The 129,010-nt window shown below is 37.2% G+C and overlaps 2 protein-coding genes across 6 annotated transcripts in view; both read left to right on the top strand.

Moving 5' to 3' along the window:
* Positions 1-33,975: 33,975 nt before the first annotated feature.
* Positions 33,976-118,534, top strand: LEMD3 (LEM domain containing 3). 5 transcript variants are annotated; one of them, XM_024736652.1, is made up of 14 exons: positions 33,993-35,566; positions 63,883-63,948; positions 65,960-65,997; positions 70,152-70,218; positions 72,509-72,576; positions 86,331-86,410; positions 86,497-86,642; positions 87,588-87,689; positions 87,798-87,900; positions 88,574-88,752; positions 94,892-94,973; positions 97,566-97,671; positions 101,971-102,071; positions 118,337-118,534. In XM_024736652.1, exons 1-14 carry the CDS (start codon positions 34,006-34,008, stop codon positions 118,392-118,394), a joined length of 2,757 nt encoding a protein of 918 aa, XP_024592420.1. In that variant the 5' UTR covers positions 33,993-34,005; the 3' UTR covers positions 118,395-118,534. The 5 variants fall into 5 exon arrangements, with proteins under 5 accessions (XP_024592419.1, XP_024592420.1, XP_024592418.1 ...); XM_024736650.1 differs by lacking the exon at positions 118,337-118,534 and adding an exon at positions 102,340-103,859; XM_024736648.1 differs by lacking the exons at positions 101,971-102,071; positions 118,337-118,534 and adding exons at positions 97,778-97,856; positions 98,065-100,256.
* A 10,303-nt stretch (positions 118,535-128,837) lies between these two features.
* Positions 128,838-129,010, top strand: part of MSRB3 (methionine sulfoxide reductase B3) — a 155,472-nt gene continuing 155,299 nt past the window's right edge. Inside the window, exon 1 of the mRNA XM_024737239.1 lies at positions 128,838-128,910. The gene's annotated coding sequence lies outside the window, so the exon portion shown is untranslated. The remainder of the gene's footprint in view (positions 128,911-129,010) is intronic.

Here is a 129,010-nt window from a genome sequence, read left to right as displayed (position 1 = left end):
CGAGAGAAGAGGAAGAGATAAGGGGTGGGGGGGGGGGGAGAGAGAGAGAGAGAGAGAGAGAGAGAGGGAGAGAGAGGGAGGGAGGGAGACAGGGAACATCCTAGAGGAGCTGGAAATGCTAATTTTATTTCCTTTACTCCTGTGAAAACAGGTTTTCTTCTTACTTCCCTCATTGTTCCTTCTTAGTCTTATATGTTGGTTTCTCTTCCTTTGTTTGTCCCTTAAAAGTTAGCATTTCAGACAAGTCACAAATATCTGGGCAATGCAAGCCAGTTATATACCTCTTTCTGTGTAGCAAATGGAATAAAATTTTAAAGGATTTATCACCTGCAGTATTGTTATCAGTGTAGATAAAAGATATGTTTTAAAAAAAAAGATATGGTTATGTGCTCCTGAGGGAGGGGAGTATAAATTGGGAATTAGATTTTACATTTAGAGGTACATATACTATATACTTCAGGGTTTTACAGTTTAAATCAACTTTATTGATATGTACATATGATAAAATACATTCATTTAAGTGTATTGTTAGGTACGTTTTGATGAAAGCGTACCCACGTAACTACTACTCCAATTAAAATAAAGGAAACTCTGTACAAACCCTGCACCAGCCCAAATGCCTCTCTGCCACTGCTTTGGACCTCTGGCGTCACCTTGGCTTGAAGTGGACCCCAGCTGCTCCTGTTCCACTGGTGGATCCTGCACCTGTGCTAACTCCTGCAAACTCACCTCCTGAAGGAAGGGCTGCCACTCCTGCTGCCCCATGGGCTGTGCCAAGCGTACCCATGGCTGTGTCTGCACAGCAGCACTGGACAAGTGCAACCACTGCCCCTGATGCCAGGCAGATCCCGCTCCCGCATGTAAACAGCACCGCGTACAAACCTGCATTTTTTTTTTTTCATGCTACCCTAACCGGATTGCTGCATTCCTTTTTCTATAAAATATTTGAAGGACAGTAAGCTCATCTAGATTCTTTAAAAAAAACTTTATTACCCCCCAAATTCACTCATATCCCTTTGCTGTCATTTTCTCTCTAACGTCCTCCCCAAACATAAACATGATTCTGCTTTCTGTCACCATGGATTATTTTTCCTGTTTCAAAATTTCAAATAAATGGAATCATATGGTATGTAATTTTTGTGTCATTTGTAACTAAAGAAAAGTTTTCAAATGTCTCCAGATTGATGTACATTAATAGTTCATTCCTTATTATTACTGAGTAGTTCCAATACAGTTCCAATTTCATTAGTTCCACTAAAATTTGTTTATATAGTCACCTGTTGATAGATTCTGTTTCCAGTTTTTGCTCATTGTGAATAAAATTGTTATTAACATTCATTTTCTCTCTTAACTTTTTTTTTTTTTTTTTCAGTACGCGGGCCTCTCGCCGCTGTGGCCTCTCCCGTTGCAGAGCACAGGCTCCGGACGCGCAGGCCCAGCGGCCATGGCCCACGGGCCCAGCCGCTCCGCGGCATGCGGGATCCTCCCAGACCAGGGCACGAACCCGTGTCCCCTGCATCGGCAGGTGGACTCCCAACCACTGCGCCACCAGGGAAGCCCCTCTCTTAACTTTTTTAAAAATTGGAACATAGTTGCTTTACAATGTTGTGTTAGTTTCAATGAAGTGAATAAGCTATGTTTATATATATAATCCCTCCCTCTTGTACTTCCCCCCCAACCCCCACCCCTGTCCCACCCATCTAGGTCATCACAGAGCACAGAGCTGAGCTCCCTGTGCTGCGCAGCAGGTTCTCACTAGCTATCTATTTTACACCTGGTAGTGTATATATGTCAATCATAATCTCCCAGTTCGTCCCACCCTCCCCTTCCCCCAGGCTGTCCACATGTCCATTCTCTACAGCTGTGTCTCTATTCCTGCCCTGCAAAGAGATTCATCTGTATCATTTTTCTAGATTCCACATATATGCGTTAATATACGATATTTGTTTTTAGTCTTTCTGACTTGCTTCACTCTGTATGACAGACTCTAGGTCCATCCACATCTCTACAAATGACCCAATTTCGTTCCTTTTTATGACTCAGTAATATTTCATTGTATACAGGTAACACATTTTCTTTATCCATTCATCTGTCGATGGACATTGAAGTTGTTTCCATGTCCTTGCTATTGTAAATAGTACTGCAATGAACACTGGGGTACTCCTCTTTTTTTTTAATTAATTTTTGTCTGTGTTGGGTTTTCGTTGCTGCACCAGATTTCTCCAGTTGAGGCGAGCAGGGGCTACTCTTTGTTGCAGTGCACAGGCTTCTCATTGCGGTGGCTTCTCTTGCAGAGCACAGGCTCTAGGCACGCGGGCTCAGTAGTTGTGGCTCACAGGCTCTAGTGAACAGGCTCAGTAGTTGCAGCGCATGGGCTTAGCTGCTCCACGGCATGTGGGATCTTCCCAGACCAGGGCTCGAACCCGTGTCACCTGCACTGGCAGGCGGATACTTAACCACTGCGCCACCAGGGAAGTCCCCCGTATTACCTCATTGTAGTTTTGATTTGCATTTCTCTAATAATTAGTGATGTTGAGCAGCTTTTCATGTGCCTTTGGCCATCTGTATGTCTTCTTTGGAGAAATGTCTATTTAGGTCTTCTGCCCATTTTTTTTTTATTGGGTTGTTTGTTTTTTGATATTGAGCTGCTTTTGGAGATTAATCCTTTGTGAGTTGCTTCATTTGCAAATATTTTTTCCCATTCTGAGGGCTGTCTTTTCGTCTTATTTAGGGGTTCCTTTGCTGTGCAAAAGCTTTTGTTTCATTAGGTATCATTTGTTTATTTTTGTTTTTATTTTCATTACTCTAGGAGGTGGGTCAAAAAAGTAACAGTGACAGTTTTACTTCTTCTTTTCCAATTTGTATTCCTGTTATTTCTTTTTCTTCTCTGATTGCTGTGGCTAGGACTTCCAAAACTTTGTTGAATAATAGTGGTGAGAGTGGACAGTCTTGTCTTGTTCCTGATCTTAGAGGAGATGTTTTCAGTTTTTCACCATTGAGAATGATGTTTGCTGTGGGTTTGTCGTATGTGGCCTTTATATTATGTTGAGGTAGGTTCCCTCTATGCCCACATTCTGGAGAGTTTTTATCATAAATGGGTGTTGAATTTTATCAAAAGCTTTTTCTGCATCTTCTGAGATGATCATATGGTTTTTATTCTTCAGTTTGTTAATATGGTGTATCACACTGATTGATTTGTGTATATTGAAGAATCCTTGCATGCCTGGGATAAATCTCACTTGATAATGGTGTATGATCCTTTTAATGTGTTGTTGGATTCTGTTTGCTAGAATTTTGTTGAGGATTTTGCATCTATGTTCATCAGTGATATTGGTCTGTAATTTTCTTTTTTTGTGATATCTTGATACGTTTTTGGTCTCAGAGTGGTGGTGGCCTTGTAGAACGAGTTTGGGAGTGTTCCTCTCTCTGCAATTTTTTGAAAGAGTTTGAGAAGGATAGGTGTTATCTCTTCTCTAAATGTTTGATAGAATTAGCCTGTGAAGCCGTCTGGTCCTGGACTTTTATTTGTTGGAAGATTTTTAATTACAGTTTCAATTTCACTACTTGTGATTGGTCTGTTTATATTTTCTAATTCTTCCTGATTCAGTCTTGGAAAGTTGTACCTCTCTAAGAATTTGTCCATTTCTTCTAGGTTTTCCATTTCATTGGTGTATAATTGCTTGTAGTAGTCTCTTATGATCCTTTGTGTTTCTACAGTGTCTTGTGTTTCTACAGTTGTAATTTCTCCTTTTTCATTTCCAATTTTATTGATTTGAATCCTCTCCCTTTTTTTCTTGATGAGTCTGGCTAATGGTTTATCAATTTTGTTTATCATCTCAAAGAACCAACTTTTAGTTTTATTGATTTTTGCTATTGTTTCCTTTGCTTCTATTTCATATATTTCTGCTCTGCTCTTTATGGATTCTTTCCCTCTACTAACTTTGAATTTTTGTTGTTGTTCTTCTTTCTCTGGTTGCTTTAGGTGTAAGGTTAGATTGTTTATTTGAGATTTTTCTTGTTTCTTGAGGTGAGATTGAATTGCTATAAACTTCCCACTTAGAACTGCTTTTACTGCATCCCATAGGTTTTGGGTTGTCATGTTTTCATTGTCATTTGTTTCTATGTATTTTTTAATTTCCTCTTTGATTTCTTCAGTGATGCCTTGGTTATTTAGTAGCGTATTGTTTAGCCTCCATGTGTTTGTGTTTTTTAGTTTTTTTTTTTTTCCTGTAATTGATTTCTAATCTCATAGTGTTGTGCTCGGAAAATTTGCTTGATATGATTTCAATTTTCTTAAATTTACCAAGGCTTGATTTGTGACCCAAGATGTGATCTATCCTGAAGAATGTTCCGTGTGCACTTGAGAAGAAAGTGTATTCTACCACTTTTGGGTGAAATGTCCTGTAAATATCAATTAAAGCTATCTGGTCTAACATGTCATTTAAAGCTTGTATTTCCTTATTTATTTTCTGTCTGGATGATCTGTCCATTGGTGTAAGTGGGGTGTTAAAGTCCCCCAGTATTATTGTGTTACTGTCAATTTCCCCTCTTATGGCTGTTAGCATTTGCATTATGTATTGAAGTGCTCCTATGTTGGGTGCATAAATATTTATAATCATTATATCTTCTTCTCAGATTGATCCCTTGATCATTATGTAGTGTCCTTCTTTGTCCCTTGTAACATTCTTTATTTTATTGTGAGATCTTCCTGGACCGGGGCATGAACCTGTGTCCCCTGCATCAGCAGGTGGACTCTCAACCACTGAGCCACCAGGGAAGCCCCAGGGTTTCCTTTTGTGGGTCTTTTTCTTCTTTTGTGTTTCCTGCCTAGAGAAGTTCCTTTAGCATTTGCTATAAAGCTGGTTTGGTGGTGCTGAATTCTCTTAGCTTTTGTTTGTCAGTAAAGCTTTGGATTTTTGCATTGAATCTGAATGAGATCCTTACTGGGTAGAGTAATCTTGGTACTCTGGGTAGAGTAAAGTTTTTCCCTTTCATCACTTTAAATATAACCTGCCTCTCCCTTCTGGTCTATAGAGTTTCTGCTGAAAAATCAGCTGATAACCCTACGGGGATCCCTTGTATGTTATTTGTTGTTTTTCCCTTGCTGCTTTTAATATTTTTTCTTTGAATTTAATTTTTGTTAGTTTGATTAATATGCGTCTTGGTGTGTTTCTTCTTGGGATCATCCTGTATGGGACTCTGTGAGCTTCTTGGATTTGGGTAGCTATTTCCTTTCCCATGTTAGGGAAGTTTTCAACTATAATCTCTTCAAATATTTTCTCAGACCCTTTCTCATTCTCTTCTTCTTCTGCGACTCCTATAATTCGAATGTTGGTGCATTTAGTGTTGTCCCAGAGGTCTCTGAGATTGTCTTCAAAATTTTTCATTGTTTTTTCTTTATTCTGCTCCTTGGCTGTTATGTCCACCATTCTATCTTCCAGCTCACTTATTCATTCTTCTGCTTCAGTTATTCTGATATTGACTCCTTCTAGTGTATTTTTCATTTCAGTTATTGTGCTGTTCATCACTATTCCTTTGTTCTTTAGTTCTTCTAGGTCCTTGTTAAACATTTCTTCTCGATCCATGCCTCTTTTCTATTTCCGAGATTTTGGATCATCTTTACTCTCATTACTCTGAATTCTTTTTCAGGTAGGTTGCCTATTTCCTCTTCATTTATTTGGTCTTGTAGGCTTTTACCTTGTTTCTTCATCTGTAACATATTTTTTTGTCATCTCATTGTTTTGATGGGTGGGGCTGTGTTCCTGTCTTACTGGTTGTTTGGCCTGAGGCGTCCAGCACTGGAGTCTGCAGGCAGCTGGTAGGGCTGGGTCTTGGTGCCTAGATGAAGACTTCCGGGAGACCTCACACTGATTAATATTCCCTGGAGTCTGAGGTTCTCTGTTAGTCCAGTGGTTTGGACTCAGCATCCCACCATAGGAGCTCAGGCCCAACTCTCGGCCTGTGAACCAGGATTCCACAAGCTGCGTGGTGCGGCAAAAAAAAAAAAAAAAGAAGGAAAGAAAGAAAGAAAGAAAAAAAGAGCAGGACAATAACAAAGAAAAAAAAGAAAAGCCAGAAAAGCTTTGGCGCGGGGCGGGGGTGGGGCACGGACTTAGGTGGGGACAGGGCCTAGGCTCAGGACCTACGTGGCTGGAAAAGGCCCTGGGGGAAGTGCAGGGGCAGTGCTTAGGCTTAGTGCAGATGGAGGGGGCTCTGGAAGGCAGAGGTTCAGGCCCTGGACCCCAGCAGACTCACCAGGGCCCAAGTGGGCAGGGGAAATACTGGCTGAGTTCCCCTCCAATTCCCCAATCCCCCGAAGGTCCCTCCCTGTCCCCACTGATCCCTGCACTGTGGGTGGTCCCCTCTGATAGTGGGAACCCCTCCCCTTCCCCAGCCACTCCTCAGGGGTGCCAGTCTCATCCCACCTCCACTCTTCCTCCTCCCCTCCTTCCCCCTCACAACCTACCTAATCACATGGGGATTTCTCCTGTCCCTTTAGGTCATTAACATTCATATTTAAATCTTTGTGTGGATATGTTTCATTTTTATTGGGCAAATATATAGAAGTGGAATTGCTAGATTATACGGTGAGTATATGTTTAACCTTATGAGAAACTGCCAAGTTGTCATCCAAAGTGGGTGTACCATTTTACATCCCCACCAGCAATGTGTGAAAGCACTGGCTGCTCCACATCCTTGTCAACACTTGATGTTATCATTCCTTCGAATTTTAGCCATTCTAGTAGGTGTGTGGTTGTATTTCACTGTGTTTTAATTTGCATTACTCTAATAACTAGTGATGTTATGCATACTGCCATGTATTTATTGGCCACTCATGTATCTTCTTCTGAGAAGTGTCTGCTCAAATACTTTGCCCATGTTTAAATTGGGTTGTTTGTCTTCTTATTGAATTATAAGTATTTGAGATACAAGTTCTTTATCAGATATATGTATTTGTGAATATTTTCTCCCAGTCTGTGGTTTGCTTTTTGATTTTACTAAATGTGGTCTTCAAAGAGCAGAAGTTTTTAGTTTTAATGACATCTAATTAATCGCTTTTTAAAAATATGACTAGAACTTTAGGAACTCCAGTTTAAGAAAATGTAAGCCTCAGCTTCAATTTGCTACCTTTCTGTTATTCACCTGGGATGCTTGAAAATTGCAGAATTAGGTTAGAATCTAGGTAAATCTTACAAAAGTCCATGAATATGACTTCTGTTTATATTATAAATACTTTTGTTTATATTAATAGGTATCATTTTGTGGGTGTATGATATTCAATAAGCAGTGTACTAAACACTTCACATATGTTTCATTTAATCCTTACAAAAAGCCTTAGTGAAGAGGAAACTTGGATTTTGAGTAATAAAATAAGTAGACTAAATGCTTAAATATTATCAGTGGCAGAACTAGAGTCTACCTGACTCCAAATCCCTTTGAATCTTAAATACTATACAGTATCCTGTCCAGGAAATCTTTGTATATGTAAAAGTCAAAATATTTTCCTATGTTTTCTTCTAGAAGTATTACATTTTAGTTTTTATTTTTGTGTTTGTGATCCATTTGGGTTCATTTTTGTATATGGTGTGAGGAAGGATTGAAATTCGTTTCCCCAATGGAGATCTAGTTGCTCTGTCATCATTTGTTGAAAAGACTATCCTTTCTCCCATTGAATTACCTTGACACCTTTCTAGAGAATCAACTGACAGTTTGTGTGGGTCTATTTCTGGAACCACTGTTCTGTTCCATTGATCTGTATCTCTACTCTTATATGGATACCACATTGTATTGATTACTGTAACTTGACAATATATCTTTGTGATATTGTGATTTTTAATAAGAAATATATATTTCTGGCACGGAGCTCCTAAAACCCTTGGAATTACTTAAGTGTTGAGAGTGACAAAGGTGTCTTTTGTTATGTTGATGAGATGATCTTTGGAATACCCCTAAATTACATAAAGGTGGGGGTTGGTCACCAGAGGAACCAACAAATGATGTGATTACAGGGTTGGAACTTTCAGTCTGACCTCAGGAAGGAGAGAGGGACTGGAGGTTGAATCAATCATCAATGATTTAATCAATCATGCCTATGTAATGAAGCCTCCATAAAAACCCAAAAGGACATGGTTTGGGAGCTTCTGGGTTGGTGAACACATGGAGGTGCTGGGAGAATCGTGCACCTGGAGAGAACATGGAAGCTCCATGCCCTTTCCCCATACTTTGCCCAATGCATTTCTTCCATCTGGATGTTCCCGAGTTATATCTTACTATAATAAACCAGCAATCTGGTAAGTAAAATGTTTCTATGAGTTCCATGAGCTGCTCTGGTAAATTAATCAAACACAGGGAAGGGGGCCTAGAAACCTCTGATCTATAGCCAGTTGGTCAGACATTTGGTAGCAACCTGAACTCGTGACTGGTGTCTAAAGTCCAAGGTGGGGGGAAGTCATTGGAACCCCCAATCTATAGCCAGTTGGTCAGAAGCACAAGTGACAATCTGGGCTTGCAATGGGCATCTGAATTGCAGGGGATGAGGAGGCCTGGGGGGTGTTAGTCATCTGTGACTGAGCCCTTTACCTGTGGAATCTGATGCTATCTCTGGGTAAGTAGTGTCAGAATTGAGTTGAATTCCTGGACACCTTGTTGATGCCAGAGAATTGCTTGGCATTGTGTGGGAAACTCCTCCTATCCAGTGAGCATGCACACATACATCATACATTGGAATTGGGTCCAGGAACCCCAAAGAGTCTTGAAGTCAGGTAATGTAAGATATCCACCTTTGTGGGGTTTTTGTCAACATTGTTTTGGCTATACTAGGTCCTCTGTATTTCTGTATAGATTTTAGAATCAGTTTATTAATGTCTATTTTAAAAACCTGCTGAGATTTTTAAGTGGTGTTGGAAAATTTGGGCAGTCCCATATAAGTCAATGAAGTTAGAACATACCTTCACAACACACACAAAAATAAACTCAAAATGACTTAAAAACTTAAATATAAGATATGACACCATAAAACTCCTGGAAGAGAGCATAGGCAAAACATTCTCTGACATAAATTGTAGCAATGTTTTCTTAGGTCAGTCTCCCAAGGCAATAGAAATAAAAGCAAAAATAAATAAATGGGACCTAATCATATTGCAAACTTTTGTACAGCAAAGGAAACCATATACAAAACGAAAAGACAACCTATGGACTGGGAGAAAATATTTGCAAATGATATGACCAATAAGGGCTTAATTTCCAAAATATACAAACAACTCATAAAACTCAATAACAAAAAAAACAAACAACCCAATTGAAAAATGGGCAGAAGACCTAAATAGACATTTCTCCAAAGAAGACATACAGATGGCCAACAGGCACATGAAAAGATGCTCACCATCGCTAATTATTAGAGAAATGTAAATCAAAACTACAGTGAGGTACCACCTCACACCAGTTAGAATGGCCATCATTAAAAAGACTACAAATAACAAATGTTGGAGAGGGTGTGGAGAAAAAGGAACCCTCCTACATTGTTGGTGGGAATGTACATTGGTGCAGCCACTATGGAAAACAGTATGGAGGTTCCTCAAAAAACTAAAAGTAGAGTTGCCATATCATCCAGCAATCCCACTCCTGGGCATATATCCAGACAAAACTATAATTCAAAGAGATACATGCACCCTTATGTTCATAGCAGCACTATTTCCAATAGCCAAGACATGGAAACAACCTAAGTGTCCATTGACAGATGAATGGATAAAGAAGATGTGGCACATATATACAATGGAATATTACTCAGCCATAAAGAGAAACAAAACTGAGTTATTTGTAGTGAGGTGGATGGACCTAGAGTCTGTTATACAGAGTGAAGTAAGTCAGAAAGAGAAAAACAAATACTGTATGCTAACACATATACATGGAATCTAAAAAAAAAAAAGGTTCTGATGAACCTAGGGGCAGGACAGGAATAAAGACACAGATGTAGAGAATGGACTTGAGGACACAGAGAGGGGGAGGGTAAGCTGGGACGAAGTGAGAGAGTAGCATTGACATATGTACACTACTACCAAATGTAAAATAGATAGCTAGCTGGAAGCAGTTGCATAGCACAGGGAGATCAGCTCAGTGCTTTGTGACCACCTAGTGGGGTGGGATAAGGAGGGTGGGAGGGAGATGCAAGAGGGAGGGGATATGGGGATATATGTATTCATATAGCTGATTCACTTTGTTATACAGCAGAAACTAACACAACATTGTAAAGCAATTATACTCCAATAAAGATGTTAAAAAAAAAAGTGGAAACAACCCAAATTTCTGTCAACTGACAAATGGGTAAACAAAATGTCATATATCCATACAATTAACTATTATTTGGCTATAAAAAGGAAATTCAGTAGTGATACAACATGGATGAATCTTGAAAACATGCTAAGTGAAAGAAGTCAGTCACAAAAGACCACATATTATATGATTCCACTTACATGAAATGTTCAGAACAGGCAAATCTTTACAGACAGAAAGTATCAATAGATTGGTGGTTTCCAGGGGCTACAGAGAGAGGGAAATTGGGATTGGCTGTCACTAGGTATGGAGTCTCTTTTGGGGGTAATGAAGATGTTCTGGAATTAGATAGTGGTGATGGCTGCATACCCTTGTGAATATACTAAAAAACACCGAATTGTACACATTTAAAGGGGGAATTTTAGGTATGTTAATTTTATCTCAATAAAGCTTTTATAAAAAAAAAATGACACGGAAGCAACCTAAATGTCCATCAACAGATGAATGGTACATATATACAATGAAATACTACTCAGCCATAAAAAATAATGAAATAACGCCATTTGCAGCAACATGGATGAACCTAGAGATTATCATACTAAATGAAGTAAGTCAAAAAGAGAAAGACAAATACCATATGATATTACTTATATGTGGAATCTAAAATATGACACAAATGAACCTATCTACAAAACAGAAACAGACTCACAGACATAGAAAACAGATTTGTGGTTGCCAAAGGGGTTGGGGGAGGAAAGGACTGGGAGTCTGGGATTCGCAGATGCAAACTATTATATATACAATGGACAAACAGCAAGGTCCTACTGTATGGCACAGGCAACTATATTCAATATCCTGTGATAAATCATAATGGAAGAGAATGTATATAAATATATAACTGAATCACTTTGCTGTACAGCAGAAATTAACACAACATTGTAAATCAACTTTACTTCAATAAAATAAATTTTTTTAAAAACCTGCTGAGATTTTGGTTGAACTTGCATTGAATTTAAAGGTAAATTTGAAGAGTGTGTACATCTTAATATTAAGTCTTCCAATTTGTGAACATAATACAACTCTCCATTTAATTAGGTCTTTTGTCGATTCACTCAGCAATATTTTATAGTTTTCAATGTACAAATGTTACACATATCTTATAAAATCCATCTTTGAGTATTTCATGTTTTATAATGCTTCTATAAATTTATTATTTATTGTTATTTAAAATTTTTAAATTTCCAGTTGTTAACTGCTTACATGGCGAAATAAAACTGAATTTTTAAAATACTGACCATATATTCTGGATCTTGATATATATATACTTAATAATACTTCTAGTAGGTTTTTAAACATTTTTTTAGGTTCTTGATGATCTTCCTTGTATTAAATCAGGTCATCTGTGAATAAGACTAGTTTTACTCCCTTCTTTCTGTGTGCCCTTCATTTATTTTTCTTGCTTTAACACACTGGCTAGGACTTCCATGGGCTTATCATGGACATTCCACAACATGGGCATGATGTGGTGGATACAGCACTTGGCATTTATTCCCACTTCCTTCTAGTGTGACCTTCTGTGCTGAGTAGATGGAAAGCTAAATACTAAGTTTCCCAGACTCCCTTGGCATCAGAGTTCTACAGTTGGCTAGATTCCACCAATTAGATATACCTACACACATGAGAAAATGTGAAGCTAAAGTGGAGGTCCTCTTACTGCCACTTTTGGCTGTTTACTGTTGACAAATGCAGTCATGGAACTGTGGCGTTTTCGGCAGTGTCCAGTCTCCAGTTTCATGGCTCTCAAGAGGCAGCAGAATCAGCTTCCTGACCTCTGGATTGCAGCTACAGTGTTTTGTTGGTTGGTTGGTTGGTTTTATTTTGTTTTTAACTTTAATAGTCCTAGTGGCAAACTCCTGATTCCCCACCTTCCTGCTTATGGCAGAGGAGGTAACGCCACTGGGAGATCAGTTTTGTGGTGCTTAAGGAGTCATTCCTAGATCTCAGCTTATAACTCAGTCTTCCAGCCCTTCAAGTGATTTTTTTAAATGATCTAATTCTTTGTAATAAATCCCTTTCTGTTTAAAATACTTCAGATGGCATCTCTTTCCAGCACTGTGATACACACAGTCAGGAGAGACATTCAACAAAGGTTTAAACGAACAGTAATCGGCAGATGTGGAAATAAACAGCCAGTTCAGGGACAGAAATTAAGACCCTGGAGAGACAGGTGTGCCAGACACAGTCTCTATCAAAGAAAACAATGCACTACACTAGTTATCGGGGAACCAGAGTCAACTTCAGGACAGGCTGTGTTGCAATACAGCGTGTGTGTTGAGTTGGTAAACCTCTGCCCTGGGGCTCTTGTGGCTCCTGCCATTCCCTATGCCTAGGAACAAGTTTGATCCCAGATTGCTGGGCAAGATTATACCTTTAGCTCAAGGTGAAGCTATCTCAGTGATAACAATTAGAGAGATGCAGGGACAGGGCAATAAGCAGAGCAGTTTAAAGATTAAAAGAAGAATTTCAAGGTGAATAAAAGGCAAAGGTATTTCATAAAGTATTTAGTATATGTATGGTACTCATTATCCCCAAGATGTGAAATAGATATATATATTTATATGTATTTTTCCTCATATACCATTAAGAATTGTAAGTAGTCAGACAAGTCATTGAGCCCATTTGTCATCTAATTTAGAAATTCCCTCCATGTTACTGACTAATAGTTATCCAGCTCTTGCTTGAATAGTTAGAGTGACAGAGAGTTCACTATTTCACAAACCTGGCTATTCCATTTTTCTAATCATCAGAACTTTAATGTCGAATACCATATCATTTCTCTGTAATTTTTTCTGTCTCAGGGTAAGAACATGGTCTTTTGCTACTTATCTCTGTTTCAAAGTATCTCTGTGTATCTCTCCAGAGATATCCATTCCCACTCAGAAAAGTCCTCAATTTCCTTTTAGGAAATCATATCTCTTCCGTGGTGTATGGTTTTCGGAAGAAAAAAACCTGTGTGCCTGCCTCCCACTTTGGAAACAAAGGGCAAATCTTTCCTTTCCTCGCCCTCATAAAACCAGCGTTAAGTATGTGTCCTAGGTTTGGTCAACTTTCCCTTCAGTTTTTTAATCTTAAGAGAATGTGGCATGAATTAAAAAAAAAAGTTAGACACCATTCAGCACAGAGGTAGTATGCCAACTACATGTGCAGTTATGAGACAGTGGCTGCACTTTCAGCTTCCAGATCAGGTTGTGTTACCTTGGTTATTGTTCATCTCAGAATCTGGCTCTCTAATCTCAAGTCTAAGCACTGCCAATAGCCTCCCAATGGTTTTATTATCTTTTAGAGTTTCTGTTGCTTGCAATTCAAATCTCTAACCAAAACACTATATATGAATGAGTGGGTAGTTTTTCTTCCCTGAAGTGTCTAGTCGCTGCTTAACTTAGTTAGGGATAATTTGGTTGCAATAGACAGAACCCACTCCAGCTGACTCAAAAAATGAGTTTTATTGAAAGAGCACAAAGAAGCCTCAAGGCACTAAGGACAGGAATTAGAGCTGTGTCCAAGGGAACTGAAGCAGGGAAATGGGAAGTCAGGAACGGTGGTTATTCTTTACATCTCTCAGGAGTCAAGCGTTCTCCTTCATATTTGTGTCTCTCTTGTGGCTTCACTGCTATTTCCTACACATGTATTCTGATCTCTATTCTTGCTGGGTTTCTGTTTAGTCATCTCATATCGACTGTTCATGATCTTTTAGCTTAACATACAATCAGTGACTACAACCCTATGTCTCTTAGTTCAGATTATCCAAGGGAGAAAAATGTGCTCTCTGGCTGCCAGTAGATTGGCTGGCTTTGAGTTACTCACCTTTAGTCAAATCAGCTAGGGAAGAGGTAGGGGCAGATTAACTGTATATCCCTCTAGAGACGGTGGATGTGGCAGGTCAAGGTAGAAGGTACTGTTGCGAGTACCTGGTAAATGGAATGATTGGTCTGGTGTGTGTTTGATGGGTAAATGCTCCCCACAAGGTCAGATATTTTGAAAAACTGTAGCCTGGGAATTGGAAGTTATCCTTTCCTAAGAATCATCCAAGATTTCCTACTCACTAAGAATAATCTTTCCACCAAAGGATACCTGCTTGTTTGTTTGTAAGTAGTCATACTGATTCTAGTCACCAGTTGTTGCCCCCGAGAGGCTGACAGAGACCCATAGTTTCTCTTCATTCTCTGTCATATTCCAGGATTTCTCATAGTGATGTCCATGGACTGCCTGCAGTAGAATCTACTGGGAAGTTTGTTTAAAATGGAGATAGATTCTTGGGATTCTCTCTAGATCTACCAAATCAGCATTTCTGCAGGGGTAGGAGTGGAAGGAGCTGGCCATCTGTGTTTTAAACAAATTCTCTAGGTGATTTTCAAGTATATTAATGTTTAAGAACCACTGAGCCAGAATATAAATTACTTGAGGACACGGCACAGTTAGTGCATCCTGTTCAGGATTAAATCCCTTACACATTGCCTGGCACATAAAAGACACATACAGATTCAATAAACTATCTCTTACGTCTACAACATAATTTTGATTATATACAAATGTATAATAACAGTGATAAGGCTTAACTTAAAATTACTGATTGAATCATAAACTCTTGATTATATTACAATACCAAAATATTTCTATCAAATACTAAGAATACTTGTAAGGTGTCAAAAATCAGCCAATTATTGAAAAAAACAAAACAAAACAAAACTCCCTGCAAACAAAAGTCCAGGACCAGATGGCTTTACTGGGGAATTCTACCAAACATACAAAGAAGAACTTATACCAAACCTTCTCAAACTCTTCCAAAAGACTTGAGAGGAGGGAACACTCCCAAAGTCATTCTATGAAGCTGCCATGACCCTGATACCAAACTACACAAAGACACTACCAAAAAGAAAATTACAGGCCAATATCTTTGATGAATGTAGATGCAAAAATTCTCAACAAAATATTAGCAAACCAAATCCAACAACACATAAATAAGGTCATACACCATGATCAAGTAGGATTCATCCCAGCATCACAAGAATGGTTCAATGTATGTAAATCAATCAATGTGATACACCACATCAACAAAGGAAAAGATAAAAACCACAGGATCATCTCAATAGATGCAGAAAAAGCATTTGATAAAATTCAATATTCATTCGTGATAAAAAAAACTCTTACCAGGGAACCATCAAGATAATGGAAAAGTAAGACGCGGAGATCACCTTCCTCCCCACAAATACATCAGAAATACATCTACATGTGGAACAACTCCTACAGAACACCTACCGAACGCTGGCAGAAGACCTCAGACCTCCCAAAAGGCAAGAACCTCCTCACGTACCTGGGTAGGGCATAGGACAAAAGAAAAAAAAGAGACAAAAGAATAGGGACTGGACCTTCACCACTGGGAGGGAGCTGTGAAGGAGGAAAAGTTTCCACACACTAGGAAGCCCCTTCGCGGGTAGAGACGGTGTTGGGGTGGGGTGGCGGGGGGAAGCTCCGGAGCCACGGAGGAGAGCTCAGCAGCAGGGGTGCGAGGGCAAAGCGGGGAGAGATTCCCGCACAGAGGATCGGTGCCGACCAGCACTCACCAGCCCAAGAGGCTTGTCTGTTCACCGGCTGGGGCGGGTGGGGCTGGGAGCTGAGGCTCGGGCTTCCGAGGTCGGATCCCAGGGAGAGGACTGGGGTTGGCGGCGTGCACACAGCCTGAAGGGGGCTAGTGCCACAGCTAGCCGGGAGGGAGTGCGGGAAAAGGTCTGGAGCTGCGGAAGAGGCAAGAGATTTTTTCTTGCCTCTTTGTTTCCCGTTGCACGAGGAGAGGGGATTCAGAGCACCGCCTAAACGAGCTCCAGAGACGGGTGCGAGCCGCGGCTGTCAGCGCGGACCCCAGATACAGGCATGAGATGCTAAGGCTACTGCTGCAGGCACCAAGAAGCCTGTGTGCTAGCACAGGTCACTGTCCACAACTCCCCTCCCGGGAGCCTGTGCAGCCCGTCACTGCCAGGGTCCAGTGATCCAGGGACAACTTTCCTGGGAGAACACACGCCGCGCCTCAGGCCGTTGCAAAGTCACGCCGGCCTCTGGGGCTGCAGGCTCGCCCCGCATTCCATACCCTTCCCTCCGCCCGGCCTGAGTGAGCCAGAGCCCCCTAATCAGCTCCTCCTTTAACCCCGTCCTGTTTGAGCGGAGAACAGACACCCACAGGTGACCTACACACACAGGCGGGGCCAAATCCAAAGCTGAACCTCAGGAGCTGTGTGGACAAAGAAGTGAAAGCGAAATCCCTCCCAGCAGCTTCAGGAGCAGTGGATTAAAGCTCCACAATCAACTTGATGTACCCTGCATCTGTGGAATACCTGAATAGACAATGAATCATCCCAAATTGAGGAGGTGGACTTTGCGAGCAATGATAAATATATATATTTTTTTCCTTTTTCTCTTTTTGTGAGTGTGTTTGTATATGCTTCTGGGTGTGATTTTTGTCTGTATAGCATTGTTTTCACCATTTGTCCTACGGTTCTGTCTGTCCTTTTCTTTTTTTTTTTGGTATAGTTTTTAGTGCTTCTTATCATTGGTGGATTTGTTTTTGGTTTGGTTGCTCTCTTCTTTCTTTCTCTTTCTTACTTTTTAATTTTTGTAAATTTTTAAAAATTATTTTTTATTTTAATAACTTTATTTTATTTTATTTATTTTTCTTTCTATCTTTCTTTTTTTCTCCTTTTTATTCTGAGCCATGTGGATGACAGGGTCTTGGTGCTCCGGCCAGCTGTCAGGCCTGTGCCTCTGAGGTGGGAGAACCGAGTTCAGGACATTGGCTCACCAGAGACCTCCCAGCTCCATGTAATATCAAACGGTGAAAATCTCCCAGAGATCTCCATCTCAACGCCAAGACCCAGCTCCACTCAACGACCAGCAAGCTACAGTGCTGGACACCCTATGCCAAACAACTAGCAAGACAGGAACACAACCCCACCGACTAGAAGAAAGGCAGCCTAAAATCATAATAAGGTCACAGACACCCCAAAACACACCACTGGACGCAGACCTGCCCACCAGAAAGATAAGATCTAGCCTCATCCAACAAAACATAGAAACTAGTCCCCTCCACCAGGAAGTCTACACAACCCACTGAACCAACCTTAGCCACTGGGGGCAGACACCAAAAACAACAGAAACTACGAACCTGCACCCTGTGAATATGAGACCCCAAACACAGCAAGTCTATACCTGAATAGACAATGAATCATCCCAAATTGAGGAGGTGGACTTTGCGAGCAATGATAAATATATATATTTTTTTCCTTTTTCTCTTTTTGTGAGTGTGTTTGTATATGCTTCTGGGTGTGATTTTTGTCTGTATAGCATTGTTTTCACCATTTGTCCTACGGTTCTGTCTGTCCTTTTCTTTTTTTTTTTGGTATAGTTTTTAGTGCTTCTTATCATTGGTGGATTTGTTTTTGGTTTGGTTGCTCTCTTCTTTCTTTCTCTTTCTTACTTTTTAATTTTTGTCAACAAATAAGATACAAGGGAATCCCCATAAGTTTAACAGCTAATCTTTCAGCAGAAACTCTGCAAGCCAGAAGGGAGTGGCAGGACATATTTAAAGTGATGAAGCAGAAAAACCTACAACCAATATTACTCTACCCAGCAAGGATCTCATTCAGATTCACAGGAGAAATTAAAACCTTTAAACACAAGCAAAAGCTAAGACTCCACTGGCCAGACTCACCAAGAAAAAAAGGAAGAAGACTCAAATCAATAGAATTAGAAATAAAACAGGAAAAGTAACAACTGATACTGCAGAAATACAAAGGACCATGAGAGATTACTACAAGCAACTATATGCCAATCAAATGGACAACCTGGAAGAAATGAACAAATTCTTGGAAAAGCACAATCTTCTGAGACTGAACCAGAAAGAAATAGAAAACATAAACAGACCAATCACAAGCACTGAAATTGAGACTGTGATTAAAAATCTTCCAAAAAACAAAAGCCCAGAACCAGATGGCTTCACAGGCGAATTCTATCAAACATTTAGAGAAGAGCTAACACCTATCCTTCTCAAACTCTTCCAAAATATAGCAGAGGGAGGAACACTCCCAAACTCATTCTACAAGGCCACCGTCACCCTGATACCAACACTAGACAAAGATGTCAGAAAGCAAAATAACTACAGGCCAATATCACTGATGAACATAGATGCAAAAATCCTCAACAAAATCCTAGCAAACAGAATCCAACAGCACATTAAAAAGATCATACACCATGATCAAGTGGGGTTTACCCAAGGGATGCAAGGATTCTTCAGTATACGCAAATCAATCAGTGTGATACACCATATTAACAAACTGAGGAATAAAACCCATATGATCATCTCAATAGATGCAGAGAAAGCTTTTGACAAAATTCAACACCCATTGATGATAAAAATCCTCCAGAAAGTAGGCATAGGGGGAACTTACTTCAACATAATAAAGGCCATATGTGACAAACCCACAGCCAACATCACCCTCAATGGTGAAAAACTGAAACAATTTCCACTAAGATCAGGAACAAGACAAGAATGTCCACTCTCACCACTATTATTCAACATAGTTTTGGGAGTTTTAGCCACAGCAATCAGAAATGGAAAAGAAAGAAAAGGAATCCAAATCAGAAAAGAAGAAGTAAAACTGTCACTGTTTGCAGATGACATGACACTATACATAGAGAATCCTAAAGATGATACCAGAAAACTACTAGAGGTAATCAATGAATTTGGTAAAGTAGCAGGATACAAAATTAATGCACAGAAATCTCTTGCATTCTTATACACTAATGATGAAAAATCTGAAAGAGAATTTAAGGAAACATTCTCATTTACCATTGCAACAAAAAGAATAAAATACCTAGGAATAAACCTACCTAAGGAGACAAAAGACCTGTATGCAGAAAACTATAAGACACTGATGAGAGAAATTAAAGATGATACAAACAGATGAAGAGATATACCATGTTCTTGGATTGGAAGAATCAACATTGTGAAAATGACTCTACTACCCAAAGCAATCTACAGATTCAATGCAATCCCTATCAAACTACCACTGGCATTTTTCACAGAACTAGAACAAAATATTTCACAATTCATATGGAAACACAGAAGACCCTGAAGAGCCAAAGCAATCTTGCAAAAGAAAAACGGAGCTGGAAAAATCAGGCTCCCTGACTTCAGACTATACTACAAAGCTACAGTAATCAAGACAGTATGGTACTGGCACAAAAACAGAAATATAGATCAATGGAACAGGATAGAAAGCCCAGAGATAAACCCACACACATATGGTCACCTTATTTTTGATAAAGGAGGCAAGAATATACATTGGAGAAAAGACAGCCTCTCCAATAATTGGTGCTGGGAAAACTGGACAGCTACATGTAAAAGAATGAAATTAGAGCATTCCCTAATACCATACATAAATATAAACTCAAAATGGATTAAAGACCTAAATGTAAGGCCAGACACTATAAAACTCTTAGAGGAAAACATAGGCAGAACACTCTACCACATAAATCAGAGGAAGATCCTTTTAGCCCCACCTCCTAGAGCAATGGAAATAAAAACAAAAACAAACAAATGGGACCTAATGAAACTCAAAAGCTTTTGCACAGCAAAGGAAACCATAAAGAAGATGAAAAGACAACCCTCAGAATGGGAGAAAATATTTGCAAATGAAGCAACTGACGAAGGATTAATTTCCAATATTTACAAGCAGCGCATGCAGCTCAATATCAAAAAAAAACAAACAACCCAATCCAAAAATGGGCAGAAGACCTAAATAGACATTTCTCCAAAGAAGATATACAGATTGCCAACAAACACATGAAAGAATGCTCAACATCATTAATCATTAGAGAAAAGCAAATCAAAACTACAATGAGATATCACCTCACACCAGTCAGAATGGCCATCATCAAAAAATCTAGAAACAATAAATGCTGGATTGGGTGTGGAGAAATGGGAACTCTCTTGCACTGTTGGTGGGAATGTAAATTGATACAGCCACTATGGAGAACAGTATGGAGGTTCCTTAAAAAACAAAAATAGAAGTACCATACAACCCATTAATCCCACTACTGGGCATATACCCTGAGAAAACTATAATTCAAAAAGAGTCATGTATCACAACGTTCGTTGCAGCTCTATTTACAATAGCCACGACATGGGAGCAACCTAATTGTCCATTGACAGATGAATGGATAATGAAGATGTGGCACATATATACAATGGAATATTACTCAGCTATAAAAAGAAATGAAATTGAGTTATTTGTAGTGAGGTGGATGGACCTAGAGTCTGTCACACAGAGTGATGTCAGAGAAAAACAAATACCGTATGCTAACACATATATATGGAAGCTAAAAAAAGTCACGTAAAACCTAGGGGCCGGACGGGAATAAAGACGCAGACCTACTAGAGAATGGACTTGACACAGCGTGGGGGAAGGGTAAGCTGGGGCAAAGTGTTAGAGTGGCATGGACATGTATACACTACCAAGTGTAAAACCGATAGCTAGTGGGAAGCAGCCGCATAGCACAGGGAGATCAGCTTGGTGCTTTGTGACCACCTAGAGAGGTGTGATAGGGAGGGTGGGAGGGAGACGCAAGAGGGAGGAGTTATGGGGATATATGTATATGTATACCTGAATCACTTTCTTATAAAGCAGAAACTAACACACCACTATAAAGCAAGTATACTCTAATAAAGATGTTAAAAAAAAACAACAAAAAAGAACTCTTACCAAAGTGGATATAGAGGGAACATATCTCAACATAATAAAAGTCATTTGTGACAAATCCACAGCCAATATAATACTCAACAGTGAAAAGCTGTAAGCCTTCCCACTAAAACCTAGAACAAGACAAGAATACCCACTCTCACCACTTCAGTTCAATATTGTATTGGAAGTCCTAGCCACAACAATCAGACGAGAAACAGAAATAAAAGATATCCAAATTCAAAGGAAAGAGGTAAAATTGCTATTCTATGCAGATGACACGATACTATACATAGAAAACCCTAAAGACTCCACACAAAAAGTGCTAGAACTGATAAACGATCTCAGCAATGTAGCAGGATACCAATTTAACATACAGAAATCGGTTGCATTTCTTTACACTAATGATGAAATATCAGAAAGGGACAGTAAAAAAAGCAATCCCTCTTATTTTTTAAAATTAATTTTTATTGGAGTATAGTTGACTTACAATGTTGTGTTAGTTTCTGCTGTATATCAAAGTGAATCAGTTATACATATATATATATCCACTATTTTTTAGATTTTTTAGCCCAGAAATAAACCCACACACCTATGGTCAATTAATGTCTTACAAAGTGGGCAAGAATATACAACGGAGGAAAGACAGTCTATTCAGCAATGGTGTTGGAAAAGCTGGACAGCCGCGTGTAAATCAATGAAGTCAGAACACTCCTTTGCAGCATACACAAAAATAAACTCAAAGTGGCTTAAAGACTTAAATATAAGACACAACACCATAAAACTCCTAGGAGAGAACACATGCAAAACATTCTCTGACATAAACCATAGCAATGTTTTCTTAGGTCAGTCTCCCAAGGCGATAGAAATAAAAGCAAAAATAAATGAATGGGGCCTAATCAAACTTACAAGCTTTTGCACAGCAAAGGAAACCATAAGCAAAACAATAAGACAAACTACGGACTGGGAGAAAAATATTTGCAAACGATATGACCGACAAGGGGTTAATTTCCAAAATATACAAACAGGTCATAGACTAAAAGCAAACAACCCAGTCAAAAAAACGTGCAGAAGACCTAGACATTTCTCCAAAGAAGACATGCAGATGGCCAAAAGGGGATTATCAGATACAAACTACTGTATACAAAATAGATAAACAACAAGACAACAAGGTCCTACTGTATAGCACAGGGGAAAAAAAAAAATATATATATAGCAATCACTTTGCTGTACACCAGAAACTAACACAACATTGTAAATCAACTACACTTCAATAAAAAAAAATCAGTCCATTATTGTGATACCTTTACTAGTTAAGAGTCCTCCTTTGCATTTATGTTAGACTTGCTTTCAGCCCACATTTCAATTCTTCTTCCCCAAATGGCATAGGTATGGTGTTCATGTCCTATGAGTCCAATTTCAATTACTTTTACATCAGACCATTTTGAAGTAGAAATATTCGTCTATATTTAGCCTTGCTGTTCATTTTTCTATTAGTCACTTTTTTTTTGGCCGGGATTTTAGTTCCCCCACCAGGGATTGAACCTGGGCCACAGCAGTGAAAGCACTGAATCTTAACCATTGGACAGCCAGGGAATTCCCCTATTAGTTACTTCTTATGTTTCATAGTTGTAGAGCACAAAAAATGATTGTGGGATGAATGGGCGTTTGAGGTGGTGATGGTCATGCAGATAACTTGTTATTAGTAATTCCAAGTGACTCTAAGAAAGTGGTGGGTCATAGTCTTTCTTCTCCTTTTATATTTTGTAAAAAATTTATTGTTTTTACACTATTGTGGAACAAATATAATAGCAGTTTTATGCTTTGCAATTTACATTGCTAATTTCATGAACTTTTTGAAATTCTATAATATTTCTCACAGCTATGAATGTTGTCTCCCTCTGTGACACTGAGTCAAAATGCTATGACATTAGAGGCAGAGACTCATGTTCCAGCTCTGCCCCCACCCCCCACTTCTTCTCTCTGCCATTGAAAAGTCTGTCAATTGGCAAATCCCATCCTCCTGCTCCCATTTCCCCTCCCAACACCATCCACGGATCCTGGTGCTATCTTCTGGAGACACAGAGATTTAAATTAAGCTTAACCTAAAAAAAACTCTTCACATATATGAAATATATCCCCAATTCAAAATATATCCTAAATCCTATCACTTCTCTTTTCCTCCACTGCCACCACTCTGGTCCAAACAACATCAGCTCTTGCCTGATTATTTCAGTAACCTGATTTGTCTCCATGCTTCCACCCCACCCCCAACAGCCTATTTTGCAACATAACTCCCAGAATGATGCCTCAAAAACACGTGAGATACAGTCACTCCTCTATCTAAAATCCTCCACATGGCTCCCCAACTCACGCAGAAACTGGACAAGGTCTTTGCAGTCACCTAAAAGGCCCTACCTAATCTGACATGTAGTAAGCACTCAATTTTAGTTGAGTGAATGAATAAATTTAGAGAACACTTAATTCTCCTTATTTTCAAATGAATGCCCTAGTTCCTAAAAAGTTCCTCAATGGCTCAAATGGCTTCCAGACTTCCATTCTGGTCAGCCTCTTATACGAACTTTAGGTTTTTAGTGTCCTTCTTAAAATGTGGCACCAAGGGGCTTCCCTGGTGGCGCAGTGGTTGAGAGGCCCGCATATCGAAAAAAAAAAATGTGGCATCAAGATTAACATGGTGATACAATTTTAGCATAACCAGCGAATTTTACTCCATACATCCTTTTATCACTGTCACATAGGGTTACAGTAGCTTTTCTGGCAGCCGTGTCATAACATTGAAGTCATTCTGTTTTTAATGAACGAAAATTCCCATGTCTTCACCCAGAAATCGATGTTAATTCAAATCTACTCATCTTTGCATTTGTGCAGTTGCTATCTTGAAACAATGTAAGGACTGACCAAAAATTACTTCTTTCATAGAATTTGATTCTTTTTGTTCAAAGACATTTGCATCGATGCTTCTAATTGCTCAGTTTTGCTACTATGGCAACACTGTTAGTTGTTACTATTTTTTCAGCCATTACATTTTCCATCATCAGCCTGTCCCCCTTGTCTTCCAACTGGTATGCACCTCGAAAGTGTTGTTGTTTTGTTTTGTACTTTTGCTGAGATTATTTTGCTAGATATTTAAATATTTCTCCTGATATGATTAATTATAGAAAGAAAAATTAAATAGAATTCAGAAGACCTAGGTACTATCACATGTACTAGCTTTGTGATCTTGGAGAAGTGAATGAAACTCTATGCCTCAATTTCATTGCCTATATAAACTGAGAATTATAATAACTTGCTTCTGCCATTCAATAGGGTTGTTCAGTGAGATCATGGCAGTGACAAAGGAGTATTGATATAAAATAAGAAAAATGGCCAGAGACCCTTAACCAAGTTACAATCAGACAAGTGTCTTCTCTTTTTTATTTAATATAAATTTATTTATTTATTTATATTTTATTTTTGGCTGCATTGGGTCTTCATTGCTGCTCATGGGCTTTCTCTAGTTGCGGTGAGTGGGGGCTACTCTTCGTTGAGGTGTGTGGGCTTCTCATTGCGGTGGCTTCTCTTACTGCAGAGCACGGGCTCTAGGCACATGGGTTTCAGTCACTGTGGCACACGGGCTCAGTAGTTGTGGCTCGCGGGCTGTAGAGCACAGGCTCATTAGTTGTGGCGCACGGGCTTAGTTAATCCGCGGCATGTGGGATCTTCCCGGACTAGGGCTCGAACCTGTGTCCCCTGCACTGGCAGGTGGATTCTTAACCACTGCACCACCAGGGAACTCCTAAGATTCTTCTCTTACCCTGTTACTTTTTTCCCCCTTAAAATATAGCTCCATAGTATAGAGAGCTGGTCTGAGGATGCCTGCATTCTAGCCTTCATTTTCTCACTAACTAGTTGAGGCACCTTGGACAAATAATATAACCTGCTAGAATTTATTTTTTTTAATTAATTAATTAATTAATTAATTTATTTATTTTTTGCGGTACGCGGGCCTCTCACTGTTGTGGCCTCTCCCATTACGGAGCACAGGCTCTGGACGCACAGGCTCAGCGGCCATGGCTCACGGGCCCAGCCGCTCCAAGGCATGTAGGGATCTTCCTGGATGGGGGCACGAACCTGCATCCCCTGCATCGGCAGGCGGACTCTCAACCACCGCGCCACCAGGGAAGCCCTAGGCTTTATTTTTTTAACCTAAAAACAATAGGATTTGCCTACATACTTTCTAAGATCCGTCTCAGCTTTTGAATTTTTGAAAAGCTGTCATGCTGGCCCACACTCAAGAATAACACAAATCTTACTTGCACATTTGTCTTCATTAAGGTACATGTCTGGTGGCTTTTATAATGACTAAGATACTCATGCTGCATTTCAAATAGGAGCAGAGGTGCAGGGCCTATAAGAGCTAAAGCCTTTTAAGAGTCCTAAAACACCAAATTAAAACCAAGAAGTTTAGGTAAGTAATTAAAGAACCACTTGGGCTCAACTAGAAAGAATTTTCCACTTACTGAATATAAGTTTTGTAGCTCAGACCCCACCCAAAAACCATGGGTACTAAAGACTTTGATAACAATAATGCATCTTGTTTAAATATAGTTAATCTTTTCATAAGAAGTTTAAATGATTCAGACATTAGCCATCAATTACTTCTTTCCTTTAGAAAAAATGCACCACTTGGACTTTTACACAAAAATGTCAAAATGCTAAGAAGGGAACATAAGTTAATATGAACGAAGAAGAGAAAGATGAGTTGGGACCTTACCTCAGATTCTTTTACAAAGCTAATTTTTATTAAAAACATGATTAAACATTTAAAACGATTAAAGCAAAATTCATATTATATTATTCATAATCCCACTACTGTATGAAACTTTATAAACATTTATTAGTTTTTAATTTAGTTTTACTTAATTTAGTTTAATTAGTTATAAATTTACTCAGATTTATATTTGAGTCCCTTAACTTTGGGGCAATAATCAACTTTAGGACTTCATGGGAAGAGTCCATTATCCACAGGGAGGGTAGATGAGGAGAATCTTCGGAAACTTGGCTTAGCACCTTCCAAGACATCACTTTCTTAGTTTTTCTCTATCTCACACACCACCAGCTTGTTTTTAGTCTCCTCTGCAGGTTTCGTGTTATCTTCTCATCCCCTAAATGTTGCAGTACTTCAGGGCTCAGTTCCCTTACATTTTCTCTTTTCTCTCTAGTTATTTTCCATGGCTTTAAATTCCATCCATATGCTGCTGATATTCATATTTATAACTTTAGCCCAGACTCATAATACATCTGTTTATCAGACTCTTTTACTTGGAAATCCCAAACATAACACATCCAAATGAATCTCTTGACTCCCCCCGAAAAATATTGTATCTCCAGGCTGCCACATCTCAGTAAATAACAACTCCTTTCTTCTGGATACTCAGCCCCCAAAACTTGGAGTCATTCTTGACTCCTTTCTCTCATATCTAACATCCAATCTGTAAATCCTGCTTAGTTCTACCTTTAAAATACATTCAGAATTCCAATGCTTCTTACTTCCACCCCCTACTACTATGTTCCAACCCATAATCTTGTCCACCTGGATTTTTTCAATAGCCTCCTAACTTATCTCTTTTCTTTCCTTTTCCTCTCCTAAAGTCTATTCTCAACACAACAGGTCTTACAAGTAAATTAGATCACGTTGCTCTGTTCCTCAAAACCCTACTTTGGTTTCTCATCTCACCCAGAGTGAAATCCAAAGTACTTACCATCGCCTAAAAGGCCTTACAAGATCTCCATTCTTTCTTCACCGCTGTTCTGACCTCGTCTTCCATGGCTCATGCCCCACCCCACCCCTCTTCACCAGCCATGTTGGTCTCCTTTCTGTGAAAGCAGGATCCCACCTTGCACATTCTCACTCTGGGTTTTTGTCCTTACCATTCCCTTCAGATGCCTACACAAATGGCCCTTTATCAGAAAGGTCTTCCTAACCACCCACATGAGATAGCATCATCCACCTGTCACCTTAACGCCCTATCCCATTTACCTTGTTTTGTTTTTCTTCTTAGCACCTATCATTAGCTGACCCGTTACATGTTATTTGTTAATGTCTATCTTCTTGAGCTAAAATGTAAGGTCTATGATGTTATTTTGTTCACTGCAGTATCTCCATCACCTAGAACAATGTTTGGCCCACGATAAGCACTCAATAAATATTTGTTGAACAAGTGAATGAACAAACCCAGTAGTCTTAATTAGAGACTTGACAAAATACACATGAGCAACTGAAAAGTCGGCATGACATTCATGGATTTGATATAGGGAAAATGCCTGAATTGGAGTTACATACATCTGAATTGCACAAATAAAGTACTGATCAAAAATGTAAGTTGCAGGGCTTCCCTGGTGGCGCAGTGGTAAAGAATCCACCTGCCAATTCAGGGGACATGGGTTCAAGCCCTGGTCTGGGAAGATCCCACGTGCTGCGGAGCAACTAAGTCAGTGCACCACAAATACTGAGCCCACGTGCCACAACTACTGAAGCCCATGCACCGAGAGCCCATGCTCCGCAACAAGAGAAGCCACCACAATGAGAAGGCTGCCTACCGCAATGAAGAGCAGTCCCCGCTCACCGCAACTAGAGAAAGCCCGTGCGCAGCAACGAAGGCCCAATGCAGCCAAAAAAAAAAAAAAGAAGAAGAAATGTTCCTCATGTATGGGTGGCCAGAAATGATCTTATTTAGAGGCAAGCAGGGGTCAGGAACAAGTTTCAGTCATGAGTGATGGGAGACAAAGCTTTCCATCCCATCAACAAAAACTAAAAGTGGTCCTCTCCCCGTTATCCCTTCTCTCCATGCTTAAGCTTCTGGGAAGGATGGATAAGAAACATCAAAGGATACATAACCCAAAGTTTGAAAGTATTATAAAACACAAACCTGATGATTCTCTATGCCTATCTCCTATGAAGTTCCTGTATAACAAATAAAACAACACTAAAGGATTGCATTGAAAAGAATAGATAATCATAAACTGAGGCGTTCAGATCTCTTTACACCATTGCTTATATGATGTGGGACAGAAAACTTCGGTGTTAAGATGCCTTTTGCTGCTTAAGGAAACCAAATCTCTAGAGCAGTCTGGGTCATAAGCCTCTTTACAGGTGTATTCCTTAAACTTCATGCTGAATTTGTAGACTCACATTTCTCTCCTATTTCTAGATAACCCTATACGAGTCTTATCCCTAATGTATTTCTTCTTTGTGTGTCACCTGCAAGTCTTTCTAATACTATTTTGTGACATGTGGTATCACTTAATAAGCCAGGAGCTTGGAGAGATGCAAATTTCAATCAGACACAGATCCTTATCTCAAAGAACATGAGAAATAAGGCAAGTATATAAATAAGTCTAATAAAAATGTACAATAAGAAGTATTATACGAAAGTACTTTCAGAAAGTTTTGAATTTGTAAGAGACCTTAATGGTCAAGTATTCTTACTTCTTCATTTTACAGATGAAGAAACTAAAAGAGAAAAGGTTAAGTGACTCATTCTGTGAAGTACAATCAACTCATATGAGGTATTGTGGTGGGCTGGAAAGAACAGTGAACTTAGGGTGAGACAATCTAGGAATGATTTTGGACCTCATCTAGTAAGCTCTCATAAAGAACAAATGATCAAACTTTCTTAAGCCTTAGTTTTCTCCTCTACAGAACAAGGATTATAATTGCTTGCCTATTAGGGTTGGTGGAAAGATCAAATGAGATCATGAAAAGGTGCTATTGATTATGAGGCAATTTAAAAAATGTAAAATATTACTACAATTAACTGCAGAACTGGAAATAAAACTCAAATCTCGCAACTTTTAGACCCTTGTCCCTCACATATTAATGTGAAATACTCTCTACGACTCCCAGTACATGATTTAGCAATTCACCTTCTTGCACAGAGTAGATTATAATTATCAATCATATGTATGTTGTTTACTGGAGTTGTATGACCGTTCCTTACCTGTTTGAGTTATATACAGAAAAATAAAACAGATGCTCTTGCTATGAAACTTTCTTGGCTAATTCTTATAACAACATAGGATAAGAATTTTATCTAACATTTCTCAATACCATGTGTATTTTCAGCCTGTTTATTCTGGCTTCTTCCTTAGAATCACTGTTAGTGTTGAATAAAAGTTAAGCAATTAAAAAGAAAAATAAACATCAGGAACTTTGTAGATCGAACTAGTGAAGACATCCTTGAGGCACTTTAAGAGAAGTTAAGTGACACCATCATTATGATATTGTGTTACTTCTTTGATCTGCTAAAAAGTTAAGTGAAATAATCAGTTTATATTTCTGAGTTTTCTTTCTAGTTGTTGCATGTAGAAATAAAACTAAGAAATAGGTCAATTGTAAAAGCTTTTGTCCTCTTCCTCACCTCATTACAGACTACTCCTTCTTTAGGATGGGTGAGAAAAGAGGGAACTAAGTTTATTTTTACACATATTACTGTATGAATTAAGAAAGGTATTCAAGAAGTGGGGTGCTATAGTGGAGAGAACATGAAATTTGGACTCTGAGGTCATAGGTTTCAGTTTTCCATCTGGTTCTTGAGACTTGAATCAAGTAACTTTTCTAACCTCAGTTTCCTTATTTGTAAAAGATGAAAACTAATAAAACCTACCCTTTGGATTGTCAAAGGAATTATATGGTATTCCCCAAATAATTAAAAGACAGCTAAAAAGATGCATATCATCTTTGGAAGAGAAAATAAAATTGAAATCACTTTTTAAAATGAGGCACATGAATATAAAGTCAGAAAATTTAGATGGCATTAGAAATGGGATTAATGTTTTAAATATATGCTATGGAGCCCTAAACACTTGCTATAGTTGGGACACAAAATTGAGTATGAAATTCCTAGCTGTCATCTCAAACAGGGAAACATGGCAAGTCAGCAAACCAACAGCATCCATCCATAAGGTTAAAAACAAATTAGTAGTTTTGTGATTCCTCAAAAAGTGAAATATACAATTACCATATGAACTGAAATTCCTAGGTACACACCCAAAATGATTGAAAACAGGTATTCAAACAGATACTTGTACATCAGTGTACATCTTGTACATCATAGCACCAAAATTCCCATCAATGGATGAATTATCTACAAAATGTAGTATATCCTTACTAGGAAATACTATGCAGCCATAAAAAAGAAATGAAGTACTGACACATGCTACATCCTGATGAATTTCAAAATGCTAAGTGAAAGGAGTCAGACACAAAAGGTCACATTATTGTATGAGTCCATTTATATGAAATATCCAGAATAGTTAAATCCATAGAGACAGGAAGCAGATTAGGTTGCCAGGGGCTGAAGAGGGGGAGAAATAGGGAACGCCTGCATAATAGGTATGGGGTCTCCTTTGGGAATGTTGAAAATGTTTTGGAACTAGATAGAAGTGATGGTTGCACAACTTTGTAAATGTACAAAATGCCACAAATCGTGCACTTTTAAATGGTTAATTTTATGCTATGTGAATTTTACCTCAATAAAAAATAATGTTAAATAGATTAAACAAAGCAAAACCAATCCAAGACCCAAACAAATGAGTTGTCTGGAAAAGTACAACTATTTCTAATACTGAGGCCTGAAAGGACATTCTCTAAGGAAATTAACACTTAACAATATCTCTGAACATAATGCTGAGTGTCATATCATTCTTAGAAGGTCCTTCAATAAAGGCTGATGTCCTGACTATGAAGGGAAATATGGCAATAGGTATTTTAATTGGGAACCAGGGGGAGTATGGTGTTAGCAATGTGGCCCAAGCTTCACTGGTCTCTGACCAGCAGGCTTAAGGCAGAGATAATATTAAAAACATATAGAGGAAGAGATAGACTGCCTATCCTTCTATAATCCTTCAGAAATGTTTCCCTTAGTCAAAATTTTGAAAGCTGTAGAGCAGGAGTGAGTTTGAGATTGCATTCCCTGTAGACCATGGGTGCAGGTTGCTAATTTAGAGGCTTGTGCTTTAAAAGTTAGCCAGTCTGGAAGCAGGAGTAAGATCCATTGGTAAACGAGGAGAACTTTGGAAGCAGGTAGTGACAGTGCTGGGTCAGTGAAGGTTCTCCTGAGAAAGTATAAGATCTGCTCAAACACTCAAAGGGTAATTATAACCCCACATAGTTCCATGCAATAAATCATGCCCTCAGTATCTTTAAGGAGAAAAGGTTTCTTGTAGACTCCATGAGACCATGTATATAAAATCTCTTTGTAAAGTATAAAGTTTATACCAATTGTAGTTTTCATTGTTGTGACTATCTGGCTATAATACCTAGCATGTAAACAATGTATTTGAACAGAATTTTCACATACATTCATTCATTATTCTTAACAGATACTTATTGAATATTAATTGTGTGCCCAAGAAGGATAGACAATATTATCATCATTTTAGAAAAGAATAAATTGAGGTTCTGAGAACCTAAGATTTTTCCTAAGTCCCATAACTTGGAGACTCCAGACCTTTGGTTCCTAGTTCATTCCAAATCTTTCTGCCCCCAAGGGCTAAAACGACTATGGTTGCCAAACCCCTTTGTCTTCACTAATTACTAAATGGGATTATTTGATGCCTTGGGCAAAGGTTTACCATTTCTACTTCTGTCTGTGCAGTGGTATTTTCCTTAACTGCTGTTACATGGAGTTCTCTCTCAGAAGCCATGCTACCAAACACACACACAATGCTTGGCTGTACATTACTGGCTAACATTTGAATGTACATTGTGTGTTAGGTGTGGTGCTAAGAATTATGCGGACATATTCTCATTTAATCCTTAAAATAGCTTTCTGGGGCTTCCCTGGTGGTGCAGTGGTTGAGAGTCCGCCTGCCGATGCAGGGGACATGGATTCGTGCCCCGGTCTGGGAAGATCCCACATGCCGCAGAGCAGCTAGGACTGTGAGCCATGGCCGCTGAGTCTTTGCGTCCGGAGGCTGTCTCCGCAACAGGAGAGGCCACAGCAGTGAGAGGCCCGCGTACCGCAAAAAAAAAAGAAGAAAAAAAAAAAACCTTCTGAGGAAGGTTCATCATCTCTCTTTTGTTTATACAGAAACTAAGGCTCAGAAAGATTAAATAACTTGCCCTAAGTCAGAGGCAGAAATATAAATGGTCTTCAAATCCTTATAGGATATCAAAAGATTCCTGAAAATCAGAGGCTGACTTCTATGATTCCTACCTGGAGAGCCAGTAGGCTGTGGAACAAATGTTGAAAGTAAGCAACAGGGCTGGGTCCCCATGCAGTTTTGCTTAACTTCAGACTCACAGCTTAACTCCTCTGCTATCCTGAGACACAGGTCTAATACGTTTATAATCATTTGATTCCCGACCCAGACAATTATGGTAATAAATTTGGGGTCATTATCATCGTAGTGGCTAAAATTTTCTATGTCAAGCACTTTTTAAAGTACTTAACAGTCCTAGAATTCAGGAATATTTGTAGATTTTAAAGTCCTCTGATAAAGGACAAGGAAGTGCCCGTCCACGTAAGAGTATTTTTGAGGAGACAGCAAGCTTTTGCTAAGAAAAGTCAAAAGTTCAGGTTACTGAGTATTATTCTGCTGTTGGATTCAGGATGTTGAAAAGCTAGTATCTATGCTTTTGACTAACATATTTTTCCATTCAGATGTGTATAATGTAATAGGGAAAAATAATTTATTTGACAAAAATTATCATAGCGTGCCAGATATTGTGCTAGGTGCTGCCATGTAGCTGCTAGGGTTTAAGTATTCAAGAAGTGTCAGCTCTGCCCGTGTTGGAGGAAAAGGGAAGCGATCTTTACCAAACTGGGAAAATTCCATCTGAGATTCATTTCCTAGTCTATAAACGAGGGGGCTGGATATCCAGGTCTTAATCGTTTCTGTTTTTGTGACTGTGTGTGAAGGTTTCTCCTCTTCATCTATCACTACTCCCATGTCAAAATATTCATCTCACACTATCCTAGCTTTGCAATTCATTAATTAGTTCAACAAATGTTTACTGAACGTGCCTGACGTGTCAGGCACTAAAGGGGTGAAGCAAGGTTCCTCTGCTCATAAAGCTTACAGTTCAAAGGGATAAGAAAATAAATAAATTAAAAATTAGGAAAACAAATGCATGAAAATATTAACAATAAGTAACTATAGGTTGAAAAGGTCTTAAGAAGGAAATAAGCAGGATGGCACGTTCTCTTTTTTTTCAGTCGTATAATGTGATTGGCTCTTTCAATTCCAAAAGCGACGACCTATCAAGGTTACAGATTTTAAAAGGGGAAAAACGATAATACCTTACAACTAACTAGGGAACGAATAGCCATTACTCTTGAAGTAAACTGTATCGGGGCTGGTTTACTCTATCTTTTCCTTGGAATGTTAGAGGAGAGGCTTCTCAAATGAGCAGCGAGAGTAACTCACTTTATTTTTTTTTGGTAAGTCAGTCGGAAAGACAAAGCGAAAAGAGGGAACCAGGAGTCAGGGAAATTACCAATCGTCTGGCCATCAAGATTTCTTTAAGTCTCTAAGCTCCCCTTGGCAGCGGTAATCAAGATGAAAGAAAACCACTGCCATAAACTTCAGTTTTCCCTTCAATATTACTGCCCGGTGGCAGGAACCTGGGAAGAAGAGGTCAAGGTGTGGTTTGGCAAGAGGCAGTTCCCGGGAGAGGCGCTGGGAAGGGCAGGGCGGAGAACAGCCGGAGAAGGTGACAGAAAGGAAGGGGAAGAAGGCGCTGGCACCCCGAGGTGAAAGCGCAGAAGTCTCTGCCGCGCGCGACTCAGGTGGCCCTTTCCCGCTCAGGTGAGCTCCTCCCGCGCCTCCCATTGGCCAAGGCGCCAGTGGCGCTGGGAGGGCGACGCAGTCCGGTCTAGTTCAGGGTCTAGGGCGGCGCGTCACTTCCGGTAGCGCGGAGCTTGTAAAACACCCTAGAGAGAAAATGGCGGCAGCAACGGCTTCGGCGCCTCAACAGCTCTCGGATGAGGAGCTTTTCTCTCAGCTCCGCCGTTACGGCCTGTCTCCTGGCCCAGTGACGGAGAGCACCCGCCCGGTCTACCTCAAGAAGCTGAAGAAGCTTCGAGAGGAAGAGCAGCAGCAGCACCGGTCCGGGGGCCGCAGCACCAAGACGCGGAACAGTAATAACAATAACACGGCAACCGCCACGGTCGCCGCCGCGGGAGCAGCGGTGGCGGCCGTGGGGATGGGGGTCCGGCAGGTCTCAGGCGACCTCTCCTACTTACGGACTCCTGGAGGCTTGGGCCGGATCTCGGCTTCTGGCCCGGAGAGCCCCTTGGGAGGGCCCGGGGGCGCCTCGGCCGCCCCCACGGCTGGCAGCAAAGTACTGCTGGGCTTCAGCTCGGACGAGTCGGACGTGGAGGCCAGTCCCCGGGACCAGGCCGGCGGCGGCGGCGGGGGCGGCGGCGGCTGCGGCGGCGGGAGGAAAGACCGGGCTCCGCTCCAGTATCGCGGGCTCAAACCGACGTCGGCGCCCCTGGCCTCCAGCGAGGTGACTAACAGCAACTCGGCCGAGCGGAGGAAGCCCCACTCGTGGTGGGGGGCCAGGAGGCCGGCGGCTGCCGAGCTGCAGAGCCCGTCGGGGAGAGATGGGGCGGCGGATGACGGGGAGCAGGAGGGAGAGGACGGCGAGGATAGGGACCCGGAGGCCGAGGAGCCGCTGTGGTCCGGCCGGACCGTGAATGGCAGCCGGCTTCTCCCCTACAGCTGCCGGGAGAACTATTCGGACTCGGAAGAAGAGGAGGACGACGACGTGGCCTCCAGCAGACAGGTATTGAAGGACGACTCCCTTTCCCGGCATCGGCCCAGGCGGAGCCATAGTAAGCCTCTCTCTCCCCTGCCTGCGAAATCGGCCGGCGGCCGACTGGAGACCTCAGTTCAGGGAGGGGGAGGAATCGCGATGAATGACAGGGCGGCGGCCGCTGGGAGTCTAGACAGGAGCCGAAACGTCGAAGAGTCGTCGTCGTCGGCGGCGGCGGCGGCGGAGCAGGGAGGAGGGTTTGATCCCCCGGACTCCAGCCCCATTCCTAGATACCGCGTTAACGCTAAGAAACTGGCCCCTCTCCTGCAGCCACCGCTCGCGGACGTGGACTCAACCTTGGATTCGTCCACAGGCTCCTTTCTTAAAACCAATAATCATATCGGCGGTGTGGCCTTCGGCGTGGACTCCCCCAGGATTTTTTCCAACAGCCTCCCTCCCAGTGCGGCGGTGGCCGCCTCTGGTTCACTCAGGATCAATCACTCCAATCATACGGGCTCCAATCATACCTACCTGAAGAACACATATAACAAACCGAAGCTTTCCGAACCTGAGGAGGAACTTCTCCAGCAATTTAAACGGGAGGAGGTGTCCCCAACTGGGGGTTTCAGTGCCCACTACTTGTCGATGTTTCTCTTAACTGCTGCCTGCCTATTTTTCCTCATATTGGGACTGACTTACCTAGGAATGAGAGGGACAGGAGTCTCCGAGGATGGAGGACTCAGCAGTAAGTATTAAACCCCGTGGGGAAGGCAACAAAGGGAATGTTGTTAGTGGTCGGCTCTCACCGCACTGGGCGTTTTACCCGAGGTGACTTCTGTCTGCAAGAACATGGTTTAATAGTGAAACACAACAGATGGAGTGCATTCGTATCATCTTTCTTTAAGAAAGAACATGATTACCACGATAAGAATGATAATCCCATGGCTGGTTTTAAGATTTTTCTGTATGAAGTATTGGGAAATTCAGAACATCTTATAAAAGAACAAAATATTACAAGCAAGTCTGTTAGTAAAATGCATTTATTTATACGTGTGACTTAAATTTTCTTTTGGCCTTAAATAGCCATATGTGGAGTTGCCAATCCAATTACTCAACAGTTTGGAGGTATTTTGATTGTTCAGGGGCATCATAAATGCAGTGGGTTTTTTGTTTGTTTTTGTTTTCCCAAATGGAGTTGTGGTTCTAAAAGGCAATGTAAGAGCTCTTGAAATTCTGGTTAAATGTTTTGTAGTATTAAGTATATGTGTAGGTAGTTCTGTAATTTCTTTAAAGTGAATGAATACAGATAGAAAGTAAGAAGGCATACCTCTACATTGATTTCCCAGCCCGAAGCACCTCCCCTTCCACCAGTGAAAAAAAATAGAGGTAGGGAACTGCAGGGGTTTGCGGTCAGGTTAATCTGGATTGGTCTCCAGGCCCTGCCTTTTACTTGCTAAATGTCTGCAGGCAGGTGTGTTCACTCATTCACTAAGCCAGCATCATCTGTGCTGTCCTTCAACACAGGAAGAAGATGAATACTGATGGCTTTGTGTTCTATGAAGGAAATAAGGATGGAGTAATTGGTGTATTCTACTTTAGAGATAGAGAGAGTAGGAACTATTTGAAGTGAGCCCTGAAGCAGGAGAAGGCGACGGCCTTGTAGGAGACTGGAGAGCATTCTGGGCAGAGATTACAAGAGAAGGAGGAAAGGCCTTGAGTTGAGCAAGAGCCTTCCTGTAGGTTATAGTACCTTGAGCGAGGGGGAGTGAGCCAGGGTTTAAGCTTCCCTTGCAAAATCTGTAAAACGATGCTAATCTTGATTAGAATAATGCCTGGGAAGATTAAAAGAGAGAAAGTAAATTCAGTGCGTGATGGACTGCTGAATACATAATTTCTCAATGTTAGGTCCTTCTCCCCTCCCCCTGCCCCCTGAAAATTCCTGCCCTTTTCACCCAACATGAATTCGCTGTATCATGATTTGTATTTATAAAATTGGCTTACTCTTATTTTATTTCAAAATAGTGAATGATGCAGTTAGCAGACTTAAAGAGTGGAGTGAAAATAGTGTAAGCTTTGGTTTGGTATGGCCAGTTCTAAGATAGTCAAATAATAGATTATAATATTCCTTAACTAGAGGATTTAGAAGAGGGCTGAAATCCAGCACGCACTGTAAATTGGCACCCTGGGAGCAAGAGTGATATAGTGTATCCTGCCCCAGATATTGGAGAGAGACAAGAAGTAAGGTCACACTAGAAGTTATACTAGTAAAGTTCACATAAATGACATTACCCATGAGCAGTGCCTTCCTGCATGTTTGTTTCTCCAACAGAACTTGGTGTGTTCTGGCCCTTTTCTAAGAACTAAAGGCTTTGCACATATTATCACTCAATCTGCTCAACAACTCACAGAGGTAGATGGTGTCATCGTCACTCTAGAGATGAGGACAGTGAGACTCGAAGTTAAGAAATGTACCCACAGTTGAGCAGCTAGTGAGTGATAGGACTGAGATTTGGTTTCAGATTTTTTTCAACTATTAAGCCCATACTACTTTGGGTATTGTTTATAGAGAGCTTTCTAATAGGAAGCTTTTTTTTTTTTTTTTTGCGGTACGCGGGCCTCTCACTGTTGTGGCCTCTCCCGTTGCGGAGCACAGGCTCCGGACGCGCAGGCCCAGCGGCCATGGCTCACGTGCCCAGCCGCTTCACGGCATGTGGGATCCTCCCGGACCGGGGCACGAACCCGTGTCCCCTGCATCGGCAGGCGGACTCTCAACCACTGCGCCACCAGGGAAGCCCTAGAGAGCTTTCTAAATAAGAGGATACTTTTATTAGAATTAAGGAAATAATTGAATACTTGGTAGGATTTCATACAGAATTACTGGTGTGCACAATTCTCAACTAAAGTGACTTGTCACATCTTTCTTGTCACTATTAAGATGAATGGCTAATATTTTCTTATGTAGCAAACTTTCAAATGGAATAGACAGGGATAGGATTGCTAGGGCTTAGGTACCTGCCCTCCCCACCTCCACCATTGTGGAAGGAAGGAAATTGTAAAGTGGTTTGCCCTTTAATAAATGGTAAATATGAGGTAGCTTGGGTGATGGAAAGAACAGTGGCTAAGAGGTAGAGGATCTGGGTCCTAGGACTTGTCAAAATGACCGTAGTCAAGTTAACTTCTGAGCCTCATTCTTATATATTAAATGGGACTAATAATTTCTGCTGTCTATGGGGTTGTTGTGAGGATCAAATGAGATAGTTTGTAAACAAGTTCAAAGTGATATTCAGAAGTTTCGATAAAATTTGTTGTATTCCTGGTGAACTACAGTATATATGTAAAGAGAAATAGTTAAGTCATTTCCCTAAATACTTAGTAGTGTATTACTTACCTATTCAAAATTTAATTTTTATTAAATTCTATTAAATACACATTGTAGACATTGATACAGACATTTGAGTCAAAGTGTGCTCAATCCTTAAATGTAATATATACTTGACCTATTGTGTATCCTGGTAGAAAGAAGTGCCTGTTAGTTCAGTTAGTTTGCGCACCTAACGGTGAATGACTTCACTCCCTATATTTGTGTATTCTGAATCCTTTGTCATATTATAATGGTTAGCCAGTGCTTAACTGTAGGGTTCATTGGTCAAATAGTGTGCTTAAGGAAATAGTTTTACTTTGAGTAATAATTTCACCAGAAGATTGTAGGTTATATGTGAGAATAAGCTTTAGTAAGCTTTCATTAGTTATCATTTAAATTATGTATAGCATATAATAGATTAGCCTTTTAAATAGTTCCTAATCATTTATTCTTTAAAAACTTCTCATCAGTACCCTAATTTTATTAATTAAGTTACCTTTTATTAAATTACTATGAGTGTCTGCTTTCTCATCTGTAAAACTAGGGAGTTGGCTTAGATGATGTCTACGTTCTTTCCAGCTCTATGGTTTAAGATTCTGACTTTGAACTGCCCTACCAAAACAGCTCAAGGATCAGCCTGCAGTCAGATTCGATCAAGACAACCCATCAAAAGAAAATAGAGAGGCAGAATAGATTAACTTTCTTAGGCTCATCTGATCATTATTAAAAGTTGTTTTTCAGTTACAAAAGACATGATTTTTGTAGAAAATCTGAATAGAGATCTATGAAGCAAAAAATGAATCAGTATTGTTTACCTCTCCTCCTAGTCTCACACTCACCCCTGGCATAAATAAGTTCAAATAACAAATTAGAACTCTCTTTATGCTTTTCATGTAAATACATGCATTCATATATATGTACGTGTGTGTGCACATACACATTTTCATTCAACAGTAGAGTGCCTGCTATGTGCCAAGCACTATTTTAAGCAGCAGGAATATGTGGAGAACAAGGCAGATGAAATCTCTCTTCTCATGAAGCTTACATTCTAGGGGGGAAGATAAGCAACTAAACAAATAAGAATTTCAGATAGTTGCTAACACAAGGTAATGATAGTAACTTGAAAGGCATAAAACAGTCTGAATTTTATTTTAAGTAACATCCTACTATACATATTCTTCAATTTCTTTTTTCACTTAGTATTGTATAATGGGTAACTTTTCTTATAGTAAGTTTAAGTACAAAGGCATAATTTAAAAATCTCACATTTCACTGGTCCCTTTCTAGCCCTATAAAAATGCTAAAATCTCTGCCATCTTGAAAATGTTCTTTAACCCTCTGTTCTCTAGCTCTTAGTCTCATCTCAGTCAAGATTACTCTTTCCTCCCCTGCCATTCACTCAACCCCTGTCTAGTTTAGCTTTTTTTTTTTTAACCATCCATTCCTCTGTAACCTCTCTGTCACCAGTTACTCAATTGCCAACCGAGAGCAGCTTTAAAGTTCTTCTCTTCACCTCTTTGATACATTCAATACATTGACAATTCCCTTCTTCGTGAAACTCTCTCCTTTCCAAACTTCTGTATCACCACTCTCTTCTACTTTTCATTTATTTGTCTGCCTGTGTTTTAAATATTGGTGGTATCTGGAACTCTTATCCTTTCGTACAGTTTTCCTAGGCAGTTTCATCCACTCTACTGGCTAATACCTCCCAATTTTATATTTTCATCTTAAATTTTTCTCTCTTGGGTTCTAGACTTAACCATTTATTAGACAATTTCTTCTGGATATACCAGAAGTACTAACACCATCTATACTCAACAGCTTTACTTCCTTTTACCTTGTTTCTCCTGTTTTGTTCCCTGTTTTAGTTAATGGCATTTCCATCCACCCAGAGCTCAAGCTAAAAACCTTGAATTTGCCTTGATTCCTTCCTTTCCTCCATCTTCCTACCAAACCTCAAACCACAGTTTATCTTGTTACCAAATCCTGTAGTTTTACTTGCTACCTATCTTTTGACTCAATCTATTTCTCTCCATTCCCCACTGCTCTAGGCTAGTCTTTTGCCTGAACTGATGTAGCAGTCTTCTAACAGTTGTCCGTGCTTCTCGGCTGTAGCTCTTCCCGTCTGTTTTTCAGTGTCAGAGCAATATTTCTAAAATAAGAATGCAGTAATTCTTTCATGCTTAAAATTACTCAGTGGCTTTCCCTTACTCATTGGATAGAATGTAAACTCCTTGGCTAAACTGTTCATGATCTAAGTATGCCTGCTCTTTCTAGCTTCATTTCTTAGCAGTCCCTGTTATCACACTTTACTTTCTGGAAAACTGGAACTTTCTGGAACACTTTCTGGTGTTCACTGAATATGTCACTGAGATTTTTGTGCCTTTGTGCATGTGCAGGTTGTTTCTTCCTCTCTATTAACTGTTATTCATTCTTAAAAATCTCACCTCTGGGGCTTCCCTGGTGGCGCAGTGGTTGAGAATCTGCCTGCTAATGCAGGGGACACAGGTTCGAGCCCTGGTCTGGGAGGATCCTACATGCCGTGGAGCAACTAGGCTCGTGAGCCACAACTACTGAGCCTGCGCGCCTGGAGCCTGTGCTCCGCAACAAGAGAGGCCGTGATAGTGAGAGGCCCGCGCACCGCGATGAAGAGTGGCCCCCGCTTGCCACAACTAGAGAAAGTCCTCGCATAGAAGCGAAGACCCAACACAGCAAAAATTAATTACCCCCAACATCTTAAAAAAAAAAAAAAGTCTCACCTCTGGATGTCTTTTCTGTCTCCCTATCCTCTTTACTCTAAAGTTTGGCCCATGATTCTCTACTCAAAGAAGATCTTATGCATCCTTCATAGCATTTATTTCATGTTTATAATTGTGTATGTCCACTGTGCCAGATAGATTACAGCTCCTTGAGGTAATGTTTCTACAGGAGGAATTGAGTACACTGAAAAAGAGCACAGGCTCTTTGATTTCTCTCTCTTGACCACAGGGTCATGAGCCTGGATGACTGAGAGAACGGTAATACCATTGACAGGAATTAGAGATGTTGAAAAGGGATCTTTTTGCGGGGAAGGCGGCATAGAGAAAATGAGTTTATTTGGGGCTTATTTTTTGAGTTACTCAAGTAGCAATATGCTGTAGGCTATGGTAATTATATAATTGGATTAAAGATGAGAGACTGATGCTTAATGTGAAAGTAAAGTACTGTTTACTAAAGGAATAGATACCTTTTTAATATTTGTTTCTTCTTTTCGTGTGGGTGTTTTGTTCTTAAAGACAAGACTGAGTGCTGCAAAAGATACCATAGTTTTTTAAAAATTACAGTTTTACTTTTTCAAGTAGTTAGACTAGCCAAAAGGTCAAAACTTTGAATCTGTAATGAAATGGGCATAAGGATTTTGAAAAGTAGTTGTTGCCCTCATTCTTGAAGAATGAAAGCTGAGTGAGAAGTTGACTACTTTGTAAGAACAAAAAAATTCTTAGACCTCTAAGAATATTCCTAGGAATACCAGGGGATTGCATGTCCCAGTCTGATGATTCGAGAAATTAAAATCTACTATGTAAAACTGTCTTTCATCTGAAACATCTCTAGCATAATTTAAAATAAAAATCATCAGAGTGAAAACTTGTAAGTTCCCTATGAGTGTATTCATGGAGCCTAGTTTGAAACATTGGCATAGATATCAGGGCTTGAATCATTAAAGAGGCAACCTGGGTTTGAATTTGGGCCCTTCCTCTTGTTAGCTTTTTTATTAAAGGCAAGTTGCTGAACCCCTGTAAACCTCAATATTCTCATCTGTAAAATAGAGTTAAGTGAGAATTAAATGAAATAATGCATGTAAAGAACTCGATTCAGCACATGACACATAGGAATAATAATAACAGCAGCTAACCCTTATGTAGCACTTTGTGCCAGGCACTGAGCCTAAACAATTATAATTGTCAAGTAATCTTCATGAGGCAGGTATTTATCCCATTTTATAGGTAAAGAAACTGAGGCACAGAGAAGTTACATAACTTGCCTAGGGTCGTGAGTGCAGAGGCAGTATTTGGACTCAGATAGTGGCACTTAACCACCCTGCTAGATGGCCTTTTAATATGTGCAAGTACATAAGGGCTCTGTATATGTTCTCCACTATTATTATTATCTAGGAAATTATGAAAGGTATGGATGGGTGAAGCTGCTTAAAGCATGAAATCCTAGAAGTGCCAAGGATAATCTTTGAAACCTAACAACATTAGTACAAGAAGGTACAAATTTGTACTCACTTGACAATTAGGAATCATGTGGAACTGTTTATCCTTCTATAAGGTTTTAGATTAATTAATTCATTGATATATGAGGAGGGCAGTCTGCTATAATATAATACAAATTATATAATATGTAAAACTATAAGGCATATGATACTATTTCTAATTTTTAAAAGATTTGCATAGTCTCAAAACTGGTGGGGATAGTGGTCCTCTGATTTGCATTACCACTTTTTAAAAAAATTTTTTTTTAATTATTTTATTTTTATTTTTTTTGGCCACGTGGTGTTCCTTGACCAGGGATCGAACCCACACCCCCTGCGTTGGAAGCACAGAGTCTTAACCACTGGACCACCAGGGGAGTCCCCTGCATTACCACTTTAAAACTTAGGTTTTCCATTGTTTATTTTCAAGATGTAAAAATCTTTTAGTACATTTGTTCTCCCTTTTTTTGCACCTTTTAAAAAAGCTTTGAATGTATTTTTCCCTATGCGTATATTTGTTTCAATGGGAATGAAGCATTCTGTAATTTCAGGGATGTTTTAAAAAATTAGCTATTTTTATGATTCCTCAGTAGAGTTATGAAGTTTTAAAATAGCTTCTCCTCGCTCACTAATCATTTCAGCAGTGCAAGAGTGTCCCCTTTTCTCCACACCCTCTCCAGCATTTATTGTTTCTAGATTTTTTGATGATGGCCATTCTGACTGGTGTGAGATGATATCTCATTGTAGTTTTGATTTGCATTTCTCTAATGATTATGAAAAATATTTTATATAAATAAAAGGAACCTCAGAGCAAAGAGGTTATAACGTCAGTGCAAAGAGATATTTAGATTATAAGAGTATAAAAATGAAGTATATCTTGGACTTCCCTGGTGGTGCAGTGGTTAAGAATCCTCCTGCCAATTCAGGGGACATGGGTTTGAGCCCTGGTCTGGGAAGATCCCACATGCTGCGGAGCAACTAAGCCCATGCGCCACAACTACTGAGCCTGTGCTCTAGAGCCCACGAGCCACAACTACTGAGCCCACGTGCCGCAACTACTGAAGCCCGTGAGCCTAGAGCCCATGCGCCGCAACAAGAGAAGCCACCACAGTGAGAAGTGTGCACACTGCGACAAAGAGTAGCCCCTGCTCGCCGCAACCAGAGAAAGTCCGTGCGCAGCAATGAAGATCCAACGCAGCCAAAAATTAAATAAGTAAATAAATAAATAAATAATGAAGTATACTTTAAACTTTTGGAAATCTGTAAAATATATGGTAAGCAAGTAGTAGTAACTTCTTTACGAAAAGCATATTACTGATGGTATATCTTTATTCTAATCCTGTATTAATTTATTATACACTAAAAATTGCTACTATTTAATTTGGGAATCCAGCACAATACTAATTGTAGAAATTATAACATGTATTATCTCATAACTTTATTTTTTTTATTTTCTCATAACTTTATATTTTGGCTTTCATACTCAGAATTTATTTTTAACAGATTTTAAAGTGAACCAGTAGCAGTATATTTGGATTTTGCTGTTTTAATAATGCATGTTTTAACCTGAATCACACAAGTGATAGTTAAAAAAAATACGTAAAATTTGATCTAATTAATATTCTTTATTAGCATCACTGTCAAAAATAATTTTTAAAAAAGAGTTGAACATGCAGGGGCTTCCCTGGTGGCGCAGTGGTTGAGAGTCTGCCTGCCGATGCAGGGGACACGGGTTCGTGCCCTGGTCTGGGAAGATCCCACATGCCGCGGAGTGGCTGGGCCCGTGAGCCATGGCCGCTGGGCCTGCACGTCTGGAGCCTGTGCTCCGCAACAGGAGAGGCCACAACAGTGAGAGGCCCGCGTACCGCAAAAAAAAAAACAAAAAAAAAAACGTTAAAATAAGGCTGGGTGCAAAACTGCAAGTTGAGTGATAAGTGATTAAGTATACACCAACAGTTGGTCTCCTGTCCTGAATATACATGAATGGAAGAAAATCCTTTAGGAGCCCTGGGCATTTTAATACATAGTACATCAATTTTGTTTTGCAGTTAGAGACCCCTTTTATTTGTGTATATATGTACAAAAGGTATTTGCTGATTGTGGCTAATTCCTGAAAGCGCTTTATACTTATAAAGGAAGCTTTTGCTCTGTAGGAATTCACCTAGGTATAATTTTTTTTTAATGTTCATTTATTTTTTTATTTTTTATTTTTTCTTATTAGTCATCCATTTCATACACATCAGTGTATACATGTCAACCTAGGTATAATTTTTTAAACACATATAAAGAGGGTCATTGAAAACAATTAGCAGGAGGAAATCTTAGAATATTTGTTTCTTCCAGTCCCTGGGCTATGGCTTAGAACCTTGGTTAACCTTGGTAATGACTTCTGGGTTTGGAAGGACACCTACTACAGTAACACAAATGCTTTCTTGCTTGATTTAGTTCTCCTGTTCATTCATCCATTTACTCACTCATAAATTATTTATTGAGTGCCTACTATGTGATACCGGAAGACGAGTATATACTTTTTAGAATTGTAGAAGGGATACTCTTTCCCCAGCACACTGCCTCCCTCCCCCTTCCAGCCCCGCCATTCTCTTCTTTTTCCTAAAATGCACTAGCTAGCCTTCAGAACTGAGATTTGGTTACTTTGCAACATTGTTTCAGACTTGTCCATTGTGACTCCAGAAACATGACTTTAAAAATTAGTTTCTGCAAATTTGGGTATGCCCTATGATAAAGTTTACTACAAAAGAAATAGTTTCCTTTCTTACAGGATTTTAGAAGTAATTTAAGAGTAAAAAAGGAAGAGACATGAAGACTGAATTTGTCAAAAATGAAAATATTATCAATTTGAAATGTTTATGATTGTGGTTTAAGATGTTCTAAAAATGTTCTTATGCTTATGACAAAAGACTTACTTTGTTTTTTTAATATAAGAAAATAACCTTTAAATGTCCCTTCTTTTAGATTCTAAAGCCTTAAATGATAAAAGCATTTATTGAGAACTTTCTATGTGTGCGCACCTTTATATTAATTTCCATGAGGGAAACTATTAATATTATCTCCATGAGAAAACTGAAATATAGAGGGAATAGGGTTAGGTATGACTTGTCTTAAGATCCCACAGCTACTAAGTTTTAAAGCCAGCATTTGAACCCATGATCTGATTAAGGGTCCACAGTCTTAGCCACTGGGAAGCCGTAGATTTTCTTATGTATCTTTTCTCACCTACTAACTTTATTTGGGCAGGTAAATCGCTTGTGACCTCTGGGCTTTGGTTTTTGCATCTGTCAAATGAGGGAATAGTAAAATCAGCTCTTCCAGCCAGTGACTTTTGTAGGGAACTGATGTGATAATGTCTATGGAAATGTTTTGGAGAAATTAGAAGTGATGTATAAATGTATATTTTTAATGCTGTAAGTTAGAATTTCCCAGCTATAGTAGTTTAATTTAAGCAGCACGTGTTCAGCACTATGACATGTCCTGTCGGTAATGTTAATAAGTAATGGAAGAGTTGGTTAAATTTATAGTTCTTATCAGTAGTTTTTTAGACTTTCTCTCAGGTTGTCTGAGCAGATAAAAGGAATCATCTTTTTACATTACCTAGTTAGTGCCTTATCTCTAGGTGCTGAAAAAGAATTTTCTGTCTTTGCAGTTATATTAATGTAATAGATTATGAAGCACAATTTGAAACTAGATTTTAGCTTCCTGGACTGCTAGAAGGTAGACTTGCTAATAGGAAAGACAGAGATGGGATACATTGCTTTAATCCAAAATATAGTAGTGAATTTGAGACAGAAAAACATTTCTTAGGAATATGGATGAGTCTTCTGTTAACATTATCTGAAGGACAGACAGTACTTGCAGCTGGTAGAGAAGAATGGCCTGTCACATTGCTGTTCTTCATCCAGTTTGTAAGATACCATGAGTACTGTTATTGGTAAAGTGGGAAGGTGAGGTGTGTCCCCATGAATAGACAATAGATTGAATGGGGGTAATCAAGAAATTGGGGGGGATGAAATAATAAAATGAAGTTGATAAACATTAAAATCATGCTAATTAAATTATAAGGAATTTAAAGTACATTAGGATCTTCAGTCTCCTAGATAAAAGATATGGTTTCAGACCAGAGCTGTCTAATACAAATATAAACCACATGTGTAATTTTAGTTTTTCCAGTAGCCATATTAAATAAAAAAAAAAAAAAAAAAAAAAAAAAATGTAAAAAGAAACAGGTGAAGTTAACTTTAATAATAGATTTTACTTAATCTGGTAATCTAGAATATTATCATTTCAACATAATCAGTTTAAAAATTATTGAGATATTTTACATTCTTTTTTTGTATTAACATTCTATTTTATACCTACAGCCTGTCTCAAATCAAGCTAGCTAAATTTCAAGTGCTCAATGGCCACATGTGGCTAGTGGCTACTATATAGGATAGCGCAGCTCTAGACTGCCCTGAGTTATGGAGTTATATTGTTGGTTTAATGAGATCTAACAGCTACTGATTTTTGAAGCTTACAATGTGCCTTGCATTGTGTTCTCTATAATATTTTCAGTTAATCTTTATGATAACTCCACGATGCAGATTTTACTCTTCTCATGTTATAAATACAGTGATGTATAAGAGATGTTAATTTGTTTAAGGTCTAAGGTCAAACAGGTAGTCTGTAGGAGAGCAGGGATTTAAAACCAAGTCTGACCCCCAAATTCTTGTCCTTTTCATTGTTTTGCACTGGTTTAAAGCATGGCCACTTACCTAAGGCAGGTTGGTGTATGAGATTTAGTTCTTCCACTGCTCAGTTATTTTTGATTCACTGCAGTGACTTTTGATTTAATTAGTCCTTATTTTAAAATATAAATACAGAGCATTTTTAGGTTAAAGTGGAAGAGGTATCCCCTAAATTCTTACTTATATTTCTAATTGGGAATATTCCTTTATATTCTTTTCATCATGTCCTGTTGTAAACTGCTTTGTATAGCTCTTCAAAGTAGACATGTAGGAGGGAGGGATGACCTTTTGATTCTGGCACATGACTCTTTTGGGAGATAAGGGAAAAGTCAGCTACTATTGAGAAAAATGAAAACAGGATGACTAATAAAACTTTTGTTGTAGTAAAAAAATTTTTAAAGGTTTTAGTACCTCACTTTGAGAAAGATTTTGGGATGATCTTATTCATCATGCTCTTTGAATTATAAAAATTATCTCAGTTCTTTTGCATGGTGTTATTTTATGATAGATTTATACTTAGCAACATTAATGAATTTGAGTAATTTCTTTGAATTACGTTTAGATTCATAGACAATGTTTGCTTACAAAGACAAGCTGTTTACTTCTAAATGAAAAAAAATGGACAGTCCTTAATATTTGAATGGTTGTCTTCCAGATCATGTGTAAAATAGTTGTTTGAACTTGGAACATATCTAACTACACTGTTTCTAAGTTCCCAGGCTAGCCCATAGAAGCCTATTTAAAACCATATCCTATTTTAAAAACACTAATTCAAAAAGATACATGCGCTCTAATGTTCACAGCAGCATTATTTACAATTGCCAAGATAAGCAACCTAAGTGTCCATCAACAGATAAATGGATAAAGAGGATGTGGCATATATGTATGTATACAATGGAATACTACTCAGCCATAAACAGTAATGAAATTTTGACATTTGCAACAACACGAATGGACTTGGAGGGTATTATGCTAAGTGAAATAAGTCAGAGAAAGACAAATACTCTATGATATTACTTATATGTGGATTCTAAAAAACACAACAAACTAGTGAATATAAGAAAAAAGCAGACTCACAGTTATAGTGAACAAACTAATGGTTACCATGGAGAGGAAAGGGAAGAGGGGCAACCTAGAGGTGGAGGATTAAGAGGTACAAACTATTATGTATAAAATAAGCTACAAAAATATATTGTACAACACAGGGAACGTAGCCAGTGTTTTATAACTGTAACTGGAGTATAGCCTTTAAAAATTGTGAATCACTGTATTGTACACCTGTAGCTTATACTGTATAGCAACCATACTTCAATTAAAAAACATATCCTGTCTTAGTACTAGTATAATTGGTGTAAGTTTTAGGTCCTCAGAGTGTGGGTCATGTTCTGTGGGAGTTGGATTAGGAGGAAGCAAGTTTATTTTTGGCTTTTTATGTTTTCTCTTCTTATACTTTTCTGTCTCTTAATTCCTGTTCTTATGCTGGCCTAAACTTCTTGGCGTTCTACTGTGATCCTGGTTAAACATCTAAGTGCTCAGTACTTCAAATTTTTTCTTTTTTAAAAAAAATTGAGATATAATTGACATATAACATTGTGTTAGTTTAAGGTATACTACGTAATGATTTGATATATGTATGTTTTGTGAAATGATTACCACAATAAGTTTAGTTAACATCTGTCACTATATATAGTTATATTCTTGTAATGAGAACTTTTAAGACCTACTCTCTTAGCAGCTTTCATTTATACAATACAGTATTGTTAAATAGTCACCACACTTTACATTACATCCCCAGGACTTATTCATCTTATAACTGGAAATTTGTACCTTTTGACCACCTTCACCCATTTCACCCACCTCCCTACCCCCAACCTCTGGCTGCCACCAGTCTGCTCTGTTTCTACAAGTTTTTTTTTTTTTTTTAGATTCCACATACAAGTGGGATCGTACAGAATTTGTCTTTCTCTGTCTGACTTATTTCATGTAGTATAATGCTCTATAATAAATAGTAGGTCCACTTACTGGGTGCTTGGCAAGTATAAACATAAATGTTTACACTTAAGCATTTAAGTCTTAAGCATTTTTTACATGCTTTGATAAATGAAGAATCTGTAATGGAAGATTAGGCTAATCACTCTGTCCAAGGTTATAGATCAGAGAGGGGAGTTGTGGCGTTATGTTGTTGGTTGAACTGTGGCAGTATGATTTGAAAGCTCATCCCCTAACCATTGTACTATACTGCATTTCTCTCTCGCATTCCCTCTTCCCCTTTTACCAAATTGGAACTCTTTATTTTCTCAGTTCAGATACTTTTAGCTAAATGATAGAGAAATCCATTTGATTGAATTAATTCACAGTATTATAGAATTCTGATAATAAAAATGATGTGATTTTATGACAAAATTTGATAATGTGATTATCTTTAGTGAGGATTGAGCCAATATGGAATCAGAACTTAAACCAGCTTCCCTAAGTCATCCTTCATCCTTATATGTATAGTTAGTTGAGTTGCCTACATTTTTCAGTTAGAAGTTAGGTCCATAGTGCTCAACTTACGCGCTGAAAACAATTTGGGCACACCACCCATTACAAGGTATTGTCTGAGGACCTAACAAATGATTTGCCCTTCTCATATTGTTCTATTATTTTTCAACTACGTATCAATACTGCTATGATTAGAATACAAAAAAATTATATATTCATGGTAGCATTTTGTCGTATTTTCTTAGTATGTGAATAGTAAAAATACTACTTTGGGGATCTGAACATCTTGATATAAATGAAGAAGTCCTTTTACTTAAAAAGTGAAGAAACACTGCTTAAAGCATGCTATAAGGAAATTGTATATACTGGTTATATTTTAGAATTTGTTTTCAAGACAATCATAGTGAATGTTGGGAAATCAGTTGTAATGTTTAAATGACTGACTGACCAACCTATCAACTGGTAAAAGCCCTTTAATCTTCTCAGAGGTGATTGCACTTTAAATACAAGATCTTTGTTAACCCAGCTTCTCTCTCTGATTAGTGAAATTTTTGGCATTTAGTGTAAAATTCAGGTATTACAAGGTTTTTGGCAGGGAGCCTTGCCTTGGGGTCTTCCATTTCATCTCTTTCTAACTCACAGATTTTCTGAGAACTCTGTCATTTCTTCCCAGTAGCTCCATGGCAGAGACGAATGAGGAATGGAGTAGTGGTATATTGTGTTATTTTGTAAACTGAGTGCTGTCTATTTTTTAATTTCATGCAAAGATTTGGAAAAGAAAAAAATAGCTAAGATTTATTCATCTCTTTTCTCCCCATGTTGGTATGCATAGTCACAAAACATCCCATTTTATGTTAGTTTACTAGATAGAGTCTCAGAGAGGGTGACTTGCCTAGGGTCACAAGCCATAAATTTTGGAACAAGTATTCCTTGCTCCAGAGAGTTTTTTTTTTTCCATTTTACCTCACTTCCTTTCAGTGTGAAAAGATATTTTTCATTCATCTAAATGACTTAACATCAGAAGTAAGCATAACTTAGTGGAAATTTTTATTTAAATTTTAAACATTTAATTTATGTTTTAAAGTTTAAAAATTATACTAGGTTGAAATTAATATATTAAAGTTGTAATTATATTAATACTGTGTCATCCAAGAAGGAAAAAGGATAATCATCCAATTACTTTGAAAATATTTAGTACCTTTTAAAAAAATTCTGTAATATTTGAGTTAGAAAATTAGAGAAACTAGAGTGATTTAGTGTCCTTGCCTGGATTTTGTTGTAGGCAGAATATCAGTCCAAATACATTATAAAAAAATAGGAATACAACATTCTGTTGGGTTGATTTAGATTGCTTATTTTTTTAAGCAAACACTTCCTATCTTCTTTAAAATTCTTTTTTGGTAATAAACTTTGTAATGGATTTTGTAAATCCTGGTGTATGGATTTTGATGTTTAAAAAGCAAGATTAAATAGCCTATAGTAGGGTGTACAATTTGGAAAAAAACAGCTTAAAGTAGTAAATCAAAATTCTGGCAAGTCAGTTTGCTAACTAGAGCAAACATAATATGAATATAAATATGTTATCTTGTGCTTTAATTTACAAGACTTTTTTTCTACCAGTTTACTACAGGGTTGTTGCCATACTTTTTTTTTTTTTTTGGCTATTTTTGTTAATAAATTCTGTTCTGGGGGAAGGAAGAAGGAAGGTTGCACTGAATAAATAAAAGTAGATAAAGTCAACATTTCTGCTGTATACGATCACCTTAGAGTTTAAAGGACTTTTAGAAGTCACTTTTAGAAGTCACTAGCTACTTTGTGCAGTGGCGTTTGAGAAAAGATGATGTTTTAGTTGGGCTCTTTTGGTCATAAAGACAGTCTTAAGAAACTAAGGGTTTACTCTGGGGATATATGTGGGCTAGGACTGTAAAGACTTTAGGAAATCAATTCAACTCAAGGGGCTCTGGGTCTGTACTTGTGTGTGTGCCTCTGTCTTGGCACTGTCCTAAATTTTGCATGCAATTATTTCACTTAATTCTTAAAACAATCTTAAGAGCCAGGTATTATTAGCATTCCCTTTAGATGAGGAAACTGAGGTTTAGGAGAAACCTGTCTAAAGTCAGTAAGTAGTAGAACCAAGGTTTGAATACCGATAATCTGACTTCCGGTATGGGATCTTTGTCCCTGTACTATACTCTCTATATGATTCTGTATCATCTCCTGTTTTTGTTTTTTGATTTCCTTTGGAATTATCTTCACCACCCCCCAAAAAAGTCTTACATTCTACTAGACCAGGAGTTCTTAACCTCAGTGGTCCCTGAATCTTAAAGAAGCCATAAATGGCCTCCAGGTGAACAGTAACTCCTTGAAATTTTACGCAAATTTTTGAAAGTGTATTCACTTTTCTGGGGATAGGGTCCATAGATTTATCCATTTCTCAAGGGTCTCTGACCCTCCAAAATAGTGAGAATCACTGCACTGTCAGCTGCTCTGGGGAAGGTAGTATGAGTTTTTATCTTTGTATTCCTTAGCATCTGGTTTTTGATTGTTCAAAAATATTTGTTGAAGAGAATTTAACAAATAAGAGATGGTATGTGGGGAAATAAGCTTAAAATTAGTCATAATATGGGAGTCTTAAGATACCTTGAATGTTTACTAGATGGGTATGAGAGCATCAGTTTTATTTACTTGGTTCAGAAAATTGTTTTGTTACTGACAGGTTCAAATTTCCAGCTCTAGCATATAGTAGTCCTATGAAGTTAGGTTTTTGAAATCACAGCATAAAGGAAAATTTGTGTGTTCAAAACTGCTGTTGAAAAGTCCCCTAGATTTAGAGGCTGCCATGTGATCTCTCAAGAAGACCAGTTTTTATTTCCCCCCCATCAATGTAAGAATAGACCATTTTAGTACCTGAAGGAGCACTAAGGAACATAGTACATCTTTAAACATTAGAATCATACTCAGTGTTTGAAATATTCTTAGTTATGAGAGCCACATGGAAATTGAGAGCAGCTGAGGGAATGGCAATATCGCATCTCCCATCTCAAGTTTTGTCTAGGGCACATGCCTATTGACTGTAACAGAGTTACAGTTGTGGGGAAGTGCATGCATTTTTTTCCCCCCTTAAATATTTGTTCACACACATTTATTCCTATTGTCTCTTTCTGCTACAAGTAGAAGTTAGAAGTAGACATTAGGTGAAAATCTGATGATTCCAGCATATGTTGTACTTTCTGTTCATTGTGTTCATGTGGAAGCATGGGTTTTACTCTTAAGGTTTCATATAATATATTTTAACCAGCGAAAACGTCTCATTTAGCCTAGTTTACCACGTGTTGTAACTGCTTATATTTGTTTTACCTAATATGTTGTTTTTGCTTTTTTTAACCTAATGATGATAAATTCCTCTATTCCCCAGATGAGTTTTCATTTTTGTCTGGTTTCTTCCATAGCTAAAAGTCAAGATGTAACTTTTAAGCTTGTTGCTCATAAAGTCAATGTTAGGGATATATATATATTTTTTCTTTTAGCTCCATATTCAGTTTATATGTTAGTTTTGGTCATACTTTAATCTCTGTTCTTTGTCTATGCATATAATGCCTTTTTCCCTTTTATCAGAGCTATGCTCCTTATCCCTGTTTGATGAATGGAATAAGAACTACTGTCTTTTTTTTTTTTTTCATTTCTGTTCACCTTTTCATTGCACTGTAGCTTTTCTCTCTCCAGTTTTCTTATTTGCATAATGTCTCTGCTACACAAAACTAAAGTGGTGGTAGTGTTTATCTCTAGTCATTTAAAATGGTAAACACACACATTGTGATTGAGAATGTTACTAAGTAGAAGACCTCATGAATTTAATTCTATGGGAAATGCATGTTTATTTTATTGTGCTGGAGATGGGTTGCGCGGTGTATCACAGATCCCTTTTGGATCTCTAAATTCTCTTTTAGCAGTATTCTTTCAGAACAGCTCTCTTTATAACAGTTTCTTTTGTATTCTTGGCAATGTAAACCTTGAGGAAGTGTTACAGCCAGTCTCTAGTGTATAACAGTTAATGTTTAAAATCTCTTAATGCAGTGAGCTGTCACCATATTTAATAAATTGCAGTATTGCATTAGCATAAATTCCTTTGGGTGCCAAGATATCTGTTGCACAGATGCTTGCTATTATTTATAGGTTTGTTTCTAACCTTTGTGGGTTGACTTACTTTTATATTCATTTGTCACCATGCAGTAGCATAATTCTTTAACTGACATATGCAAAATAGTTTTCAAGAAGAAACTGTGAAAGTACTGAAAAAGCAGATTACTCAAACTTTTGGACCTTGGGCAGTATAAAGCTCCCATAATTTAAGTAGACATATTGCTTTGTCTTTATTTGAATGTGTTCTTATACTGCCTTTCCTCCCAATATTGGGTAAATTGCAGGAGTGTCTTTAGCTGATGAAATTAGATGGAGGCAGCAGCCTAATCATTTCCCTCTGGTTTTGAGCCGATGAGACTAAGGGTGTGTGTGTATGTATGTTTGTTGACGTGGGGAGAAATTATTATCTTTATAGTTTATTTTAGAGTAAGCTGTTGATATTTTCTTAAAGTCTAAGTCTTCTTTTGGAGTAAACATTTTTTGAATGGGAACTTCACTTTTATTTGCTAGTCAGATTCAGGAATCAGTAACTCTATCAGATATTCTTTGAGTTATGGATGCTCTATTAAGATATCAGAATTAATTTTTAGAAGGAATAGACTGACTCATTAAAGTCTTTTAAATGTGATATTTTGATATTTTGTTTTGCTAGTGATCTAATTTGCTAATTTATTGGATTGGCCGAAAAGTTCCTTCAGGTTTTTTAAAAATATCTTTATTGGAGTATAATTGTTTTACAATGTTGTGTTAGTTTCTGCTGTACGACAAAGTGAATCAGCTATATGTAGACATATATCCCCATATCACCTCCCTCATGAGACTCCCTCCCACCCTCCCTATCCCACTTCTCTAGGTCGTCACAAAGCATCGGGCTGATCCCCCTGTGCTATGCAGCAACTTCCCACTAGCTATCTATTTTACGTTTGGTCGTGTCAGTGCTACTCTTTCACTTCATCCCAGCTTCCGCTTCCCCACCTGTGTCCTCAAGTCCGTTGTCTACATCTGAGTCTTTATTCCTGCCCTGACACTAGGTTAATCAGTACCGTTTTTTTTTAGATCCATATATGTGCGTTAGCATACGGTATTTGTTTTTCTCTTTCTGACCTACTTCACTCTGTATGACAGACCCTAGGTCCATCCTCCTCATTACAAATAACTCAATTTCATTCCTTTTTATGGCTGAGTAGTATTCCTTTGTATATATGTGCCACATCTTCTTTATCCATTTGTCTGTCAGTGGACATTTAGGTTGCTTCCATGTCCTGGTTATTGTAAATAGTGCTGCAATGAACATTGTGGCACATGTATCCTTTTTGAATTATGGTTTTCTAAGGGTATATGCCCAGTAGTGGGATTGCTGGGTCATATGGTAGTTCTGTTTTTAGTTTCTTAAGGAACCTCCATACTGTTCTCCATAGTGGCTGTATCAATTGACATTCCCACCAATAGTGCAGGGGGGTTCCCTTTTCTTCACACCCTCTCCAACATCTGTTGTTTCTAGGTTTTTTGATGATGGCCATTCTGACTGGTGTGAGGTGATACCTCATTGTAGTTTTGATTTGCATTTCTCTAATGATTAGTGATATTGAGCATCTTTTCATGTGTTTGTGGGCAATCTGTATGTCTTCTTTGGAGAAGTGTCTATTTAGGTCTTCTGCCCATCTTTGGATTAGGTTGTTCTTTTGATATTGAGCTGCGTGAGCTGCTTGTATATTTTGGAGATTAATCCTTTGTCAGTTGCTTCGTTTGCAAATATTTTCTCCCATTCTGAGGGTTGTCTTTTCGTCCTGTTTAGGGGTTCCTTTGCTGTGCAAAAGCTTTGAAGTTTCATTAGGTCCCATTTGTTTATTTTTGATTTTATTTCCATTACTCTAGGAGGTGGGTCCAAAAGAATCTTGCTGTGATTTATGTCATAGAGTGTTCTGCCTGTGTTTTCCTCTGAGAGTTTTATAGTGTCCGGCCTTACATTTAGGTCTTTAATCCATTTTGAGTTTGTTCCTTCAGTTTTTAAGTGGAAATAAGAGACACATTTTTCATTTTCACTAAGAACTTTATCGAACAATGTATTCACCCTTTTGTTCCACTACCTTCTGCCATTTTTCAGGCATCTTCATAGTTCCATCTTCCCAAAACTTTTTCTCTTTTTGAGCAAAGAACTATTCCAGGAGCCTTTTACAGTCTTCTAGGGAATTGAAATATTTTCAATTAAGAGAGTTTTGTAAAGACTGAAATAAATGGAAATCCAAAGGTGCAATGTCTGGTGAATAGGTGGATGAATCAGAACTTCCCAGCCAAGCTGTAACAGTTTTGTCTGGTCATCAAAGAAACATGTGGTCTTGCATTATACTGATGGAAGATTATGCGTTTTCTGTTGACTAATTCTTGCTGCTTTTCATCGAGTTGGTCCAACTGGGAGCAGTACTTGTTAGAATTAATCGTTTGGTTTTTCCGGAAGGAGCTCATAATAGAGGACTCCCTTCCAATCCCACCATATACACAACATCACCTTCTTTGGATGAATACCGGCCTTTGGTGTGGTTGGTGGTGGTTCATTTCACCTCCCCACGATGTCTAACGTTCCACATTATTGTACAGTATCCACGTTTCATCGCCCACCACAATTTGTTTTTAAAATAGAATGAATGTTTTCATTACTCAGTAGAGAATTGCATGTGGAAATTCGGTCAAGGTTTTTTTCATTTAACTTATGTGGAACCCAAACATCAAAGAGATTAACGTAACCAAGCTGGTGCAAATGATTTTCAGCGCTTGATTTGGATATTTTGAGTACGTGGGCTATCTCCCGCATGGTGTAACATTGATTGTTTTCAGTTAATGTCTCGATTTGATCACTGTCAACTTCAACTGGTCTATCTGACCGTGGAGCATCGTCCAGCGAGAAACCTCCAGCTCAGAACTTTGCAAACTACTTTTGCCACGTTCGATCAGACACAGCACCTTCTCCATATACTGCACAAACCTTTTTTTTGCGTTTCAGTTGCGTTTTTACCTTTCTTGAAATAATAAAGCATAATATGCAGGAAATGTTGCTTTTTTCTTCCATCTTCAATATTAAAAAAATGGCTACACAAAAATTCACAAATTTTGATAAGTTTCTTTTTAAATGCACGTTGATATGACAGCTGTCGCAATGCAATCTGACAAAATTGTTTCGAATGAAGTTAAAGACAACTAAGCGCCGCTAGAACCATCGTATGGGAAAACTGAACGAACCTTTTGGCCAGCCTGATAGTATTAATTTTATTTTAGGTAAATGAAGCCAGTCTTGTAAAATCATTGGTAGATGAATTATCTCCAACTCAGTAGGTTAAGTGTGTTAGAAAATAATCGTGAATGTTTGTCAAACATTTACTTTTTAAAAATTACTAGACACAGGCTCCTACATTTTGGCTACTTCCCTATCTGCCAACTTTATGACACTATTTTAGTAAAAAAGATAAATTCATATTTGTAAATGTAAATTATATGAATTTTTAAAACTAAGACTATAATAGCCAGGTCTTTCTAAAACAAAACAAAAAAACCCTTATGTTACAGTAACTCTTCTAGTTTTTTGCAAAAGAAGAGGAAATTTTCTTTTTCAGTTTTCAATTTGTTAAGAATTTAGACTGATTTGTAAGGAAGAAAAATTTTTTTCTTGTACAGTAAGCTGCAGCTTTTAAAATTGGGGTTTAACCTACTGTATCTAGGAATTGAAGTGACCTTTTACCAGTTCTCTGATACGATTTTAGCACCATCAATGAATATTTATCGTTTCGTTTTTTTATACTTTTCCTCCCCTACCATTTTATTATGAAACATTTCAAACAGAAAATTGAAAGAATTGTGCTGTGAACACTCATACCCACACCTAGTCTACAGTTTACACACTTCCTATATCCACTTTATTATATGTCTTATCACTCCAGCCACTGTTCTGTTTTTTTTAAAAATATATTTGAGTAAATTGAAGATATTAGGATATTCCACCCTTACATACTTCTTGTATATTATTAACTAGAGTGAGGTGTTTTTTTCTTTTTAGGTAAGATTTGCATGTATTCAAATGCACAAATCTTTAATGTACTATCAGATGATTTTGACAAACGCTTCCAGCTGTGTAACTTAAGTCCCTACAGATATAGAGCATTACCATCACCTCTGTAAGTTTCCTCCTGCCCAGTCAATACTCCATCACTGTTTTGATTTTTTCACCATAGATTTGCTTTCCCTGTTTTAAAACTTCATATAAATGGATTCATAGAATACTCTTTTGTGAGGCTTTTTTCTCTCAGCATGACATTTTTGAGATATATTAATGTTGCATTTTCTAGTACATTCCATTTTATTACTCTTGGTTTATTTTTAAGGCTCAGATCTGTTTTACACAGAAATTATTTATCCCCTTCTGAATTCTTAAAGCACTCTATTCTAAACTCTAAGGTATTGATTATATTATAGCTAATTTTATTATATATATTATAGCCATGTATATATAGCTGTTATATCATAGCTACTCATTTATCTCCACTACTCCGTATGCAGCATGTTCTCAGAACATGGTGTATAGAATATGCTCCATTAATACTTGTTGAACAGTCTATGGTTAGAAGTCTTTCTTACAGCTTTTGTTACAGAGATCCCAAACTTGGGGTACAATTATAATGTGAAATTAGTGCTTGAATGAAGATTAAATTAAAATTTCAATTACGGTCTGTTATTAGTTTTTTCCAAGGAAGTCTTCATTTCTGTGGTGAATAAATATGAGATTTTCAAATGACCACAAGGTTGAAAGAGACCATAATGTTCCTTATCATATAGGGATGAAGAATAAGAACCAATCAAATAATAAGCCTATTGCCAATTTAATTATGAGCTTTGACCTTTTATTTCCTTGGATACATTCTTTCAGTTTTCACTATATTCTTAGTATTTTGATAACCACATTTAAAGCCCATTTTATTTTTATTTTATAAAATCAATCTGTATATTCTGTTATTCTTTAAGAAAACTTATTTGGAAGCAGCACAGGATTGTTACCTCTCAAAAGAGCACCAGTGAAAAGTTGGGAGTCCTATAGGATATGAGAAGTAAAGAAGTATTTGCGTTTTTGCCCTCCTTCCCTTCTCTTTCAACTGATTATCCCCATCTAGGTCTGTACCTCTGTAAATCCAGATAGATAAGTGAGGTAAACATGGAAAGGTTATTTATGAGTAGAACAAGGTGGTATAAGAGTTTACCTTAGGCAAGTTTTATAGTAGACAGTTCTTGTCCATATAATTTTGTCTATTTTGATTGCTGATTTAATCTCAATATTCACAGTAGTTTACTAATAAGTACACTTCAAGTGAACTGTTCCTGTGCTTTAGAATGACCACATATTTGGCAGAGCCGTGAAACAATAGGTGAACTTTCAGAGAACAAATGGGCAGCGTGCTGTGTTGCAAAAGAATGTACTGCCTTGTTCACCCTGTCCATATTTAGATCAGTCTGGCTGGCAGTGAAATGCAGAAGTGTTGGCCATACAGGTGCAGTGTTCTGCAGCTGTTGGAAACATTTGCCCTCCCCCTCACCCCCCACTTCTTCACATATAATTATGCTCTGTTTAAACCATTAATGCTAGAAGATGGGATTTGAGAATTTGAATGTCTGTTTACAAAAAGGTACTACTCAGAGAGATAATTGGTCATTTAGGCAGCTGAATTTAATTGCCTAAATGACTTGAAGTTTCCAAAGACTAAAACCTAGCCTTAAGGCCATAGACTTTTAGAATTATAAGAGACTGCCTTTGAAAGAACATGTCTGCAGAGTTACTGCCCTCCAGACTGAACCTCAGTTCAGGGCTTATATATTTTCATTTTTTAATATCCTGCAACCAGCATAACGCCTGACACCTAGTAGGCAACTTGATATATGTTTGTATCTTACGTTAGCAGATGAAGCCAAAATATTGTTTAGATGTGGTATGGTACTAAATTAGAAAATTATGATTTTTTCTTTAAGCCGATGCCTTGTGGTAAGTTTTATAGCAGTCTTGAGAACAAAGTGCCATGGCAGCAGAGAGAAGGGCAGTGATTAATGCTGCCCGTGGTGGTCATCAGACACTTTATGTTTTGATAGGTCATGGAAAATCTTTTCTAGACTACAATTAGAGAACTTGGTTTTGAAGAGTTTTCCTCATCTAAGAGACATCAGTGTATTTTCCCAAAAGCAGTGTCTTTTCCTCCTTATCCCGATTTTGCGCATTTTTCATGCATTACATCATAAGGAGATTAAAGTTTAATGATTCCAAATCTGAAAGTTCTGGAGAAGAATGTTTTCCGTAAACCTAATAGAATAAATATTTTCTTTTCTGTAGTTTTTTCTATAATGAAAAGAATGTAGGCTTTGGAGTCAGACATAGGTTTGAATCCCATCTTTTTGAATCCCAGCTCTTTAAACTGCATTTACCTGAAGGATCATGCATCAGTTTCTCTGTCCATAAAAATAGGGGTAATACCTGCTGTAAAATAGTGGTGTAAGGATGAAATGAGCTACCTCCTAAAAGTGTGGCATCAGTATTCCTGGAACATATCAAGAGCTCAAGAAATATTATTTCCTTTTTATTCAAAGGAGAATCTTGTAGAGTAAGCAGGATTATAGTACCCCTCAGGTATTGGTGAAGCTGTTATTCTAGGAGACTGCACGGTGCCTTCAAGCTTCTATTCTTTCGGCATATATTTAGCACCCAGTATCTGCAAAGCAGGTAGAGATTTTGCAGTCTTGTTGGCAGAGGAAACAGCAACAAATAGTTAAGGTAGTGGGATACTGAGAGTAAATACATGGAGGTTCTGAGAAGAGGAAGGTCCTGATAAGCTGCAGTGGTTAGGCATCCTTCATGACTGCAGGAGAGCTGCAAACTGGACCTTAAAGACAGAATGAAGGAGAAGGAAAAACATTCAGGCTTGAACAAGATCAGAAAGATCAAAAGCTCAGAGCCTTTCTGGCAGAAGTTTTTTTCCAGCTTTATTGAGATATAATTGACATATAACATTGTGTAAGTTTAAGGTGTACAGCATGTTGATTTGGTAAATTTATATCCTGCAAAATGATTACCACCATAGCATTAGCTACCACCTCCATCCTGTCATATAATTATCATTTCTTTTTTGTGGTGAGAACATCTAAGAAATACTCTTTAAGCAACTTGCAAGTTTATAATACAGTATTATTAGCTATAATCACCATGCTGTACATTAAATCCCCAGAATTTGTTAATCTTACAACTGGAAGTTTGTACCCTTTGACCAGTATTTCCCCATTACCTCCACTGCCCAGCCCCTGGTAACCACCACTCTACTCTCTGTTTCTCTGAGTTTGGTTTTTTAGATTCCACATATAAGTGATATCGTACCGTATTTGTCTTTCTCTATCTGAATTATTTCACTTAGCACAATGCCCTTAAGGTCCATCCATGTTATTGCCAATGGCAGGATTTCCTTCTGTCTCGTGGCTGAATTGTATATACGTACTGCATCGTCTTTATCCATTCACCCGTCGACAGTTAGGTTGTTCCCATATCTTGGCTGTTGTAAATAACGCTGCGATGAATATGGGGATGCAGATCTCTCTTTGAGATCCTGTTTTCATTTCCTTTGGATGTGTACCCAGAAGTGGGATTTTACTGGATCATATGGTAGTTCTATTTTTAATTTTTTGAGGAACTTCTATACTATTTTCCATAGTGACTGTACCAGTTTACATTCCCACCAACAGTGTACAAGGGTTCCCTTTTCTCCCCACCCTCACCAAACTTATCTTGTCTTTTTGAGGATAGCCATTTTAACAAGTATGAGGTGATAATTCACTGTGGTTTTGATTTCCAATTCCCTAATGATTAGTGATGTTGAGCACCTTTTCACGTACCTGTTGGCCAGGTATGTCTTCTTTAGAAAAATGTCTATTCAGTTCTTTCTGACAGAATATTTTTATATGACTGGTAATAGTTTCAAGTATTCAGAACAGAAAAATATTGAGGCTGTCTGTAGTTGGCTGTGCTGATGTAGAGAAAGCAGGACGAAAGTACCCTGAATGTACTATTTCCTCAGTTTTCAAGCAGATCATTCTTATCTAAATGTTTAGGACTCTTAAACTTAATCCAGAGAGGGGCCTCTCACTTATTACATGTGTCTTTCTTTTAAAGCATAAGCTGGATAACATGTTTCTAATTCTCTGAGGTTTCTTGCTCAGAGTAATATATAAAAAGTCTTCAAGGTTCTATCCGCGGCATGTGGGATCTTCCCGGACCGGAGCACGAACCCGCGTCCCCTGCATCGGCAGGCGGACTCTCAACCACTGCGCCACCAGGGAAGCCCCGGTTCTACATTATCTTACCTACCAACTCCCTTAATTTTACCAGTTTGACTTCATTTCTTGCTACTTGCCCTCTCATCCACACTGCTCTATTTCCAGGAGTAGTATGGCAGGCATGCTGCCACTTCACAGCCCATACACTTCCTGTTCTTTCTGTCTATAAATCTCTTCCTTCACAGTCCACGGCTTGTTCCCTCAGCTCTCTCAGGTTTCTATTCAAATGCAATCTGAGAAAAGGGGAGAAAAGGGAACCCTTGTACACTGTTGGTGGGAATGTAAATTGGTACAGTCACTATGGAAAACAGTATAGAAGTTCCCTCACATGTCAAGCACCATTCTTGCTGTTTTATTTCCAAAGCACTTAGAACCATTTGACATACTATATATTTTAAAAGTGTATTTGCTCATTGTCTCTTCTAACGCCTCTAAAATATAAGCTCCTTGAGGGCAGCGATATTATTTATTTTATTCACAGCCACATTTCCAGTGCCTAGCACAAACTATTCAATAAATACTTATTAAATGAATAAACTTTATCTTTCTTTCTGAGTTGTAAAAGAACTGTGGTCATCACAGACTTTTCTTCCCTTTATTGCCACTGAGTGACCAAAATGGGGCCTTCCTGAGGAGGACATCAGTTCATTTGGTCAACATTAAACATACTTTGCGAATACAGGCATACCTCGGAGATATTACAGGTTTGGTTCCTGACACTGTAATAAAGCGAATATTGCAATAAAGGGAGTCACAAGAGTTTTTTGGTTTCCCAGTGCCTGTAAAAGTTATGCTTACACTATACTGTCCATTAAGCGTGCAATAGCATTATGTCTAAAAAAACAATGTACCTACGTTTATAATATACTTCATTTTTTCCTTTTTTATCTGGGAATTCATAATGGTCGACAATTTGATCTCAGCCTAAGAGAATGGAAAAGAGTTTACACTTGATAGAAAGGATCAGTAAAACTAGTAACTTTTTTTTGCAATTTATGTGAGAGAAAGAGGCTTAGAGAAGGAGAGGAAACAATGTGTCTTGAAAGTAAGTAGGAAACGATCACAAGATTAGAATTAGTTCCTTGAAGCAAAATGTGATGAGAAATCATTGGACGGTTTTGAGGGGTCTAGTAGTATAATTAAAGAAATATTTTTAGGACTTTGATTTTTACAATTATTAGGATAGTCCGAAGAAGAGAAGTCAAAATTTAAGGACATTTATAAAAAAAAGTTTGGTATATTTGAGGTTTGAAATAATCTGAACAAGAAAAATGAAGGAGAAATGGCCACACCAGGAGAATTTGAGAAAAAGCAGTAATGAGAAGCTATTCGGGGTGTAGGGGTTATAGGAGGACAATAAATTTGAAATACCAACTTGGCATTATCATTGCTTTAGGATAAGAGATAAGAACTATAATTTACTCTGTTTCCATTTTTTAGAGGCTAAAAAATGAGGTGGCATTTGCTGTAGATTGCTTTTGGAATATGGTTTCTTCTCTACAATTGCCTAGTTAGCAGGGGGAGGGAGGAATGTTTTCACTAGGGGTAACAATATTTGTTGTATCCATTAGAAATTGTAGGTAATGTGGATGAGATAAAAAGTACTGATGTAGTTTTAGAAATACTGAAATGATTTAGGGGAATAAAAGTTAGATGCATAAAAATGCTTTTGTTTGCTAAAATTGCTGTTTTTAGATGGAGTTTCCTTTTTAAACTTAACCTCAAGACTACATTTACTTTTGTTAATTTAATAGGTCCATCTGTTAATTTAACAGGTGACAGTTGTCACAGGAAGTTGGGGAACATTTTTTTATCAGTAGGTATGTATATTGTTGGCTTTCAGATATGTTATGCTCTCGGGTATCTAAGCCTATTAGACAAGAGACAGAAACTTAGAAAGATACAAATGGCAGAGCAACGTTTTTCAACAGAATTACTGTTCTGCTCTTTGGCTTTCCCTTTGTTATCCTATTCCTCTCCCTTTCCAGTTGCTCAGAACGTACCCTTCTCCAGCTTCCTGCAGAGTTTAACACTTTTGCTTCAGTGTTTACACATAGAGTAGAATAAAGAAGGACAGCTTTAGCCTAGACAGCTCAAATAGTGCTTTTCAAACACTGACTGTATGTTCAGTACTATGCTTGGCTCCAAGCATACAAACCTGAATACACGTGATCCCTTGTCATGAGAAACTCATAGTAGAGCAGCCTAGTGGCAGAGCATCCACAATCTACAGTAATACTTTCATAGAGATACTTGAAGAGCTAGTTTTCCATTTAATAATTTTAACAGAAACAAATTTGTAAGCAGTCAAAAAATGGTCCTCTCATGGCCTTTCTTCATAGATATTAAAACCTGTTTTTAGAATTGCATGTTTTAATATTTTTTAGAATTACTCTTATAGAGGGCAAGTAAAATACTCATTGTTTAGTATTGTTTGACCAATTTATTTTAAGTAGATTGACAAAAGCATTTTTGGTAGTATATTGAACTAAATATGGCTTTATTTTAAATTGTTCAAATTTTACATTAATTAAAATTAGTGTTATTAAAAAGTATCTTTTTAGTCTAAGCATGTTCTGATTCTTAACATTTTATTTAATCTTTAAGCTATATTCCTCTTCCTAGTCCCCTACTGAGTACTTCCGATCTTCTGTTTTTCAAAATGTTTTCTTTCTCAGCATGAAAACCCTATTGCTTTATAGAAAAATGATGTCTGAAAATTCATTACCAAATTCCTTTAGATGATAGAAGAATACATTTTTGCCTTGTTTTTTATTGTACCTTTTAACTTAAACTGGTCTCACACATGAACTTTCTTAGAATCAGGCAGTTCCTGGTTCCTATGGGACTTCCTGTTTTCTCAAATAAAAATAGAAAAGCACCTCAGAAAGGAAACCTGGTCAGTGTGAACTACTTTGTAGGCTCAGTTAGTCTTAGTTGTGACCTGGCTTATAGAGATCCAGGTATCTGAAAGCTTTGAATATTTTTGCATGCAATTCTAAAATAGAGGAAAAGGAGGAGATTCTAAATAATAACCAGAGAGATGCTACATAATCAGCCATGAACTTGTTTGTGTCTTTTGGGGGAGGGTGGATGTATGGAGGTTGGATGGAAAGTGGTAAATCCTTTCTTTATAATATTTATTAGAAGTAAGAAGTTGTTTAATACTGAGACTTTATTCTTAGCCACTTTGATGTGTATATTTGTTTCATGCCACTTTTCCAGATGTTAGCAAGGACTAGGAAGTTTTGTTTTTTAATCATTGGAAGTAAGAATTCTAAATGAATTATTCAGTTTTAAAGCATCTTGTAGATTTCCTCAAGTAGTAACTGCCTTTAGTCTATATTTTGAAGAGAGTTAAGGTGAAGAAATGATAGTCATTAATAGTAACGATAATAGGTAACATATATTAAGTGTTTGACACTATGCCAAGCATTTTATATGGTTTATCTCATTTAATCCTCACAACTGTATAAGGTAGGTACCATCATTACATCCTTCCATTACAGAAGAGGAAACTGCAACTTAGAGTGGCTAAATAGATGGTAGTTCAAGGCCACGTTGCTAGTAAGTAGTGGAGCTAGGACTTGAACCAAGTCACTCTAAGTTCTATAGAGCAAACCACAAAATCATAGTGAGAATGGTAAATATAGTAAGTCTGAAAATTTAGTTCCCCAACCTTTATTATCATCAGTTTGTTTATATATTGTTTGCATGTTTACATTCAGTTTTAGCATAGTACACTTTGGCATTTCCAGGGCTTGTTTAGGGGGATTCTAATTCTCATTCTTAAATGATGCTAATAGTTCTCTCTTTTTCTTTCCTTGATAGTAAAAAACTCCTTTGATGAAACATTTGGAAAAATAAAAGTAAGTAAAAAATCTTAATACTGATACTTTGTCTTGCGTTTTATATGATAAAGGTAGTAGGATGACTATCACCTAAAAAGTAGTAATTTTAAAGGCAATAAATTTTCTTATTTTTGAGTATTCCTTGACCACAGTATAATTAAATCTGACACCGATTTACACCTAAGAGCTGACCTGTTTATCACTTTGAGGTAAAAGCCACTGCCAAGTAAAATGGCAGTGGCATGTCATCTGGGGATCTGGTCTTAACCTTAAAAGTATGCCTGTTTTCTTAATTGTTGGGTACCCTAGCAGTTTTTGTCTTTTTTGCCCTCCTTTTGTTCTCTTTCGATTTTTTGCTCATCGGCATGCCTTTTCAACTGTCAGGAAGGCAAAGGATTTAGAGTCTTATGCAACTTATTTATGATTTCTTTTATTTTTAAAGGATTTATAATATTAATTTTAACCTAAGTTTTACTCACATGAAAACATTTTTCACTTACCATTCATCATTATAGGCACTCCAAAGATTATGATATTTGAGTTTATATTATAATACACAATTAGTTGTTAATTTTTTCTTATTATAGGAACTGACAGTAATACAGACCTGTACAGAAAACATTATTTGTTGTACTAAATGATATGTAATAATGTGTAATCAGATCCATAGAATGTTACTTTAGATTGTTAGTAATGATTATTTTCTGTAGTATTCTATTGTTGTGATATTGTTTTTTAAAAAAAGTTGACTTTATCATACTAAGTATAACATTGCTGCTGGCATCATAATTTAAATTTGCACAATATACTCACTGAACATTGAAAAGACAAGACTTTATTTTCTTCTGTATAATTTTCCCCTTGGGGGAACCTGAAGTTCCTAATCTCTAAATAATAATAATAATTGTAATGAAGATAATGGCAATTAACTTACATTACGTGTTTATTCTGTGCCAGGCACTATGCTAAGTGTTTAAAATCCATTAATATCATTTAATCAGGGACTTGATACAAAAATTGAAAATATCCTTGAGAAAATTGGCTGAGATACAAGAGGGAAATATTTAAAGGTGATAATATGTGAGAAAATTTGGTAGAGTCACCCTACAGTTTGGTTTTTCCCCTAAGAATGAGAACTTTGCTTCAGAGAATGATTTGTGTTAGTAAAAGAAAATCTGGAGCTTATCAAAACACGCAATTAGAAGGTAGCTATTTCAAATTAAAAAATTATTTTTGTTTAATGGAAGGTTACTTGAAAGCTTACTTTAAATATGGATTTATTTGTAGATCTTTAACTTGTTTTCAGGGTAATCAGTAGACACATTTCAAGCTGAATATTAGGAGGCAATCTGAAAAGCAGACAGAATGGAAAGTTTGTAATGAAACTATAAGCCAATATAAGTTTCTGTAAGAAAGTAACTTTAACATTTGATTTACACCCTTTTCGGATTTACTTCTAGTTTAGCATATTGGTGCTAAAGATTATTGAACCTTTCTATTTCTCAAAATTGATTTGTTCCCATTAATAAAATGTTCCATAAAAACTATTTAGGTCGTAATTTAGTTGATTATTTGGATGGCACTTGACACCCTTGTAATATATAGATGGTCATTTTGAATGAGTTGCTGTTGGAAAAATAATTCTTGAAAAAATTATAGCTGAGCTTTTTGGGCGTTTAAATGCATTGTATGCGAATGGAATAGCATGTATGTTATCCAGTATGAGATCCAGTTACATATGATTAGGTTTTGTTATTTCTTCTACTTGTCTAGTCCAATGTTTTTTGTTGTTGTTGTTTTTAATGTATTTATTTATTTGTTTTTTGGCTGCATTGGGTCTTCGTTGCTGCACACAGGCTTTCTCTAGTTGTGGTGAGCAGGGGCTACTCTTTGTTGCTGTGTGGCGGCTTCTCTTGTTGTGGAGCATGGGTTCTAGTCGCACGGGCTTCAGTAGTTGCAGCATGTGGCTCAGTAGCAGCACGCAATCCCTAGAGCACGTGGGCTCAGTAGTTGTGGTGCACGGGCTCAGTAGTCGTGGCTCGTGGGCTCTAGAGCATAGGCTCAGTAATTGTGGTGCACGGGCTTAGTTGCTCCATGTCATGTCGGATCTTCCCGGACCAGAGGTCGAACCCATGTCCCCTGCATTGGCAGGGAGATTCTTAACCACTGCACCACCAGGGAAGTCCTAGTCCAGGGTTAATATATGTGAATCAATAGATGAAGTTTATTCCCAGGCCTCTGATGTTCACTAAAGATGTAATCACAGAGGACAGTGTCAAATTTTTGGATTTAGTTTTGGTTTTGAAAGGGGTGTGGGGATAGGCATGATCAGGACATGCAAAACGAAAAGGGAATCGGTCTCTTTTCCAGTTAAGGAAGGAAACAAACTTCAAAACTCTCAACCACTTTAGTCCTGAAGCTTAATCAGATTTACCTTGGTTTTATATGTCAAGTCCACAACCTGCACTATCATTGGAACTCATCTTGTTATATTGAACATATTTATTAAAAAACGATTTTGTGGTTTAATCTATCACAGATGCATAGCTTTCAGAATCTTGAATTTCAGCCCCTGCGGTTACTTTTTGATGTCTAATTTTTGCAGTTTGGATTTTTAAGCTATGTGATAAGGACTGGCTTGATTCTGAATCAGGTTGAGATAGAGTTGAGGGGGTAAAAAGCAAATGGGTTGGAAGGCAAATAGTCAGCTGAAGGAATGTCACTTATCTCTAGCAATCATCTCACATAAAGCCAGGGACTCTGGTGGTAGGATTATGGAGACTTTGATGAGTTTTTCTCTTCCTAGTACCACTCATTAAAGCTGCATTGATCCATAGTGTGCCATCCATAGTGTGCAGACTTGTCTCTTCTGTCCTTGAACATATAGCGTGAAAACAAATGGATGAGATTACATGTCATTGGGCATATGAATTTTACTTTCCCAGCTTTTTTACTATCCTGTCTGAATTTGTTCCTGGTCATATTCATACAGTAATCCTATTTTGTTAGAAACTTAAGGAGAAAGGAAATAATAAAGACATAGCCCCCTCATAAATCATGAGTTTATTTCAAATAGTGTGATAAGCTATTCTTACCCCCTAACCTACCCTCCCCCGTTGCTTGTATCAGTTTCTCTTAATTGTGATTGCTCTTAAATTGAGGTCTCATTGCTTTAGACTACTTGTCAGGGTGCTTAGACATTGCAGTAGTCTGCACTCCGGTTTCCTTTCATATGGTCAGAATAATATTCCTGATGCACAGTTCTGTTTTACTTTTCTTGTCCTGAATGTTCAGAATGAAGTCAAACTCTTTGTCTTGGTATCTAGAGCTCTCTAGCCATTGATTCCAAACTGCTTTTCTAGTAGTTTGCTGAGTCAAAGTAGACTCTGGTTATGTAAGAAATATAACCAAAGGTTGTATTCCTTCAGGCCCATTCTGTTCCTTCTGCCTGGAATGCTGGTCAATTCTATTCTTTCTGTGAAGCCCGATTCAGATATTCCCTCTTCCATAAATGGATCTTCCCTCCCCTCCATCTTCTGTATTTACGTTGTACCTTGTTTGCAACTATAATATAACGTTTAGTATGTTTTTTGCCCTTGAGAACAGGAACCATCTTGTTCCCTGGGTTTCTTGCTTTGTTGAGAACAGTTCTTAACTCATAGTAGATGCTCATTAAATGTTTGTTTCACTTTAATGGTTCATAAATTTATACAGGGCCACTTTGGGACCTAGGAGGGGTTGAGGGTTAATTTAATTGAAGTGTCACTACTCATTCCCTTATTATGTGGTTGAGGCAGGTTAAAACAAAACATGAAGAAAACAGTCTCATAAGAATACACATGAGCGTGCATTGTATAGAGGGGGATTGGGAGCATTGTTTTGGTGGCTGGGGGAGTTTGTTGTATATAAGACATTTTCTAGCACTGACCTTAGTGCCAGTTTCCCAATCATCCTCAAGAAGGTAAAATATTTAGAGTGATAGTTTAGATTCTTAGATTAAGGTTTCTTTAAAATATGGTAGCCGTTGGTTAAATATGAATTTGTCTTTCAGATTATGTAGCTTCTATGGTTTTTAAATTCATTCACTGTTTTTCTTTTCGAATAAAAATTATTAATTGGTGCATTTTTCTCCCCGGAATTGGATATTTTATAATAATTTCTTTTAAATTTAGGAAAGTGAGAAAAATCTTATGATGAACACTTTATACAAGCTTCATGATCGATTGGCACAGCTTGCAGGTAATTGTTTTAACATTCATAGTCTCTAAAACTGTTTTGAAAATTAATTTGCATATATAGCATGCAGTATCAGTAGAAATGGTTTTTCCCAAGTTCAATGTTGTTATGTTACATTGTGGGGTGTCTTCTCTTTAGAAGTTTTTAGTCCTTATATGGAGTGGGTTTTTATCTGTATAGATATGTTTAATCAAGGCCTTTTTCCTGCCTGCCATATGTATACAATGAAATATAGATATATACTCTATGGTAAAAGTCATCACATTTTTTTATTGCATTGATAATAACAAAATTCTGAAAGCTTATATATCAGTTAAATTGGGTAAGCAGTGGATTAACTAAAATTCTCAATTAAATATAAAAGTGCAGATTTTCCTTTGGTGATTGTATAGGTGTCATTTCCTTGGATAAAGTAAATATATTACAGAATTTTTTTCTCCTGAAACATCGCATTTTCCTCATATTCTGGCCTTAGTAAGACTTTGAGAGTTCTCAGGTATGCAACATACCTGCAATTAGAATAATATAGGTGAATTGGCATGAAGTTTAGCATTTATAAAAGCTGTAGTAGAACCATATCTGTTTAATACCTTTTAACTTTTTTCAGTTATTTCACATATAATCTGAAAGAAGAGACTTTGGATTCTCTTCATATAAACAGTTACAAGAAAAGAAAAATGTAGTATTCCAAACTTTTGTTTGTAGCAGATCCTTTTGTAGAAACTAGGTCATTGGTAGAAACCTAGTAGGTGAATGTGGAACTTCTCTGGTCGAATGGAAGCATTGAGAATCCTGACAGTTCCCCATCCTCTCACCAATCTTTGCTTTTGTTTTTTTTTTGGGTCCTTAATTCTGGTCAGTTTTTTTTTGGCTAATAATTGTGTGTATATCACTAAAAGTCTTCTTTGCATTGACTGACAGACTGTTATATACATATGCTGCAATCTGATGACATTTATTTGGTATGCTGTAGCACCCAGAAATGAAGTATATAATCTACATGGAATTCCTCATGTTGCTGCTACAAGCTTCTAGAGCTGTCTCTATAGCAGTGTTTTATGAAGTGTGTTAGATCGGCATAGTCTGGGGTGCTTTTAAAGATATAGATTCCTTCCTCTACAGCAGGGGTCTGCAAACTTTTTTCTGTGAAGGAGCCAGATAGTAGATTTTTTAGGCTTTGTGGGATAGACTGTCTCTGTCACAACTGCTCATTTCTGCTGTTAGAGCCTGAAAGCAGCCATAGATAATACATGAATGAGCGTGGTTGTGTTGCAATAAAACTTCATTTATAAAAACCGGTGGTAGACCAGATTTGGTCTGTGGGTTTGCCAGCCTCTGCTGTAGATCTGTGGAATTGGAATCTCTGAGGATGGATTATAAAGTTTGAAGACTTACATGTTCATCTAATAGGTATTTCTACCTGTTTTACAACCATGACCATTAAAATCTGGCTACTTGAACAAAACGATAAATAGGAACATGGTTGCTTTTATGATAGAAAAATTTGCCAAGGATTTTACTTTAATTATTGTACTTTTATGTTAAATTTTTTTTTAAAAAGTACTTGAAAGAAACAAGTAGGAGAAACTTAAAATTGAAGTTCATTGTAAGGATAATTGATCTCTAATAACCACAGATAGCCTGAAAAAGAAAAAAAAATGCTTTGGATTCTTTTATAAATAGTTACAAGAAAAGGAAAATGTAGTTTTCCAAACTTTTATATGTAGTACACGTATTTGTAGAAACCAGATTATAGGTAGAAGCTTCTAATTTCCCTATTGATTTGTGTTATAATAATTTTTTAAGTTATGCATACTCCTTGCTAAAGATAGGCTTAGTAATACTCCGAAAATGCACATTTTAATTCAAACTTGAACTCTTGAATTATTAGCTTTAGTTAATAGATGTATGAGTTAGCACAATGAATTTTCCCTCTTGAAAAATAATACATCTATAGAGGGCTTTCTTTGTGCCAAGATCTATGGATAGGCATCAGCATGACATGGTTCCTACCCCTGGCTAACAATTTCATTGGGAATGTAAGAGGAATGTATGTTTCTATCTAGACTGAAATACATTTAAAGGTTGTGGTTGATATAAAAATATTTGTTTATATTGCCTATTGAAATTTATTTCTAGAAAATATAAATGAGTGTTTATCTTCTTTCTTTACTGATTATAATAATATAATCTATAATTGTATAATTTGTAAAACTAGTTTGATTAATCATATTTGTTTTCTTCTGTTTAACATAGTACTGATTCAAAATTAATAATATGCTAATCTTTCCAGGAGATCATGAATGTGGCAGTTCTAGTCAGAGAACACTTTCTGTCCAAGAGGCAGCTGCATATTTGAAAGTAAGCAGTGAAATTAGAATTTTAATAGCTCTATTCTTAAAGTTTATGTAAATCGTCACAACTTATATCTACAGTACCATGCATTTGATTACTTTAATTGTACTGTTACAAACTTGGGCCTGCTGTTTGGTGTAATGTGAGCAGATAGAGAAAGCAAAATTACTCAACATTTTTTGTTTTAGTTTGTTTTAGAACATTCTCTGTGAGAGAATGCACATTAGTTTGGAAAGGGTGCAGACACCATTGGTGAGAGAGAAATTGAGATAAGTAAGTAGCATATAAGAAAGCAAGTAAGCATCTAACCATTGTCATTTATTTCAATTCTTCTGCCCCGGGATAATTTTATTTCAGGGTTCTAAGAGAATTTGCAGATGTATTTTCTATACCACTGTAAGTAATCTAGGAAATCCTAGATAAAAGGATAGGTACTAGAAGGTTAAGATGGACAGGTGTCACTCTGATTTTCAAAAAGGGGATAGTGGATTTTGAAAACCCTATTGGGGAGCTTGATGTTAATCCAGTTCCATAAAGATAATTCCATAAAGATGTGAGTACTTGCAGATGGAAATGCTGATCCCTAGAAGTTGGCATCCATTCATCGTGAACAAGTCATATCATACAAACTTCATTTCCCCCCTTTTTGTGGTAAAAAAAACACATAACATGAGATCTGCCCTAAAGTGTACAGTATTATTAACTATATATGCATCATTGTGCAGCAGATCTCTCAAACTTTTTCATCTTGCATTACTGAATCTCTGTACCCATTGCACAGCAACTCCCCCTTTCCTCCTCCTCCCAGCCCCTGACCACCACCATGTCACTTTCTGCTTCTGTGAGTTTGACTACAGTAGATACCTCGTAAAAATGGAATCATGCAGTATTTGTCCTTCTGTGACTGGTTAATATCTCTTAGCACAGTGCCCTCAAGTTTCGCCCATGTTGTACTATATGACAGGATTTCCTTTTTTAAGGCTGAATAATATTCCACTGTATATACCCCACATTTTATTTATCCATTGATAGGCTGGTGAATATTTAGGTCTTTCTACTTCTTGGCTATTGTGAATAATACTGCAGTGAACATAGGAGTGCAAATATCTCTTAGATCCTGTTTTCAATTCTTTGGTAAATACCCAGAAGTGAGATTGCTGGAACATATAATAGTTCTAGTTTTAGTAATTTGATGAACTTCCATACTGGTCTCCATAATGGCTGCACCATTTTACATTCCCACCAACATTTACAAGGGTTCCCTTTTCTCCATATCCTTGAAAACTCTTATTTTGTTTTCTTTTGGTTCTGGTTTGTTTTTTAATAATGGCCATGCTAACAGGTGTAAGGTGATATCTCACAGTGGTTTTGATTTGCATTTCTTTGATGATTAGTGATGTCAAGCATCTTTTCATATACATATTGGACATTTTTATGTTTTCTTTGGAGAAATGTTTATTCAGGTCTCTTACCCATTTTTTAAATCAGGTTATCTGATTTTTTGTTATTGACTTGTAGGAGTTCCTTATTTACTTTTGGATGTTAACCCTTATCAGATATTTGGTTTGCAAATATTTTCTCCTGTTTCACAGATCCTCTTTTTACTCTGTTGATTGTTTCCTTTGCTATGCAGAAGCTTTTTAGTTTGATGTAGTCTCACTTGTCTCTTTTTGCTTATGTTGCCTGTGCTTTTGGTATCATATCCAGAAAATCATTGCCAGGTCATATTTAAAAAAATCATTGCTAAGGGCTTCTCTGGTGGTGCAGTGGTTGAGAGTCTGCCTGCCGATGCAGGGGACACAGGTTCGTGCACTGGTCCGGGAAGATCCCACATGCCGCGGAGCGGCTGGGCCTGTGAGCAATGGCTGCTGAGCCTGCGTGTTCGGAGCCTGTGCTCTGCAACAGGAGAGGCCACAACAGAGAGAGGCCCGCGTACCGCAAAAAAAAAAAAAAAAAATTATTGCTAAGACCAATATCATGAAGCTTTTCCCCTGTATTTTCTTCTAAGAGTTGTTTTTTTAATATCATTCCTTATTTTTTATTAATTAATTAATTTATTTTTGCTGTGTTGGGTCTTCATTTCTGTGCGAGGGCTTTCTCTAGTTGTGGCAAGCGGGGGGCCACTCTTCATCGCAGTGCTCGGGCCTCTCACTACTGCGGCCTCTCTTGTTGCGGAGCACAGGCTCCAGACGCGCAGACTCAGTAGTTGTGGCTCATGGGCCTAGTTGCTCCACGGCATGTGGGATCCTCCCAGATCAGGGCTCGAACCCGTGTCCCCTGCATTAGCAGGCAGATTCTCAACCACTGCACCACCAGGAAAGTCCCATCTTCTAAGAGCTTTATAGTTTCATGTCCTGTTTAAGTCTTCAATCCATTTTGAGTTGATTTTTGTGTAGTGTAAGATAAAGCTTCAGTTTCATTCATTTGCATGTGGAAATCCAGTTTTCTCAACACCATTTGTTGAAGAAACTATCCTTTTCCTGTTGTGTGTTCTTAGCACACTTGTTGAAGATCAGTTGACCATATATGAGACCTTCTCTGTTTTCTTCCATTGTTCTATGTGTCTCTCTTTACATCAGTACCGTACTGTTTTGATTACTGTACTTTGTGATATGTTTTGAAGTCAGGAAGTATGGGGCCTCTAGCTTTGTTCTTCTTGCTTAAAATTGTTTTGGCTATTCAGGATCCTTTGTGGTTCCATATGAATTTTAGAATTGATCTTTCTGTTTCTCAAAAAAGTGCTACTGAGATTTTGATGGGAATTGCATTGAATCTGTAGATTGCTTTGGGTAGTATGGACATTTTAACAATATTAAGTCTTGCAATCATGAACACAGGATGCCTTTTCATTTATTTGTGTCTTGAATTTCTTTAAGCAGTGCTTTGTAGTTTTCAGTGTGTAAGTCTGTCACATTCTTGGTAATGTTTATTCCTAAGTATTTTGTTCTTTTTGATGCTATTATAAATGACATTTTCTTAATTTTCTTTTCTGATTTTTCATTTTTGTGTATAGAAATGCAACTTCTTTTTTATATTAATTTTTTTATCCTGCAACTTTGCTGAATTGCTTAAATTGTAATGGTTTTTTTTGTGGAGTCTGTAGAGTCTTCTATGTATAAGATCGTGTTTCTGCAAACATAATTTTACTTCCTCCTTTCCAATTTGTATGCATTTTCTTTTCTCACCTAATTGCTGTAGCTAGGATTTCTAGTACTATATTGAATAGAAATGGTAACAATGGACATCTTTGCCTTATTCCTAGTCTCCAAGGAAAAACTTGGAGTTTTTCACAGTTAAGTATATACTAGCCATTGGCTTTTCATATGTGGCTTTTATTATTTTGAGGTAATTTGCTTCTGTTCCTGATCTGTCAAGTGTTTTTAATAATTTAAGGTGTTGAATTTTGTCAAATGCTTTTTCTGTATTTATTGAAATGATCATGTGAGTTTTAATTTTTTGTTCTTTTAATGTGGTGTGTATCCCATTGATTGGCTTTTGTATGTTGGACCATCCTTGCATTCTTGGAATAAATCCCACTTGGTCATGGTGTCTGATCCTTTTAATGTGTTAAAACTGTTGAACTCAGTTTGCTAATATTTTGTTGAGGATTTGCATCTGTATTCATCAGGGATATTGGTCTGTATTTCCTTTCTTGTAGTGTTTTCGTTCAGCTTTGGTGTCAGAGTAATGCTGGCCTCATAAAATGAGTGTGGAAGTGTTCCCTCCTCTTAAAATTTTTTGGAAGAATTTGAGAAGCATAAGTGTTAATTCTTTTTTAAATGTTTAGTAGCATCCTCCAGTGAAACCACTGAATCCTAGACTTTTCTTTGTTGGGAGGTTTTTGATTACTGATTCAGTTTCTGTGCTAGTTATAGGTCTGTTCAGATTTTCTATTTCTTCATTAGTCTTGATAGGTTATATGTTTCTAGGAATTTATCCTTTTTTTTTCTAGGTTATCCAGTTTGTTGATGAGTAATTGTCCGTGGTAGTCTGTTACGTTCCTTTGTATTTCTCTGACATCAATTTTAATACCTCCTCTTTCACTTCTGATTATGTTTGAGGCTTCTCTCTCTTTTTATTAACTAAGGGTTTGTCAATTTTGCTGATCTTTTCTAAAAATCACTTCTTTGTTTTGTTGATTTTTTAAAATTTTATTTCTGCCCTAATCCTTATCATTTCCTTCTGTTAACTTTGGGTTTAATTCTTCTTTTTCTAGTTCTTTGAGGTGTAAAGATGGGTGGTTTATTTGAGAGTCTCTTCTTTTTTAATGTAGGCATTTACCACTATGAAATTCCCTGTTAGAACTGCTCTTGCTGTATCCCATAAGAAGCTGTTGGACTTCTTGAATCTGAACGTCCATTTCTTTCCCCAGATTTGGGAGTTTTGGGTCATTATTTCTTCAAATAAGCTTTCTGCTCCTTTCACTCCTCTCCTTCTGGGACTTCCATAATGCATGTATTGATCTAACTGATAATGTTCAGTAAGTCCCTTAAGCCTTTCTTCATTCTTCTTCATTCTCTTTTCTTTTTGTTCCTCTGGATAATTTCAAATGACTTATCTTTGAGTTCCTTGATTCTTTGTTCTGCTTGATTTAAGACTGCTTTTGAACCCATCTTTTGAATTTTTCAATTCAGGTATTGTATTCTTCAGCTTCAAAATTCCTGTTTGGTTCTTTTTAGTGTTTTCTCTTTATTGATATTCTCATTTTATTTATGCATTGTTTTCCTGAGCTTGTTGAACATCTTTATGACAGTTAGTTTTATATTTTTATCAGGTAATTCATATAGCTCAGTTTCTTTAGGGTCAGTTCCTGGAGATTTATTTTGTTCTCTTAGTTGGGCCATGTTTTCCTTGTTTCCTTTGTGTGCCTTGTTACCTTGTGTTGGGATCTACCATTTGAAAACACAGCCACATCTACTAGCCTTTACAGACTGCCTTCATGCAGGGGAAGACCTTTACCACTGAGCTCAGATAGAGATTCTGGGGTCCCCTCAAACCTTTTTTGTGGATGCATCTTTTCTGGACCTGTGGGTGTATATTCCCAACTAGAGAGATTTTGCAGGTTTCTTTTTATAGGAGCTTGTAATCTCTTGCTCCCTCTGGTGTCTGTTTGCTGTACTGCGGGTTCTCTGGAACCGCAGGAAGCTGTCCAGCTCTTTTTTATTTTCAGCAACCCCCAGGCATCTAGACTATGTCAGATCTCAGTGCTCTGAAACAAGTGATACAGAAACCAGTCCCTTGGGCAGCTCCCTGAGAAACTGAAACATTGGACACATGTTCCAACTCTTTCCCTCCTTGGGGAGAAACCAGGAGTTAGGGGTTTTCTGCCACTTATTCTGCACTGAGCTGCAGGGAGGGGAAGTGGCAAGTGAGTGTGTATTAGTTCATTGCCTTTGTTCTTGGCAACCCCCAACCTGGTGCCCTTACCTATTAGTGCTAAGATTCAAGCAAGACAGAAGCCAGTCCCTCTGGCGGCCCCTGAAAAGTCTGAACATTGGGCATATGTTCCAGTCTTCTCTTTCCCTCCTCAAGGATAAGCCAGGAGTTGGGAATTTTCTCCAGATCACATTATGGTATGCCAGGGGAAGGAGCTCCGGTGGAGTGAGTGTTATGAATTTTCCTACCTTCATGCAGCTAGTTTTGCGCATGCTTGGGGTGCAGGAGGCTCTTAACCGGTTTCTAGATTTCTTACAAAGGGGTATTATTGAATTTGTGTCTCTGTGGGGGAAGGAGGGTCTGGAGCTTCCTATTCTGTCATCTTCCTGACATCACCCCCTCTTTTTTTTTTTTTTTTAATTTAGAATGTAGTATAGTTCTAAGGCTTTCAGCGAGGTTTTAGTGACAATCTGCCATGATATGCTCGTCAAAAAAGAGAAATATGGACTCAGTTCTTAACTTAATTCATAACTTATATGTAGATACTTAAAAGATGTTGAGACAGTATAATATGATGGAGATTTGATGTTGATTCCAATTCTAGCACTGGCACATAGAAACCGTGTGTCTTGGTAAAGTCCCTTTACGTTTCTGTACCTGTATCTCAGTGTGAAAGTGGGACTGTTCTTAATAATGCCTGTCAGAGTTGTTGGGAGACTTGTGAGAATACAAAGTACCTAGGTCAGTGCCTGATGATTATAATAACTTCCAATAAATTTTACTTCTTTTTTTGTGTGTTTCCTAACTAATTAAACCCGTGTCAGTCTGAAGAGAGTTTTCTAATAACATGCTGCAGGATTTGTCTCTCAACCTTGTTCTTTTCTTCATTTTCAGTTTTGACCTAGATGAGAACATTGATGACAGGCAAATTCGTGGATAGCGTAATAGTTAATAGATTGGATACCTAAAGGATTAGGATCCAAAAAGGTCTAAATAAGAAGGGCTTACGATTATGGGACTTTGTCTTAAGGGATGGAAAAATTGCTAGATATATTATGGGGGTGGGGACAAAGAAGGGATTGGATTGAGCAGGCTAAAGGGAACATAGAATCAAATATTCCAGGAAAAGGGCATAGCATGTGGGAATCCAAAGCCAGCAAGCCATTCGTTATGATTTGACCATGTTTTTACTTTTAGCAGTGGGAAAAACTGATCCCAACCAGTGATTCCCTCCTGCTTTCTCTTCTTTTTTTTCCCAGTTGAATCTCTCAGAGAGGTAATGGCACAGATATCTGTTATCATTGGTCATAAATTCCTGGAGCAGGATTAATTTACATTTCAGACAAACCTCAAGACTCTTAAAATCTACTGAGTTGTATTTGAAGGAAGGACTAAAGGGTTGGATGGGATAGGGCTTGGGAACAGGATCGGGCTTGATCAGTAGTTAAGCTGGAGCTGAAGAAGAGTCGGGTTGGTGTGGAAGGATGATTAACTGCCTCTCTTTCCCGTCCCCAGCCATTTGATTGGATAAGGTAAAAAGAAGGACACAGAACCAGGGTTGGGACAAGTTGGAGTCTAAGCCAGGCATCAGTAGGGTACAAGACATTAGTTTGATTGAAGACTGGCAGCAAAGGAGTTAATGGATACACCCATGCATGAGTTAGTTGGGAACTGCCTGTATTGAGTTTAAAAAAAAATAAAAGTGATGCTAAAGAATTCTGGTCTTAAAAGATTTTAATATCTTTTCTCTGGGACTTTTATGTTTCAGATTGGGTTTTGCCCTTTTTTTTTTAATTCAGTAGAATTTCTAATGTATATTTTTACAAGAGATTTTGGATTAATTAGTTAAGTGAAGTTACTTTATGTAGGTAACATCCTTATACATTTAGGGGTGTGTGTGTGTGTTAACCTTTTCTTTTTGGAGTCCCATTTTTAGCTTTTCAAATGCTGTGAAATCTGGTATGGCTTGTTACCACCAAAGATGCAGTTTGGACTGCTACTAAAAGGAAAAAAAGCATTAAACAGGGTTTTTTCCACAAAAATAAAGTTTTAAGGTTTAGATAAAAGCTTTTAGGTGCTGTTTTTAATAATGCTTATTTTTTCAGTATAACATTAACCCATGCTTATGATTTAACTCATACAGGAAATAAAAGGAAAATTGCATTTCAAATTCACCACCTAAGGTTAGCCACTCATTTTGGTCCATGTTTCTCTAGTCTTATATTTTTTCCCCAAAATTAGTATCACTATAAATATTATAAATGTCATATTGTAAATATTTACATAGTTTTTCCTTTAAGTTGTTAGTGTTTTCCCATGTCATTGTTCAGGTTTTTAAAAATTATTTCTTTTTATCACTGGATAATATTTCTTTACATGATTGTATTGTACTGGTTTGTGGTTTTATGAAAGTACCTTAATTTTTGCATTATAGTACTTGATTTTGTGATCATTTCCTTAGGAAACAGTCCTGGAGATGAAATTACTTGTTCAAAGAACTTTTGTTAATGCTTTTGATATATGTTGCCAAATTACTTTCTAATTTTTAATGATAATTTTAGCACAGTCTATCCAAAATTGATATTTTATTTTACCCAAGTTCTAGAATAAGTATGGAAGAACCCCACTACGAAGCTGGTATCAAATAATGATGACCATATATATATTGTAGGCTTTCTGCTTGTGGAGAGGGATCTGTTGTACCTTTTATGTATTTGTACTATGGTTTCACCTGCAACACAATTAAGCTTTTGCATTCAGGAGTAAATGAGCCAGGGAATATGTAGCACTCCTACAGTATAAGCTAATTTTTTTCCCAACTTCTAGTGCATTTTAAGCACAGTATTAGTAAATGTTTGATGGAGTAAAATGAGTGAATAAGCCTCAGTAAAAATGTTTAAAATTTTTCTTCAATTTGATTCTTTACATTCTATTTTTATTTTATTGCTCCCACTTTCTCCTTCAAAGGAACTTTAAATAAATGTGACAATTAATTTAAATAACTTAAACACTTTTTCTTACTTCTCCAGTGTTTTTCTTGAACTTTTTATTCATCATTTTTGAGATTGAAAGCTTGTTTGTTTTGATTTGTAAAAAGTTAAGAGGTCCCTCTGGTGGAACATTTAGGAAATACATGGCACTATATTTTCATGAAAAGGCAGATTGCTTTTAAGTTAAATGGTGGGAGCTTTGTATGATAACTTAACAATAGAATGATGTAATGGATGGTGGTTCATTTCCTAGGTCACTTTCAAAACCTGTTTAATTTTTAACCCAATATGTTTAAGGTTTGTGAAGAATATAATAGGAAAGAAGATAGCTGCAAATGTGCCAAATTATGGGCTGGATAGATTTTTTATGAACTAGCTTGGAATGCTAATCACTGTTAATAAAATTGTGTCTTTGTGGAAAAATAAGTATTCTAAGAAATGGAGTGAGGGATACATTTCATAATAATTATAATATTTCAAGTATAATTTATCTTAGTACTTTCTGTATGTTACCTTTGATTTCACAATGATCCGGAAAGGTAGGTGGTATCAGACCCACTTTATTAAGAAACTAAAGCTCAGAGAGGTTTAATAACTAGGTCATCGAGCTAGTAAGTGATGGAACTGTGAATAGAATCAAAGTATTTGCTGTTTTCACTGTATTGTTCTACCTCTTAGATGGAAGGCCTGGGTTTATAGCCCCTACCCTCATCTATTGAGTGGTCAAGGGACTGACCCTGAATAGGGTTTAGAATCTGAAGAATTGATCAAAGTATATTCATCTGCATAAATGACTTATTTTCTCTTATTTCCGCTTAAGGTTATACACATAGCTATTCAGTAGTGGAGTCATGATCTGATTCCAGGCCTCTTTGATTCTAAGGACCATGTTCTTTCCGTTATTCTTGGAGGTGAAAGATCAAGTTTCCACTGAATCATCAAGAATTAAATCATACTCACTATTGATTTCTGTGTGTCGTATTTTACTTAAAGGTAACATCTAATGTATGGCATATATCATCTCACAATTAAGCAGAATATTCACTAACTAGAAAGCCACGTAGCTATTATTACCATGTAAATTATCCATTTGTGAACTATATCCAATAGATTTTTAATCTTTGCTTGACTTCTCCCTGTACCAGTATCATTTTCCCTCCTTACAAATGTTTTGTTACTTTATTTAATGAATGGAATCTTTTACATGAAACAGTATTATTTTTGTACTTTGTAATCCAAGTTCGAAGCATCTGATACAGGTTTTTAAATACGCATTTTTGGCTAGTTATTTTGAAAATAAGTAAATTTGTAATTGGGAATCATGGGTGTGTATGTATGTGTACACATATAGTGTATTAAAATAGATTTGTTAAAGATTTGGGAAAACATGCTTTGAATTTAGAAAGATTTCTATGAAGCAATCAGCAGTGTGTTAGCAGAAATATTGCCTATATGTAACTAGTAATAAGCAATTATGTTAATAGTAGGCCTGATTTTAAAATTAAAAACTTAGTTTCCGCCTGAGTTTTGTCACCAGTTATTAAAAAATGGACGTTTTATGATACAGGAATGCCTTACCTCGAGGGCTGGCAAACTGCAGCCTGTGAGCCATTTTTTGGTATGGCCTGCTAGCTGTTTTTTTACAACGTTTTTAAAGGTTGCTTAAAAAAAAAGTGACAGAGACCAGAAGTGTATACTGCTGCAAAGCTTAAAATATTTACTCTCTGGCCCTTTACAAAAAAGTTGGCCTACCCCTGCCTTACAGCTTTCCAGGTAGCTCCAAAAAGTGAACAGTAAAACACTTCAGACTCTTATAATCAGGTAGATGCTGTGTATGCTACAGTGTTAGCATGAGCTATTTAATTAGCATAAGCCAGAAAAAAATTCAACTTTTATGTCTATAAAAATTCCATTTTATGATACTATAGAACTCTAAGTACTATGTAGAATACTTGTGGAAGTGATAACTTATTTAAGAACTCAACACCCTTTCAATCTTTAATGAAGTTTTAAATAAATTATCATTTGTTTTTTGAAAATCTGTATTCATAAAGGAACATTCCATGGTTCTATTGTATTCCAGGTAGTCATTGGGTATCCAGAGGTATTAACATAGGAAAGGAAAACAGAAAATGGGAAAAATAACAACGGATGCCTTTTTCTATCCTTAGTATTTTATAACTAGAAGTGTTAAGCTCTTTGTTCTCCACATAACTTATTAAAGTAGGTGTCCTTGTTAATTTGAACCATTATGTACATTTTTAAGGATAATTAATGAAGGTAGTAATTTTGTTTATAAAGTTTTTAGCTTCCTAAAATTTTTATATTTAAATTATATAACTAGTAAACTTGGAAATTTCTTTGTTTTTACATTCTTTGACATATGTTTATAGTCTAGCCTTCTAAATTCTGTGTAATAATGCAAACATGTCATAATATTCTGCATACTGTATTAATACAAACTGAAGAGCATATATGTAAATACAGGTTAAATACAATGTATGTATTTCATTGATTTTTTAAAAAATATCCACATCTTTCAAGGGTGCTATCATGTCTTTGTCTTTGAAGGATGAAGTCTTTGAAAGAAACTAAATGAGTACAAAATCATTTTTAAAAACCAATACATTACAAAGAGGAATCAACGCAAGGTCTTCAGCTCCCATATTAATAACCCATATTAATATCACTTTATGGATTTTCAAAATCCTGTATAACTTGTGCTTTATCTAATCCTGATCCATGCAGTGTAACCAGAAGTATGTTCTGTTGGTGTTCCTTTATCAAAGCTTGAATCTGCTCTAATTTTAGAGTATGTGAATGTGCATTCTGTTTGATTTTTAGTTATATACAAACTGATTTCTAATTTTATAACAATTAAAACAGTAATTGCCTGAAATTGTTTTGTATAATCGCATAACATCTTAGGGCAATATTAAACAAAATTCACTTTTTCTTCGTTATTTTCTAGTTCTTACTCAAATGAGTATATATCTTTTATAGTTATAAATAAGTTGAATGTTGTATTTTACTTTTTAAAGCATATAGCTATTTAGCTGTCATCATGATCATTTCTAAATTCATAATATCCCACTGAAGTGATCTCACATATAAACCATTTCTCAATAATTAAATACTAACATTGGCTACAATTTTTTGATATTTATAAATATTGCCAAAATTATCACACTTAAAAAAATAACAGATAGCCTATAGTTATCTTCAGCATCTGAAAATCCTGGTAGTAGTTACACGTAAGTAATGATGCCTAGCAGTATTAGTTCTGCTTCATAAAATTGTTTACTATACTTTCAAATTTGATATATTAAAATAACTGCCAGTTTCATATTAGGAAGGAAACTGATCAAATGAGAACCTTGTAATTTCCAAAGCTGTTGAAGAATATGTTGTTAAAATTCAATAGCTATTACTTATAAACATTTTTAAGGGATTGTAAAAAGTGATTTCTTATTTCTACTTTTAGAAATTCATTTTTTGCACTTCCAAAAGTACATAAAGACATAATTTTTGAATAGAATGCAAGCTCCATGAGCACAGGGAATTTCAGCTTTTTGTTTAGTGCTACATCTCTAGATCCTAGAATAGTACCTGGCACATAGTGAGCCCTCAATAAATATTTTGAATGAAGCAATTTTCAAGGATGTTTATTTACAGTATTATTTGGTATACTGAAATTGGAAACACTTCATGTTCATTAATAAGGGGGTGATTAGTGTAAAATAACCACACAGTGGAATATTATCTTGATGGAAAAAATTGAGGTTGTTCCATGTGTACTGACATTGACATTCATGCCACCTCATTCTGTGAATAAAGCAAGTAGAAAAACAGTATGCATAATATAATACCACTTTTGTTTTTAATATTTTGATTTAAAAAATACATAATCCATTTATGCTCAGCAATTCTTAAACTTTTTGCACTCCTAAAATTACTGATGATTCTAAATGACATCTGTTTGTGGGCTAGATATGTATTTATTTAGATATACATTTGCCATGTTAAAGTTAAGACAACATTTAAAAATTTACTTATTCATTTAAAATAAGAATAATGAATTTATTACGTTAACATAAATACTGTATTTTTATGAAAATAACTATATTTTCCAAAATAAAAACATTTAGTGAGAAGTGGCATTGTTTTATATTTTTGCAAATCTCTTTAATGTCTATCATAATTAAAATAACCGACTTCTCATATCTGCTTCTTTATTTAATCCATCGTGATGCTGTTTTGGTTGAAGTACCTCAAGAAAATCTAGCCTCACACAGATACGTAGTCAAAACGGGGAAAAGTATTTTAATTCTCTATTCCGATAATTGTAGATATTCTTCAATACCAAAACTCTACAAGTAGTAGTTTCTTAAAGATTAGCGGCGGGCTTCCCTGGTGGCGCAGTGGTTGAGAGTCCGCCTGCCGATGCAGGGGACGCGGGTTCGTGCCCCAGTCCGGGAATATCCCACATGGCGCGGGGTGGCTTGCCCGTGACCCATTGCTTCCGAACCTGCGCGTCCGGAGCCTGTGCTCCGCAACGGGAGAGGCCACAGCAGTGAGAGGGCCCCATAGTGCCCAAAAAAAAAAAAAAAAAAAAGATTAGCGGCAATGTAGAATTTAAAGCTATGTCAGCGAACTTTTCGTACTCATACTTTTCATACTAAAGCCCTTTGGTCTGTTTTGCACTTAGAATAGATCTTTTACCCATGCAAGATTTTATAGCTGGTGATTGTTCATTTGGAAAATATTGGTTCACTGGTTATGCAGATCTTCCAAATGTTGACACATTTTATTATGCCATGCTCAAAAGTCACATTTGTTAATATCACAGCATAGTCTCATTGCAAAGGTTTTCAAGTATTGTGAAGTTGTTAGGCTCATAGTAATGGATGAGCATTTTTTGAAATTCTCCTTTTCACTTGAAAGCTTGAATTTTGTCATTGATAACACGATCAGTTGTTTTTCTGGAGTTGATGGGCTTAACTTCATTCACTTGTTGAGAAAACAGCTGTTAAACATCCAAGTCTGAATAATTGTCATTTGTTCATCTACAGATAGTGTTCCATTAAAAAAGGGGGGGGCTAATTTACTCTTAATCACAATGATACTTGAAAAGAAAATTGCTATTTTTTTAAATCTGTAAATAAAAAAATGAAAAGAAAACAAAGCAGAATGTTCAGTGGTTATCTTAGGGTGGTGGGGAAATGGTGACTTTTTTCTTCTTTCTCCTTTCATTTTTCTGTAATGAATAATATCTTTTTATTATGTTATATAGTTTAAAGTGTTATATAAAGTATGTTATTTATAGGACAACTTACACATAACAAGTGGATATGAATTATAAAGAATAGTTATTTTCTCTATTTTTCTTATTAGGATTTAGGTCCTGAATATGAAGATATATTTAACATCTCATTGCAGTGGATTTTTGAAAATGGAAAAGATGTTGGAATAAGGTAAAGGATTTGGTTTCCACTTTGTCCATTTTGTAGTCTAAGAAGTGATTTTGACTCTAAACTCTCCCTTAATTATTTTTAAATAGGTGTGTTGGTTATGGCCCTGAGGAAGAATTGACAAATATAGTTGATGTACAGTTTTTACAATCCACAAGACCACAGATGTCCTTCTGGTGTCGTTTTCGACGTGCTTTTATTACTGTCACCCACAGGTTATTGTTGTTATGCTTAGGTAAGTTGTGAGGATGAGAAAGCAGATACATTGTAATCTAGAATTTTTGTGTCTGTATTTCACCAAATGCCAGGATTGAGAATATACTTCTGTGATAGTTGTCATTATAAATCGCATCCAGAAGTCTTCAGTAAGGTATAAGAATATTGAGGGTTTCTATAATGTCCGTATCAATCTAAGGGCTTAGAAAACAGTGCTGTGAGGAGAGGTGGGAATCAAACTTTGTCATGTGAATGTCACAGAAAAAACAAATTTAGCGCATAGATAGAAATCTGCTTTAGGAAATAGAACAGGAAGATACAAAAATTAAGCTTATTTTTAAAATACTATATTAGAAATTAACTTAATTAAAATTATTTTTAATTTAAAAAATACCATTAAATGAATTAAAATTTTCATTCAGATTCCTAGATTTTATGTGACTATTTTGATTCATAACAGGAATTTAGGAGATACTCATATTTTTTTCTTTTTTCTGCCCAATTCCTGTAAAAATAATTCAGGTTACTTAAAGTTAGAGGTAGTTTGTTTACAGTCTCATAAGACTCACTTTTCTCATAGCTTAATGCTGAAAGAAAAAAGTTTGTGAAACATAGTTATGTTACTTTGTTTTCAAAAAAAATAATAGAATTTAAATGTTCAGTTGTCAGCATAATGAAGAAATGGTTTTTCTGGAGATTTTAAGTGACACTCTGGGAAATGTTTAATATTAAATTTTTCTATGTAATTTGATCATGTAGCTAATTCAGACCACTGTCTTGAAGGCTTATTCCATTATCCCATTATGGCAGTTAAAATAGTCACTGTAGAAACTGTCAAAATGGCTTTTTTTTGCTTTATTTTGTTAATACCACATTTAACAACTGACAAAATAACTTCAAGTTGCAGTGAATATTATTGAATGCCATTGACCACAGTTTTAAAAACAATATATAAATATTGCAGGTGTAGTGATGGTTTGCGTTGTTCTGCGTTACATGAAATATCGCTGGACAAAAGAGGAAGAAGAAACAAGGCAGATGTATGATATGGTGGTAAAGATTATAGGTATAGTATTTGTAAAAATCTAAACTACTTCTAGAATAGTCATTATGTGATAAACTACATGATGTCCAGTGATTGCTTCATTTGTAAATTTGTTTGATTTACTTTCAGATGTTTTACGAACTCATAATGAAGCTTGCCAGGAAAATAAAGATTTACAGCCTTACATGCCTATTCCCCATGTGCGAAATTCCTTAATACAGCCTCCCGACAGGTGTGTTCAACACATTATGAGTTGAAGTAAATCAGAATGTTGGTATCTTCTGCAGTCATGAAAATTACACTGAGAGTTGTGACCCTTCTCAGCTAGACCTGTTTTATTGTACAGGCTTTATTTTTGTACTTTAAACTCTTTTCTAAATTTTCATCTATTATCTTCCTGATTTTGAGTGGCATAATAGACAACTGGATTTCAAAATATACACTTCTGATTCTTTGTTGTCAGTCTCTACCTTATTTCCTTTAATTCTGTCTTGATAAGGAAACAGACAGAGAACAGGCAGAGATGTTTTATTAATAATGTTTTAAAATACTTCCTTTTGTTGTTAATAAAGCTTTTTAAATAAAAGAATTAAGCAATAACTTCTTGAAAATAAAAGATGATGTCACATTCTAAAGCAATATTCTTACCCTAGCAACACATCAGAATCACCAGTGGAGCTTTTGTGCAGGAGGCGGCGAGGGCGGGGGGAATACCAGTGCATTGTTCCAAATATAGTCAATCTGAGGTGAGGTTCAGTCATCTAAATCTTTTTGGAAAAAACTCCTCCATATGCAGTGATAAGAACAGCCCGCATTAAGAGTAACCACTACCTTCAATGACTAATATTTGAAAAAGATGACAAGCCAAGATGATAGTAAAGTTGTCATTTTCCTTCAAATGATAGGAGAAAAATGAAGAAAGTCTGGGATAGAGCTGTTGACTTCCTTGCTGCTAATGAGTCTAGAGTTCGCACGGAAACACGAAGAATAGGTGGTGCAGATTTTCTAGTTTGGCGGTGGATCCAGCCTTCTGCATCCTGTGACAAAATATTAGTAATACCTTCTAAAGTGTGGCAAGGTCAAGGTATGTATTTTTAAACAACAAAAAAATATAAATGTAATTTTTTCAAATGCAAAAGCCTTACGTGTTTACAGTAAAATAGTATAACTGAAAGATGTATGAAGGCAGAGCTCCCTTCCAGTTCCATCCCATAGAAGGAATCAGTGTTAGCTTTTTACATGTCCTCCCACTTTTCTCCTTGCTAATATAAACAACATGGTTTGTCTTCACTGTAATAAAATTCTAGAGACATTACTTTGATTTTTTTCCCTCTTTCACTTACCAAAGCAACTTAGTATATTAAAGATCTAACTGCATTCTTTTTCCCTGATTTTTTATGCAAATAAGACACGTAATTTGTTTTGTATTTAAAACATGTGTAAGTGGAATTATAACTTTTAACTGCTCTTTTTTCAATTTTTGCTTGCCTTTCTCTTTTTCATTAAGAGTCTTCCACCTGCATATCCCATGCCAAGTAGCTTTTGTGGGTATCATTCCATATTTTTCTTAATGCTTGCATAGTTGCAAAAACAGGTATTTGTAAGTTTATAAGAGGGTTTGGTGTTTGGTTGCCTTACGTATCCAAAGTGATAACTGTTACCTCATTTGAATTTTTTGTATCTTAATGGTTATTTGCAAAAAGAAATCTCGTGGCTAGTTTAATTTGTATTTCAGAACTAGTAATGAGTTGAGTTTCTTTTAACCTTGTTGGATAAAAAGCATATTTATCAATGCTTGCTAAACATAGACTATATGGGAAAGGTAGGTTAATTGTTTTGAAATTGAAATAAAATAAAATCCAATCTCTTCCTGATTTTCTATAATTGATTTTCACTTTCAAAGAGCTTGAATAATGGTTTATATAATCGTGGCATAAAAATAAAGTTTTTATGTTTCCAAAATGACACTAAACCATAAACTATTTGCTTTAGGGTACATGCAGAATGGTCCTGTGAAACCATAGGCTGTCAGTCAGATCTGATTACCTTAGTGCCTTATAATGATGCATGTGGAGTCTCAGCCTAATTTCATCATAGAGCTAACAGTTGGTGCTCATGTATGCATCTGAAGTTCTAGGCCATTGTTTTTGTTCATATGAATTTTTTTTATCATTATAGTTGTCTTATTTTAAAATAAGGTATTTAAAATAAGTGAGATTTTCAAGATGAATCCAAAGGCAATTTTCAACTAGATAATCCATGTTGTTCTTAAAGATTAGTAGTGGTATGATTTATTTAAGTGTGTTAAATTGGACACTTTATAATCTCTAGGATTTAAAACCTCAGACTATTATTTTCACTTTATCATTATCTTTAGCTAGGAAAAGACTGTGCAAAAATGATAAAATACAACTTAAGGTCAGTTATAGTAGTAGTTAAAACTCAACCTGAATTAATACAATATTTTTTAAATCTCCAGCTACTTTTTTTCAATATATTTTTTAGAAGTTTTATAGTTTTATTTTTTTAATTATTTATTCATTCATTTATTTTTGGCTGTGTTGGGTCTTTGTTGCTGCGTGCGGGCTTTCTCTAGTTGTGTCAAGCGGGGGCTACTCTTCGTTGTGGTGCACGGGCTTCTCATTGCAGTGGCTTCTCTTGTTGCGGAGCACAGGCTCTAGATGTGCGGGTTTCAGTAGTTGTAGCACGCAGGCTCAATAGTTGTGGCTCACGGGCTCTAGATAGCAGGCCCAGTAGCTGTGGTGCATGGGCTTAGTTGCTCCGTGGCATGTGAGATCTTCCCGGATCAGGGCTCGAATCCATGTCCCCTGCATTGGCAGGCGGATTCTCAACCACTGCGCCACCAGGGAAGCCCTCCAGCTACTTTTTACGTATTAAGTGTTTTATCCAAGTTTCAGTGTATTAAATGTTTGGAAACTATATGCCAAGTACTGAGCTACCTTAATTTGCATATTTCTAAATGGGCCATGTAAAGAATTGTAAATTTAATCTCTCTTTTCTTGACAGTCTTTGATAAACAGTTACAGTGATTAGGGCCCTGTTCCTGGACCTAGAAAGGAATTGAGAGTAAAGTAAGACACCTGCTACTTAGCAACTAGAAAAAAAGGTGTAATGGCCGAGATAATTTTAGCCTGAAGGCAGAAAATCCTGACATAGAACACTTGGTAACTATTTACTTGAAGTATACCAATTCAATTTTTGGATGGTTGTAATGATAAAATGGAAGTCTTTAGATTTATAGCAAGAAAGACTTGAGCTCTTTTAAGAATTTCATCATAAGAAGAATTGTTACAAAAAGCTGATAATGAGAAGTTGTTGGAATTTTCTTAATGATAGTTATACATCTTTTTGCCTCATTTAAGAACGTATAGCTCTAATACAGAGAGAATTTAGTGTTAATATTACTTACATTTTTATGCTATTAAATATATAGTCTATTTAAATGTAACTAAATGACTCTGACCTAGCTTTTTAAAATGATTAATACATAAAATAAGTTTTGCTTTCATTTGAATATATCTGAGCACAAATGTTGTACTGTATAAAAATGGGCGTATACTAGAGGGTTCTGATGGTTTTTTATGTGAACAGATAGTTTAACTTACTAACAAGCTTAATGTTTCTCCCCTTATAAATGCAGTGGTTTAAAAGGTACATGTCTGGGGAGTTCCTGGTAGCCTAGTGGTTAGGATTCCGAGCTTTCACTCCCTGGTCAGGGAACTGAGATCCCATAGCCGTGCAGCATGGCCAAATAAATAAATGGTACATATCTGGAGGGTTGGTAATTACAGTGGTCTTTTGAGTTCACTACCACTACAAGCTGTTGTCATTTAATGATACTTTTCCCAAGTAACTGTTAAATAATCAGCCTTATTGAATTTTTAGTTCAATTTCTAAAAAGTAGTTAAATATAAATTCAGTGATAACATTAGTATCTCTAAAGGTATTTTATTTAATGAATTAATTTATTTTTATTTAAAAATTTTTCAATTTAATTTTATTTTTGGCTGCGTTGGGTCTTCGTTGCTGTGCACGGGCTTTCTCTAGTTGTGGCGAGCGGGGGACTACTCCTTGTTGCGGTGCGCAGGCTTCTCATTGTGGTGGCTTCTCTTGCTGTGGAGCACAGGCTTTAGGTGTGCAGGCTTTAGTAGTTGTGGCACACGGGCTCAGTAGTTGTGGCTCGTGGGTTCTAGAGCGCAGGCTCAGTAGTTGTGGCGCACGGGCTTAGTTGCTCCGCGGCATGTGGGATCTTCCCGGATCAGGGCTCTAACCCGTGTCCCCTGCACTGGCAGGTGGATTCTTAACCAGTGTGCCACCAGGGAAGTCCCTAAAGTTATTTTAAAGTACCAGTTTGCTGGGGAGCCAGAGAATTATTTATGCTTCTGACAAATGTAGTGTTTGGTATAAACAACATTCATTTGAAGGACCCAAAGGTAGTTCCTGAGGTACTTGAAATGTATCATTCAATAACTACTGTATCTTTACATGGCCATGGTAATTAGGGTTTAGTTAGGGAGATAAAGCTTGTATCTTAAAAATCAATTTGATCTTTTGGACTACTTTCTGACTAGAGTTGGCCAGGGATAGTTTCTCCCAGGTCTGTTATTTTGTGGAAACTTGGGTCTCGGCTAGGATAAGGTGGTATGAATGCTTCTGTTTTCTCTGGTGCATCCCCTGCTGGCCCAGGCCGTTATTGGAATTTCAAGGAAGTCAGACTGTTTGCAGCTAAAAGGTCATCTAAGAACAGAATCTGTACACTGGTAGAGAAGTTCAGAAGGTACTAGATGTTCACAAACCTTCTTGATCTGAGATTTGGCAAAGATTTTTCATGTCTAGTGACCCTTCCTCCACCCCATATCAGGCACTGTTCAGACATTTATACTCCAGATGTTTCTTATCACTGACAGTTCTGAAATCTTTAATTGATACGCTCTGGTCTTTATCATAAACTCATCCTTTCAACTTTCCTGCTTTACGTATTTGGGAACTCCAGAATCTGATTCTTCAATGCACCTACTTTCTCCAGTTCTTCAGCATTTCTCCTATCTTTACTTCTTTTCCTGTGCATCTTAGTTTTCATGATCCATCTTTTCAATCACTCTCTTGCTAGTACCCTTATATCATCACTTGTCCTTCATCTTACCCTGGTATATTCCAACCAAGGATGAAACTGTTTATCTGTGCCTGTCTATATGCAAATGGATGAGATTAGCAGGAGAAATTCACGCAGCTTGTTAGACTGGTACCTTTATAACTAATCAACCTCAATTAGGTCTTCAGTACTACCTGCCTTTCTTATTCTTACCATTTTTTACTAGTCACTTCACTTACCTACTCTACTCAATAACAATTTTATATTTCTTCCCCTCTTTTCAAACCTTTTGCCCTTCTTCTCTGTCTTCTAATTCTCAGTTGATGACTCAAATAGAAACAGTCAGATTGTACCTGCCTCAAATTTCCACCACCAAATTCATAGAATTACCAAAATCTACACTCATCCTCACCTCCTCTTGCAATTGAGGAGCTGTCTCACTTAACAAAGATGCGAGCCCTTCTCTTCAGAGGATCCCTCTGGATCCCATTCCCTCTGGTCTTCTCAAGTGTCTTCCCTTACTGTGTTTTAAATCCCTGCCTCTCTTGGATCTTTTCATCAGCACTTAAACATACTATAGTCTCATCTTTAAAACACACTGGTGCACTATACATTGTCCTATAGCTGTCTACCTATTTATAGCCAAATAGCATTAAACAATTTACTCACTGTCTTTACTTTTCCACCTCCCATTTATTCTTCAGCTGACTCCAGTCTGTTTTCCATCCCCATCATTTCAAGGAAATAGCTCTCAGATGTCAATATTGCTAAAGTCAGCGGACATTTTTCTTTCCTGTCCTTATTTTACTGAACAGTATTAACAATTGAGCCTGCCTTGGAAATTTCTTGTTTTGGCTTTGTGGTTGCCACTTTCTTCTGGTTTTCATCCTACCTCTTACCCTTTCTTAAATCTTCTTTTCTAGATTTTCCTGGACCTCTAGGTGTTGGGGTTTTTCCAGGCCATCTTTCATCATTCTCCCTGTCTTCCCAGATGATCTTATGCTGCAACTTCATTTTTTATATATATGTTGATAACTTTCAAATTTATGTCTCGCACTAAGTCTTCTGTTCTTGTTTTCAGATTTTTATACCCAGCTGTATACTTGTCTTCTTTACTAAGAAGCACTGGAAATTCAACATGTGCATGAACCTAATGTCTTCTCTCTCCAAACTGACCTTTCCTCCAGTGTTCGGGTCTAATTAATGATACCTGCCCCTCCTCAGCTGGTTCTGTCATAAACCTGGGAGTCATCCTTAATTTCTCCCTTAGCCCCCACATGTGCAGTCTTTAAACAAGTCATGTCAGATCTATTCCATAATATGTCCTGATTCTGTCCAGTTATTTCCATCTGCATTGCTGGCCTGTCTTATCCACATTACTATCATCTCCCTCTTAGACAACTATAACCTCCTAACTGGTGTCCTTGCATTCACTTTTGCTTCCGTCTAATTGATTCTCCACATAACACTCTATTTAAAAATTTTATAATTTTAAGAGATCTTATCATACTATTCCTCTCCTTAAAACATTTGAGTGGCTTCCCATCGCTTTTATGGTAATGTCTAAGTGCTTTAATGTGGCCTACATGGTCCTCCATAATCCAACATCCCCTTCTTTAGGTTTATCTTTCTATTGTCCCCACTCTAGTCCCAGTGACTATCTTTTAGTTACTCGAATATACCAAGTTCCTTCTTGCCTTGGGCTTTGTACAAGCTGTCACCTTTGCTTGAGATGTCCTTTACACCTCTCTTTACTCTGCCTATTTATATTGTATTTATTCTTTAGGTCCCAGCATAAATTATACTTTATCCTTGAAGTGTTACCTGATATTCACAGATTAGCTTCAGTTACACTGAGAGCTTTCTGTACTCTTCTTTCTTAGGATTTACCACAATTATGATTTCTTGCGTGACACTGTTTTTCATCTGTCTCCCCCACTAAACTAAAGTCTTTGAGAACAATGACTGTGTCTGTCTTATTCACCTTGATCCAGGGGTCTGGCTCATAATAAAAGTACGCAGTGAATATTTTTTGAATAAACTGAATGGCTGAATACTTTTCAACAAAATGGAACAATGGAAAATAGTAAAACTCATTTGTTTTTTATAGCATTTCATTTAGATAGAAGAAATTCACCACCAAATAGTTTGACGCCATGTCTAAAGATTCGAAATATGTTTGATCCAGTTATGTAAGTATTATGACGAAAGGTACATGTAATTTTTATTTGGAATATTTGGCTGAAAAATGCATGATACTCTTATAATGCTGTCTGTAATAGAAAAATCTTCTACTTCTGAATCTCTAACTACCGAAATGTTCTGTTTTTCTCATTTCTTCTTTTTTGTTAAATTTCAAGCAAAGGTTTCACCAAAAGACACAGATGTATAATGATTTGTAAAACTTTTATAAATCTGCATTCACTGAGAATCCCCACAGCAGATAAATGCTTGAGTCAAATTAATGACAGATATGATGACAGACAACAGTACCCTTTATTAGATGTATAAGTCGTGTCTGCCACCATTCTTTGCCTCAGTAGGCAATATAGATAGAAATATCTGCTATTTAAAAATTTCCAAATCCTACTCGTAAAAAGTTTTCTACAAAAATGTACATACCTTCCCCTCTACAAGACTTGTCCATTTACTGTTTGAGAAACTTTTCTGTCTATGTAATTACAACAACACGTGCATCCAGAAAATAGCACAGTCAAAAGTTATTGCCTTAGAATCCATAATACTTCACATATAAGCTGTAATAATCTTTACAACTTGCTTCCTAGAGGTGACTACTTATCTGTCCAATGATAGGACAAGTCAAATTCTGTTTTTTAAAAAAAGCTGACAGTAGAAATTGTATTACATATAAAATACCCATAAGTACCATCTGATAGCTCATTTATTTCAAGAAATAGTTGATATGGTAAGATTCCAAATGAGTGACAGCAAAATTGTAAATGCAACAAAGCACTGTCAGTACACATACACACACACACACACGCACACGCACACATGCACGCATTCCCTCCATTTTGCAGAGGTAGAAACAATTAACGGTGTGGTGATCCCTCTATTTGGAATCTTCCCTTAGGGTTTAGGAAGTCTCTGCCAGTCCAGTATTTTATTACCTGAGATGAAGATTTACAATTTGAAGTGTAACAGCCTTTTCCTTGGACCCACCATCTATATCTCACAAGAAAAACAAATGTGCGTTACTGTAGCGGGAACTCTTTTGTAATAGTAAGGTGATTTATGTCACCTTACTTAGGTGACTTAGGTACAAGGTGACTTAGGTACAAAATGTTTGTCCTATATTCACGCTTCTATTATTTTGGACAAAAAGAAGCTCAGAATATACTAAGAATTTTCCTTAAGTTTAGGAATTTGAAAATGTCATTAAAAAATAATACTTTACTTTTACAAGTTTACTGTAACTCATTAAAGTACTTATTAACATTTGTCTAGATAGAAAAGAGAAATGACTTTAAGTACGTAGGATTTTAAACGTAAAAATGATAGCACATTTATTCTGCTATAGTAGAGATCCTTCAGTGCCTCAGCATGTGCGTTCTTAGACTGGAAAGTGAGAGCAGGGCTGGGACTTCTGAATGCTAATTATTTTTTAATCTACCTACTGTTAGTAACAAGCATTTATATACTGTTAATTTTAACTATATGGTTTTTAAACTATCCCCATTTTAGTTGGGTATATATATTGTAAAAAACAGAAGACTTCTTCTGAGTAGGAATATAGCTGTTAATTTTTTTTCTTTTTTCCCCCAGCTGTATTGAGGTATGATTGAAAAGTAAAAGTTTTATATATTTAGGTCATACAACAGACCTTTTGTGTTTTTTTTTTTTTTTGCTCATTCTTTAAAAAAATTTATTGAAGTATAGTTGATTTACAATACCATGTTAGTTTCAGGTATACAGCACTGTGATCCAGTTATACATATATATGTGTGTGTGTATATATATATTCCTTTTCATATTGTTTTCCCTTATAGGTCATTACAAAATATTGAGTGTAGTTCCCTGTGCTATGCAGTAGATCCTTGTTGTTTATCTATTTTACATCTATTTTATGTTTATTTTATGTATACATTATATATATAAAATAATGTGTATAAGTATATAGTGTATATATTGTGTAAATTATGTGTAAATTAATCCCCAAATCCTAATTTATCCCTCCCCCCTTTTCCCCTTTGGTAACCATAACTGTTTTCTTTGTCTGTGAGTCTCTTTCTGTTTGTAAATAAGTTCATTTGTATCATTTTTTTAGATTCCACATATAAGCAATATGATATGATATTTGTCTTTCTCTGTTTGGTTTACTTCACTTAGTATGATAATCTCTAGGTCCATCCATGTTGCTGCAAATGGCATTATTTCATTCTTTTTTATGGCTGAGTAATATTCCATTTATGTATCTATACAACATCTTTATCCATTCATCTGTCGATGGACATTTAGGTTGCTTCCATGTCTTGGCTATTAATAGTGCTGCTATGAATATTGGATGAATATTGGGGTGCATGTATCTTTTTGAATTATGGTTTTCTCCTGATATATGCCCAGGAATGGGATTGCAGGTTTATGTGGTAACTCTATTTTTAGTTTTTAAGGAACCTCCATACTGTTCTCTATAGTGACTGTACCAATTTACATCCTCACCAACAGTGTAGGAGAGTTCCTTTTCCTCCACACCCTCTTCAGAATTTATTATTTGTAGACTTTTTGATGATGGCTGTTGATTTTTGTTTTCGTTAATTTTTTAGGGAAATAGGGGATCAGTGGCATTTGGCAATTCAAGAAGCAATTTTAGAAAAATGCAGTGATAATGATGGCATTGTTCACATTGCAGTAGACAAAAATTCACGTGAGGTAAAGTAACTTTTACTATTGAATTCTACATTTTGGATTTGTTGCTACTAAACTAAGACTATTTATTTTCTTTCTTCCCTTTTTATTTTTTTAAAAAATATCACAGGGTTGTGTATATGTTAAATGTCTGTCTCCAGAATATGCTGGGAAAGCTTTTAAGGCATTGCATGGCTCTTGGTTTGATGGTAAGAAATTTGAGTATGACAAACATTTTGAAAAGATAAATTATGGTTTACTGTTAAACTATACCAGATTTTAAATTAAAGAATCTTAGGTTAGCATTTTTAGAGTAATAATTTTAGATTATTTTATGTTCATATATCTTTTACCACAGTTTGTTTTCTATTAAGCACATTCATACAGATCTAAAATATTATTTTTATCTTGCAACAGGGAAATTGGTTACAGTAAAATATTTACGACTAGATAGATATCACCATCGCTTTCCCCAAGCTCTTACTTGCAACACTCCCTTGAAGCCATCAAATAAACATATGAACTCTATGTCTCATCTTCGTCTTCGGACTGGCCTAGCCAATTCTCAAGGAGGTTCCTGAAAAGACTTTCTTCCACTCCTAGGACTGTTCTTTACAATAGGAAAATTCCTGTTTGGCTTCGTCTCCCTTTTTAAATGCTTTTTGTATGTAATATTTTTATTGAGTACAGATCTGTTTGAACGTTCCAGAAATCTTAAGGTTCCAAAGGGACTTAGCAGTGAAGCAGCAATGCTGAGTAGATAGAATAATTGTTTCATTCAGTTTTTGGAGCTCAGTTAAGCCAATGCACTTAAAGTTTTGCATGAGGAACATTGACCTTATTAAGCATTTTCAGATGTGGTGGTTGTTAATTTTGCACCAAGAAGTGTTTGGATAACCACACAAAAGCATGGTGAAAAGGCTTCTTGTATTTCCGTAATTTCCTGTAAACTAATGTTGTGAATTTTTGTATACAGTCACCTACATAGTTCCTTACAGGCTAATGTGGTAAAACTGTTAATTTCCCAATTTAATCTTAGGTTTCTATTGCTTGTAAGAGATTCATTTGCTATAGCTGGAATATGGGAAAATCAATCTGGGTTTAGTGGTTACATATAAGTATAAGTGGATGTACATGTACTTAAACTGGCTTTTGTATATATGTATAAATGCTGGTGATGGCGAAAGTAGTCTTGTTTTGTGAGGATATCTGCATTAAAGCAGTAAAATAAGCTTCCTATTTTATTCATAATCTAATGTATATATATATGTATGTGTATATATGTGTGTATGTATATATATATGTATGTGTATATGTGTATATATACACACACATATATACATATGGCTGTACTATCATATAGATCAAACAGCCAAACACCTGGAAGTATTAGATAAAAGTTTAAAATATCTTTTATAGGTTTTATATAAAAATGTCTGAGTATGATATTGTGTGAAAGTTCCGATACCAGTTGTAAGGGATTCAAATTTATGTGAGCAATAAAAAAGCAATTGGCAGCCATTGGAAAAGTATTTTGTGAAAAGCTGTATTTATTATAAATACTAGGGCTATGACATAGTACCATTGGGATTAAGTCATTTTCCCAATCTATTTATAATTTAATGAGATGTTAGCTTCCCTGTTGTATGTCAAGTTTAAAGCGGGGCACATTGTTGCAGCAAAATGTGTATTTGAGAAATTATATTTGCAATTTTGGGTCACGAAAGTTTGCAGTATAGTAAATGCAGGAGTGATGGTTGCTTTGTGCCTCAGTATTTACTTTGTTCCAGTGAAGTTACCTTATTACTGTTTATGATTTCAGATTAAAATAGTTACAGAGCAAAGTTTACTTGTAATGTAACAATTGGCTTTTTAAAAATAACCTGTTGATATGTCATTGTCAGTCCAAATGAATATGTGAAACAGCTGGAATTGTACCAATTTTGATTTTGTTTAAAGCTCAGTTTTTTTTTTTTTTTAATTGTATATGTGTTGGGTTTGCAGCATGAACTTGCACAGTTAATGCACGTTTTCTGGTTAAGTAAACATGATGCACACTGTTCTGTAACAGAAAACCCTATTGTGCCTTACCTATGTGCTTTTGTGGGCACCATGTTTATGAAGAATAAAAAATGATTTGTTATCTGAAGAGAATAAATTTTAAATTCTCAGTTTATGTCTCAGATGCTAAAGTGTGAAAAAATATATATAATATATAAAATAACTAATCTTTCTGTATTTTATGTGCATCACAGTGATTTATCTGTGCTTAGTGACCCCATCTTGTGACCTGTTATAAGAGTGAATGTAAAAAATAGTTGTGGCATTTTAAGAGGTCGCCTTTTGATGCAGATGCATCTTTTTCTTGCTTCTAAAACATATTCCATGTAAACATTGTACATTTATTATTGTAATATATACTTTTATGCAGCTTATTTTACCTGAAACTATTAAGCCGACCAAGATCCCTCCCTGCAAGACAGATGGGAATGTGTATAATAACTAGATATTTGAGAAGTTCTGAAGTTTGATGTAATCTGTTACTTGTCCTGTTTAAAAAAAGGAAAAAATTCTAATTAAAAATTTATTAGGTTTTTTTTTTAAATGCGTCTTGGCTTTAAAAAAATTTTTTAAGTGCCCTGTGTCTTTATTTTATTTTATTTTTTTTACCAGTGAAAATAGATGCCTTTATTTTTTATCTTTTTTGGTATCTGTAAATATATGTATGATTATAAAAATGGATGAAGACCCTGAAGTTAATTTTAACCATCCATTTCTCAGCATCTTTTCTTTATGAAAATGTCTTTGTCTAACTTTCAAGTGTTTGGCTTAAAGTGGGGCAAGGATGTAAATCAGATGTATCACTAAAGCACTACTTAGTTTAGCTAGACTTTTTTTTTTTTGGCTGCATTGGGTCTTTGTTGCCGCACGTAGGCCTTTTCTAGTTGTGGCAAGCGGGGGCTACTCTTTGTAGCGGTGCACGGGCTTCTCATTGCAGTGGCTTCTCTTGTTGCAGAGCATGGGCTCTAGGCAGGTGGGCTTCAGTAATTGCAGCACATGGGCCCTAGAGTGTGCATGCTTCAGTAGTTGTGGCGCATGGGCTTTGTTGCTCCATGGCATGTGGGATCTTTCCGGGCCAGGGATTGAACCTATGTCCCCTGCATTGGCAGGTGGCTTCTTAACCACTGTGCCACCAGGGAAATCCCAGCTAGACATTTTTTCATAGCAAGACTTTCTCAAAGGAAGCCATTCTTTTACACATTCTAGCTCAAACTCCTTATCATAAAAGAATAGTTTATGGGCTACCTACTTTGAGTAGCATTGGTTTCGATTTTTCGATGGTTTAATCAACTAAAAAGAAGACTTGACTTAGTTGGTAGACTTTTATTGGTTGCTAACAAATGTCAGACACTGTTACACATTAGGGATGCAAAGATGAAAAAGACATGGCACAGTCTTCAAGATGGTCACAATTTAGAGAACCTAGGGCAGCTAAGTTAAAAGATAGTGTGGAAAATATAGTGAGAGAAGAAAGCAGAATAAATTCTGGGAGATTAGGGTTTCCCTGATGGCGCAGTGGTTAAGAATCTGCCTGCTAATGCAGAAGACATGGGTTCAAGCCCTGGTCCAGGAAGATCCCACATGCCGCGGAGCAACTAAGCCCATGCGCCACAACTCCTGAGCCTGCGCTCTAGAGCCCATGTGCCACAACTGCTGAGGCATGCGTGCCTAGAGCCCTGCTCCGCAACAAGAGAAGCCACCACAATGAGAAGCCCGCGCACTGCAACAAAGAGTAGTCCTCACTCGCTGCAATTAGAGAAAGCCCGCGGGCAGCAACGAAGACCCAAAAATAAATAAATTAATTAAAAAAGAATTCTGGGAGATTAGAGAGGTTGCTTATGCATCTTAATAGATTGAGAAGACATCAGGGCAGATGAGGTAAAATTTATCAGCCACTTCTTAATTAGTATAGGTACAATGGTAAGTCTCTTTTCCTGTGAGCTCTCAGGGAAGCGTCTGTTCTTGTGATGAGCTCATAAAAATTAATGTGTTGAAACCTGAGTTATTATAAAATCCATTTTCATGCTCATTGGTCGGTAGAAACCTGAATATCTTGTGAATTTAGAAGCCTGATATTGCACTTTGTTATATTTTCCTTGTGTGGATGACAAGTTGTGATTTCCAAGTGAACAGTGTCTTGATATATCATGTGCCCAGAACATTTCCTTTAGTAAGATTGACCTTGCAATTCTCATTCCCTGCTCCTAGTGACATTACATTACTGCAGGTCATCTACATGGCTTCTTTGCCCTTTTTTCCTAGACTTATCTCGGCAAGTCACTTCTTCCAGATGACTCAACAAAAGATGCTAAATCAAGCAGAATTTTGGCAGCCACTCTTTTGGAAAGGATGCTCAAGAACAGGTACTTAACTGAAAATTAGAAACCAGAAGTTGTGCTTTAAAGAAACTGAATGTCCATAATGCTCATTCTACTGGTCTAGTGAGCATAACTAGCTACTGCCTTTAAGCCCCACTGGAGAAACTTTATGACTAGGAATACATCCTGATGGTAGATTTCTGTACCCAAGAACCTCTACCAGGGGCAGCAGGATAGACTCATTTTGTTGATTCTTGGACTTTAATGCCAGTAGAACCTGAGTACTTAGATTTACCGTTTCTTCCATGGGTAGACGTTGGAGACCTGCACATGCTCCTTTAAAATTGGAAAGAAGTCTGTCTGGGCATAGAGAGCACATGAAAAAAGATCGATGAGAAACAACCTAGTGCATGTATAAACTACAAGCAATTTCTTATGGTTGAATTACTCAGTACAAGACAATAAATAGAGAAAGGAAAGGTAGGTAATGATCAGTTCATGGAAAGCTTTGTAGGTCACATTCTGAAGTTTGGATGTGGGTTGTTAAAGGGAGATCAGATGAGGATTTGTTGGGATGAAAAATGGAGAAAGGATTTGAAAAATAGAGGTAAAATGGGAAGGACTTGATTAATTGGATATTGATAGAGAAATTGATGTCCAGTTTTCTAATGTAAGAACTCTAACCATCCCAACATTTGGAGAATAGGTGATAAGTAACAAATTGGATGGGAAAAATGATAAACTGAATTTTTGGATACTTTGAGATTGGGATGGAATATTCATCCATCCCAGTATTCAGGTGAATGTTTCTAGTAGGTGATTGGATTTCCAGTTCTGAGGTATTTTGAGAAAAATCTGAGCTGGAGATACAATTTGGGAGTTAAAACCACAGAGGTGAATCAGATGACCCAGAGAGAGAGAGTCCATATAGAGACAGAAATTTAGTTTAATCCTAATTCTGCCATATTTAGCTATGTGGGCCTTAGGTGGAGGGTTGGGTTGGGGTGAAATATTAAGAAAATTTCAAAACAAATTAAGAAGGTAGAATTTGAAAAGGTCTTTGAATGGGGTGAAGTTGAAGTAGAAATTTAGTATGACTATCACATTTCTGGCTTGGGCAACTGGTTAGATGGTGGTGACATTCCCTAAATTATGGATGGGCGGTTGGCGGGAGCCAGATGCTAGTCAGAGTGCTAGATAAGACTTCCCAGAATTGCAAATGTTAGGCAAAATAATCCTTCTGACTTATTTTTCTGTTGTAGGACATTGTTGGAGGATGAGTGATAGGGGACAGTCTTTGAGAATCTCTCTCCAAAAAAACAGAACTGTTAACTTACATAATGTTCTAGCATTGTCTATGATTCTCTGGTATTCATTAGAAATTTTCCTGATTTGTAGAAAATGAGATGTTGTGTAGATCTGTAAACCTGTGACTGTCAAAAGAAGGAATAAATACAAAAGTTGGTTGTTAATTAGGACTGTTTATAAACGGTTTGCCATGCACCCAAAGCTAGGAACTTGGTTGATGTGTGTTATACATTTATAAAGCCTTTGTAAACTAGTCAAGTCTTATAGGCCTGGAAACCATTTTTTTTTCTTGGCGACTTCATTTCTCCTTTGATTTATTGAGTGAATTAAAAAATTTAACTCCAGAGGGCAGTTTTATTTTTATAGTTCCAAATGCTACAATACTTTGTTTTACTTAAAAAAAATTTATGTGGACATTTTGAGATTTCAGTGGCACTTTAAATCCTACTGAGTAATAGCCAAAACTCAAGGTGGTCTTTAAGGCTTGCCTTTGTCCAGACCAGTGCTGTCCAATACTTAATATAATGTCAGGCATGTGTAATTTTATTTATTTATATTTATTTATTTATAATAAATTTATTTATTTAGTTTTGGCTGCGTTGGGTCTTCGTTGTGGTGCGCCGGCTTCTCATTGTGGTGGCTTCTCTTATTGCGGAGCACGGGCTCTAGGTGCCCAGGCTTCAGTAGTTGTGGCACGCGGGCTCAGTAGTTACGGCGCATGGGCTTAGTTGGTCCGTGGCATGTGGGATCTTCCTGGACCAGGGCTTGGACCCATGTCCCCTGCATTGGCAGGCGGATTCTTAACCATTGCACCACCAGGGAAGTCCAGGCATGTATAATTTTAAAATTTCTGATGGCCACATTAAAAAAAGTAAAAAACAGGTGAGATTAGCCTTAATACATTTAATTTAGCCTTATATATACAGGATATTATTATCTCAACATATAATAAAAGCTTTTATTAATGAGCTATTTTACATGCTTTGACATCTAGAATATAGATTACTCTTACAGCTAGGGTGACCCTGTGTTGTGTGACTTACAGTGCTAAAACTTGTACAGATGGTCACCTTATTTACAGCCCATATTAATTCAGATGCTGCATTTTTATTGAAAATACTTGATCTATATTTAGGTTACATAAAATCTACTGTTTGAAAAAGTTTATTCATATATGCAGGTTCTTCCAAATATACTGAATCGGGTATCAGTTAAATTTACATTAATTCAAATTAAACCTTCAGTTCTTCAGTTGTACTAGCCACATTTTAAGTGCTCAGCAGCCACATGTAGCCAGTGACTACCATGTTGACAGTGCCAGTCTTGAACAACCTGTACCTTTCTAGCTAAATCCTAGTCTTCACGCAGCCACTGTGCTCCAGCTAGACTGCACTGCTTGCCCTTCCCCTTCATATCTAACTTTTGCTTGATTCTGCCTTTACTGGCATTGTTCCTATTGTTCTTTTTGCCTGAAACATCCTTCATGTCCTGCTTCTGTATACCCAAATGTTGCCCATCCTCTAGAATCCTATACAAATGCCTCTTCCAGGAAGTGGTATTGATGAACCCTGGTTGGAAGTAATTCCTATCATGTACACTACTGAAATATTGATATTAATTTTCACTTCTCATGATTTTGGCAGTTTCTATCTTGTATTATGGTGTTCTCAATCCATTCTAGTTTGGCTTCTGTCCTCATTGATCCTCTGAAATCACTTCTAGAGATCACCACAAATTTCCTTTTGCCAAATTCAATAGTCTTTTCTGTGTCCTCACCTTTCTTTGAACTCTCAGCACCATCTGACATAGCTGATCATTATCTCCCACTTTACTTAAAAATTTTTATTGTGAAATGATTCACACATATTAGAATATATATGAAGTATGTATTTTACTTACATTTTGAAGTACGACATCGTTTAAAATATAGAACATTAACTTCGAGGCACCTCTGTGTGTCCTTGATACTTCTCTCTCTTTCCTAACTCCCAGATGACCACTATCCTGAATTTTGTATTAATAATTCTTTATTTTTCATTATAGTTTTACCACATATTAATGTTGGTATTTATCCATTCAACTACGGACATTTAGATTATTTTCACTTTTTTACTATTATAAACAAGGTAGTTATGAACATTCCTTCTTGAATGTGATTCCAGCTGCACATATTCAAATTTCTCTAGGTCAGTGATACTCAAAAAGTATGGTTCTTAAATCAGCAGTATGAACATCACCTGGGAACTTGTTAGTCCAAGCAGATTTTGGGCCCCACTCCAGCAAATGTGAATGGACTAAATGCTCTGACCAAAAGACACAGGCCCACTGAATGTATACAAAAACAAGACCCATATATATGCTGTCTACAAGAGACCCACTTCAAACCTAGGGACACATACACACTGAAAGTGAAGGGATGGAAAAAGATATTCCATGCAAATGGAAATCAAAAGAAAGCTGGAGTAGCAATACTCATATAAGATAACAGACTTTAAAGAATGTTACAAGAGACAAGGAAGGACACTACATAATGATCAAGGTATTAATCCAAGAAGAAGATACAACAATTATATATGCACCCAACATAGGAGCACCTCAGTACATAAGGCGAATGCTGACAACTATAAAAGAGGAAATGGACAGTAACACAATAATAGTGGGGGACTTTAACACCTCATTTACACCAATGGACAGATCATCCAGACAGAAAATTAATAACGAAACACAATCTTTAAATGACACAAAACACCAGACAGATTTAATTGATATTTATAGGGCATTCCATCCAAAAACAGCAGACTACATTTTCTTCTGTGTACACGGAACATTTTCCAGGACAGATCACATCTTGAGTCACAAATCAAGCCTCAGTAAATTTAAGAAAATTGAAATCATATCAAGCATCTTTTCTGATCACAACGCTATGAGATTAGAAATAAATTACAGGGAAAAAAAATGTAAAAAACAAACATGTGGAGGCTAAACAATACGTTACTAAATAACCAGGAGATAGATCACAGAAGAAATCAAAGAGGAAATCAAAAAATACCTAGAGACAAATGAAAACATGTTGATCCAAACCTATGGGATGCAGCAAAAGCAGTTCTAAGAGGGAATTTTATAGCAATAGAATCCTACCTCTAGAAACAAGAAAAATCTCAAACAATCTAGCCTTACACCTAAAGTAACTAGAGAAAGAAGAACAAACAAAACCCAAAGTTAATAGAAGGAAAGAAATCATAAAATCAGAGCAGAAATAAATGAAATAGAAACAAAACAGCAAAGATCAATAAAACTAAAAGTTGGTTCTTTGAGAAGATAAACAAAATGGATAAACCTTTAGCCAGACTCATCACAAAAAAGAGGGAGAGGGCTTCCCTGGTGGCTCAGAGGTTGAGAGTCCGCCTGCTGATGCAGGGGCCATGGGTTCATACCCCGGTCTGGGAAGATCCCACATGCCGCGGAGTGGCTGGGCCTATGAGCCATGGCCGCTGAGCCTGTGTGTCCGGAGCCTGTGCTCTGCAACTGGAGAGGCCACAGCAGTGAGAGGCCTGCGTACTGCAAAAGAAAAAAAGGGAGAGGACTCAAAATTAGAAATGAAAAAGGAAAAGTTACAACAGACACTGCAGAAATACAAAGCATCATAAGAGAATACTACAAGCAACTCGATGCCAATAAAATGGACAACGTGGAAGAAATGGACAAATTCTTAGGTATAAACTTCCAAGACTGAACCAGGAAGAAATAGAAAATATGAACAGACTAATCACAAGTGATAAAATTGAAACTGTGATTAAAAATCTTCCAACAAACAAAAAGCCAGGACCAGATGGCTTCACAGGTGAATTCTGTCAAACATTGAGAGAAGAGCTAACAGCAAACCTTCTCAAACTCCTCCAAAAAATTGCACAGGAGGGAACACTCCCAAACTCATTCTACAAGGCCATCATCACCCTGATACCAAAACCAGACAGAGATACTACAAAAAAAGAAAATTACAGACCAATATCACAGATGAATATAGATGTAAAAATCCTCAACAAAATACTAGCAAACAGAATCCAGCAACGCGTTAAAAGGATCGTACACCATGATCAAGTGAGATTTATCCGAGGGATGCAAGGATTCTTCAGTATACACAAATCAATCAATGTGATGTACCATATTAACAAATTGAAGAATAAAAACCATATGATCATCTCAATAGATGCAGAAAAAGCTTTTGACAAAACTCAACACCCGTTTATGACGAAAACTCCAGAAAGTGGGGATAGAGGAAACCTGCCTCAATATAATAAAGGCCATATATGACAAACCCACAGCCAACATCATTCTCAGTGGTGAAAAACTGAAAGCATTTCCTCTAAGATCAGGAATAAGACAAGGATGTCCACTCTCACCACTATTAAGCAACATAGTTTTGGAAGTCCTAGCCTCGGCAATCAGAGAAGAAAAAGAAATAAAAGAATACAAACTGGAAAAGAAGTAAAACTAACTGTTTGCAGATGACATGATACTATACATAGATAATCCTAAAGATGCCACCAGAAAACTACTAGAGCTCTTCAATGAATTTGGTGAAGTTGCAGGATACAAAATTAAAGCATAGAAATCTCTTGCATTCCTATACACTAACAACAAAAGATCAGAAAGAGAAATTAAAGAAACAATCCCATTCACCATTGCAACAAAAAGAATAAAATATAGGACTCCCCTGGTGGTGCAGTAGTTAAGAATCTGCCTGCCAATGCAGGGGACATGGGTTCGAGCCCTGGTTCAGGAAGATCCCACATGCCGCAGAGCAACTAAGCCCATGTGCCACAACTACTGAGCCTGCGCTCTGGAGCCCACGAGCCACAGCTACTGAGCCCATGTGCCACAACTGCTGAAACCCACGTGCCTAGAGCGTGTGCTCTGCAAAACATAAGCCACTGCAAAGAGAAGCCCATGCACCACAACGAAGAGTCACCCCTGCTCGCCACAACTAGAGAAAGCCCACGTGCAGCAATGAAGACCCAACACAGCCAAAAATAAATAAATTAAAAAAATTATTAAAGAAAATAAATTAAATACCTAGGAATAAACCTACCTAAGGAGGTAAAAGACCTGTACTCAGAAAACTATAAGACACTGATGAAAGAAATCAAAGATGACACAAACAGTTGGAGAGATATACCATGTTCCTGGATTGGAAGAATCAACGTTGTGAAAACGACTATACTACCGAAAGCAATCTACAGATTGAGTGCAATCCCTATCACATTACCAAGTGCATTTTTTACAGAAGTAGAACAAGAAATCTTAAAATTTGTATGGAGACACAAAAGACCCTGGATAGCCAAAGCAATCTTGAGGGAAAATAACGGAGCTGGAGGAATCAGACTCCCTGACTTCAGACTATACTACAAAGCTACAGTAATCAAGACAATATGGTACTGGCACGAAAACAGAAATATAGATTTGGAGAAAAGACAGTCTCTTCAATAAGTGGTGCTGGGAAAACTGGACAGTTACATGTAAAAGAATGAAATTAGAACACTCACTAACACCGTACACAAAAATAAACTCAAAATGCATTAAAGACCTAAATGTAAGGCCAGACACTATAAAACTCTTAGAGGAAAACATAGGCAGAACACTCTTTGACATAAATCACAGCAAGATCTTTTTTGACACATCTCCTAGAGTAATGGAAATAAAAATAAACAAATTTGACATAATGAAACTTCAAAGCTTTTGCACAGCAAAGGAAACTATAAACAAGACGAAAAGACAACCCTCAGAATGGGAGAAAATACTTGCAAACAAATCAGTGGACAAAGGAATAATCTCCAAAATATACAAATGGCTCATGCAGCTCAATATCAAAAAAACAAAGAACCCAATCAAAAAGTGGGTGGAAGACCTAAATAGACATTTCTCCAAAGAAGACATACAGATGGCCAATAGGCACATGAAAAGCTTCTCAACATCACCAATTATTAGAGAAATGCAAATCAAAACTACAATGAGGTATCACCTCACACTGATTAGAATGGGCATCATCAGAAAATCCACAGACAACAAGTGCTGGGGAGGGTGTGGAGAAAAGGGAACCCTCTTGCACTGTTGGTGGGAAGGTAAATTGATACAGCCAGTATGGAGAGCAGTATGGAGGTTCCTTTAAAAAGTAAAAATAGAATTCCTGTATGACCCAGCAATCCCACTACTGGGCATATGCCCAGAGAAAACCATAATTCAAAAAGACACATGCACCCCAATGTTCGTTGCAGCACTATTTACAATAGCCAGGTCATGGAAACAACCTAAGTGTCCATCAACAGACAAATGGATAAAGAAGATGCGGTACATATATACAATGGAGTATTACTCAGCCATATGAAGGAATGAAATTGGGTCATTTTTAGAAACATGGATGGACCTAGAGACTGTCATACAAAGTGAATTAAGTCAGAAAGTGAAATACAAATATCATATATTAATGCATATATGTGGAATCTAGAAAAATGGTACAGTTGAACCAGTTTGCAAGGCAGAAATAGAGACACAGATGTAGAGAACTAACGTATGGACACCAAGGCGGGAAAGTGGGGGTGGTGGGGGCATGGTGGGATGAATTGGGAGATTGGGATTGACATATATATACTAATATGTATAAAATTAGTTAATAAGAAACTTCTGTATAAAAAATAAAATTCAAAAACAGTCTCCTTTAATTTCTTTCAGCAGTGTTTTATAGTTTTCAGGGTATAAGTTTTATACTTCTTTTGTTAAATTTATTCTTAGGTGTTTTATTCTTTTTGATGCTATTATAAATGGAATTTTTAAAAAATTGCTTTTTTAGATTGTTCATTGCAAGTATATAGAATACAATTGGTTTTTGCTTATTGATCTTGGGTCCTGCCACCTTGTTGAACTTATTTATTAGTTCTAATAGGTTTTAGTGAATTCTTTAGAACTTTCTATATATAAGATCATGTCATCTGCATAAAAGGTAGTTTTAATTTTTTTAGATGCTTTTTCTTTTGTTTTTGACTTACTTGCCCTGGCCAGAACTTCCCATATGGTGTTGAACAGATGTGGGGAGAGCAGATATCCCTGTCATGTTCCTGAAATTAGAGGGAAAGCATTCAGTCTTTCACCATTAGGTATGATATTAGCTTTTGGTGTGTTGTGTCTTCATTTCACTGACCTCAAAGTATTTACTCATTTTCTTTTTTCAAGTTGAGGAAGTTCCCTTCTATTTCTAGTTTGTTGAGTGTTTTTATCATGAAAGTGTGTTGGATTTTGTCAAATGCTGTCTCTGTTGAGATAATCATGATTTTTGTCCTTTATTCTACTGATAACAGGGATTAATTTTCAAATGCTAAACCAACCTTCCATTCCTGGGATAACACTCAAGCCATAATCATGGTGTATAAACCTTTTAATATGTTGGTGAATTTAGTTTGCTGGTATTTTGTTGAGGATTTTTGTATCTATATTCAAAAGAGATATTTGGTCTGTAGTTTTCTTTTTTTGTGAGGTCTTTGTCTGATTTTGGCATCATGGTAATACTGGTCTCAGAATGAATTGGGAAGTGGTCCCTCCTGTTTTTGGGGAGAGTTAGTGAAAAACTTGTATTAATTATTTTTTAAATATTTGGTAGAATTCACCATTGAAGTCATCAGGCCCAGGCCTTATAGGCAGTTTTTTGATTACTAAATCAGTCTTTTCACTTGTGATAGGTCTATTCAGATTTTCCATTTCTTCTTGAGTCAGTTTCAGTAGTTTGTGTCCTAGGAATTTTTACATTTCATTTGTTGTGTAATTTGTTGGTATATAGTTAGTCATAGTATTCCCTTATAATTCTCTTTATTTCTGTAATGTCAGTAGTAATGTCCCTTCTTTTGTTACTGATTTTAATAATTTGAGTTTTCTTTTTTTCTTGGTCAGTCTAGTTACAAGTTTACCAATTTTGATATTTTCAAAGAATCATCTTTTGCTTTGTTGATGTTGCCTATTGTTTTTCTATTCTCCATGTCATGAATTTCCACTCTAGTCTGTTATTTCCTTACTTCTACTTGCTTTGGGTTTATTTTGCTCTTCTTTTTCCAGTGTCTTTAGGTGGAAGTTTAAGTTATTGATTTGAGACCTTTCTTTCTTTAATATGGGCATTTACAGCTATATATTTCCTTCTAAGCACTGCCTTAGCTGTGTCCCATACATTTTGATATATATATTGTGTCCTCATTTTCATTCATCTTAAAGTATTCTAATTTCCCTGTGGTTTCTTTTTTGACCCATTGGTTATTTAGAAGTTTGTTTCATTTCCACATATTTGTGAATTTCCCATATTTCTCTCTGTTGTTAATTTCTAATTTCATTCCATGTGGTTGGATAACAAACTTGTTTGATTTCAATTTTTTTTAACCTTTGAAGCTTGTTTTATGGCCTAGCATATGGTCTATCCTGAAGAATGTTCCATGTGAACTTGAGAAGAATATATATTCTACTGTTAAAAACTCTAAGTCACGAGGGTTCAGCTGGTGCTCTTTGGGCCACCACTGGCTCCCACATCTGATTATATCTTTGATTTTCTGCTTTTGTTTCATTTTTGGCCTCTAAGGATTCCTCTTACTTTACTGCCAGATCAGTAATTCACTTTGAAAGATGTTTTTCATGTTTAATCCAGTAAAAAAGATGTTTTATTTTGGGAGGTTTATTCAAGATGTCTTATTCCATCATATTGCTGGAAATAAGTTCTGTTATGCTATTCATTATTGTCCCCATCTTTGAAAATCATTCATGCTCTTTACCAAAAACAATTCCTGTCTTGGGATTGGTGCCTGCATGTTGAATAGGGATATTCTGTTTTAGATGGTGATTTGATAGATAGGTACACTGTTATCACCTATGAATAAATTCAACAAGTAATATATAAGATGTATGTGAGGAAAACTTTTCTAAAAGAGATCAAAGAAAACAAATAAATGGAGACAATTTTTCCTTGATAAAAAGTCTGAATATAGCAAATAGGCTCCCTAATTCTTCCTAAATTAGTAAAGAAGTTTAATGCAATTCCAGTAAAGTTTTCCATAGATTAGAATTAATGTCTTGGTATTTTAAATGAATTTATAGAATATCAGCTGGTAGGATAAACAAGAAAGATATTAAATTCTTAATAAAATATGATTAATAAAGAGAGACTGGCCCTATCAGATGTTAAAGCAAATTAAATCTGTGTCAACACTGTTGCACAAATATATAGTCAGACAACTAATACCTTGAAACAGATTCTTACCTGAGCATAACTGATACCAGAAGGTCACTTAAATTAAATCTATTTAAATTTGGGACCAAATTTTCCTAAATAGTTTCACTAGAACTTTAACTTAAAATTTTTTGCTAAGATTACAAAAAAAACTTTCTGTATAACATAGTTAACTTATAAATATTTTAACTCTTAGAAATATTTTTTGACAAAATTATTTGAAACATGGAATGATAATTTTTACTTCATGTTGGCTGTTCCATTATCAAATCATTTTACAAAAGATCCCAGACTTCATCCATTTTTGTAAGGGTATCTTCTAGTCAAATCATTCCCTTATGTGCTTCATGTATCATTGTTTTTTTGTTCTTGGCAACTTTCCTTTAATTGCTCACTGGACTTATTGACACATTCTATGGCTATACTCATGATTTGAATAGTCTTCCATCATCTTTATCAATTTCATGAAATACTACATATTTGTGAGACTTGCAAGTTCACTTTGTAGTGAATTTTCATTGCACTTGCATTGTGTTTTGAATGACAATCTGCAAGACACTGTCAAAGACAGACATTAATGTAGGAGGTGTTGTGAAGTGGGGAAGAATGTTTGAGGAGAGATTGATTTTTCTTTTTCTTTTTTGGCTGCACCGTGCGGCTTGTGGGATCTTAGTTCCCCGACCAGGGATTGAACCCACGCCCTCAGCAGTGAAAGCATGGAGTCTTAACCCCTGGACCACCAGAGAATTCCTGGGATTGACTTTTTAAAGAGCACTTTTTGTAAGAGTATTTTATGATCCATTATCATAACAGTATGTGGTTAATGGATACTTGAATTCCGAAGATACTCTGATATGTAAGAATTTAGTATATGATAAAGATTGGCTTTAAAAATTAGTGGAAAAAGTGGATCATTCAATAAAAGTTTTAAAAAATTAAGAGCAAAAGTTAGAGCCCTAATATACCAGGGCCAGAAGCCTGTTTCCTGCAACTTGTATTTCCTTAGAAGAGGCACAGACCCTTTGGCTTGTAGTAACTTAGAATATTTTAATGACCAGATACTTCCACACTGTGGAAGTCACTCAATTTCTTCATACTAACTTGACTGAGAGGATTCTTTCACAAAAATTTCATATGTCCCAATAACACAACAAATGTTCAGTTTACTTTGCTCAGTGCTCTCTTTTTATATGACAGTCACAGTCGGGCTTCTCTACCTTACTACCAGCATCTGATTTATAGACCCTAGTAACATTTTGGGGAAGGGTTCCTTTCAGAGGAACATGATAACTGACAGAAATATTATGGACTTCCCAACTGATGTGCCACAAATGGTTACAGATGTACCATTTAGATGTAGCCTTTAGAGTAGCACTAGGACTTGGAGTGGTGGAGCTCAAGGCCTAGTGACCTCTGGCAGGCTGTTAAGTAGCTTCCTCCATTTAACCAGGGCGCTGTACAATGATTATCCTTTTCTTTCAGCGCCATGAAGTAAAAAAAGTTTGGAGAGCACTGTTCTAAGCAATTAGCTGGAAACAATGAGAACGAGAATAATATGCAAACATAGAGTCATTTGGTTTAGGGGAGAGAATGGATAAGGGGGCAGATTAGACGTTTTCTTTTTGAATTCACTTCAGTTTTTTTTTTTTTTTTTTTTTTTTTTTTTGCGGTACGCGGGCCTCTCACTGTTGTGGCCTCTCCCGTTGCAGAGCACAGGCTCCGGACGCACAGGCCCAGCAGCCATGGCTCACGGTCCCAGCCGCTCTGCGGCATATGGGATCCTCCCGGACCGGGGCATGAACCCGTGTCCCCTGCATTGGCAGGCGGACTCTCAACCACTGCGCCACCAGGGAAGCCCCTTCAGTTCTGTTTTCACGTTAGATTTTATATCATCAATGTGGTATCTACAGTAGTTTTAGTCTTCTGTGTTTTCACTTGTAAAGAGTCTTCTACACATACCCAGATAAATTCCAGGAGGAATAAAGAATTGAAAAATAGTCACAAAATAACTAATAAAAAAATCAGAGGAAAACATTTGATAGAGGGTTAAGCACAGAAACAAAGAAAGAAACCATAAAGAAACATGTTTGGTTATATTAAAATGATCAGTACATCCAAAACGTCTAAGAACAAATGAAAAGACAAGGAAATTGAAAGATGTTAGCACTATATATGATTTGCAGTAATATTCTACAAGTAAAAATTATTCTAACATAAAAAGACTAACATCCCAATAGAAAAATAGTCAAATGACATCAGGAGATGACCCACAAATGAAGAGCTGCAAATGGCCAACAAAAATATGAAACAGTCAGCCACAGATATAAATGCAAATTAATCAACAATTGAGAAAGTCTTTTTACATATGAAACTTCACAATTTTTCTTAAGTTTAGGGAAAGTAGGCTCCTTATATTAATGCTGGTAGTTATGTAAAGTGATGCTCATTTCTATAGGTCAATTTTGCAATACATAGTTTTGCCAATAAATTTTGAAGTCCAATAAATTTTTAGGAATTTATTCTGAAGAAATTATCAGGATGACATGAAGATATGAAAATGATGTTCATTACAGCTTTATTCTGTAATAAAAATTAGAAGCAATTGAAATCTGCAAAAATGAGAATAAATAATGAATTATGGATTATATGAATCATGGGCAATCATTAAAATAATGTCCTTGAGGAATACTTAAGGTGTGGAAAATATTGTCTATGTGTTTCTTAAGTTGCATAATCATTATTTCAAATATACTGTATTTCATCTAAGATACTGTTAGTCGGAAGAGGCAGCATTTTCTCTGGCACTAAGTAAGAAAGGAAAACAACAATAAAAGTAACACTGAAGATGTGGATTCTGATAGGAGACCCTACCATAAAGCTAGAACAACCTCAGAGTCAGGGTAAATGTCCCACCTGGAACGGGACCGCAAAAGAACCAGCTGATCTTCATTCAGACTGGTTTCGGTTCCTTCCACCAGCATGGTGCAAAAATCTGCAAGCAAAGAGAGAAGTTAAAGTGTTTACAGTTAGTAGTTCCCCCAGATAAAAGCAAACATCAATTCCCTGGAAGAAATGGGAAGTAATGCAGGTTAGACTGCAATTTTGTTTCTTTTATAACTTTGACAGTGATTTTTTAAGACACCATTTATTCTAAAATGAATTTCTATACCAGAGTTGTTAAAAGTGAAAAATTATGTATCTAGAGTGAAAGGAATATATCATATACGTACTATTGGAGGGAAATACTCCAAGATTTAGCAGTGAATTCCAATCTGTTATATTGTATATGTATTTTACAAAATTTCTCCACAAATATATTACATATATTTGAATGCTTACCTTAATTAGAATTTCCATAATTGTCTTTACTTCATCTTCTTAATTTGATCTCCTCTGCTAGTATATATATTTTTTCTTTCTTTTTTATTTTTGGTATGCGGGCCTCTCCCGTTGCGGAGCACAGGCTCTGGACGTGCAGGCTCAGCGGCCATGGCTCACGGGCCCAGCCGTTCCGCGGCATGTGGGATCCTCCTGGACCAGGGCACGAACGCGTGTCCCCTGCATCGGCAGGCGGACTCTCAACCACTGCGCCACCAGGGAAGCCCTGCTAGTATATTTTGAATCACTACCAACCTTTGGTAATGAAGCTCAGACATTTTAGACTTTTTACAGCACTTTGGAAAAGGCTATGTTTATTTTGGTGGCAGATCTGTGGGTTGTTACAGTTAGCAGGTATATGAAAGGTCTTACAAACACTGGATTCCTGTATTGAGAGAGGGGGAAAAAAGGAGGCGTGGTTTAAGAGCACAGTCTCTGGAGTGAGAGAACCATGTTCACATTTCGACTTTAACACATCCTGGTTGTGTGACCTTAGGCAAGTTACGTAGTCTAAGACTCGATTTCCTCATTTTTAAAACTGCTTATGATGCAGTTGAGAGAATTAAGTGAAATAATGTAAAATGCTGTCATATGTCCCTGTCACCATCTCTAAATCAGGCTCTGTGAAACCAACTACTTGATAATGTGATTTATTTTTAACATCCCTTTGCTTTTCATTGTAGTTACCCTTAACAATGCTCATGCATAAGAGAGACCTTGGAAAATCTATAATCTCTTCAGTGCCTCCTTTTTGAAATGATATATTTCCCATTCCAGCAAATAGAGAAAGGGAGTGGACTGATTAACATAACTTTGATGCAGAAACCAAACAGAAAGGGAAAATTTATAGGGCAAGCCCCCTGAATAAATGCAAAAATCCCAAACAAACCAAAATCGTCAGCAAGCCAAACTGCAGCATCTGAGTAAGAATTACATATCATGACCAAGTTGGATTTATTCCAGGAATGCAAGATTAGTTTGACATTAGAAAACCAATGTAACTTGTCCCACTAACAAAATAAGTGAATTTAATATGATCATCTCAGATAGATGCAGTAAAACCATCTGATAAAATTCCAAATGCATATATCCTTTCATAGAAAAGTAATTCTTAGAAAAATAGGAGTAGAAGGGAACTTCCTAAATCTGATAAAAGATATTTACCAAAAATCTAAAGTAAACATCATATTAATGGTGAATGCTCTGGTATATCCTGACTGGGTGCAGTTTTGAAAGCCCAGAAGTTTTGACATCTTTATTTCTATAACTGGTTGTTCTTCTTCACCATTAACTACTTTTGTTCTTTTGAAACTAATGTATTCTCCCTTTTTATTTGACTTTGAAACAGTATACCTTGTTAGTTTTTCATCTCTCCTAAATTACTTATTTTATTATTAGTTTTGCCCAACTATTGTGTCCAAAAATTATTTTTATGCTCAGTACTTCTACTTCAAAGAGGCAGAAAATCTAAATGTAAATTTCTTTTTCTCAATGTAACATTGAGACTAAGATCCTGATTATGACAGCATTCAAGAATTATCATCCGTGGAACTAGGGTAGTGTCAGTGATTAGAGTGATGTCAGCCTGACTGGAAAGGACCAGAAGACTTCTGATTCACCAACAGAAGACATTAAATGTTGAAAATGATAGTCCAAAATCAGTCCTGTGTTATTGCAATGTTCCTTAATGTGACTCTAAATATATAGGCTGGTATAATCTTTTAACAGCAGGAGTCTTACAAATTAATTTTTTGTGGTATATATCTGGTATCATTGAGGCTCTGTTGTGTGGTGTAGATCCCTGGAAGATAACAGGAGCAATAGGGATGAGAAAGAAGCAGACAGTAAAGAAGAGAGACTGGTTATGAACAGTAATGTGGGTTGTTGAATCCTGTTTGCACATTCGGAGAGCTAGCCATGAGCCTTGTTGATTGGCCACTCATTCTGCTATTCATCGTTATGAATTATACATTGTTTCACATTTAAATAAACCACATTTCAATATATCCCATTTAAATAAAACCACATTTTCAAAAGTTACAATGTATCATATCTAAGTAAAACTGCCTAATTATATAAATTTTCATTTTCATTTTCCACTATGCTTAAATAACATGGAAAAATCAAAATCACTTTTCTTGGTTTTCCCCAAGAACAGCTGAATATACTTAAAACACTACTTAGTTATCAAACAGAACCTTATATATGGACATTGGTGGAATAAATATTGCCTTATGTAATTTAAATGTCTGGAGAAGAATGCTATTTTCATTATGTTCAGAAAAAAATATGTACTATAATAAAGTACAGTTGACCTTTAATATGGGTTTGAATTGCATGGGTCCACTTATATTCGGATTTTTTTCAACAGTAAATACTACACAATTCGAGATTGGTTGAACTGGCGGATGCAGAACCGCAGATACTGAGGAACCGAGTATAGGTAGGGCTGACTATAAGTTATACTTGAATTTTTGACTGCGCAGAGGATCGCCACCCATAACTCCTGTATTATTCAAGGATCAACTGTATTTCATAAAGTGTATCATATTCTAGTATTAGATTGGTACAGAAAATTCCCATTTACCTGGAGTAATTTTTAAAAAAATATTCCACTTACCTAGGAGTTATAACCTGATTTAAAACTAACCAATTTTCAAGGAATACAATAAAATATTCACAGCGTTAAAACTATGGGGAGATTAATGACTGATGGCTCAGGATGCAACTCAGAATCTTTCAGTGCCTCATTTCAAGGCTTATTATAAATCAAAAATTGTAGTTATTTGAGTTTCCTGTAAAGGTCATGAAAGCTGTGTTATGTATACTCTCATGTATTTTCCTGTAATCCTTTCCACCATTCTTATGGGCATTATAGAAAAAAGAGCTCGAAATTTATCCTCCTCAGTTGGAAGGTAGACATGAAAATTACGCTTGTTATTCTAAACCAGAGAAAGGTCTGTGGAACACCTGTCTTAGAATCATTTGGGGTACTTGTTAGAAATGCAGATTCCTGAATCCCTCACCAGGCCTGCTGAATCACTGTATCTGGGAGAGATCCCAGGATAGTAACAAGTTCTCCAGGTATTCTGATATTTAAGTTTGACACCCACTGCCACAAGACTTCTGAATATGAGATATCAACCTTGGGAGAATTATCAGTGCTAATTCCTCCCATGAATGTTGATATAGGAAAAAGTGACAAAGATTAAAATGGGTGTGTTACTTCCCACAGAGTACAAGAACAGGAAATAATATGTTCAGCCATCTCACCAAAGGAATTTTAGAGGCAAAGTTGGAAACAGTTCAGAGCTATTTCCTTCATGTTTATAACATCATTGCTTACATAATGTATAGATTTTCCAGCGTTTTTTTCCTTATTGCTGTGAAGTGACATGAAATTAGCTGAGCCTCATTTGTTTCCTTTGGAAAATGTTTTTATTGTTTTAATGTTTTGCTTTTACTTCAAACACTCTACTAAGTGTTTCTTCAGGATTTCTTTCCACTAAATATCTTGAGTTTTCAGAGCTTTGGTTGTGATATAGTTATATGTTTTCATTTCAGTTCTAGTCATAATTGTTACCACTGGGAACAGAATATAATGGTTTTTAGAAGGAACTAACTATTTTTATTTCATTTTATACAACTGTGGAAAGTTAAAAGCCTAATAGTTTTATTTGGTCTATTTGTTTTCTCTATGACTGTTGAACGTACATAAATTCTTCCTTAACCATCTCCCACCTTCCCCTTCAAACCTCGTGCCCCTCTCCCCCATCCCCAGTTTAAAAGAGTCGGCCAACAGCATTTATTGAGCACTCATCACACTATGGGGAGTCACAAAAGAAGAATATAGGCTCCTTCTCAAAGTTCTCTATTACTGTTGAGAGTTCAGTCAGTATCCAAGTCCTGCAACGTCTTGCTCCATATCTCTACTACCCCCAAATTTGCAAAACTCACTTTTGCTCAGGGACAGCCTTCACCAAGTCACCGGCCAGTCATGAGGTTTGGCCTTACTTTATCCTCCACCTGTCTTCTCCAAAATGCTCTGCAGAGGTGTGGGCTGTGGGCCTTTTGTGGTCTCCAGCTTCACTGTGGGCTGTTCTTGGGTACTGCTGATCATCGGTTGTGAATCCTAGTCTGCCGCTATACCTACAAGAGAAGTGAAACCAGACCCCTTTCTCCTTGCTCTCATGACTTTTCCGCCTCCACAGAGTGAGACACTAGGACACGGTGAAGGTAATTTCAGAACAGAATTACAAAGTAGAAGAGATAAGGGTTAAATTCTGCAGTTGTAGTTTGGATTTTCACCTGTATTACCCAGGAGATGAGAAGACCTTAAAGGCCTTAAGCTTTTAGATGGAGAAAGTCACCTGAATACTCCTGCCTGTCCTGCCTTCGGGTTTGTAATATCACCTCAAATGGATTTCCTTCTTTGAATATTTCAACTGTTCCTACTTCTCCACTGAAAGGGACCTTGTTGTTTAAACTTCTTCCTCCCCACTCATACCATACACTGTCCAATCAAGTAAGACCACAGGCTTGGGCTGCATAGGGAAGAAACTTCCCTGCCCAGTCTCATGTGCACGTGTGTATGTGTGTGTGTGTGTGTGTGTGTGTGTGTAGGTGGCGGATGATGGACAGACTGTGGGTCCTCCAGTTCATGTTTCTGTCCAGGGCAACCGTGAGCCAGTGTTTCTTTTGCTAATTAGCCCATACATTAAACACACATGTGCACACACACATTCAGGTAGATTGTACTGGACAGTACGAAACTCATATATGGAGAATAGAATATAACCACAATATTAGTAACTCTCATGCCCTGTCTGGGAAATAAATAGGTCTGTGAAGAACTGTTTGACATCTTTATTGATCTCTTCAGGATCCACAAAAGACCTGGACTAGCTTTCAATGACTCTGTCCTTTTCACAGTGGTCATGTTGTACACATTGTTTTGTTTGTTGTTTCAGAATCTGCCTCAGAAACATGGGGATGAGGGTAGGAATAAGTTCACCGGTTTCTCTCTAGGGTTGCCAGACTTAGCAAATAAAAATACAGGATGCCCAGTTAAAATGGAATTTCAGATAAACCATGAATAATGTTTTAGTGTAAGTATGCCCCATGCAATATTTAGGATATACTAAACAATTATTTGGTGTTTATCTAGAATTCAGATTTATCTGGGCATACTGCATTTTATCTGGCAACTATTCTTATCACATCTCCTTGTTCATCTCTAGTCTCATGGCTACCATCTTAGACTAGGGGCTCTCATTACCTCAAGCTTGTGTTTCTGCATCTGCCTGGGTTGCCTTCCCAACACTGCTATCCTCTTCTGATCTGCCCTATAGCCTACTACACACTAATTGTTTTTTTGGTGATACTTTCATTAGGTTTCTCTTCCACATAAGAAATTATGACTCCTATTGCTTTCCAAAGTGATTTTCGATCAGTGTGCAATTGTATACCAAATTTTGTGGGCTTGTGTGTATGTATGCATTTTCCTTAGAGGAACTTTTTTTTTTTTAATTGGGATCTCAAGGAGGTATCTTCAAGATACATAGAGAACTGTGGCTTATACAAAGAAACAAAAGTAGGTGAATTTAGAAAAATGTACCTCGCCTCAATCATGACTTTTGCTTTAGATATCAGTAGTTTGAAAGCTCCCTCATTATATCATTCGACTTCCACCAACATCTTGCAGAACAGGCAGAGCAGGTATTATTTCATTTTAAAGATAAGGTAACTAAATCCCAGAGATGTGAACTGTAAAATCATGCACAACTATCACATGGCATAGCCAGAGTTTGAAGAGAAATCTGCCAACTGCAAGATTATTTCTCTCTCTGCTTTTATGACCACCAGCTTTAAAAACTATAAAAGCAACATCTGTACAATACTTTAAACAACAGTTTTAAAACCACTTTGTATATATTTGAGCCTCACAAAAGTTCCTCTCTGAAGAGATGTCTTTATTCCCACCTGTCTGATAGACCTTGTCATTTACACACCACAAATATTTGGTATTTGGCCATTTGACCTATAGGGATAGCTTTTCACTGTGGTTACAACGGTAGAATATACCTGTATTCCAGTGCTGCTATTCCTCAGATACCTAGAGACTATCTTTTAGGGTAAGTTTCAGAGACGATCTATAAGTCACAAAATAAAATCATTTTTAATATTTTATGTTTACTCATTTAAAGCATAAAAAGGATATAACTTTATTTGGTTATTCATCTATCCTATTTTGATTCTAAATAATTTCTGTCTTTATCCACAAAGAATATATTCTAAGTATATAAGTTGAAGAAAGAAAGAAAAAAAAGCTTCATTTGCTTCCTAGGCCTCCATACTTGACTGATTTTCCTACTACCTTTTTAGCCTCACCTTCTCAGTGGCCCTGCTGGCATTTTTTTTTTTTTTTTTAAATCAATCCAGGGACCTCTCAGGATTTAGATATCATATATACTATCTGCAGCCCAGACATTCCCCTATACGTGCAATTTTCATATTTAATGGTCTAGATGAACATTATCTTGTATGTTTAAAAGTCATTTCAAACTTAACATGTCCAAAACTGAGCTTCTAATATACTACCCCACCACCTACTTCTAAGTCATCCAGAGCTCAGGAAATGGCAATTCTGTAATGCTCAGAAAAAAAAAGAGGAAAAAAAAGTATAGAGACATTCTTAACCTTTCTTTCACACCCTACACTTGGTCTGTCAGCAAATCTTCTGGGCCGCTTCTTCCAAATTTCTCTGCAATTTGATCACTTTTCACCACCTCCACTTCCTCCTTCCTACTCCAAAATCACCATTACCTCTCACCTGGATTACTTCAAGACCTTCTAATTGGTCTCCCTTTCTGTCTCTGCATGCCTAACAGAACAGCCAATGTAAGATCATGTCGCTCTTCTGCTCAAAATCCTGCAGTAGCTTCCCATCTCACTCACAATAAAAGCCAAAGTCCTTATAATTACTCAGGCCACGTCTTCTAGTGCTCCCCCCCATGGCCCCTTTCCACCCTCTTCTCATCTGGCCTCCTGGATGGTCCTCCTACAGGGCGTGCCTGCCTCTGCCTTGGGCATGGCCTTTTCACTTGCTGTTCCTCCTTTCCTACATACTGCATGGCTTCCTTCTTTCTTCCATGTCTTTAATGTTACTTCCCCAACACTTTCAGCAACCTTCCCTGCCTTATTTCTCTATCACTAAATATTTTACTGGTTTATCTTGTTCATTGTCTATCCAGCATATAGAAAGCATTCAGTAAATATTTGTTGAATGAATGAAAGAATGCAAAGATGATTTTCCTGTGCTGAAGATATTTTTCAAAATGTATCATTTATTTTGATTGCAATTCTAAAACTGGTTTTCACAAAAATAGTTTGAATAATCATATAAGTGTGTAGCCTTCTGATTACTTTGAGGAAGTTAAAAATATATTTGAAAACATAGTTACTATTAGTAACCTTGGGTATAAATATAAAAAGTAAATTTGAAGAAAATATGTGTTGACAGGATTACTAAATCTGGACAGACTTCCTTAAGAGGGGATTATGAATACAAGTGTAGGACTCTGAGCTGTGAAGAGAAATTATGAGTCATTTCAGACAGAGGAACTCCTATCAGATAAGGCTTAAAGGCAAAGAGTGGCTTTGTGGTGATTGAAAGTTAGTAAGCTGTGATAAAAGTTAATCACATTAGTACTATATTGATATTTATTAAGGATTTACCATTTGCTAGCATGGGGCTAGGGCTAAGCATCATGAGTGGTAGGTACCTTTATTTTCCCATTATACAGAGAAAAAAGAATATCAAGGCTTAGAGTAATTAAGTAACTTACCCATTGTCCCAGAAGTTTTAATGGCAACGGTAAAACTACTGCAGAAAATCCTGTAATGAAGCACCATTTTGGAGGGCAACATACCATTTCGCAGGAAGCCCAACACAGCCAGGGTTTCCTCTACCTCCTATTGGAGCCTCTTTGGACGAACAACACATGAAGGAGCTGGTTTGCAGTTAGGGATAAGTTGTGTGAAAAAAACACACCTTTAAACACTGGACATGCACACCATGGTGTGAGATGCTCTCAATATAAGAAGCATTCAGGAACAGACTGAGTGAAAGAGTAGAATCAAGTCTCCCATCAGAATCTTCCTGTACCTACGGACACCAAGAGGGGGAAGTGGCAGGGTTGGCGGGGGGTGGTTGAGGGATGTTGGGAGATTGGGATTGATACTAATACACTAACATGTATAAAATACATGACTAATAAGAACCTGCTGTATAAAAACATAAATAAAATTCATAAAAAAAGAATCTTCCTGTACCAGCTTAAAAGTTCATTCTTGTCCCTCTCTCCCAGCCCCCTTATTCTGTGTGTGTAGTTGATTTTGGGTATGCCACTTCATGTGATACAATCGTGCCAAAAGCCAAGCAGCTTTGCTGGTCTAGAGGATTATTTAATTCTCTACAATATTGGAAGTCATCTTGTTAACTATTTATTACTTGTTGTAGCATATCCACAGCCAAAGCTGGTAGAATCAGACAGCACGTCAATCATGGGAATACATTCTTCAAATCTCTTCAGAATTAATCAACAAAAGGGATGGCCTCAACTGTAAAATTAAAAAATACCGTTTAGTTGCAGGCAAACCATTTTACCAAGATAAGAAGGAAAATGCTCACTTTAATTCAGTCTTCCGCCTTTGAGAGTCCTTGTCATTTTAGTGTGTTTGGTGACTGGGGGCTGGAGGGTTGTCATGGAAGAGGAAATCCTTTTTCAGAATGAGAGAAGATGTTCTGTGTCTCTCTTAGCCAGTCAGCACTGACTCTGTGTCCCTCATGCTGAGAAGAGTTCTCCTTAACTCTCTTCCCACTCTAGCTCCTTGAGGCGGGGGCGGGGGGGCATGCTTCCATCAGTATAAAACAGTGTTCTCAGCAGGGGTGAGAGTGACAACATTCTACCTCGCAGGATAGGAAAGCAGAATTTTGGGAGTTTGGATTGAGTGTAGTTAGAAAAACTTCCTTCTGGAGAATCTGTTACATCCTCCTAGGAGGTAATTAATTCCCTTACTTTCCAATTGATCATTATTGGTTTAGAATAATGGCACTTGATAACTGTTCATTTATTTGAAGTACTAACTTAGGGTTTCTCACCCTGCCTGAGGGCTTTTGAATAATATCTAGTCCGAACGTGTCCTTTCTCCTGTTTGCAATTGCTGGCATCCACCCAAGATGTTCCTTTGGGTATGTGGAACGGGGACTGTCTCAAAGCTTTGCATAACGGCTGAGGGGATTTACTGAAAGAGTTGAGAATAGTATGTCAGAGAGACTGTAACTTGAATGCCTGCCATGCTTACAGACTCCCTTTGAAAGAGGCTGCCCCAACTGCAATGCCCTAGAAAAGCAGCAGCACAGTCTGTTTCTTTAGTACAGGTGACCATGTTGTCTAGCACGTGAGCCTTCCACCCTAGCTACAGATGCAGAAGTAGGAGAGGACACCTGGCTCAGAGGTAGCCAATCCACAGGCTGCTCAGTGGCTTATGAGATAACCTCATACCAGAACTTTCTCCAAGAGGGACTGTGGTGATAGAATCAAACTCTCCCCGCTGAGGCATTTGATTATGAACTATAGAGGAGAACTGGCAGCTGGTAGTGGGAGCCAGAGTAGAAAAGCTGTGGCTGTGCAACTTGAATTTTGCTGTGTTCTGAGGACATTTCTGAGGGGTTGGGGCGGTGGTGTGATGGGACTGGCTCACAGGGGCCCAAGAGCTGGTTGAGGGCATCTCTCCCCAGCTTTGCCTCCAGAGACTTAGGCTGGTGGGAGTGTTACACCCACATAAATTGGGTTTTGTTACACTTCAGGCCTCCTTCCTCCAGATCTGGTTGTTAAATATTTACTAGCACACCACTGGGTTGGGGGAGGGATGGTATATAGGAAGCAAAGGAAACAGTTACCTCCTCTGGGTCCTTTGTCTTAAAAACAAACATTGTTTAAGATAATATGTTAACATGATTGTCATTAAGATTATAATAACAAAGAGAAAACATGTGAAATATATGATTTAAACTACAAAACTCATAGGAATGTGGTCAGAGGGTAGTAGCTTTCCTGTTTCTGGTACCCATCAAAGGCACAGGCCCCCACCCCCGGGCCCACCAAGGATGACCTGACAAGCCGGTTAAGTCTCTGGTCTTATTTCCACATTTATTCTTTACCCCTATTACTTGAGGTAACCTAAGTGCACACCAGTTACTTAAAACCACAAGAGCCCAATGAATACAGTTTTTGAATACCCTGGTTTTTGTTTTGTTTTTAATGTAAAGAAAATGGGGCAGATTAGTACAGTAAAAATATATGTGGACTTTGAAATGAGATTTGAATTCCAATACTACTTTACCCCTTCTTAGTAGCATAATTTACTTACCTATGCCTCTCCTTAGCTGTAAAATAGGGATACAAAATAAAAAGCTCAAAGATATTTGGAAGAATTCAATGAAATACCATGTGTAAAACAACTAGCACAGTGTCTGGCACTTACGGTGTACTCAGTAACTTTTGTTCTTTTCTCCCTTCTTTAGCATATTTATTCAAGCCTTTAGAACAGCTGCTGGTATTGCTGTCAAGTCAGCAGTTGATACAATTAATTAACCCTCCACTTATATTAACATGCAGTGGTATACTGCATTCTTTGTAATTTTATGTTTTTGTACTTAAGGTCAACTAAAATATTTTAAATATAGCCAAAATTATTACAGCCCTTTGAAACAAGCTTTTCTCTACACTTAGGGAGCTCCTATATGTCAGTCTACAAATGACTGTGCTCATTTTACTTTTGTTTTTAAACAAACATTTGAGCTATGGGCGGGACTTCCTTGGTGGTCCATTGGTTAAGAATCCACCCTTCAGTACAAGGGACACGGGTTCGATCCCTGGTTGGGGAACTAAGATCCCACATGCCACGGGGCAACTAAGCCCGCGCGCGCCACAACTGGAGAGAAGCCGGCACGGGGCAATGAAGCACCCTGCAACAAAAGATCCTGCATTCCTCCCACCCACGGCAGCCGAAAATAAAAGTAAAAAAAAAGAAAAAAAAAACTATGGGCAAAGAATTATACTACACGTTGTGGGGGAAATGAATAAGAAAAGTGCTTATGTAATACAAAATATACAAAAAAGAGGAAAGGGAGAGAATGCATAAAGAGTTTCCTGAATATCCCCTTTAAGATAACCAGCTTCTAGATACTTAAGTTGAGTAATAATGCCTGTGTCTTTTAAATCCCTAATTTACTGTATTACATTTTATTTACTGTTAGTTTACTTAGGTCATCTGCCCTTTGTCTCGTTATCACTGCTAGTACATTGAGGGTGAAATCTGCCCATTTGCCAGGAATAATTCATGGGATGTGGTGTTTCTCAGTACCAGATGATTTAAGGGGAACCACTTGCAAAAGGACTGGTTTTTGGCATATGGGCCTTAATACTTTGCCAGAATTGAATTCGTTTTGAAACAAAGTTTCTAATTTTCAAATATAGCATTTTCAAACAAATAGTGTGATGTACAAATTACCGTACTTTAGGTCATGTTAGAATAATCCACACTCTAAATCTGTTTGACTTTTACCCCATAAGCATTTTGCATCAGTGAATCATTTCTGTAGCATCTTAAAATGGTCATAAGTAATTATATAACATCCTACATCTCCAGGGCCTGTTCCATTAGTGCCAGTAAAAAAGAAAAAGTAGTAATTAGACATAATTATGTCCTCTTGAAAAGCTAAGGGTCATTTGGCCTTGATTACTGGAGGGGTTATCAGTGCCAGAGAAAAGTCAGGCAACTATTGGTTTAGGCCTGTAATTAAACATCGGGGACTGACATTTCTGGTCGTCAGAGGTAGTACCTTTTGAATAAATTTCACCACTGCCCTTCAGATTAGCTACAAGAAATACAAAACTAATGTAAGGGAGATGAAGAGAGGCTGGAGGTGAAAAGAATGACTAATCTAAATAAATATCAGCATTTAGCTAGTATGAAAAACTATTGTCAGCCAGTCTGCCTCAACTCCATATATGGTGTTCAGATATAAGTTTGGGGAGAGCCCGTTTGTAACTCTGGCTAAACACACACACACCCTACACACACACCTGGTGTAAAGGGCCCACTCACCTGGAATGCAGGGGGGTGTTTTATATATTATAATGCCTGTTCGTTTCGTATAGGATGGCTCACCTGAGTGTGTGCATAACTGGCAGTGCCGCTCCAGCCTCACCTGACCACACTCAAGAGAAGCACTTGCCGGATATTTTTATCCACTTACTCACAAAGCTCCCAGTTGATTAGGGGCATCGCAAGAGTCTTCTCAAACCCCTTAAATGCCTTCTCGCGGGTCCCTGGCTCGCTGTCGGTTCTCCTCGTGGTGGTTCCTCTCTTTTCTACCCCTTCAGGGGTCTTAGGCGGGACCCGTGGGTGGGATGCGCCGCTCTGCTCTTGGGCCCCAACACTGGAAAGGGATGCCCTCTGTCAGAGGGATTCCACCTCCCGGCTGCACTCGGCAGCCGGCGGCCTTGGGGTTGGCAGCTGAGGAGGAGGAGGATTTGGAGGAGGAGGGAATTGGCGGCCGCCGAGGCCCGGGCAGCGGGCCCCGTCCGCGGCGGGCGCGATCCGCGATCCTCCCTCGCTCGTCTCCTATGCTCATATTTGGACTCGGCTGCCAGTGCCCAGGAATTTCCCGTCATGCCTCCCGCCGCCCCGTCCGTCGCCCGGAGCCGGGGAGGAAGGGAGGGAGGCTCGGACAGCGGCGGCGGCGGCGGCGGCGGCGGCGGCGGCTCCCTGGCACTTTCATGAACCCGCGGCGGACCCTCCCGCGCCCCCTCTCGCTCTGTGTTTGCCTCAGCCTCTGCCTGGCCGCGGTCGCGGCCCGGGAAGCCGCTCAGTCGGGTGAGTTTGGGGCTCCTTCCCCGCCCCGCCTCTGCCCTCAACGCCCGGACCCTGCCAAGTTGAGGTGTGACCCCGACCTCCGCTCCCCTGAGAGCGCAGG

The sequence above is a fragment of the Neophocaena asiaeorientalis genome, unplaced genomic scaffold (assembly GCF_003031525.2).
Source record: "Neophocaena asiaeorientalis asiaeorientalis breed wild unplaced genomic scaffold, Neophocaena_asiaeorientalis_V1.1 scaffold134, whole genome shotgun sequence".
Lineage (NCBI taxonomy): Eukaryota > Metazoa > Chordata > Mammalia > Artiodactyla > Phocoenidae > Neophocaena > Neophocaena asiaeorientalis.
The sequence above is the reverse complement of the archived record's forward strand: the minus strand, read 5'-3'. Positions and strand labels throughout refer to the sequence as shown.

Bases quoted from the DNA above. Each gene is read 5' to 3' on its own strand.
- LEMD3 (XM_024736648.1), top strand. From the start codon at position 34,006: ATGGCGGCAGCAACGGCTTCGGCGCCTCAACAGCTCTCGGATGAGGAG. The intron at 63,949-65,959 runs GTATGTATATTG...TTTCCTTGATAG, and splicing joins GAACATTTTTTTATCAGTAG to TAAAAAACTCCTTTGATGAA. The intron at 87,901-88,573 runs GTGTGTTCAACA...TTCAAATGATAG, and splicing joins TTAATACAGCCTCCCGACAG to GAGAAAAATGAAGAAAGTCT.